The sequence below is a fragment of the Peromyscus eremicus genome, chromosome 11, assembly GCF_949786415.1.
Source record: "Peromyscus eremicus chromosome 11, PerEre_H2_v1, whole genome shotgun sequence".
NCBI lineage: Eukaryota > Metazoa > Chordata > Mammalia > Rodentia > Cricetidae > Peromyscus > Peromyscus eremicus.
In genome coordinates, this window is record NC_081427.1 from 51,896,640 (window position 1) to 52,038,303 (window position 141,664).

The 141,664-nt window shown below is 43.2% G+C and overlaps 8 protein-coding genes across 10 annotated transcripts in view; 4 read left to right on the forward strand and 4 right to left on the reverse strand.

Annotated features, from left to right (window-relative positions):
• The window catches only part of Mrps36 (mitochondrial ribosomal protein S36), an 8,516-nt gene extending 2,599 nt beyond the window's left edge, over positions 1-5,917 (forward strand). Inside the window, exons 2-4 of the mRNA XM_059276273.1 lie at positions 1,080-1,143; positions 3,913-4,097; positions 5,767-5,917. Of these exons, the coding sequence (XP_059132256.1) occupies positions 1,080-1,143; positions 3,913-4,097; positions 5,767-5,784 (267 nt within the window). The 3' untranslated portion in view covers positions 5,785-5,917. The remainder of the gene's footprint in view (positions 1-1,079; positions 1,144-3,912; positions 4,098-5,766) is intronic.
• Positions 5,918-9,831: 3,914 nt separating this feature from the next.
• On the forward strand, positions 9,832-37,066 carry Cdk7 (cyclin dependent kinase 7). Of its 2 annotated transcripts, XM_059276452.1 has the most exons (13): positions 9,832-10,032; positions 10,275-10,334; positions 11,411-11,534; positions 17,689-17,722; positions 18,939-19,006; positions 21,395-21,463; positions 24,443-24,553; positions 25,764-25,882; positions 29,992-30,091; positions 32,633-32,719; positions 33,421-33,570; positions 35,063-35,210; positions 36,849-37,066. In XM_059276452.1, the coding sequence occupies exons 1-13, from the start codon at positions 10,001-10,003 to the stop codon at positions 36,875-36,877; spliced, it is 1,131 nt and encodes a 376-aa protein (XP_059132435.1). In that variant the 5' UTR covers positions 9,832-10,000; the 3' UTR covers positions 36,878-37,066. The 2 variants fall into 2 exon arrangements, with proteins under 2 accessions (XP_059132435.1, XP_059132436.1); XM_059276453.1 differs by lacking the exon at positions 11,411-11,534.
• Positions 22,431-22,831, reverse strand: LOC131921720 (ribosomal biogenesis factor-like). Its single transcript, XM_059276454.1, has 2 exons — positions 22,739-22,831; positions 22,431-22,649 (listed from the first exon to the last, which is right to left on the reverse strand). Exons 1-2 carry the CDS (start codon positions 22,829-22,831, stop codon positions 22,431-22,433), a joined length of 312 nt encoding a protein of 103 aa, XP_059132437.1.
• A 5,681-nt stretch (positions 37,067-42,747) lies between the features above and the next one.
• Positions 42,748-70,452, reverse strand: Ccdc125 (coiled-coil domain containing 125). The gene is made up of 11 exons (XM_059276455.1): positions 70,308-70,452; positions 67,937-68,247; positions 61,859-61,917; positions 60,136-60,222; positions 57,639-57,724; positions 53,846-53,928; positions 51,413-51,525; positions 49,741-49,848; positions 48,196-48,349; positions 44,957-45,087; positions 42,748-43,650 (listed from the first exon to the last, which is right to left on the reverse strand). The coding sequence occupies exons 2-11, from the start codon at positions 68,235-68,237 to the stop codon at positions 43,342-43,344; spliced, it is 1,431 nt and encodes a 476-aa protein (XP_059132438.1). The 5' UTR covers positions 68,238-68,247; positions 70,308-70,452; the 3' UTR covers positions 42,748-43,341.
• An 18,477-nt stretch (positions 70,453-88,929) lies between these two features.
• On the reverse strand, positions 88,930-103,870 carry Ak6 (adenylate kinase 6). Its single transcript, XM_059276228.1, has 5 exons — positions 103,749-103,870; positions 101,662-101,754; positions 91,615-91,673; positions 91,359-91,504; positions 88,930-89,551 (listed from the first exon to the last, which is right to left on the reverse strand). Exons 1-5 carry the CDS (start codon positions 103,774-103,776, stop codon positions 89,359-89,361), a joined length of 519 nt encoding a protein of 172 aa, XP_059132211.1. The 5' UTR covers positions 103,777-103,870; the 3' UTR covers positions 88,930-89,358.
• Positions 99,716-103,771, reverse strand: Taf9 (TATA-box binding protein associated factor 9). 2 transcript variants are annotated; one of them, XM_059276227.1, is made up of 3 exons: positions 103,749-103,771; positions 101,662-101,754; positions 99,716-100,746 (listed from the first exon to the last, which is right to left on the reverse strand). In XM_059276227.1, exon 3 carries the CDS (start codon positions 100,727-100,729, stop codon positions 99,935-99,937), a length of 795 nt encoding a protein of 264 aa, XP_059132210.1. In that variant the 5' UTR covers positions 100,730-100,746; positions 101,662-101,754; positions 103,749-103,771; the 3' UTR covers positions 99,716-99,934. The 2 variants fall into 2 exon arrangements, with proteins under 2 accessions (XP_059132210.1, XP_059132209.1); XM_059276226.1 differs by lacking the exon at positions 103,749-103,771 and adding an exon at positions 103,419-103,440.
• Positions 103,871-103,965: 95 nt separating the features above from the next.
• Positions 103,966-136,140, forward strand: Rad17 (RAD17 checkpoint clamp loader component). The gene is made up of 17 exons (XM_059276225.1): positions 103,966-104,263; positions 105,430-105,533; positions 109,089-109,346; positions 110,749-110,832; positions 117,191-117,347; positions 119,849-119,985; positions 120,355-120,407; positions 120,537-120,662; positions 120,890-120,959; positions 122,944-123,055; positions 124,786-124,968; positions 126,333-126,418; positions 126,531-126,677; positions 129,465-129,614; positions 131,515-131,635; positions 134,391-134,448; positions 135,388-136,140. Exons 2-17 carry the CDS (start codon positions 105,492-105,494, stop codon positions 135,659-135,661), a joined length of 2,058 nt encoding a protein of 685 aa, XP_059132208.1. The 5' UTR covers positions 103,966-104,263; positions 105,430-105,491; the 3' UTR covers positions 135,662-136,140.
• A 4,590-nt stretch (positions 136,141-140,730) lies between these two features.
• The window catches only part of Marveld2 (MARVEL domain containing 2), a 17,282-nt gene continuing 16,348 nt past the window's right edge, over positions 140,731-141,664 (forward strand). The window contains exon 1 of the mRNA XM_059276270.1: positions 140,731-141,664. This exon is cut by the window's right edge and continues 237 nt beyond it. Within this exon, the coding sequence (XP_059132253.1) occupies positions 140,738-141,664 (927 nt within the window). The 5' untranslated portion in view covers positions 140,731-140,737.

Genomic DNA, 141,664 nt, shown 5'->3' on the forward strand with positions numbered 1-141,664 from the left:
CACAGAGATCTGCCTGGCTCTGCCTCCCGAGTGCTGGGATGAAAGGTATCTGTCACCACTCTTGTCGGCATTCTTTTTTTATTATTTCATTCATGGATTTCTTTTCCCTCTGTAAACTTTTATTCATTCTTTGATCAGGATCAGAGTGTAAGCTATAACTTAGAATAATATGGCAGTCATTGATTTTTATTACCTTTACTTAACGACAAATTTTGAAATTTTTATTAAAAAAAATCTGGACAGCAAATAGAGCATATTTTTATTTCCCTTTATTATTTTTTGAGACAGGGACTCTCTATGTAATTCTGGCTGTCCTGAACACCTCTGTAGACCAGGCTGGCCTTGAACTCAAAAAGATCCACGTGCGTCGGCCTCCAGAGCACTAGGATTAAAGGCTTGTGCTACCCCTGCCCAATATAGGGCAGGTGTTTATAATTGCCTGGTGTGTGTTTGTCCTGTTCTAAACTGCTAAGTACCTGATACAAATCAGGACATTTCCAATTCTTTCCTTATCAGTCTGTAAGGCTTTCAAAATACAAGGTCACATCATCTTCATTGTTTTTATTTAAGTTTATTTTTTTTCTAATTTTTATTTTTATGTAAAAATGTTTGTGTGTATGAGCCCAGAGTAGGTATCAGATCCCCTGGAACTGGAGTTAAAGGCACTGGTGAGCTGCCTGCTTTGGTTGCTGGGAACTGAACTCTGGTCCTTTGCAAAGGCAGAAAGTGGTCTTGAGCACTGAGCCATCTCTCTAGCCCATTCACTGTGTTTTTTTGTTTTGTTTATTATTGTGATTTATATGGAGCACACGTGTGTATGGAGGTCAGAGGACAACTTTTGGAAGTCCATTCTCTCCTTCTGGGTTCCACCTTGTCAGGCTTGCTTGGCAAGTGCTTTTATTTTCGAGCATATGTGTGTGAGTGGAGGCTGCCAGAGGTAGCATCCCCAAAGAGGCCAGAGGTATCACATGCCCCTGGAGGTACAGGCAGTTGTGAGCTGCCCTGATGTAGGTTTGAGGACTAGGTTGTTGCTTCTAATGAGGTCATTTTTTTCCCCATGTGTCATTATTTTCCTTCAGGTAGTGAAGCCACATTCTCCATTAATAAGGTTCCCTGACAGAAGAGACAATCCTAAACTCAGTGGTAAGTTGTATTTCATTTAGATATTTTTAAAAAATGTACACCTTCGCGGGAGGGGGGAGAACAAGGGAATCTGTGGCTGATATGTAGAACTGAATTGTATTGCAAAATAAAAATTAAAAAAAAAAAAAAAAAAAAAAAAGAAAATAGCCAGAATAAAAGGAATTAAATATTAAAAAAAAAAAAAAAAAATTGTACACCTTCATATTTAGAAATGAATATAATGGCAGTATTCCTCACTTTATAATCAGGTAGGTTGTTGTATTTTAGATCAAAATGGCTTTCTTTTTTTTTTTTTTTTTTTGGTTTTTTTCGAGACAGGGTTTCTTTGTGTAGCTTTTGCGCCTTTCCTGGAACTCGCTTTGTAGACCAGGCTGGCCTCGAACTCACAGAGATCCGCCTGGCTCTGCCTCCCGAGTGCTGGGATTAAAGGCGTGCGCCACCACTGCCCGGCTTTAGATCACAATGGTATCCGAGTAGCATGCAAGTAATTAACTTTTTAAATTTTTTATGTATTTATTTTATTTTTATATAGGGTCTAAGTAACTCTGGCTTACCTGGAACTGGATATGTAGACCAGGCTGGCTTTGAACTCACAGAGCTCCTCTGCCCCTCAGTGCTGGGATTAAAAGTGTATACCACCACACCCAGCTAGTAATAAACTTTTTTATTCTCTGTTTTATTTTATTGTATTTTTTAAAAAAGATTTATTAATTGATTGATTTATTATGTATACAGTGCTGTGTCTGCATGGCCAGAAGAGGGCACCAGATCTCATCATAGATGGTTGTGAGCCACCATGTGGTTGCTGGGAATTGAACTCAGGACCTCTGGAAGAACAGCCAGTGCTCTTAACCTCTGAGCCCTCTCTCCAGCTCTTATTGTATTTTTTTAATAAATTAAAAAACATGTTATGTGTATCAATGTTTTTCCTGCTTGTATATATGTGTACAACATGCATGCCTGGTGTCCACAGAGGTCCTAAGGGGACATCAGATCCTCTAGAACTGGAGTTATGGATAGTTTTGAGTCACCACGTGGGAGCTGGGAGTTGAACACAGATCTTCAGACTTGGCACAAGTGCCGTTAATCACTGAACTGTCTCACGGTCCCTAAAGGGAGTCTGGGGCAACAGGCTTTGATGCTGTGGACCCTTTAGAGGGTGAGTGTGAACTTGTAGTGGCTGAGCCGTCTCTTCAGCTCAAGAGCCATTTGCTTTTCTTTTGAGTCAGGGTCTTGCTTGATAGTTCTGCCTGGCCTAAAACTCACTATGTAGACCAGTCTGGTCTCTTATGTTTTTGGTTGTGAGCCTAGCCTTTAATGGCTGAGCCATCTCTCCAGCCTGAGGCTGGTTTCTTAATTCCCAGTGATCCTCCTGCCTCTGCCTCCCAAGTGCTGGAATTAGAAGAGTGTGTACCACTATACCTGGCCTAGTAACTTACTTCTTTTTAAAACTCTGTTCACTGTATTTATCCTCTGTGTGTGTATGTGTGTTAGCTTTCAAGTGTGCACTTGTCACAGTGCATGTATGAAGTTTGGACAGCTGGCAGGAGTGAGTGCTCTCCTTCTACACAGGAGTGCTGTGCCAGAGATAAACCTAAGGTCATCAGGCTTGCTGCCAAGTACCTTTATCTTCTGAACCATCTCTTCAGTCATAATTTACTTTCTTTAAACTACTTTGCTAGGCATGCATGGAGTCGAACACCTGTAGTCCTAGTTACTGAAGAAGTTGAAGCAGAAGGATCAGTTGAACCCAGGAATTCAAACATAGTGAGACCTTATCATTAAAAAAAAAAAAAAAAGTGGCTCAATGATTACTTGCTTAGCTTGTACAAGAACCTGCGTCCAACCCCAGCCCTTCCAACCCAAAACAAAGACTACTATTCAAAAAAAGAAAGAAAGATAGAAAAAAAGGCTGAGTGGTAACACACACCTTAAATCCCAGCACTTGGGAGGCAGAGAGGCAGGTGAATACCTGTGAGTTCGAGGCCAGCCTGGTTTACAGAGCAAGTTCCAGAACAGCCAGGGCTACACAGAGAAACCCTATGAAAACAAAAAAGAGAGTACTATTTCTTTCAAAAAGAACATTACATATATGTGTGTGTGTGTATATCTATCTATCTATCTATATATCTATACATATATACATATATATAAAATTGTAATAGTTCAAGAAGCCATGTATAGTGGTGTATACCTATTATAATTTTAGCACTCAGAAGGTTGAGGAGGATTGCTACAAGCAAATTGAAGAATGACATGATTTATTTCATGTGTGTAGGTGTTTTGTCTGCATGTATGCCTGTGTACCATATGTACACCTGGTACCTACAAAGGCCAGAAGAGGGAGTCAGATCCTCTGGAACTGGAGTTACAGACAGCTTGATTGCCCCTGTGGGTGCTGGGAATTAAACCTAGGTCCTCTGGAAAAGCCAAGTGCTTTTTTTTTTTTTTTTTTTTTTTTGGTTTTTCAAGACAGGGTTTCTCTGTGTAGCTTTGCGCCTTTCCTGGAACTCGCTTTGGAGACCAGGCTGGCCTCGAACTCACAGAGATCCGCCTGCCTCTGCCTCCCGAGTGCTGGGATTAAAGGCGTGCGCCACCACCGCCCGGCTAAGCCAAGTGCTTTTAACTGTATCTCACTAGGCATCTCACCAGCCCCAGTGACCTGTTTTAAAGGACAGCTTGACTATTCAGTAGTAGATAAATCAAAAAAGTAACATTTGAAGACACCTGGATAATTTGTTTAATTAGTGTTTTTGTTTTTAATGTCAGCCTCAGAAGCTTTGAGATCTGCTGGGCTACCCTCGCACTCATCTATAATTTCACAGACTTCTAAGGGAAATACATCTCCAGATTCGCTGAGGCCAGGGCCACCAGACACTGCAGAGATCGTAAAAACATTACCTCAGAAATACAGAAGGAAACCTATATCTCAAGAAGAAATGGAATTTATCCAGGTATGCTGTTGCTCTTTAGCACAAGATTGTGCAGAGTGCCAGGACATTTTGGCTTTGCAGTGGTCATTGGCTGCAGTGGTCATTGGCTGCAGTGGTCGTCATTTGCTACAGTGGTCAGTTGCTGCAGTGGTCATTTGCTGCAGTGGTCATCATTTGCTGCAGTGGTCAGTTGCTGCAGTGGTCAGTTGCTGCAGTGGTCGTCATTTGCTGCAGTGGTCGTCATTTGCTGCAGTGGTCAGTTGCTGCAATGGTCATTTGCTGCAGTGGTCAGTTGCTGCAGTGGTCATTTGCTGCAGTGGTCGTCATTTGCTGCAGTGGTCGTCAGTTGCTGCAGTGGTCGTCAGTTGCTGCAGTGGTCGTCATTGGCTGCAGTGGTCAGTTGCTGCAGTGGTCGTCATTTGCTGCAGTGGTCGTCATTTGCTGCAGTGGTCGTCATTGGCTGCAGTGGTCATTGGCTGCAGTGGTCGTCATTGGCTGCAGTGGTCGTCATTTGCTGCAGTGGTCGTCATTGGCTGCAGTGGTCATTTGCTGCAGTGGTCATTTGCTGGTTTACGTGTTCTTCCCTTTGTTTGTGAAATGGGATTATAGCTAAGGGAGAGGAAGAGCTAGGTCAGGGCAGTCAGACACAAATCACTGTTGGGATCCTCAGGAAGCATGCATGACATACAGAGGGCTGGGGATGTTGCTCATTAATAGAACTCCTGCCACCAGTGTGTCGAACCCTGGGTTCATTCCTAACAAAACATCAAACTATCTGGAAAAAAGCTCTTTGAGTGAGGGGCTGATAACATTCTAAAGGGCTTCTGAGACCTCAGAGAAATTTGAGGCTAACTCATGTCATCAATCATCAATCTTTTTTTGAGACAGGGTCTTTCCTTTTTTTTTTTTAAGATCTATTTATTTATTTATTCATTTATTATGTATACATTGTTCTGCTGCATGTATGCCTGCACACCAGAAGAGGGCGCCAGCTCTCATTATAGACGGTTGTGAGCCACCATGTGGTTGCTGGGAATTGAACTCAGGACCTCTGGAAGAGCAGCCAGAGCTCTTAACCTCTGGGCTACCTCTCCAGCCTGAGACAGGGTCTTTCTACGCAGCCCTGGCTGTCCTGGAAATTTCTGTGTAGACCAGGCTGGCCTCAAACTCACCTGCCTTTTCCTCCCACATGCTGGGATTAAAGAGTCCACCATTACACCTAGCTTTGTCATTAATATTGAATCCTTTCTAGATGTAAATTTTCAACATTTACTGTAAATGCCTCCAAACTCTGCAAAACCCTGAATTTTTTGTTCTTTGTTTTTTTTTGTTTTGTTTTGTTGGTTTTTTTGTTTTTTTGTTTGTTTGTTTGTTTTCGAGACAGAGTTTCTCTATGTAGTTTTGGTGCCTGTCCTGAATCTCACTCTGTAGACCAGTCTGGCCTCGAACTCACAGAGATCTGCCTAGCTCTGCCTCCCAAGTGCTGGGATTAAAGGCGTGCGCCACTGCCACCCAGCGTGCCATGATTTCTTAGAGGCCAGTCTGAGCTTTATATTTCTAGGCCAGCCTGGGTTACATAGAGTGAGAGACCTTGTCTCAAAAAACCAGCCAAAGCCTGAAGACCATTTTTATTACATAAATTATGGTCAATTTATGACTTCATCTCATCCCTTTATGCTTCTCCTTTCAGCGTGGAGGCCCAGAGTGACCACTGTGTTTGCTGTTTGCCGTCAGACAAAAGGATTATCTCTACAATGCAGGACTTTGGAAACGTCAAATAAAAATTGTATATTAAACAACCTTAATAAATATTCTGCAAAGAGTGAAGTATGGAAACTCTAGATGGCCACTTGTATCTCCTCTGTGTATCTTGGTCAGCTTCTCTGCAAGCTGGCCTGCATACCTATTAAAGTCACATTTTTACATGTTAGCCTGTTAACTTACTCTTGGTTATGAAGTGTTACCCGTGATGAGCTATTATAAGCACACAGTATCTAGTAAATGATCAAACTTTCTCTTTTCTGTTTGTTTAGACATAAAGATAATTTATGAAACACAATTCCTGCTATAAGGAAGTTTTTTTTCCCTGAAATTAGGTAAGGAGCCGTGAGATATTTCCACTGTTATTAATTATCTGGCTTTTTTCATTCACAAGGTTATCTGACTATAACTGATGTAATTATACCCTATTCTAAGTAATAAAAATGTAATTTAAATAAAAGCTGGCAGTGGAATTAAGACCACGAAGATAATATAAAAGATTATTTGTACCTATATTCAGAAAAAGTGTCTGTATTGTAGGGAGTGTCAGCAACTGTGAGTGAAATCCTGAGTGAATGTTAACATGAGCATGGCCATGTCCGGGACTCCAAGGCTTAGGCTGCTCAGGAATGGTAATACCTTACCTGGATAGGCTCAGAGGGACGGTGTATTAGTGTTTATGAATGATTGATCAGTGTGTGCGGAAACAAGCAGCTGCAGCTTCTTCCTCCCTGATGTTTTTCCAGCCTGAGATTGCTGTCCTACAGAGACCCCTACCCAGACTAGCTAAACACTACCCCCACCCCGCCATACTCCCCATCCCTGTGTGCTGTACTGATACACAGTCTGAGGTTTTTAGTAGCAGTGCGAGAACCCCAGTGTTAATGTATGTGTGGCTGTGTATCATTTCTTCATTCCGTCACTGTTCCTAGTCAGGGTTCCAGAATCCAAGCCCAATGGGTCACCACAATGTATAAATAATAATAGGTAAGATGGCCTCAGCATCCATGTAAAAAGCTGGGAGTAGCTATGTACTTGGAATCCTCCTTCTGGAAAGACAGAAAGGCAGGACCCTGGAACTCTGGCCAGCCAGACTAGCTGAATTGGTGAGCCCTGGGCTTAGAAACTCAGAAACACAGATGGAATGATTGAAGAAGACACCCAACACTGACCTCTGGCTGCTGCATATGCCCCCTAAATACATGCATACACCACACAAAAGCACACACACACAAATTACTTTGGGGCTGTGGATAGTTCCGTGAGCTCCTGCCTGGCATTCATAAGGCCTTAGATTCAGTCCCATGGCTTCAAAACAAAAAGATGGTTTTCTGCGGTCTATACGTGTTTTACTTGGTCCTAAGTGGTGACAGAGGGCTGAAGCAATAATAGCTACCTAACCACTTGCCAGACATTTGCTTTACCCAGGCAAAGTCATTTAACCTTTGGTGTTTGAGTAGGTCCTATTATAGAGAAGGTAAGTCATTCACCTAGTGACTGAATGCTGGTTGGCCAGTATTCAAAGGCATTCTGGATCCAGAGCCACTACTATACTATACCAGCATCTCAATTACTAGTTTATGTACTCTGTTGCTCTCCAACATGTCCCTAAAAATTAAGATTCCTGATTTTTAGAAACATCAATTGCTAAGAAAGAGGAAAAATATCACTCTAACAAAGCCATCTGTTTTACCACAATAATTCTCCAACAGGTTATCTTGGTTTTCCTTGCCCTTTCAGTCTATAGCATAGTCTCTTAGCAGCAGAGCAAACCTTTTAAAACATCATCTGGGACCAGAGAGATGGACCAGCAGGAAAAAAAGACTCCAATCATCAAGCCTGAAGACCTGACCTTCAAATGTGTACCGTGGCACCCTCACCATAATGACAATAAATAGAATGGAATAAAAAAATTAGTCTGATTCTACTGTTGAAATCCAATGGATTTTCAGTGACTTATTTCTTGCACGGCCATATTTAGAATTGCAAGCACCAGCTGTCTCAATCCCTTTCATCATGCCTCACAGTTAACTTTTTTTTTTCTGAGACAGGATCTCACTGTGTAGACCTGGATAGTTGGACCCGATTATCTTTTAATCTTCCACTACAAAGGGATGCTGGCATTAAAGGTATGGATGCATCTTAAATGAGTTTTTTATTGTAGTATGATTAATCTTAACTAAGAAGTTGGATTCTGGCCTGGAGAGATGGCTCAGAGGTTAAGAGCACGGACTGTTCTTCCAGAGGTCCTGAGTTCAATTCCCAGCACCCACATGGTGGCTCACAACCATCTGTAATGAGATCTGGCACCCTCTTCTGTATACATAATAAATAAATAATCTTAAAAAAAAAAAAAAAAGAAGTTGGTTTCTAATCACAACCAGGTTGGTTATGGTGTTGTTGCACAATTTTGTGATTCATGAATTGGGTATAGAATTCATTACAGAATTATAGAAAGAACTCCCAATGAACAATAGCAAAACATGTTTTTGTTGTTTGTAGCCCAGGCTCTCCTGGAAATTGCAAGATTCCTGCCTCAACTTCCAGACTACTTAAGCTCCCTGCCATGCCTGGCAGAGCAAGGGATGCCTGGGGATGGAACAAGAACCAGGAACGGCAGAGGGAAATCGGATTGGTTAACTGAGCTGACTTTACTTTTTCATAAGGGTTAAAGCACTTCTTTTTTTTTTTTTTTTTTAAAGATTTATTTATTTATTATGTATACAATGTTCTGCCTGCGTGTACATCTGCAGGCCAGAAGAGGGCACCAGATCTCATTATTGATGGTTGTGAGCCACCATGTGGTTGCTGGGAATTGAACTCAGGACCTCAGGAAGAAGAGCCAGTGCTCTTAACCTCTGAGCCATCTCTCCAGCCCGTTAAAGCACTTCTTTATGTCACCTAAAACGGGCCAGTTTGGGAGATCTGGCTGCTAGTTTCTTGGAAAGTCAGATAAGTAACTTAGTTTCTGCTTACTGTGGAACTTAAGGATGCTTGACTCCCTTTTGGCTTCATTGGTGAACTCTGTAGAAGCTCAATTCAAACAAATGACCTCATAGATTTTTATTAACAGGTTATTAAGGGCCTTACAGGTGGTTCAGCTCTTAAGAGCACTTGCTGTTCTTCCAGAGGACCCACGTTCAGTTCTCAGCACCCACATGGTGGCTCATAGCCATCTGTAACTCCAGTTCCCGAGGATTCAATGCCTTCTCTTGACTTCCATGGGCAATGTACACATATGATTCACAGACACACATTCGGGCAAAACACCCATACGCATAAAATAAAAATTAAAAGCAAAGGTATTAAAACGTGTGGTTCTTGCCTTAGAAGTAATTTCGGCTTCATTTTTTTTCCTCGTGAGAAAAAAGCTCAACAATGTGAAAATCAATTCTTAAATCCACCAGGGAATTGAGGTCTCAGCAAAACCTCTCTCCACTCTCCACCCTGCAAACTGGAGCGATGTGAAAACAAAAATATGACTCAAACGGAATCCATTGCTGGAGCCAGTAATTGACAGATAGATAGGCTTGAAGCGTAATTACTAATGGCACAGCGGAAACTGTGACTATGTTTAAACGCTCTGTATGTTTCTCTGAATTCATTAGTTTCGATTTTATAGAAGACAAAAGACCTACTCCATAACATAATGTTCAGCAGGGTTGGGTTTTGCTTCTCTAGGCCTGTTTCTTATAAATGAGTCTTTAAGAACTTGGCTCTCCTTAAGGAGGAGAGGTTTGGCGTCCATAGCGACTGAGGCTCCAGGACAACGCAAAGCAAGACCTGTGCAAGGCCAAGCCCTAGCTAAATTCCGAACTCGGAAACACCGTGCCAGAACGCTGACCTATCCTTGGAAGTGAGAAAAAAACGAAGACAAAACCATGCACAAATTGACAGCCATCATCTAAAAACACGTCGCTTCCGGCCACGGTGCGCACGTGGCAGCGGGAGGGGGGCACCGCGCCACAGCCCAGCTCGGCTTCCGTAGGGCTGGCCCCGCCCACACTTCCGCTATGGTAGCTGGTGTGCGTTCGGTGAACGGAAGTAGCTGTTGGGAGCGTTCAGACGCTTTAAATTCCTGCGGGGGTGGAGGCCTGGGCTTTCGGCTGCGGTCTGGCTTCTCACTCGCATGGCTGTGGACGTGAAGTCTCGAGCGAAGCGCTATGAGAAGCTGGACTTCCTCGGGGAGGGACAGGTGAGGAGGCCCTGGGCCGATTCGGGCCCGCGCGGCCATTCTGGCGCGGGCGCATCCTGGCCACCGCGGGCGCTCCTTGGGGGAGGCTGGCCCGGACGGTGCGCCCCTTCCACCCTCCTGGAGAAGAGCCCGCCCTAGCCTAGCAAGCCGCTGCGAGTCGGCTCCAGAACCCGGGTTTAAAAAAGGAGGGGTGGGGGAGGACATCCACAACCAACCATCATTGTTACTGTGTTTCCTTGTAGTTTGCTACGGTCTATAAGGCCAGAGATAAGAACACCAACCAAATTGTCGCCATTAAGAAAGTGAGTGTTAACCTTTTTACGTTGTTTCCTCTCCCGTCTTTGTGTCTTCTTGCCTGCCACGTAGCCCTCGCTGGCACCGAGCTAGCTTATTTAGAGCCGACTGGCCTACAGCTTGCTGCTAGCCTTCCGCTTCTGCCTCGCAAGTGTTGGGAGAAAATATTTTGTGCATTATTAGTTGATTGGTTGATTAGTTGTTGGTTGTTTTTGAGACAGTCTTGCTATGTGGTCCAGGTTGGTCTCCAACCCGAGGAAATCCCCCTGCCTCAACTTGCCGAGTACTGGGATTGCAGATATGCTCTACGTTTGGCTTCATTTTAGTACGCACTGATGGTGGAAGTTACACGATTTCTAGAGACAATAGTATTTATTAGTGTATTGTGTTTTAAGATGGAACTCGAGCTGAATCAGTTTATGTTGAAACAATAAAAACTAGAACTTTTTGTTCCATGAAAATTGGTTGTTGCCGGGCGGTGGTGGTGGCGGCGGCGCACGCCTGGTTAATCCCAGCACTCGGGAGGCAGAGGCAGGCGGATCTCTGTGAGTTCGAGGCCAGCCTGGGCTACAGAGTGAGTTCCAGGAAAGGCACAAAGCTACACAGAGAAACCCTGTCTCAAAGAAAAAAAAAAAAAAGAAGTTGGTTGCTGGCCAAGGAGGCAAGTACTACCGTCTCCTCAATCCTTTTGAATGCCATGATCTTTCCAGGCCGCAGGTTGTTATATCTATGTTATCTGTACAGAAATGTTTTTATCGGCATTAACAACACAGATGCAGTGCCCTTTCTAAAACGATTGAAGTGATTTTTAAACTTAAATTCATTGACAACACTTCTGACATAGTTTCCTGTGTGCCAGACACTTTGATTTTTCCCCCCAACCTAACCTAACCTTCCACACAGCCTGTAAAATAGGTAAAGGTGTCTTTGTCTCCTCCTTGTGGTCCCTGAGGCTAGGTGGATGACCTCACGTTCACACAGCTAGTAATTGCTGAGGCCAGAACGAGAGTGCAGTTGTTGGCTTTTCTTTCTCACACTGCTGAAATCTGTAGCCATCTCAGGGCCACTCTGTTTTTCCTCACAGACCTCAGGGCCTGTTGGTGTCGTTGACCTCCGTCTTCCTGTGCTACTTTGAATGTTTCCTCCTTTGTAAACTCATTACTCCCTTGAAGTGTGGATGGTCAGGCTTCCATCTTCCAGCCTCCCAGGTACTCCCTTTCACTCACTTAGTACTTGGCTTGCTGTCTGTCTTTCAGGTGTTTCTGCTATTGTTATCTTTGTTTTAAGAAATTACTTCTGTATAAATAAATAAATAAATAATTCTGGGCGGGGTGCGTGTGCCACAGCGCATGTGGAACTCGGAGGACAGCTTTGGAGCTGGTTCTCTTTCCATCTGTAGGTTCCAGGGATTGAACTCCAACTTGGCAGCAGGTGCCTTCACCCCGTGAGCCATCTTGCTGGCTCCTGTTTTATTTTTTCACTTCTCATATTCTTGTTTTCCAGCTTGTGCTTTGTGATCTACTGCCATGTTTCACTAAACTCTTGATTCTCTTAGCTGGGCTTGGTGACTAATGCCTCTAATCCCAGCTACTGCAAAGGTTGAGGCAAGAGAATCAAAAGGCAGTATTTCCCAGTACTGGGGAGGTGCAGATAGGCAAATCCCTAAGGCTGGCTCCTATACCCTATTTGGTGAATTTCAGTGAGAGACACTGTCTGAAAAAACCAAGATGGACAGTTTCTAAGGAAGGACAGCTGAGCTATCCTCTGGCCTGCACAAACTCAAATATACATACACACATAAAATTCAATACCTGCTTGGGCTAAAGAGTGAGTTTCAAGGCCAGCATAGACAACTTAGTAAGACCCTGTCCCAAAATAAAAAGTAAAAGGAGGCCTGGGCTCAGTGGTAGAGTATTTGCCTAGTATGTGTGAGGTCCACTGCTTTGAAAAACAAACAATAGCAAACAAAACACCAAAAACCTCTCAAATATCTCTTTTCTTGAGATGGGAACTCTGGCCGGGCAGTGGTGGCACACGCCTTTAGTCCCAGGGTATCAGAGCCAGCCTGGTCTACAGAGCGAGATCCAGGAAAGGTGCAGAGCTACACAGAGAAACCTTGTCGAAAAACAAAAACAAAAAAGATGAGAACTCTGTAGCCTAGGTTGGCCTGGAACTCTTTATATAGCCCAGGCAGACCTCAGCCTCTCAAATGATATTATTGTATGAGCCACTGTCCATCATCCCCTCTTAACTCTGAGGATGGCTTTGTCATCTTCAGGTCTACTTCTGGGTCACCTTATCCCAGCCACACTGACCTTTGTATTCCTTTGGACATATTAATTTTTTTTTAATAATTTACTTTTATTTCATGTACTTTGGTGTTTTGCCTGCATGTATGTCTGTGTGAGAGTGGCGGATCTTGGAGTTACAGACAGTTGTGAGATGCCATGTGGGTGCTGGGAATTGAACCCAGGTCCTCTAGAAGAGTAGTTAGTGCTCTTAACCACTGAGCCATCTCTCCAGCCTAGACATGTTAAATTTGTTCTAGTCCCTGGATCGTTGTATTTTCTCTTTCAAGGTTGCTGCGTTTCTCTCTAGAACTGGGTGTGGCTGAATTCTTATTTAGGTTTCTCTCCCTCTCTGTGTATACAGCAGAATAGGTGTTCCACTTTTCTTCCCTGTTCTTTGCAATTCTTCATTCTATATCATCTTGATGTCATTATCATAATCTGGAATCCTTCCATCTGAGTTCATTGCCCACAAAAATCTATTGACATTATACCTGGACTGTGATGAGCACATTTGTAGGCATTTGTTTATTATGTTTGTGGGTGTTTTGCCTGCATGTTTGTCTGTACAACTATGTATAGAGGCCAAAAGAGTGTCTTATCCTGAGACTGGTGTTCTAGATGATTGTGAGCTACCATATGGGCAGTGGGAGTCAAGCCCAGGTCCTCTGGAAGAGCAGCCAGTGCTCTTACTTACCGAGCCACCTCACCTGTCCTGACTTATCTGGATACAGTGGAGTGTGTTCTTAGGAGCCCTGTAGGAGGATCATCTGAGTCTAGGAGTTCAATCCAGCCTGGGCAAACAGTGCATCCTGTATCTAAAACAAAGAAGACCTAGAGTTGACTGGTAGTCTTTTCACATGGTTGACATACTGGGTTTTGTAATTGTAAGTACAAGTGGGTTTTCTTGTCTGCTTTTAACATTCATTAGGATTTAGAAGCCAGTTTGTTTCTCCTTTTTAAAAGCCCTATGACCTGACTGCAAAGTTACTATGTAGGAGAGAATGATCTTAAACTCCTGCCTCTGTCCCTATGCTAGGTATCCTGTGTCATTACAAAATGGTTCCTCCTTGAAGGTGACTTAAATGCTCTTTTTATTTCATTTCAAATAATTCATTTTTGTGGTTTTAAAAGTTACTAATAAGCAAAGGCTTTTAACATCCTATACCATCTCTTTTTTTTTTTTTTTTTTTAAAGATTTATTTATTTATTATGTATACAGCATATATGCCTGCAGGCCAGAAGAGGGCACCAGATCTCATTACAGATGGTTGTGAGCCACCATGTGGTTGCTGGGAATTGAACTCAGGACCTCTGGAAGAGCAGTCAGTGCTCTTAACCTCTGAGCCATCTCTCCAGCCTCCTCCATCTCTTGTTTTGGTTTTTCAGTTTCTTTAACTCTGCACTGATGCTTATCTCCAGAACATCTGGAGTAGCTCTTTAACTTTGCACTGATACTTATCTCCAGAACATCTGGAATAGCTCTTTAACTTTGCACTGATACTTATCTCCAGAACATCTGGACTAGCTCTTTAACTTTGCACTGATGCTTATCTCCAGAACATCTGGACTAGCTCTTTAACTTTGCACTGATGCTTATCTCCAGAACATCTGGAGTAGCTTGGTTGTGGGTCTCCCCTCCCCACTTTGGACAGCATTTGTACTTTCTTCTGTGAACATTGAGGATTTAGTGCTGTGAACCTTCCTCCTCCAACACTCATAATTTCTACTCGTGTTCACTTGTTAACACCCTTTTTGATTTTACAGAAAAAAGACTCATTAAACTGCTTTTGCATTTATTATGACTTGGACTTCTTCTTAAAATACTGCTGATGTGACTTAGCAGTTTGGAGCACTGGCTGTTCTTATAGAAGACCCAAGTTTGGTTCCCAGAACTCGTGTGGTGACTAACAACTGTCTGCTACTCCTGTTCCAGGAGAGCCAACACCTTCTGTCCTCCACAGGCTCAAGGCATGCATGTGGTCCACAGATATACGTGCAGGCAAAACACCCATACACATAAAATAAATATTTTTTAAAAAATGACATGGAATTGCTATGTGTTTTCTGTTTCCTAACCTAACTTAGCCAGTTTGCCCTGTTGGCTTTTGGGTCATTATCTGTATGTACATTGCTGTATGAGTACGGCTTATAGGTATTTGTGGTGCAGGCACATGATTTTTCAGGTCTCCCGTGCACAGGCCGCTGGAGTAGGACATCTGATGACTTCCTCCATTGTTCTTTGCTTTAATTGCCTTTGAAACAAGGTCTCTCAAAAGCAGATGCTTGCTATTTTGGTTTGGCTAGCAAGGCAGGCTGGCTGGCTGGCTCACCAGCAAGCTCTCTCAAATCTTTCTGTCCAATGATGGGACTTGAGGCACATATAGCCACGACTGGCCTTTTACCTGGGTGCTGGGGACTGGAATTCACATCCTCATGCTTGTAGAGCCAGTGTTACCCACTGAACTAATTCCAGGACTCCTCTCCCCCTTAAAATTTTATGTATATGTATGCATGTGTGCCTACATGAGTGTATATGTAGATTGAGCCCAGGGCCTTGAGCATTCTAGGCAAGTGCTTTGTCATTGAGCCATATTCCTAGCCTGTATTATTGATTTTTGTTTTTTAATTTTTAAGTATTTTGTGTTTGTCTCTGTCTATTTCTGTGGGTGAAAGCACATGCTGCTCTCTTAGAGGACATGTGTGTAAGTGTCTAAGGGAGAATGGAGTGAAGTCTTGGAGTTGTTTTAAAATTTTAGCTGACTTAAGCGTAACAAAATACTAATCACTTAAATCTTGGTGATAAAGGACTTCATGAGATTATTCTTGTTTGTTTGTTTCTGTTCTTTTTTGTTTTGTTTTTTGTCTTTGAGAGAGAGTTTCTCTGTGTAGCCCTCGCTGTCTTAGAACTCCCTTTGTAGACCAGGCTGGCCTCAAATTCATAGAGATCCACTTGCCTCTGCCTTCCAAGTGCTGGGATTAAAGTTGTGTGCCACCACCACCCAATTTGAGATTTTTATTTTTCTTTTCTTTTTTTAAAATTTATGTGCGTGTGTTTTACCTACACGAGGGTGTCAAGTACCCTGGAACTGGAGTTAAAGACAGTTATGAGCCTGATATGTGGGTGCTAGGAATTGAACGTGGGTCCTCTGGAAGAACAACCAGTGCCCTTAACCACTGAACTATCTCTCTAGTCCCTGAGATTATTCTATTTTTATTGTGTGTCTATTTGAGTTTTTTCCCATATAAATTTCATAATCAGTTTGTCTGTTCCCTGTGTCTTATAATTGTGCTGTAATACGTGGCTTACTTTTAAATAGAAGGTTCTCTTTGTGGCATACATTAGGAACATTTTTTAAGGAAGAATAAGTGTTTTCCAGAGGTAATCCTTTCAGTGATTGACAACTCTTGTATAAAGTAGTGAGGAGCAGAATACTCTTTGACCTGGTCCTAACGGTGGTGGCTTACTTTTAAATAGAAGGTTCTCTTTGTAGCATACATTAGGAACATTTTTTAAGGAAGAACCTGGTCCTAGCGGTGGTGGCGCTCCCAGCACTTGGGAGGCAGAGGCAGGTGGATCTCTGTGAGTTTCAGGCCAGCCTGGTCTACAGAGTGAGATCCAGGAAAGGTGCCGAAACTACACAGCGGAAACCCTGCCTCGAAAAACCAAAATAACAACAAAAAAGACTAAATCTCCTAACATGGTATGTTATGCTTAGTCAGTGTTAACCATTTCTTACATCCATCACATTTTGTAGGTTTGCTTTGTGAAAAACATAGGATTATTGGGCATATATGTTATTTTCTTTTTATGTTACTTTTTTCTCCTAAGTATACTAAATAGAAGTAATTTGGGAGAAATAAATTAGCATACTCTCAGTTATCCGGTCTGTATTTAACTTGAAAAGATGAAAGGAGGTCTGGGTGTGGTGATTAACACATCTAATCCTAGCATTTCGGAGGCTGAGATGAGGCTGAGATGCGGATTTGAAAGTTAGGGCCACCCTGGACTACATACAGCAAGACCCTTTCTCAAAAACAAAGCAAAATAAACAGAAACTTAAACTTAAGCCAGGTGGTGGTGGTACACCTTTAATCCCAGCACTCCTTGGGAGGCAGAGGCAGGCAGGTCAATGTGAGTTCAAGGCCAGCCTGGTCTATAGAGTGAGTTCCAGGACAGCCAGGGCTACATAGAGAAACCCTGTCCCAAAAAACACCCAAAAAGCAAAAAAGGCGGCGCATGAAGGAGCCCGTTACTACTTGTGAGTGTTTCCATGTACCACAGCATGCTCTGAAGGTCAGGACAGCTTGTGGAGTTCTGCCCTTGCACATTGTGGGTCCAGGGGTTGACCTCAGATTGTAGAGTGTCAGATGAGCCTTGTTGAGTTCACTTGCTTAAATGTGTAGTTCAGAAACCTAAAGTAGATGATTGGTTCACTTTGGCCCTGCTGTGCTGGAGCTCAAACTCTGCCATGGACGCGTTATGACTCCACTCCTGAGCAATACCTTCAGCCTTTGGATTTCTGATTGTTCTCATGAGCTACATATTATAACTACATGCTTTTACTGTGGCTCATTTTTTAAGACAGTGTCTAGAACTAGGTATGAGTGCTGAGATTAAAGGACGGCACCTCCAGTCCCAGCTGTTTGATTTATCTGAGGCAGAATCTTACTATGGAGCCCAGGCTTTGCCTCTCAAGTATTGAGACTACAAGAGTGCACCACCATGCTGGTCCTGTTTGTAGCTACACCTTTGTGCATATAGATTATATATTAACCCATGGTGAGTTTTTACTTGGTCTTCTTTCTAAACTTTTTGTTACTTTATGTGTATCGTGTTTTACCTCCATGTACGTCTGTACACCACTTCTGTGCCTAGTTCTGTCCAAGGTCAGACATGGGTGTTAGATCCCACTGGAACTGGCGGTTGTGAGCTGTTGTGTGGGCACTGAGAATTGAAGCTAGATTCTTTGGAATCAGCCCATGAGTGTTCTCAGCCCATGAACCATCTCCATCCTAAACACATTGTTAATGTATATGTTTTGTTTTCTCCCCTGCTCCCCTTCTCTCCCAGATCAAACTTGGACACAGGTCAGAAGCTAAAGATGGTAAGTATTAAATATAATTTAATCAAATAAGAGATGTGTTCAATTAGAGCTGATAATAATTCTGTAGCATTTATCACAGTGTCTCCAGAACAGTGGCTCTCTACCTCTGGGTCTTGACTCCTTTGGAGATCAAACACCCCTTTCACAGGGGTGGCATATCAGATATCTTGATCAGATATTTACATTATGATTCATAACAGTAGCAAAATTACAGTTGTGAAGTAGCAACAAAAATTTATAGTTGGGGTCATTACAACATTAATTGTGTTAAAGGGTCACAGCATTAGGAAGGTTGAGAACCGCTGGTCTAGAGAGTAAAGAGTCCTGTCAGAAACAACATTTGTGCATTGCGAGGATTCACATCATGTAAGTGGAGGGCAGTGAGGTTGTTGGGCCCTTGTCTGGATGTCCTCTGTACTGCTCAGGCCGTTGTAAGTCATTGCCTTTTGCATTCCTGGTTTGCTAATTGCTTTGAGAGATTCAGGGATACATCTTCACAGAAGAACACAAAGTTCCTCTGGAATGGACACATTGGAGAAACATTTACTTCTTATTCTTAAGCCTCTTAGAGTGTCGGGTCCTGTTTATCAAATAATAGTTACTGTGAAAATGTCATCATCTGTGAAAGTGCCAGCATTGGGTTTTAATTTTGATTTCTATCATTTGTATTGAAAAAAGGTATCCTTAGCACTAATTTGCTATTAGCACACATAGTCTTCCTCTAGTTTATAGGACAAGAGAAAAGACCCTGTTACCATATGTCTGTTACATGTCTATATATGTTATTGTAATGATTTTCAGAATGATATAGAAACAAGTATTTTCTTCATCATTTTTCATAGACTATGTTAAGCTGCTTTTTAAAAAAATTTATTATGTATACAGTGTTCTGCCTACTTGCCAGAAGAGGGCACCAGATCAAATTATAGATAGTTGTAAACCACTATCTGCTTGCTGGGAATTGAACTCAGGACCTCTGGAAGCAGCCAGTGCTCTTAACCTCTGAGCCATCTCTCCAGCCCCATATGTTAAGCTACTTTAAAACAATGTGAGAAAAAGAACTTTCTCGTACAAGTAGTAAAAATTATTCATTTTTGCGTGTGAAATGTTTATTTCTTGAAGTGACCTTTCCTAAAAAAAAAAAAACAAAAAACACATTTGTAAAAGGTTTGAGATTTCAGAATTATTGTTCATTTTTTGCATTCTTTTTCCATAGGTATAAATAGAACAGCCTTAAGAGAGATAAAATTGTTGCAGGAGCTAAGTCATCCAAATATAATTGGTGTGAGTATGATCTAAGTTGTTTGCTTTTGGGGATTCTCCATATTCTGAGTATGATGAATATTGATCAGAGGCTCAGCAGGATGAGTTGATAGAAATAAGCCTTGAAAGTTGATCAGCTTGAAATTCTTTTTTTTTTTTTTTCTGAGACAGGTTTTCTCTGTTCAACAGTCCTGGCTGTCCTAGAACTTGCTTTGTAGACCAGGCTGGCCTCAAACTCACTGAGACCCACCTGTCTCTGCCTCCCAATTGCTGGGATTAAAGGTGTGCACTACCACCACCCCACTAAATGTATTTTCTATCCCATTTTTGCTATAAGTAGTATAATTAGCATTATGAATATAACTGATGAAATGAATCAGATGTTGCCAAACAGGCTAATTTTGTCAGAGATGATTTTGAATCCTAGAGAGCTGTAGCCACAGGGTTAAAAGTAAGCAACTTGCATTCAAATACAAAACCTTTCTTTTTGCCTGCATGAGGGCTGGAGTGTGTTCTTTTGATTTTTTTCAGGCTAGCCAATTGAAAACATTTATGGTGTCTGCAGTGGGGCCTGCCATGGACAATCACACATTCAAAGGATGGCAGATGCTATTTAGAAGATACTCTTTGTTCTTGTGTTTTGTTTGGCGGCCTTTTGTGTAGTGTAGCTTCGAACTCATGGGCTCAGGTGTTTCTTTCTGTCTTGTCTCCCAAGTAATTAGTGTTTGTGGGGTATCCACCAGAGAAGACAGCTCAGGCATGTTAATAAGACAGTCTTATTAACTGGCTGGCGAGTCCACTGAGTGTTTGGAACCCAGTGTAGCACCAAGCTGTTTTCAAGGTGAGCTTTTAAGCACAAAAACCACATTCTGGGTCAACATTCTTCAGTTAACAAGAACAGTTAGCCAAAATTGGAACTACAGAAGCCAAAAAAGAAGGTTAGTGCATTTTCCCAGAGCTATGGACTTTGATGGATTAGGTCTTTGTTTTCATTTTGGCAGGTGGTACTGCCTACATGCTGAGTTTTATGACCTGAATGGTACTTCCATCATGGAGTCAGTTGTGCTAAGGTGTGGGGCCTGTTACAGTTAGTTACTGTAATTATGGTACTGGAACTACAAGGTATATCGCTGTACTTGGCAAGAATTCTCTTAAGCATTTTGCTTAGATATTTTTGTTTTTTTGAGACAGGGTTTCTCTGTGTAGCCCCCTGCCTATCCTAGAATTCACTCTGTATCCTCTGACTCAGAGATCCATTTGCCTCTGCCTCCTGAGTGCTGGGATTAAAGGCATATGCCACCATGCCTGGCAAAAAAAATTATAAAAATTATAAAAATTAAGAATGTTTTTCTTTTCTCACATTTTGAGTGTGTGATGTGTGTGCATGTGTATTTACCCATGTTTTGTCTGTGTATGTGTATTTGGAGGTCTGAGGTTTATATAGGATATCATTTTCTATTACTTTTCTATCTTATGCATTAAGGCAGAATCTCACTCAAAACCAGAACTCAGTGATTTGGGTAGTTTTGTTAGCTAACTTGCTTTGGGAAACCCCTGTCTTCACCTTCTGAGGCTGGAATTGCAGGCACACCTTTCTTACCTGACTTTTACATGGTTTCTGAAATATGAACTCTGGTCCAGTCCTCATGTTTGTATGGCAAGGGCTTTAACTGCTGAGCCATCTCCCAGTCCCAGGAATTTTTTTCAACTAAATATCAAGGTGAAACTTTCTCTTCTTCTTTTTTTTGTTTTGTTTTGTTTTTTTGGTTTGGTTTGTTGATTTGGTTTGGTTTGGTTTTTGAGACAGGGTTTTTCTGTGTAGCCTGTCCTGGAACTCTCTCTGCCTCAAACTCAGAAATCCACCTGCCTCTGCCTCCTGAGTGCTGGCATTAAGGCGTATGCAAGCACCACCACCACCACCAGGGCTGTGAAATTTTCATTAACTTATTTATTCTAATTCTTGGGGTTTAAGGAGAAGAGTTTTTAAGTTTTTAGTGAATTTGTTAAATAAGGTTTAATATTTTTGTGCCTGAGAAAACTAATTCCTGTTGAAAAAATGGGGCAAATGTTAAATTTAATAAAGGTTTACAGGAAATTACCAGCAGTTTAAAAATTTAAGCCACGTAGTGCACATTTGCATTATAATTACATGAGAGGTAGAGGCAGAGACAGGAGGATTATGAGTTCAGGCCAGCCTGGACTACGCAGCAACTTCTAGGTCAGCCTGAGTTACATAGTGATAATGTGGTCTCAGAAGACCAAGGACTGGGGGATGTATCTTTGTGGTAGAACACTTGCCTAGCCAGCTCACTTTGTGGGTGAAGGGGGGCAAATAACTTTTTAAAATTACTTCAGTGATAAATTCCAACATTAAATAGAGAGTAACAGTTTAACTGCTTTGCTTTGCAGCTCCTTGATGCGTTTGGACATAAATCTAACATTAGCCTTGTCTTTGATTTCATGGAAACTGACTTGGAGGTAAGGGTAGTGTTCCTAGAGACTCTCCACACTCAGTGAGAGAAAAACCTGCATGTTTATTCTGCTTTAAGAGGATACTGACCCACAAAAACTAGCTTACTTTTGCAGAAGTCAAAACGATCGCTGATTTCTGTACATTTGCTGTATTTCTAGTGTAGAGATTCAGATTTTTTAAAAGTCTCATGCTTTTCATTAATTGAATCTCAGAAAAACTGACAATCCAAGGTTTTAAAACAACTAGGATTCTCATACATTGCTGGTTTGAATCCAATAGTTTTTTTTTTTGTGTGTGTGTGTGTAATATATATTATATATGTTTATTATATATAATATTTTTATATATTTATATGTAAGTATAATATATATTATAGTAACTTTGGAAAATAGGACAGTTTGTTATAAAATCAAAGATACATTTACTATCAGTTCAAAGGTAAAAGGATTTTTTATTTATTTATTTTTTTGGGTTTTTTGAGACAGGGTTTCTCTATGTGTAGCTTTGCACCTTTCCTGGAACTCACTCTGTAGCCCAGGTTAGCCTCAAGCTCACAAAGATCCTCCTGCTTCTGCCTCCCAAGTGCTAGGATTAAAGGTGTGTGCCGCCACCGCCCGGCTTTTTTTTGTTTTATTTTGTTTAGGATTTTTTTTGTTTGTTTTTGTTTTTGTTTTTGTTTTTCAAGACAGGGTTTCTCTGTGTAGCTTTGCACTTTTCCTGGAACTCACTTGGTAGCCCAGGCTGGCCTCGAACTCACAGAGATCCGCCTGGCTCTGCCTCCCAGTGCTGGGATTAAAGGCGTGCGCCACCACCGCCCGGCTTGTTTAGGAATTTTTATAACACAGCATCAAATAGTAAAAGAAATTCACTAAGTATGCAGGCTGGTGACAATGCTGTATCTTTTTTTTTTTTAAAGTTGTATGAGCATTCAATTTATTGATCTTTAGGGGAATGTGATATTCTGTCACTATATTACAACTGAGCCATTAGTCTTATCCCTTCATCAACATTAGCTGGTTCATTTTCACGGGGCTTCAGCTCTTTCTGCACAGATTCAAGAGAAAGGCTTTTGGAAAAGTTTGCAAGTTCTTTCTGTGTATTTACAAAAGCTATGTTGATTCTGTTGACTTTTTCATCATTCATAATGTTTATCTTCTTAAGATTAGTAGTGACTAGGGGTTGGGGATTTAGCTCAGTGGTAGAGCGCTTGCCTAGCAAGCGCAAGGCCCTGAGTTTGGTCCTCAGCTCTGGAAAAAAAAAAAAAAAAGATTAGTAGTAACTGGTTTTGCCTTGTTTTTAGCTTTGAGGGCTTTTTCCCTGGCTATGTAAAATACATTCCTGAACTTCTGCCCTTTTAATTTGTTCTTGGCCATTGTCAAAACTGCAAAACGCACGTGGCTGGCTGTTCAGGTTCCCAGTGACGCCATCCCAATGCTGTATCTTACTATAGGGCCTAGCATGAGTGACACTAATTCACCAGTATTATACTATGTATGATAATATCAGTAATATTGCAGTCATTAGTAATAATAATGTAATCTGTCGACCACTGATTGCTATTTATCCAAGAGGAAAACATTGCCAACACAGAAATCACTTGGTGTATGAGTGTTCACTAAAATTGGAAACAGCCAAAAACGTGCTTCATCTAGTGGATGTTTAAACAGACTAGTCACCTATACAAGAAAACAGTACCCAGGAATAAAAAGGAACCAAAGTCCAACCATAAAATAACAGTTTTATTTTATTTATTTTTATGATTTATTTAGCTATATACAGTGCTCTGTCTGCATGTATGCCTGCAGGCCAGAAGAGGGCAGCAGATCTCATTATAGATGGTTGTGAGCCACCATGTGGTTGCTGGGAATTGAACTCAAGACCTCTGGTAGAACAGCCAGTGCTCTTAACCTCTGAGCCATCTCTCCAGCCCCCAAAGTCCAACCATAAACTGGCTGTGGCAGAGCTTACAGTAATCTCATTGGAGTCAGTCCTCTTTTCCTCTCTGTAGCTGTCAGTCATGGGCACACATTTCCACTCTACTTTCCCAGGCAATTCCAAGTCTGATAGTCTTAGTTTAATTACCCCTGTAAGGAAATGCTTGGTTTCCTTTGATTTTTGTTTGTTTGTTTGTTTTTGTTTTGTTTCATTTTGTGTAGTCCTGGCCATCCTGGAACTTGCTCTGTAGACCAGGCTGGCTTTGAACTCAGATCTGCCTACCTGTGCCTCCTGAGTGATGGGACTAAAGGTGTGCTGCACTACCACCACCACCACCACCACCACCACCACTACCACCACCACCACCACCACCGGTCATTATTTGGGTTTCTTTAATGGTGTTAGGTTTTAGGTCATAGGTCATGTGTTTGTTCTTAAGCAGCCTGTCTCTTGGCCAAGAGGCTTCAGCGTGGAGGTCTCAGGTAGAGGTTAGGTCAGTCTTACTTTTACCATGCGTGACCTAAGCTGGGATGAATTGATTTCCCAAAGTAATACTGAATGCACTTGTCAGAAGGGGCAAACAAAACCGACAGACATTCAATACTTTTTTCTTTTTTTAAAGATTTATTTATGTTCATTGGTATTTTGTCTACATGTATATCTGTGAGCATGTCAGATCCCTTGGAACTAGAGTTACAGACATTTGTGAACTGTCATGTGGGTTCTGGGAATTGAACTTGGATCCTCTGGAAGAGCAGCCAGTAATCTTAACCACTGAGCTCTCTTTCCAGCCCCGATATGCAATACTTCTAAACCAGAGATGTAGGGTACACAGTATTGCTTTCTCTCGAAATCGATGATGCTTTTTTAACCACTGAATTTTGGAAATTCATGTCATATCTTTTAAAGTGAAGTTGAATAGTCTCTTACTCACAGAAATACTTGTGTATGGATACATTCATTTTAAATCTTTTTTTTTTTTTTTTTTTTTATTTCTTAGAGTTCATTTGGAATGAAACATACCTGTATGTTGCTTGTCTACTTTGTAGGTTATAATAAAGGATAATAGTCTTGTGTTGACACCATCCCACATTAAAGCCTACATGTTGATGACTCTTCAGGGGTTAGAGTATTTACATCAGCATTGGATTCTACACAGGGTAAGATTTTAAGTAATTATCCATCCATCCATGAAAGGGAGAGGTCTTGCTTTGTATTCCAGGATGGTGCCCAGGGTCGCCTCAAATTCTTGATTCTTCTGACTCCTGATTGCTGGGATTGTAGATGTGTTTCACCACACCTGACTTAATGTTGCTGCTTAAGTTTAGGCAAACTTTTTGTCATTGCTCAGTTCAGGTTTCTATTTTATTTATTTTGAGTGCATGTGTATGTGAGTGCAGGTACATGACTGGAGGAGGGGGTGTGCACAGTATGTATGTGGAAGCCAGATGACAGTTCCCAGGGCTCACTTCTCTCCTGCCACTCCGGGTTCTGAGAATAAAATTTAGGTCATTAAGTTTACTGCAAATAGCTCTTACCTTGCCAGATCCGTTGGTGGGTTTTGTTTTGAAGATAGTCTTCCCCTGTAGCTAAATATCTTAGTTAGGGTTTCTGTTGATGTGAAGAGACACCATGACTACAGCATCTCTTATAAGGAAAACACTTAATTGAGGGTGGCTCACTTGCAGTTCAGAGGTTCAGTTCATCATCATCATGGTAAGGGAGCATGGCAGTGTGCAGGCAGACGTGGTGCTGGCTACTTCTTGATCAGAATGAAACAGGAATTGGTCTGTATGTTACACTGAGGGAAGCTTGAGTAAAAGAGACCTCAAAGCCCACCCCACAGTGACATACTTCCTCCAGCAAGGCCACATCTACTTCAACAAAGCCACACCACCTAATAGTGCCACTCCCTTTGGGGACCATTTTCTTTCAAAGCACCACACCTAGACTGCCTGTATATTCATTGTTCTTTGTCTTAAGTTTCCTAAGTGCTGGGGTTACCAGTGTGTGCCAGTATGCCCAGTTTTCTTGTTTTAAAGTTAAACTAACTGGAGCTGGGGACATAGCTCAGTTGGTAAAATTCATGCCCAACATATATGAAGTCCTGCATCCCAGTCCTCAATACCATATTTGCTACCTAAATTGCAATCCCGCAGTAAAGGTGGTAGCAACAGTAATTGCTGGGAGTAAAAGTAGAAGCAACAGAAATTCAAGGTTGTCCTTTTTGACTACATAGTGAATTCAAAGCCAGCCTGGGCTACATAAGACTCTGTCTCAAATAAATAGGCTAGCTAAATGTCTCATTATGTTGTTTTCCTCTAATCCTGCTTGATTTTGTTTGTTTGTTTTGATAACTGTTTGATACAGGATCTGAAACCAAACAACTTGTTGTTGGATGAGAATGGAGTTCTGAAACTGGCAGATTTTGGCCTGGCCAAATCATTTGGGAGTCCTAATAGGGCTTACACGCATCAAGTTGTGACCAGGTGAGGACACCTTAAGAAACTGAGAGTTCATGTTCATAATTGACCACTAATGAACATCAGCTAGCTTCTCTGAACTACCGTTGTAGAACTCAGGAGTGAGTCACTGTTGGTGTCATCTCAGATATAGCCCTTTTTATATTAAGTCTACTTTGCCACAGTGAAAAGCACACAGCTCTTTCAGACAGAATCTAATTAACTCAGTCCTCAGACATATTTTTGATGAGCTAGTGATTAACTGATCTACATCTTGATTCTCACAGTAACATTTTTAACTCAAAAAATTGTAAATGGTACATGGGTGTCAAGCTCCTTTAATCCTAGCACTCAGGAGGCAGAGGCAGGCAGGTCTCAAGTTGAGGCCAGCCTGGTCTACAGAGCTAGTTCTAGGACAGCTGGGACTACACAGAAACCCTGTCTTGAAAAACAAAACGTGTGTGTGTGTGTGTGTGTGTGTGTGTGTGTGTGTGTGTGTGTTTGTGTTAATTAAATGCACATGTACGTATATGAATGTCTGTGTATGAGTGATGGCATGCTTGTGCCATTGTATAGTGGTCTGGAGTTAACTCTTGGAAATCATTCTTCATCCATTTAGGGTTCTGGGGACCAAATTCGAGTTGACAGGCTTGCATTGCAAGCACGTTTATTTCACTGGCCCACTTTTTATTTTGTTTTGTGTGACTGAATAGCTCACTCTGGATATAACACAGGGTCTTGGGCTTCCTAGGCAAATGTTTTACTTCTTTTTCCTATGTAGGAGAGGGGCCACCTATGTATCGGAGGCCAAAAGACATCTTCAAGTGTAGTTCCTTGGTGTGTGTGTATGTGTTCACATATGGGGGTGCATGTGTTTGGAGGCCAAAGGCTGACATCAAGTGTCGTCTTGAGTCTCTCTCCAGCTTACATATTGAGGCAGAGTCTCTCTCTTGGACCCAGAGCTTGCTAATTCAGTCAATTTAACTACCTAGGTTGCTGTGGGGATCCCCTGTCTCCATTTCCCTGAGCACAGGTGAATCACCAAGATTGCCTGGCATTGACATGGGTGCTGGGGTCCAGAACTCTGTTGGAATGCATGTTCAGCAAGCACTTTACTCACTGAGCCGTCCCCCTCCACTTTGATCTCTGGGATAGGTCTCTCACTGGAATCTGGGCTCACTGATTAGCCCCGAGTTGCTGGCCAGTGAATCCCAGGGATCCTCCTGTTTCTGCCTTCCAGCCTTGGAATTAAATGCATGTACTACCATTCCTGGCCTTTTTACATGTGTGCTGGGATCAACCTCAGGCCTTAACGCTTATGTGGGATGTGCAGTGAAAATAAACTGAGCCATCTTTCCCACTCCACAAGTGCTCCACATCTTAGCCACACACATGGTTGAGAAGAATTTATTCTGTTCTTGCATTTTAGATAAGCTGCAACTTCAGTGGCCTTGTATTTCAAATTTATTAGCCCTGTGTTTATTACATTTGTCAATACTGATCCTATAGTCTCTGTATGGATGTAAATTCTCTATGCAAAGCATTAATAGTTACATTTTATATTATAAAAAATTGTGGTTTTTGTTCATACTTTTGATATGTCAACATAAAAAAAATCACACTAGGGACTACAGATTTTATAATTCTTGTCATTAGTGGCTTTGTTTTTCTTTTCTTTTTCTTTTTTTTTCATTTGAAATGGTCTCATATAACCCTAGGCAGGCTCCAAATGAATGCTCTGTTTATCTAAGGATGACTTTGAACTCCCTACCCACTTTTGCCTGGTGTTGGAATGATAGATGTGTGTCATCACATCTGGTCTGCTTTTGTTTTGTTTGTCTGTTTGGTTGGTTGGTTGTTTTTTGTTTTTTTTTTTTTTTTTTTTTGTTTGTTTTTTGGAAACAGTTTCTCTGTGTAGCCCTGGCTGTCCTGGAACTCACTCTGTAGATCAGGTTGGCCTCGAACTAAGATCCACCTGCTTTTGCCTCCTAAGTGCAGGGACTAAAGTTATGCACGGCCTGGCCTGCATTTGTTAATTCATAAGATTTTCAAGGATCTGAGAAAAATTTCAGATTCTTCCATAAATTATTTTGTTACCTTCTTCCAATTAAATTTTATGAATATCAGTTACTTGACCACACACACACACAAGTAAAAAGTAGGGGCTATGAGTACTGGAAAGATTTCAACAGTTGGATTACCAGAGTGATGAAGTTGACAAAGCAGAGTGGTAGGGATAAAAACCCTGATTTTAAAGGTTATGGGGCCCTTTTTCATGGCATCTCCTAGGCGGTCGGCTGTGTCACGAAGAAGCTGAATATCTCCTTCCTAGCTATTGGTTGTCAGGAACTCGCTGAAGTGGATGATGAACCAAAACATACTTTCTATAAGAAGCACATGACCACAGAAGTTGCTGTTAATGCTCTGGGTGAAGAGTCGAAGGGTTATGTGGTCTGAATCAGTGATGGGAACAACAAACAAGGTTCTTCCATGAAGCAAGGTATCCTGATGCACGGCAGAATGCACCTGCTGTTGAATAAGGGCGTTCTTGGTAGAGACCAAGGAGAACTGGAGAGAGGAAGGGCAAGTCTATCTGAGGGTACATTGTGGGTGCCAGTCTGAGTGTTTTCAACTTGGCTTATTGTAAAAACAAAAAGAGGGAGGGAAAGGGATATTCCTGGACTTGAAGGATACTACTGTGCCTCTGAGGTTGGAGCCCAAAAGAGCTAGCAGATTCTGAAAACCTTTTAGTTTCTCTAAAGAAGATGATGTCTGCCAACATATTGTTTGAAAGCCCAGTGAAGGTAAAAAGCCCAGGACCAACGAAGTTACCCAGGATTCAGCGTCTTTGTTACTCCACACACCCTACAGCATAAACACGAATGCACTGCTCTGAATAAACAACACTAAGAAAAATAAGAAGGAAGCTGCAGAATAAACTTTTGGTCAAGGAAATGAAGGATGTCAAAGACTCCAGGAACAGATCTCCAAGAGACATGGGCAGGGTTGTTCTGTGTAGCCCTGGCTGTCCTGGAACTCAGAGATCCACCTACTTCTGCCTCCCGAATGCTGGGATTAAAGATATGCACCACCACTGCCTGGCTTCAAAAATCAATCTTTAATCATAACAGATAAATTATCAGACCTTTCAAAGATTAATATAAAGAGTTTAGGGGCCAGATGTGTTATCACACTTGAAATCGCAGCAATTTGAACGCAGAGGCAGGAGGATCAAGAATTCAAGATATGGGCTGGGGAGATGGACTCAATGAATCAGAACACTGGCTGCTCTTCCAGAGGTCCCAAGTTCAGTTCCCAGCAACTTCATGGTGGCTCAGTGTATGGTGGCATCTGCTGCCCTCTTCTGTCATAAAGGTGTACCTGGAGGTAGAGCACTCACATACATAAATTAAAAAAAAAAAATTCAAGGGGTACCTTAACTATATGATCTTGAGACCAGCCTGGGCTGCCTAAGATCCTGTTTCAAAAACAAAAACAAAAAAATTAAAATCAGGAAATTTAGGGAAGAATGAGAGAAGGGGAATTGGATGCAAATAGATTTTAGAGAAATGATATTAGCATATTAATGGGAAAAGTCTAGTAGAAAGCAAAGAATTTATAATGGGAGGGCTGGAGAGATGGCTCAGCGATTAAGAGCACTGACTGCTCTTCCAGAGGACCTGAGTTCAATTCCCAGCACCCACATGGCAGCTAACAACTGTAACTCCAAGATCCGACACCCTCACAGAGACATACGTGCAGGTAATGCACCAATGCAAATAAAGTAAAAATAAATAATTTTTTTAAAAAAAAGAATTTATAATGGGAAAGTGGAGAGAATTTCAAGAATAGTGTTCTTGAGAACCGGCAAGGCAGGGTGCTTCAGGACTCGTGGTGAGTGATTGGGTCTAAAAACACCCAAGGATAGTTCATCCTAACAATTAGCCTTGCTGGACTTGGTAGCACATCCCTTTAATCCTAGCATTTGGGATTTGGAGGCCAGCCTGATCTACACAATGAGTTCCAGGACATCATCAGAGCTACTGAGTTGAGCCCATGTCTCAAAAGAATAAAATAAAATAAAGCCTTAATAATTGGAGTCTCATATGACATTATTTCATTTTTTTTTTCCCCAGATGGTACCGGGCCCCTGAGTTATTGTTTGGAGCTAGAATGTATGGTGTGGGTGTGGACATGTGGGCTGTCGGCTGTATATTAGCAGAATTGCTTCTCAGGGTAAGTCCTAAATTCATGTACACACTTAAGTATGGTTAATAAAGGTCCCATGATTTTCTAGGAATTCTCTTTTCATCATAATCCTACAGCAAGATATGGATAAGCAAAGTCAGCTTGTTAAATAAAAATTTCAACAGGTGATGATGGTACATATTATAATCCTAGGATGTGGGAGGCTGAGGCAGAAGATCAATGTGAGTTCAAGACTAGCCTGGATTACAGAGTAAAATTCTGTCTCACAAAACAAAGCCTCAGTGACTTGGGAAGAAGCAGAAGAGTTAAGAGTTTGAGGCCAGTCATGTATTAGGTATTTTCACATTGCTATGACAAAATACTGACAACTCACAATGAGGAACGGTAGCTTTGTTTTGGCTCACAGCCTGAGTGTATAGTCCATTATAGCAGAGAAGTAATGGCCATGGAAGCTCTTTGAGAGGCTCTTTGTCACATCCCATCTGCAGTCAGGAAGCAGAGAGGTGAATGCTGATGCCCCGCTCCCTTTATTTAGTCCAGGATTTCAGCCTTTACAATGGTGCCACCCACATTAGGGTGGGTCTTCCCTCTCTAATACAATGTAACAACTCTGCAGGGGAGGGTTTCCAAGCGCAGTTGTTACAGCTCTGCTCCACTCAGTGTTACAGCTCTGCTGGGTTGGGAAGTGTAACAACTCGGCCCCACTAGAGGAAAGTTTCCCTAGCCAAAGTGTTACAGCTCTAATCTGCTCTGCTCTGCTCTGCTCTGGTGAGAGTTGTTACAGCTGGGCTCCACTTGGTGTGTCACACCACAAAACAAACCTACTCGAGATGTATTGGGAAGGCAGAATCCAGGAGGAGGTTGGCTGCCTCTAGGGTGAGAAGCAGCAGCAAACTGAACAGAGTACAGAGCTTACATGGGGGGGGCGGGGGGGCGCGGGCCCAGGTCCTGGGGTCGGGTCAAGTTAGGGTCAGGGTGTTTTTCCTTGTCCCTTTTCACTCTATAAGAAACTCCCTTACAGTTACCTTGGAGGTGTGTTTTCCTGGTGATTCTAAATTTCATCACAGAGGCTGGAAAATAACTCAGTTGCTAAAATGTTTTCTGCACAAGTGTGAGACATTTCCAAATTCTTTCTACTAGAGCTTGTACCAACTCTGGGCCCAGTTAGAAAACAAACCACGCTATTAATCCCAGCACTCGGAGGCAGAGCCAGGCGTTTCTCTGTGAGTTCAAGGCCAGCCTGGTCTACAGAGCGAGATCCAGGATAGGCACCAAAACCACACGGAGAAACCCTGTCTCAAAAAAGAAAGAAAGAAAGAAAGAAAGAAAGAAAGAAAGAAAGAAAGAAAGAAAGAAAGAAAGAAAACCACCTGATAATTTGTTCAGGAACATTTAAGAATATACAAGGTGTGGTGGCTTAGACCTGTGATCCTAGCACTTGGAGGCTGAGGCAGGGAGAATCACCTTTGGTTTAAAGTTAGCCTGCGAGTGAGGCTCTTCCACCCAATCCCTGCCCTTTTCCTCACTCACAGCTGGAGTGGGATGGGGACAGTGAAGGGTTGGCTAATAATAAACAAGTGAACTAATCCTGGGAATATCAGACATAAGCACCAGTCATGATTGCACACCACTGAGATAATCCAGGGAAGAATTTCGGGGATGGAATATAGATAGACACTGTTCAAAGGCACAGCTGAGAATTGGATGGCAGAAAAGTTGCTTTGGGTCTCTTCTGGTAACTTCCAAAAATCTACTTTTGGAGGGCTGGACTGATGGCTTAGGACTTAAGAGGACCCAGGACCCAGCACCTGGTGCGTGGTAGCTCACAATCACCTGTAACTCCACTTCCAGGGAATCTGACACCCTCTTCTAGCCTCCGAGGGTATCAGGCATGAACGTGTTACACAGACATACGTGCAAGCACGCACTTACACATAGGGAAGAGTAAAAGGAATTTTTAAAAATCTGCTGTTTGGAATAGATTGGAAATCTGTTCTAGGGTGCTGAGGGAAGCCCTTCAAAAAGTGTATGTCTAGTGCATGATGAGAAATTCCCCCCAAAAAATCAATAAAGCATTGTGTTATTTAAAAAAAAAAAAGTGTGTGTCTAGGTACACCTGCTAGAAACTACCCAGCTCTGCCTTTTACAGAGAGGGAGAAGGTGAGTTTGGACTGAAAAGGAATAAGTTGATACGGAAATCAGTGCTTTTAACAGCTTTTAAAAGCTGTTTTAGCTCTTTCCAGCCTGTTGAAGTAAGTTTTTAATTGTTGCAGAGTTTGGCTTTTTGGGTTTTGGTAGTTTTTTTAGATTTATTTACTGGTGTATTTTATATATCAATGCTCTATGCATGATGGAAGAGGACATCAGATCTCCTTACAGATGGTTGTGAACTACCATGTGGGTGCTGGGAATTGAACTAAGGACCTTTGGAAGAGCAGCCAGTGCTCTTAACCTCTGAGCCATCTCTCCAAACCTGAGTTTAATTTTTTTATTATAACTTTTTGTAGCATTATTTATGTAACTACTCTCAATAAATGTCTATTTGAAATGTCTATTTCTTAATTTCAGGTTCCTTTTTTGCCTGGAGATTCAGACCTTGATCAGCTAACAAGAATATTTGAAACTTTGGGTACACCAACTGAAGAACAGTGGCCTGTAAGCCTTTATGCATTCTGTTTGAAATGTAGTTAGGATTCTGTAAAGTTAGTTTGCTATATCTGAGTAGCTGTATGGCTAAGGAAGAAAATAATTAATTTTGCGGTGCTAGAGTTCTAAAGGACCAAGACCTTTCTCCTGCTGGATAAGTGCTCTGTCACTGAACCAACTTGAAAAGTATCCTCATAGGTGAGCATGGTAGCACATATTTACAATCTCATTATAGATGGTTGTGAGCCACCATGTGGTTGCTGGGAATTGAACTCAGGTCCTCTGGAAGAGCATCCAGTGCTCTTAACCCCTGAGCCACCTCTCCAGCCCTGTTTGTTTGTTTTTCAAGACAGGGTTTCTCTGTGTAACAGTCCTGGCTATCCTGGAACTTGCTTTGTAGACCAGGCTGGCCCTGAACTCAGAGAGATCCAGCTGCCTTTGCTTCCCAAGCCCAGCTAAATATTGTGTTTTCTGTTCTGGTATTTGTTGTTCGTTGTTAGTATGTAGAACTATGATTTCTAAGTATATTTATGTTATATTTATGTCTTGCAGCCTTTATAGATTACAATTCCAGTTTGTTTTTCCCTTTAAATCGTTTTCTTAGGATTTTCTACAGACTGTTTGACAGGTCACGTTTTGTTTCTTTGTTCCATTTCTGTGTCTCAGAATCCTTTACTTAAATTTGAACTGTAAAAAACTCTGTTTTTCAGGACATGTGTAGTCTTCCAGATTACGTGACGTTTAAGAGTTTCCCGGGGATCCCACTGCAGCACATCTTCATTGCAGCAGGAGACGACTTGCTCGAGCTCATCCAAGGCTTGTTCTTATTCAATCCGTGTACTAGAACTACTGCTTCCCAGGTACTTACTTTAGGAAATCCAAGGATCGTCTTCTTGGCAGCATTAATAAAACTCAAATGTCTAAAATTTTCTAATATTTTTTAGATACCAGGAAGATGTATATCTTAAGTATATATATATTTGTGTGCTTTCCTCTAAGCTGTAAACACTGTCCAGGCTGGTTTTTACATCTAGGAGTTTACACTTGCTTAGGGTGGGTGTGGGTGTGGGTGTGTTTTCAAGCAAACTGCTATATTTCTTTTTTTTTTTTTTTTTGGTTTTTCGAGACAGGGTTTCTCTGTGTAGCTTTGCGCCTCTCCTGGAACTCACTTGGTAGCCCAGGCTGGCCTCGAACTCACAGAAATCCGCCTGGCTCTGCCTCCCGAGTGCTGGGATTAAAGGCGTGCGCCACCACCGCCCGGCACAAACTGCTATATTTCAGATGAGCATTTTCTTTTTCTTTTCCTCTTTCTTTCTTTCTTTCTTTCTTTCTTTCTTTCTTTCTTTCTTTCTTTCTTTTTTTTTTTTTTAAGGCAGGGTTTCTCAATGTAGCCCTGGCTGTCCTGGAACTAGCTCTGTAGACCAGGCTGGCCTCGAACTCACAGAGATCTGCCTCTGCCTTCCTCTGTCTCCTGAGTGCTGGGATTACAGGTGTGTGCTACTGCCGCCCAGCTTGGGTTTTTTTTTGTTTGTTTGTTTGTTTTTTGTTTTTTTTTTTGAGAGAGAGAAAGTATGAATATGGGTGGGTACAGAGGAACTGGGAGGAGTTGGGAAAGAGAAAAGAAAATCGTCAAAATATGTTATAGTCTAAAAAATTTTTTAAATGGAAAAGTCCTAATTTTGCCTCTGCCTCCCAACTGCTAGGATTATAGATATGTGGCACCATGCCTTGACTCTTAGAAAAATATCTAGTGATTAAACTACTGTGGCTGTTGGATAGTACTAGTTTTTATAAATAGGTATTAGGTGGCAAACTTGTCATTTGAGAGGAAACCACTTTTATAAATCTTATAAATTCTGGGACAGTATATTCTAGTGGTTAATAGAAACCTTGGATAGGCCTGAGTAAACTTTCCCATTTGCAATGGATTCTTGTGTTTGTAATTCATTGGTTCCAGTACAGTCAATGGCGTAGAAATAGAGAAAGGAGTGAGCCTCCCTCCTCCTCCAGGGACAGCAGCAGCCGGCTGTAGGACGCTGGCTGTTTATTTGTAGTAATTACAACCGCATTCTTGATGTTGAGTCTTTGTTTGGGGACATGGGGCATTTACATACTGTTTTTAGTGCTGTCCACAATGTGGGGGTAGATTTTCCTACAGAGAGTACAAACATTGACAGCACCGCTGTTGGCTGGCCATGCCTGTCATCCCAGCACTCAGGACAAGCAGGAGGAGCACTACAGGTGAGAGGCCAGCCTGGTTTACAGCCAAGGACACAGCAGCCAGTGCTCCAGCTAGGCCTTGTCTCAGAACAAAGGACTAAGCCCACCCTCTGCTTTCTTCTCTCTGACAAGGCACTAAAGACCAAGTACTTCAGCAACCGTCCAGGACCAACCCCTGGGTGCCAGCTCCCAAGACCAAACTGTCCCTCGGAGGCCCTGAAGGAACAGGCAAATCCATCTGTGGCAACCAAACGAAAAAGAACAGAGGCCTTAGAACAAGGTAAAGATCCCCATTGGTAAAAACAAACAGAACAATGAATGACATCAGGAAGCTCTAAATAGTTCGTGTATAGCTAGTGACTGGAAGCCAGTTAAGAAAGTGGAGCTATGGAGCTGTTTAAACTGTGTGAGATAAAAGTCCTCCTTCAACTGAGGATACTTCGGACACTTTAGAGTAGACCTGGGACTTCTAAGAGGGTCCATGTGTGCCTTGTGCCTTCTCCCCGCCCCCCCATTTGTTTTTTTGGGTTTTTTTTTCCATAATAAACCTTTGGGTTTCTGGCTGTGAATGTATGCCATGTGTGGAGGCCAGAGGAGGGCTTCAGATCCCCTGGAGCTGGTGTTGCAGGTAGTGCACTGCACACTGGGAACCAAACTTGGCTTCTCTGAAAGAGCAGGAAGTGCTCTTTACAACTAAGCCAACTTTCTTTTTTTTTTTTTTTTTTTTGGTTTTTCGAGACAGGGTTTCTCTGTGTAGCTTTGCGCCTTTTCCTGGAACTCACTTGGTAGCCCAGGCTGGCCTCGAACTCACAGAGATCCGCCTGGCTCTGCCTCCCGAGTGCTGGGATTAAAGGCGTGCGCCACCACTGCCCGGCTAAGCCAACTTTCTAGGCCTCTCCCCCACCACTGACCCCTCTTTTTTGTTTTTGTTTTTGTTTTTTTGTACAAAGGCTTTCACTATGTATCTCTGACTGGCCTGGAACTCACTCTGTAGACCAGGCTGGCCTTAAACTTTCTTTTTTTTTTTTTTTTTTTTTTTTTTTTTTTTTTTTTTTTTTTTTTTTGGTTTTTTGAGACAGGGTTTCTCTGTGTAGCTTTGCGCCTTTCCTGGAACTCACTTGGTAGTCCAGGCTGGCCTCGAACTCACAGAGATCCACCTGGCTCTGCCTCCCGAGTGCTGGGATTAAAGGCGTGCGCCACCACCGCCCGGCTTAAACTTTCTTTTTGGTTTTTCGAGACAGGGTTTCTCTGTGTAGTTTTGCGCCTTTCCTGGAACTCACTTTGTAGACCAGGCTGGCCTCGAACTCACAGAGATCCACCTGCCTCTGCCTCCCCAGTGCTGGGATTAAAGGTGTGCACCACCACCACCTGGCTGGCCTTAAACTTTCAAGATCCACCAGCCTCTGCCTCTTGAGTACTAGGACTAAATGTATCTTCAGCACATCCAGCTTCTTCAAGTTTTTCTTTTTGTGGGGAGGGGCTTCGAGACAGGTTTCTCCGTGTATCCCTGACTGTCCTGGAACTCGGACATCCCCCTGCCTCTGCCTCCCGAGTGCTAGGATTAAAGGCATATGCTACCACGGCCCGAATTTTTGTTTTGTTTTGTTTTCTGTTGTTTTTTAATTTTTTATTATTTAGTTTTGTGTGTATGAGTGTTTTATTTTCATGTATGTCTGTGTACCATGTGTGCAGTACCTGTGGAGGCCAGAAGAGGGCATCAGATCCCAGGGACTGGAGTGACAGACAGTTTTGAGCTGCTGTGTGTGCTGTGGCTGTAATGCTCTTTACTGCTGAGCCAGTTCTCCAGCCATCTGTCCAGCCATCTTAGGAGTATTGTGTTCATGTTTAACAGGTGCCTGTAAGTCAAATAATGGTGCTGAAATGCAGTGAGTGAACAACCTTTTTGTTTTCCTTTCAGGAATATTGCCCAAGAAGCTAATTTTTTAGTTACAGCGAACAATGGACAGTTTTTTTCACTGCTGGAAGAAATAATCCGAAAGGCAAATAATGGGAAAAAAAAATAGGGAGCATTAAATGCCATAGAAGAGAACTTGTAAATATTCTACACGTGTAAAATATGTAAAACTATGGGTTATTTTTATTAAATGTATTTTAAAATAAAATATTTGTGATTTATGATTAGAGTACAAAAATCAGTTCAGTTCTCTGAAATGTAATTCACAGTGTATTAGGAGAGCTTTAATAGGTAATTACTGGTTATTCTGCAGCTCTGGAGGATATATCACTTCAAATTCATTATGAATAGTACTTAAAACAGAAAAATACTGTTAGCAGTTTTGCCAGTACTCAACCCCACTACCTGATCTAAGTAGACTTGAGAAGATAAAACTGACACCTCCCCTCAATACTCCCCCACCTGCAACTCACTGTGAGCCTCCTGCCTCAGCTCCTGAGTTGCTTTAATTATTCTGGCATGCACTACCATGACCCTTTAACACTTTGCATTCCACTCCTTTTTACCTCACCAAGGAAATGGCTTTGGGTAAATTTGTGTTTGTGATTCCATGGTTTTATACTGTCACCATGGAGAACTCTATCTCACCTAAGGTAGCACACAGCTTTGATCCTAGCAGTAAAGGCAAGTGGATCTCTGAGAGTTTGAGGCTATCCTGGTCTGCATACTGAGTTCCAGGCCAGCAAGGGCTACAAAGTAAGACCCTGTCTCAAAAAAACAAACAAAAAAAACTACTAAATATTTCTTATTTGTTTTTTGTTTTTTACTTAGAAACTTTCTTTCCATATTAATGGATATGAGTCTAGTTGATTTAGTTATCATATAATAATGTGTTGTAAATAATGCTATTTACCTGTGCTTTGTTTATGGAATATTATTTTTCTATTGTTGTACAAAGCTTATCATAAAAATAGTATGAATTGTGAGTCATAGTGGCTACTTATCCCTTTAATCCCAGGACTTGGGAGGCAGAGGCAGGTCTCTGAGTTCAAGGCCAGCCTGGTCTACAGAGTAAGTTCCAGGGCTACATAGTGAGAACCTTTCTCAAGAAAAAGAACCCAAATTTAGGTGTAGCTTAGTGGTAGAGAGTTTCCCAGCATGCATGAGCCCCTGGTTTCTGTAGTTGGCACTGTAAAACAAATGATTCAGATCTGTAGTTCTTAGGTGAGGTAACTAGCTAGCATGGCTCAGCTTCCTTACGTGTCCATCACATGAGCTTTTTTTTTTTTTTTTTTTTAAAGTTATTATGTGCATGGGTGTTTTGTCTACGCGTGTGTCTATGTAACATGTGCATTCCTGGTGCCCATGGAGGCCAGAAAATGGCATTAGATCCCCTGGAACTGGAATTACATGTAGTTATGAGCCACCATGAGGGTGCTGGAAATCAAACCTAGGTCCTCTAGAAGAGCAGCCAGTGCCTGATTACTAAGTCAACACTCGAGCCCCACATGAACTTCCTGTATGGGAGGTTTGGGAGAGCAGAACTTCACTCCTGGTCTGCATTCTCCTTGAGTCCTGTGAGGGTTCAAAAAATAAGATTGATATAAACTTCACAGAAGAAAAACTGTACAAATTTATTGTATAAGTTTACATAGGGTAGAATTGCATATAACTGATAGGGACTAGTGGCTGGATGCTCACTTGAGGGTCACATGACCCTCTCCATCCCCCCCCCCCTTCTTCCAAGAGGGAATGGTGCACAGTCAAGCCCAGCTAGACTCCTGAAGATGTCAATGGTTTGGTACAGAGGATAGTCCTGTCTAGCAGCTACTAAGAGAGAAATTGTTAAAAAAGTAAAAGAAGGGCTGGAGTTAAGTTCTCAACACTGACACAGGGCAGCTCTCAACTACTTGTAATTCCAGCTCCAGGGACTCTGCTGCCCTCTGCTGGCCGCCTCAGGGATCTGCATACATACATACATACATAAAAAGAAACCTTTGTTATTTTTATTTTTGAGACAAGGTTTCACTGTGTAATCCTAGCTGACCCTGAGCTTAGTTAAGAGAGACCTGCCTAATTCTGCCTTCAGAGCTCTGGGATTTAAGGCGTATACCACCATACCTGGCCCAAAATAAATCTTTAAAAAAAAAAAAAAAAAGTTCCTGAGTAGTTAGCTGTATAAAGATAAATTCACATAGGACTTTAATTTCATTTTAAAATCTTTTCATGCCAGTACCAGGACTGCATATGTAATTTATCTAATGTGCATACTTAATATTTGGGAGGACATAAAGTGCATGCATTTTCTGTTAATGTTGACATTATCATGTTGCCATGTAGTTATTGATTTGTTACATCCACACAGAGAACTATGCCCTCGAACAATCTAGAAGAAAAAAGTGATTTTTTTTTTTTAATCCCTTCGGCATTTCTCTTCCTACGGTTAAATTTTCACAGCATGTGGCTGCCTTGCATGTATTGGTTATACCATCTGTCCCTTTATTAGCCATTCAGACACCAAGTTGACCGACCCATGATGTGTATTTTATCAGAGACTGAAAATAGCAGAAACTAAGGATGGAACAGGCTAGCTCTAAAACCACCGAATTGGTTGACGGCTGCAACAAAAATGTAAACATCCCCTTAGTGAAGAGTGGGCGGTTGATGGCAGTTTAGCACACAGCTAAAATCTGAGATGGTAGTGCCAAAGGAACCAGTAACACTGAAAATGTGTCTTAGCAGATTTTGTGTTGTAAGTTTTCAGGTATGGTTGCTCTATGTTGCCCAGGCTGCCCTAGAACTCAGGATCCTCTTGCTTCCTGTTTGCTGTGAGCTGGGATTACAGGTGCATACCACCGTTCCCAGCTTCTTCCCTGCGGGGTATAGGGGATTACACTATACAAATACATGGCCCGTTGTATGGTCATACTAAACCACTTTTTAATTTTTTGTTACACTTGTGTGTGTGTTTGTGCGCGGTATTCACGTGTGTGTGCACATAGTATAGAACGTGTGGTGGTCAGAGGACAGCTGTGGATGTTGGTTCTCTTACATGTAGGTCAGAAGGACCGAACTCAGGTCGTCATGCTTGACAGCAAATGCCTTTACCAGTTGAGCCGTCTCACTGCAGACTCCGTTTTAATGCCTTTTGGTTTGAAACAGGGTCTCTACAATATATAGCCCAAGGTGGCCTCAAACTCTGCCTCCCAAGTGGGATTACAGGCATGCGCTACCACGCCAGGCTACTGATGGGCTTTTGTATTGCTTAGAGCCTTGATAACCGTTTTAAGATACCTGTACTAGCCTTAACACATCTGTAAAGCACTTCCTGCCTCTGTACAGGGTAAGATCCTAGCTGGATCAGATACGAGCTTTGCAGATTTTTTTAACCTTTTTAAAAAACAAAAACCCTATAAAACACATAGGCCTTTTTGTTTATAATTTTTCTTTCATTTGTAGAATTTTTCCGATAGAGAAATGCAGAGGTTATACAATGTCCCTATTTCCTTTCATGCCTTTCTCCCTGTTACACTTCCTGCCAGAGAAATCGTGTGGGTACTCTTACTGACTTTTCTGTGTGTTGTACCTGTGTGTTTGATGTGTTAATATGTGACGTTCTCCACTTGTGGGGCTCCTCTGGAGATTGTGTAGGTGTGTTTGACTAGTTCCTATAGCTCCAGATTTCATGTATGTGCCTTATTCCCCTGTGGGCAGACAAGGATGTCACCTCTCCCCATGTTTTCACTTGTGCAAACAGTAGCCTGGCCTTTGTGGGACTCCTATTTAATCCGAACAGAATGAGTGTGAAATAGTCACTTCTGCTGTGAAGTAGATGTAACAGTTACTAAGCAAAACTGTTTGTTACCAAGTCCTTCAGAATGGGGGTTTTTGTTGTGGGTGACAGAGACACACAGGTAGCCCAGGCTATTCTTGGCAATCCTGCCTCAGTCTCCCAACTGCTGGGGTCATAGGCATTGAGTGACTTCATGGTTCAAAGTCATGGGATGATTCTTTACTTTTCCTCTAACTAACAGAGTTACCAGTGACATCAAGTAAGATTATGATATCCACAATCTAAATGGAACAGTGAAATGCCATAGTCAACTTAGGGGGACAGCTAAAGTATTCTCCTTATATTCGGTGTTTCATAATGAAGAAGTTTGACATTTTGCTTGGCAGGGACATATTCTGAGAAATGCAGTTGGGGGCTTTTGTCATCATTCAAACAGTGTACATACAGTCCAACCTCACGAGGCTCTGTCATCTCATGGGATCGCTGTTGTATATGTGGCCTATTGACCAGCATGTGGCTATATAGTATATCACTTAATCTGATATCCAAATCTTATTAAAATCACATGGCAGGCAGCTGGGCATGGTGGTGCATGCCTTTAATCCAGACACTCGGGATGCAGAGGCAGGCAGATCTCTCTGAGTTCCAGGACAGCCTGGTCTATGGAGTGAGTTCCAAGACAGCCAGGGCTATGCAGAGAAACCCTGTCTCCAAAAAAGAAAAAAAAAGAAAAAAGTCACATGGCAGGCAAGCGCATAAACCTACCTTTATCGTGCCTCAGGCAACTTCCGCTGAGACCTTTTCTGGGACCATCACATCCACTTCCAGGATGGAATGAGAGAGTTGCTAAGTAAACATCTGTTAGGTTTAGCTATAAATATTTTACTGACCAAAAAATACACTGTGAAAGGAACTAGCAATTAGTATGAAAGTATTGTTAAAATCCCACCATAACTTTTTATTGAAGTTAACAAAATCATTTCAACATTTTGAATGGCAAATAAAAATTCTGAGAACTGCAGATAAAGGTTTTTAAAATTAACAGTTGGTCCTAAGTATTGTTTGTTATATTGATATTTATCTGACCTAAGATCCATATGGTTATTCTAAATAACTATTACTATTGTGTTAGTAATGGTTTTTGTTTGTTCTTTAATAATTTTATTTTATTAAATGTAATTTTTGTTTGGTTGTTTTTTTGAGACAGGGTCTCACTATGTAGACCAGTCTAGTCTCTAATTCAGACCTGTCTGCTTCTGCCTCCTGAGTGCTGGGATTAAAGGTATGCACCACCACGCCCAGTTTTATTTATGTCGGGAAGTATAAGCCACAGTGAAGTGTGTAGATCAGAGAACAACTCTTGGGAGTCGATTCTCTCCTACCTTATGGATGCTGGGGATCAGACTCAAGTCATTATGTTTGGTAGTGGGAGTCTTTACCCCTGAACCATGCCATGAGCTCTAGTTTTGGTTTTTGAGATAATTTTTTGGCTAGGTAGCATCCAGGCTGTGCTAAGGTTTGCAACCCTGAAGCCTCCTGAGTGTTGGTTGGGTTTACAGGGATGTACCACCAAGTCCAATAGAAAAGTTATGGTGGTGGCGCACGCCTTTAATCCCAGCACTTGGGAGGCAGAGGCAGGCGGATCTCTGTGAGTTCGAGGCCTGCCTGGTCTACAGAGTGAGATCCAGGAAAGGTGCAAAGCTACACAGAGAAACCCTGTCTCAAAAAAAAAAAAAAAAAAAGAAAGAAAGAAAGAAAGTAATGGGGTGTGTGTGTGCATGTGCATCCATGTGCTCACCAGAAGTCAGCCTTAGGTATTGCCCACCTTAGGTTTTGAGACAGGGTCTCTCATCAGGCTAGGCTGGCTGGCCTGGAAGCCTGAGGGACCCACCTGCCTCTGCATTCTCCCTCAGCCAGGTCACAGATACACTCCACTGTACCTGGCTTTTCATGTGGCTGCTGAGGACCAAACTCAGCCTCAACGCTTGCATGGCAAACACTTTACCAGCTGAGCTGTCTCCCCAGCTCCATAAATAACTTAATGTTTTCCCAAGAATATTTGTTTATAAGATAGATGAACACTGAAACTGTCAAAATATGGAAAAGGATTTTATAAATAAAATGTCAACACAATACATTTCTTATAGAATACAAAACTAATACATTTCTTATAGGACATGTGTTAAAGGTTTGATTACTTAAGCTGCATCCTAAAATTAAAAGGAAGGGATGTGGTCAAAACACATGTATTGTTAATACATGTATTAAGATATCATAATGAGCTTACTACTTTGTAAATTACTGTGCTAATAAATTTTAAAAACATCTAGAAAGCATACAACTTATATCAACATTATGTAATTCTTTTTCTGTTTTGGCTACAGTCTGTAATCTAGTCAGCCATCAAATTCACAGCAGTATTTTTGCCTAAGCTTCCCAAGTATTGGGATTTACAAGTATCCTCCAAGTCTTTGCAGTGAACATCAAACCCAAGGCCTTCCTGACACTCGCTCTGTAGACCAGGCTACTCAAAGTCAGAGATCTGCCGCCTGCCTCTGCTTCCCGAGTGCTGGGATTAAAGGTGTGCACCAGCATGTGCTAAACCCAAGGCCTTATGCACACTAACCAAGTGTCCTACCTCTGAGATACATTTTCAGCTCCCAAATCTGATTTTTAATAGCTCTAATTCTAATTTCAACTGGTTTATTTTTTAAATATATTTGACGGCAAAGAACAGGATCTTTTAAGAGTTCTTGAGCAGTCTGAATCTCTATGGGGATGCTGGACTGAACAAATGCAACCCACAAGATCAGAAATGTGGACATGTGAGTGTGCTGGATCATGCAAAACATGGCGTTCTGAAGCTTCCGGCCTGGTGGCTGTGAATGGGACATTGTGGTTCGTGGGAATTTTGTCTTTATTCTTTGAGGCCGTGTCCTTGTCTTCCAGCGCCCGGGCAAGCATGTAACTGACCTTTCTTTGATGGGCCAGTGCCTCTTCCTTGTCATTCAGCTGTGAGCAGAAGTTAGGGATGTGCCAGTTAGTGAGTCAGGACATGTGCAGGCAAAGGGCATCTGTCAAAGTACTGCATCCTAAATAGTAACCTCATCATAATTAGAGTAATCTTGCCTCAGTGCTGGGGGGCTAAGTGAAGTTTTTAAATTCATTCATGAGCATGTTTATATGTGTGCCATGGAGTGCGTGTGGGTGTTGGAGAACAACTTGCAGGACTCTGTTCTTTCCCTCTACCATGTGGGTCCTGGAATCAAATTCAAGTTGTCGGGCTTGGTTGGCAGCAGGCTCCTTTACCTACTGGCCATCGCGGGGGCTGAGATTGTGCTTTATTTTTTATTTTCAATTTTTATTTATATATATGTGTGTATATGTGCCATGTGTGTGCAGGTACCTGAGAAGTCCAGAAGAGGGTGCCAGATCTTCCAAAACTGGATTTACAGGTGGCTGTGAACCACTCAATGCCAGTGCTGGGAACTGAAGTAAATGCTCTTAACTAAGGAGCCACACAGCCCTCTCTCCAGCCCCGGGATTCTTTTTTTTTTTTAAGGGGGTGGGGGTGGAGGGCAGCAGAGAGGTGGCTCATTACTCATTAAGTAGGGTCTTGCCATGCAGGCTTGCTTAACTGAGTCCAGTCCTTGGAATGTACATAAAGGTGGGAGGAGAGAGCGGTCTACAGAGCTGTCCTCTGACATGACACACGTGCCATGGCATGCCCTGCTCACGCATACATCATACAAACATACAACAACAATAAAACTTCCTTTAAAAAACCCAGCGAGTTAGTGTTACTTCTCTCTAACCCTGTAAGTCACGTAGAGACAAGGAGGACTGTATGTAATACGTATGTAATCTCAACATGTACTAAAGCTGTATCTGAAATTGTTTTTATGTATTTATATGCAAATAAATTGATCAGTAGAGCTAAAGTGCGTTTGCTGTAAGCACTTGTGTCAGTGTCTCTGTTTAGTAGTCGTCTGTGGAAGGGTGCCAGGCCTGAGTGCAGGTTGCATTGGTGACTTAAGGGGACTGTGACAAAGTGCCTGGAACACACCAATGCCCTGGGCTGCACGTAAATGCAGGCACTGAACTGGTTGGAATGAGTCACTGACCCCCCTCTTCAGGTGTGGGACTTTAAACCTGCACAGAAGGGATCTGCAGAAGTGGAGAGAGTTGGCAGGGATATGATAGGGCATGGTGCCCGGTGGACAGAGGGCTTAAGAGACAAGTGAGGCCTAGAATAGGAGCCTACGGGTTAGCTGAACCACAGCCCCTAACAAAAAGCAAGTGAAGGTCCCGTACTAACCAAATCTATTAGCATCTTAAAGACATCTTGTGGGTTGTCTTGGTCTTCAGTCCTCTTCGAACTGTTTTCTGAAGGAAGTATCCCCAGCAGCCTCTGCCCCAAGGTCTTCTTTCTCCTTTGTGATTGATATCCTAAAATTCAGTGGGAGAATCCAGCTGAGAAAAGTACACTCACTGATGTTAATTGCAGTAAAAGAAGTATCTGTGTGCCAAGGCTAATTAATTCCTAAATCCAGAGGTCATTCCCACAAAACCACAAGGACCAATGTTGTAGATTGCACAGCATGATGGGGGAATGTGGATTTCTGGGTATGGGTGGGGACCCGGAGGGGGAGGCTCAGGCCCTTGGTCATCAGTCTTCCAGAGCAGCAGAAACCAGGTCTGTGTGCGAGATTTCCCAATTTTACATGCCAGCCACTAACCACACTGTTTGAAAACACCACACAGGCCGAAGGAAGTGCAGGCCACAGAAGCCTCGTCCACGCCAACAGCTTAGAGCCAGAAAGGCCTGCCTGCCTCACTCAGCCTCCTAAACACTGTTTTAGATGAGTTTTCTGAGCTTTCTCCTGTCTCTGGTAGGAGCACTGCCTTCCTATTTACCATTGTCAGTTTTAGGAAGACAAAATGTAAAGTCTACCATTTTAAACATCTTCACTGTATCCCATCAGCTGGGGGAGTTGTTACTTATTGACACAGTGTCTGAGAAGCTGGAACATTCTGAAGCTGCATGGCAGTTAGACAATGCCTGCCATGTTAAACTTGGTTCAAGTGGCAGAGTTTGTGGACATTATTTTATCATCGTAGAAACATAACTGTGAAAACACTTAGCCCAGTGTTAGCATACAAAATGATTCTCTAGATCTCGATGCATCACAAAACAAAGTTTGTAGGAAAAGCCAGGTGTGGTGGCACACTTGTAATCCCAGCCCTTGGGAGACAGATGGGTACACATGTGTTATGATGTGCATGTAGAGGTCAGAGGACAACTTTGGGGAGTCAGTTCTCTCCTTCCAGTGTGTGGGTCCCAGGGCTTAAACTCAAGCCTAGGCTGGATTGAGTTTCTGGTCTCCCTCTACCTCCCAAATGCTGGGGTTTCTGACATCTGCCATCATGCCCAGCTAAATGCCATTTTGTTTTCTGTTTTTGAGACAAGGTCTCAGTAGGTATCTAACGAGCCTGTAACTCCTATGTAGACCACACTGACCTGGAACCCACAGAGATCCACCTGCCTCTGCCTTCCCGGTTCTGGGATTAAAGGTGTGCATCACCATGCCCAGCTAAATGCTATGGTCGGCCTCACTTTCTTCTTGGCATTTGAGAGTCTCTTGAGTTTTTAGTTCCTCCAGTCGTCTGCCTCAGCTTCTAGGTACTGGGATTATACAGACATGCACCACCATTCCCAACTAATCAGAGCACTTGTATTAATTATGTCTCTTCCCACAAAGCAAATCTTGTGTAAGTGAGGTAGAAGACTACTAGGAAGCACTGAAGAGATGACTTGGCTGTGAATTACTGCTCTTGCAGAGGACCCGAGTTCAGTTCTCATTACAACCACCTCTAACTCCAGCTCCAGGGACTCCAGCACCCTCTTCTGGTCTTCCTAGGCTGTTGTGGAATATTTATTTATGCAGAGATGTGTTGGATTTGTTTACCTTTCCTGCCAAGGCACCTGATTGGTCTAATAAAAAGTTAAACAACCGATAGCTAGGCAGAAGGTACAGGCGGGGCTTCCAGGCAGAGAGAGTTAAGTAGGAGAAAGAAGAATCTAGGCTTGACAGAAATAGAAGAGGAAAGAAAAGAGATGCCAGGGGCCAGCAAGCCAGCCAGCAAGCAGGACATAGGAATGAAAGGTAAAAAGCCCCGAGGCAAAAAAGATGAATAATAATAATAATAATAAACATAATTAAAAGAGCTAGTGGGATAAGCCTAAGCTAAGGCTGAGTATGCATAATTAATACTTGGGAGCTGGTTGGCACCTGCATGCACATGTGCACACATACACCACACAAAGTGTTAGAAGGAGCTTATTCTGTTTCTTTTTCTTTTAAGATTTATTTGTTTATTATGTATACAGGGAGTGTTCTGTCTGCAGGCCAGAAGAAGGCACCAGAACTCATCATAGATGGTTGTGAGCCACCATGTGGTTGCTGGGAATTGAACTCAGGACCTCTGGAAGAACAGCCAGTGATCTTAACCTCTGAGCCACCTCTCCAGCCCCTTATTCTGTTTCTTTGTGGTTTTATTAACTTGGAAGCTCATTTGCATGTGTAATTGCCAATGTCTTCTTTTAGAATTCCCGCCCGCCTCAGCCTCCGGCGTTAATGTACCACAATGCTTGGTGTTCCACAGTTGCTAATTTAAAACAAAATTATTATTGTGTGTTCATGGGGGGGGGGGGCATATGTGTCAGCCATGGCCTGCTCATGGAGATCAGTGGACAACTTTGTGGAGTCAGGTTTTCTCCCTCCTGTAGAGGAAAAATTAGTAGAGGCATTGTATCTATGGTAAACATTAGAATGAAACAATTGTTTTCACTGTAGCTAGGGAAAACTTCCGGAATGAGTAGTTGTTTTCCAGAAGTACTTGGACCTTGAAGAAATTGTGGAAAACAGTAATTGTTTGCAGTAATCTATAGAGCTATTTTTTTCCCCCTCGGAGCTGAGGACCGAACCCAGGGCCTTGTGCTTGCTAGGCAAGCGCTCTACCACTGAGCTAAATCCCCAACCCCGAGCTTTTTTTTTTTTTTTTTTTTTTTTGGTTTTTCGAGACAGGGTTTCTCTGTGTAGCTTTGCGCCTTTCCTGGAACTCACTTGGTAGTCCAGGCTGGCCTCGACCTCACAGAGATCCGCCTGGCTCTGCCTCCCGAGTGCTGGGATTAAAGGCGTGCGCCACCACCGCCCGGCCCGAGCTATTTTTCTTAAGGAGCTTTAGAGCATTTGCATGACTTTGGTTACAAGATGGTCCTGGCACACCTGGCTATCTTGAATTCTTGAGTGCTGCAAACAGTACGCAATAAGGACTGAGGCTGCTGGGGTGCCATATTTTCCTTCAGAGAGCACGCAGATTAGATCCGGGGCTTTGGTATGAAGGACTTGTGTTACCCAAAAAAAAAAAAAACACCTTTTGTGTATCAATCAGTACATTGTCTCTGCTTCACTGACTTTGACTATATCCCAGAGCAACTAAACCCCCCACTCTCCCCCTACTCCTCCTCACCCACCCCCCCACTCCCCCAGTTACCATGCTCTTTCAGGTGTTGCCTGTTTATCCACTTATCCCCATGTGCCAGTCTCAGGGCCTGGTCGTTCGTCCGCATTAGTTGTTGCTCAAAAGCAATTCTGAATGCATCTGCCATTATATGAGCCTCTTCCTTACTTTTCTGCAGAATTTCCAACTGCAAGAGAGTTGGGGAGCCAGCAGAGGCGAAGGGAATCGGTTTTTTTGCATATGAATCGCTGTATTCCTAGCCTCTATTCCCTCTAGTCTGTCTGCTGAAGTCAGCACTTGCCCACCCGACCAGCACTCTGGCCTGGATGCCAGCAGTCCGCCTTGTCTGTCAGCTCCCTGCCAATCCAGGTCTTGAAACTCCCGACCCTGGCGTGGCCCTGTGCCTGTCCTGCCCCAATCTCAGAGGAAGGGTACAGCTGCAAAGAAGGAAACCACCCAAGGCTGCATTTCAGTTTGACCTTGTTAACACCGCGCCTAGCTGAGCTTGAGTCTGATCCATGTGATTATATCTGCTGTTCTTGAGGGGTAGCTAGTGTTTGGCTGTTAGACTCCCTGTGGTCTAAAGGCTTTAAATTCCTTATCTTCAAAAAAAGGTAAGACAGCCGGGCGGTGGTGTCGCACACCTTTAATTCCAGCACTCGGGAGGCAGAGACAGGCGGATCTCTGTGAGTTCGAGGCCGGCCTGGACTACCAAGTGAGTTCCAGGAAAGGCGCAAAGCTACACAGAGAAACCCTGTCTCGAAAAACCAAAAAAAAAAAAAAAAGGTAAGACAATGGCTGGGCATAGTGGCACATAGTGGCACATGACTTTAATCCCAGCACTGAGGAGGCAGAGACAGGCAGATCTCTGAATTCAAGGCCAGCCTGGTCTACAGAGCTAGTTCCAGGACAGCCAGGGCTACACAGGGAAAGCCTGTCTCAAAATAAAAAGTAAAACAGTTTTAGAATTTTTGGCAAATCACAAATTTGGTTTGTAAACATAAACATTCATAATTAAAGTCCAATTATAAGGGCAACTTATCAGATGATTAAAGGTCTGACCTGTTGATGATAAACATTATGTCTGTTTCTTCCAAGATAGTTATCGTGTTAACCTCTGAGGGAACTGAGACTTATTCTGCCCAAAGCCACACAGACAGCAAACAGCGGTGCTAAGACACACCACTCATCAAATGCACAAGCCTTCCTTCCATTTCAGATAAGCACGTTCATCTTCCCACTACCAGTGTTAATTGTAGTGATTTTAAGTGTAAACACACCTTTTCCCTCTATTAACTGTGATTTGGGGGCCGTGTATAAATGAGAAAATACGAATTTAAGAAATACTAACCGCACACGGAGTCAAACAACTTTACCTGGCTTCAGATTCCAAGCAATGCACTCTGTGTGCTTTGGAACCTGGTTAACAAAATCTAGTGTACAAGTTAATGCTATCACATAGAAGAACCAAGCCTGGGTTCCCCAGCCAGTGACTCCCAAGACGAAGTTCATTCTTGCAAACACTGCCATTTATCCTACTGCTAATAAAGAGCCGGCACCAAGGCATCTGATAAATACCTCCTGTCTGAGCTGAAGAACCAGTTTCCGGGTGGATGCTGCCATTCTGGCACAAGAACAGGGGCTCCCTCCAGGACCGTAACACAAGCAGGCTCCGAGGACTGCAAGCTTGAACCCAAAGGCATTACCTGTTACCAAGTGTCTCAGCCACACACAGACACCACCCCACAGCCATGCACGTTAGTCAAGCCTCTGATCCAAGAAAGTGGAAAGTGTGTGTGTGTGTGTGTATATGTGATGTATAGAGTGTATATTTTTTTGAAGAAAACGTAGGTGAGGAATTCATGATCTGAGTGGAAATGAGACATCACCACAAATGAGACACCATTACTTGAAACAAAAGCTTCAAAGAGTTTACATTTCTTCCTTCCCACTCTCAAAACCTTTAATCCTGGTATTCGTCTCCAATAGCTTTGAATGTGCAGCAGGAATTTAGCCTAATCAAGGCATTAATACTAACATCCACAATGAGTGATAGGCGTGGCCTTATAGCCAGCATTCCCTGAGTCCATCTCCTCCCATAAGACTGTGCTCAGAATGAACAGTGAGTTTTATTTTACCCCTGGGGAAAGCAATCATCCTTCCACTCTGTGGCTGGAGAGATGGCTCAGCGGTGAAGAGCATCGGCTGTTTCTCCAGAGGTCCTGAGTTCAGTTCCCAGCAACCACAAGGTGGCTCACATCCATCTATAGTGGGATCTGATGCCCTCTTCTGGCATAAAGGCGTACATGCAGATAGAGAACTCACACAAATAAATAAATAAATAAATAGATCTTTAAAAAAATCGCTCTGAAATCATGCACTCTATTTTAAACTATTTCTTGGGTAATGACAGTAGTGAAGTTACTTGCAGCCCTGGCCCCTCAAAACTTGACTAAGGCCGAAGTGAAGAAACAGGGTCACTCCTGGTTGACCACTGTAACTCAAAGAAAAGCAACCCCACCCCACCCCCCCCTTGCAGCAGCTAGGCCCACTTACTAATCTAACGGGGGTGGGCGGTCTAAATATTGTGCCATGCGTTTTGAAGTTTCATAAGGAACTTACTATAAAATTACCTAACTCCGGTCTGCCTAGGTGTAAACTACTAGCCTATTAGCCGTGGGGCAGGGGAAACTACCCCTCAACCCTCTCTCACCTCATGTGTGATGTAGAGTTTGCGGCAGAGTGGGAAGGTTAAACGTGTTAGAAGACCTGACCCTTGCGAAGGCCAGTGCAACGCTTGTTCTTGGTGACAGGTGCCTTCTTTTTTTCTGTGTTCTCCAGTGAGTGGAAGGCGTGCTTCCTATAAATCCCGGGGCCCTTTGTCCCTCACGAGCTAAACTCCCGCATTGTAAACCACAGACAACACATCAGCAGACCTTTGTTCTGGGCCTGGGTAAGCCACAGGTTCCCTTGTCGCTGTGAAGGAACAACAGAACCTACCCAGCCCTAGCTCCGAGACACCCCCTTTGCAGCCTCAGTGAGGATAATGCGTGAAAGTCCTCGGGAAGAGCCGGTACCCCCAGCAGGGAGGCTCCGGGGGTGTGTGCTGCAGCTGTGAATGCCGGGCATGGTAGCAGCAGTTGGCAAGAAGCAACCTGCACAATCCCATGGGCCTCTGGCACCCCAGTAAGTGTAGCTGAGCAGGCAGCAGGGGATAGGAGAGCGGACGGTGTCCCTCTCAGCCACGTACCTCGAGACCCGACACCTCTGTAAAGCCACTGTCCTGAGCCGTGTTCTCCTGGGTCGTCATCTGCTGTTCGATATCAAGCATGGCGAGGGCCTCCAGATACCGCTGATTCAAAACTAGCAAGGGCCACACACGACAGCGTTAGTTCTCTGAGGCCAACCGTGGCCTCTCTGTGGAGTTACACCAAAACCACACACTCATTTCTTCATGCAAGCAGCACGTACATCAGATGGCATACAAGATTGGGCTCCATCCAGAAAAACCTATCTGATGAAGTAGGGGGTATCATGGGAGAAAAGAGATGCGCAATAGCTCCTTCTGACGGGGAAGCCTCTAACCTTTGCCAGCCAGGCTGCTGGCTGTTTATTTGCTCTAGGGGAGTTTGTAGGGTTTTGTTGTCGTTTTTTGAGACAGTATTTCTCTGTATAACAGCCCTGGCAGTCCTGAAACTCACTTTGTAGACCAGGCTGGGGGGGATTAAAGGTATGTGCCACCACAACCAGCTTAGGACTTTTTTTTTCTTTTTTTCTTTTTTTTTTTTTTTTTTGGTTTTTCGAGACAGGATTTCTCTGTGTAGTTTTGGTACCTGTCCTGGATCTTGCCCTATAGACCAGGCTGGTCTCGAACTCACAGAGATCCGCCTGCCTCTGCCTCCCAAGTGCTGGGATTAAAGGCATGTGCCACCACCGCCCGGCTCTTTTTTTTTTTTCTTTTTAAGTGAACAAGTAAGGTAAATTATTCTGAGACTCTGAAGAATGTTGTGAGAATATTTCTGGAACAATCACTCTGACACCAACGGGACTGGAAGAGAGGAGAAGTCATGGGTAGGCCGAAGCCAGGATACCTCCTGAGAGGCTTTCATGTCGTGTCTAGTTTGGATTTCCATGTGATACTCTAAAACCACGAGGTAGGACGGGCAGAAAAACAAGATTTCACAGATGCCTACATGGCGGCAGCAGGCTGGTAAGGGCGACGGCCCACTGTTCCAGCTGTTGTTCCTCCCACTGTTCCAGCTGTTCCTGCAGGGCACTCTCTTCCAGGTAGCAAGTGAAGTCGTGTTTGGCAAACAGGCAGTAAATGCGGTACTTTAAGTAAATCACTAAATAAATCAATAAATCACTACGTGATAACTGGTCTTTTCTGGCTTATTCTACTTCAGACACTGAGACGACTAGGTAGTGAGATCTCCTATATTATATGCCCGTTACCCAAATGGCATCAGATTTTTTTTTTTCTATTAAGAGTCTTCAAGCCAGGTATAGTGGCACACTACTTTAATCCTAGCACTCGAGAGGCAGAACCAGGCAGATCTCTGAGTTCTAGGCCAGCCTGGTCTACAGAGCAAGTTCCAGGACAGCCAAGGCTACACAGAGAAACCCTGTCTCAAAAAATAACAACATAGAGTTTTCATAAGAGGACTGGGTGTGATGGTGTGATTTCAAGGCCAATCAGATCATCGAACTTTCCTCTTGAGGCAGAGTGAGTGTCAAAGGAGAGAGTGGGCCTGTGACCCACAGCACCTGCCCTAGACTAATCTAATAGAGGAGCAGCTGGATGCTCAGATACACCTGTGTCCACATCTCATCGGGGGCTACAGGAGCACCAAGAGCGTCTAAGTCACGAGGTCTGATTCAAGGTGTGTTTTGTTCCCCTCGGACCATTACTTAGTTTCTGCGGAGGAGAGGAATTAGCATCTTTTCTTAAAAATCTGTAAGAAAGCTGGGCGGTGGTGGCACACTCCTTTAATCCCAGCACTGGGGAGGCAGAGGCAGGCGGATCTCTGTGAGTTCGAGGCCAGCCTGGTCTACAGCGTGAGATCCAGGACAGGCACCAAAAACTACACAGAGAAACCCTGACTCGGAAAACAAACAAACAAACAAACAAAAAATCTGTAAGAAAAATCAGCGCCACCATGTTCACCAAAAGGTGGTTCATTATCTAAGGGATATGCAACATACGACTTTTACTTGTGAGTGTACACCCTAGCTGCCTTAGCATCAAGCTCTACTGCCATTCTATTCTGCTTTATGGAGAGAGATTATTTATTTATTTATTTATTTGGTTTTTCAAGACACGGTTTCTCTGTGTAACAGCTCTGGCTGTCCTGGAACTCGCTCTGCAGACCAGGCTGGCCTCAAATTCAGAGATTCACCTGTCTCTGCCTCCCAAGTGCTGGGATTAAAGGTGTGGCTTACCACCATCTGGCTAACATATTTTAAAAGAATCATTAAAGTATTTTCTTTTTTTTTTTCCTTTTTTTTTTTTTTTTGTATGTGAGCTCTGTCTGCATGTATCCCTGCAGGCCAGAAGAAGGCATCAGATCTCATTATAGATGGTTGTGAGCCACCATGTGGTTGCTGGGAATTGAACACAGGACCTCTGGAAGAACAGCCAGTGCTCTCAACCTCTGAGCCATCTCTCCAGCCCCCAACTCACCAGCATTTTCAGATTTGAGCATTTTAATTTCTTCTGTTTTCACCTTCAGATTCTCTCTGAGAACTGCATTGTCACAGTTTAGTCTGGAAAAAAAAAAAAAAACTAGATAATTAAAATAGTAACACCTCTTCGATGAGCAAAAACTTTTTTTCTATAATTTATTACAGGTTATTTATTTTATTAGTGGGAGGCACAAAAGTGCACATATTAGGGTCAAAGGACAATTTGTGGGAGTGGGTTCTCTCCTACTATGTGGGTCCTGGGATCAAACTCAGATCTTTGAGGCTTCGTGGCAAGTGATTTTATCTACTTAACCATCTCACCCACCTTCAACTTATACTCTTAACTCTTTTATATATTTAGGTGAGAAATAAGCAGGCCCAGAATTCACATTAATTTATATTAATATAAATTTAATTCAACTCAATAACCGTTTGGACACTGACTCTTTGCTTAGGCCATGTTAGACGGGTCTTCCTGTCAACTTGAATACTGGTCGATACCGAGTCACTGTAGGCCGTGGACTCTAACCACTGGACTAACTAAGCTAATGAGGAAGCTGACAACAGAAAACTGCATGGGGGAGGGCATTTGAAAAGTCTATACCTCCTGCTCAGTGTTGCTTTATTCAAAATAGCTGTAAGGCAGAAGCAAGCCCGAGTGGCCATCTAGGATTGAAGGAGTAAACAAATATGATCAGCCAGCCAATGCAATGGCGCACACCTTTAACCCCAACACTTAGGAGGCCGAGGTAGGTGAAACTCTGAGTTCAAGGCCAGCCTGGTCTACAGAGTGAGTTCCAGGACAGCCAGGGCTACCCAGAGAAACCCTGTCTCAAAAAACAAAAACAAAACAAAACAACAACAACAAAAAAACAAATATGATCTTCTTCTCGGAAGAACATTGGAAATCTTGGAAATTCTGAAACATGTTACACAGAGGAACCTTTCAAGACAATTAAAAAGGACAAATACTGTATGATTCTGTAAATGTGAAGCACTCGGGGTAGGCAAATTCACCGAGAACAGAAATTGAATGTCAGGCTGTGGGAGGCACCGATGAAGAGTAGCTGTGTGATGGGATTCCGGGTGAGTGCTGGTGATGGCTGTACAGTGAACTTCTCTCCGTGGATTTTTATTTGTCTGGTGTAGCTTGGGCTGACCTTGAACTCTCTAAGTAGCTGAGGATGATCTTGAACTCTTGATTCTCCTGTCAGGTGCCCGGAGTCTTGCTCTACAGCTTACACTTAACTGCTCCCCCTGCTGGCTTCCTGGTGTCATTACAGGCTGTGCACCACGCCTGGCCTCCAGTGATCATGTCATTTGATTCTGGAGACAGGATCTTGCAGTGTAGCCCTGGCTGGCCTGATTCCACTGCAGTCCAGGCTGGCCTCAAACTCAGAGTAGTCCTTCTGCGTTAGCCTCGAGTATTGATGTTACAAGCCAGCAATCCTATGTGGGATTTAATGTCACTGAACTATACGTTTTAAAATGGGCAAGATGGTAAATGTTATGTTAGAGTTCACATGATTCAAACAGTACAAAGGACGAAGAAAGGGTTGGCGATGCAGCTCAGCAGGGCAGCATTTGTCCAGCCTGCAGGAATGCAAGAGGCCCTGGGTGTGACCTCCAGCACTGCAAAAATCACAGAAAGAAAAGCAGTAGGGCACTACGGAATAACAATGGGATTGGTTACAAAACTTTCCAGCACCAGAAGCTTAGCAGGGGAAATACATCTAGTTAAAGCAGAATCCCAGGGGTCAAGAGCACACACCTCTCTTGCAAAGGACCCAGGTTCAGTTCCCAGCACCCATGTCGGGCAGCAGGAGTTACAAGTAGTGAAACTCTAGCACCAGGGATCCAATGCCCTCTGCCAACCTCTGTGGGCACCTCCCCTCACGTACACATAGGCACACTTGGACATATAGATGTATAACTAAAAGTAATAAAAGTAATCTTAAAAAAAAAAAAAAAAACACAGCCGGGTGGTGGTGGAGCACGCCTTTAATCCCAGCACTCGAGAGGCAGAGCCAGGCGGATCTCAGTGAGTTCGAGGTCAGCCTGGGCTACAGAGTGAGTTCCAGGAAAAGGCGCAGAGCTACACAGAGAAACCCTGTCTCGAAAAACAAAACAAAACAACAACAACAGCAAAAAAAAAAAAACCCACAAGCCAGAGCTTATTAAGCTTAAAGCTTTAATAAAAATACCAATCAATTGGACTGCCCAGATAGCTCAATGGGTAAGGGCATTTGCTGCCAAGGTTGAAGACCGGAGTTCAATTCCTAAGATCCACATAGCAGGAGAGAACCAACTCTTGCAAGCTGTCCACTGACCTCTACATATGCACCACTGTGTTCCTGTGTCATGCCCACCCCCCAGTAATAAACAAAGGTAAATTTTAAAATAAAAAAGATACTTATCAAGACATTTCATGATGATATTTGTTGCGATTACTCTATGCTCTACTACAGACTGACTTCAGATGATTAAAAAACAGTCAGGAGATGGGCTGTTGGGGGTGTAGCTCCGTTGGTAAAGTGCTTGCCTAGTACCCAGGAAGTCCTGGGTTTAGTCACCAGCACCACATAAACTGAGCAGGGCAACCCACACCTATAACCTCACCCCTCCGGAAGTGGAGGCAGGAAGATCAGAAGGTCAAGGTCATCTTTGATGAACCTGTGATACACAAGGCCCTGTCTCAAAATAAGTAAATAAATATAATCATGATAGTAAAGTTTCCCAACTAAAAATGAAATGTAGGGCCAATGAGATGGCCTAATGGGTCATTTGCGCCAAGCCCAATGACCTGAATTTTCTCCCCAGGATCCACATGGTGGAAGGAGAGAGTGAACTCCTGCAGGCTGTCCTCTGACTTCTCATGCTCACTGTAGCATGTGCTAGCCCCCCACAGAAATTAATAAATACAAGTAGAGCAAATGAGAGAGAGAGGGGCGGGGGGGGGGGGGGGAGGAGAGGGAGAGGGAGAGAGAGAACATGAAACCTCAGGTTTCCTGAGGTTGCGGGAATGGGTGTCCACAATGAATTTTGTTTTCTTTCTCTAATTTCCCCCACAAAGTCAGTGAGTACAAACCCAGAGCCTTGCCCATGCTAGCCCAGAGCCTTGCCCATGCTAGCCCAGCACCTGCACATAAACACACACAGACAGACAAATACACGTACAGTTTATCTGTGAATGGCAGTGCACTTCTGTAATCACTTGGGAGGCTGAGGCACGCCAGCCTAGGCTATGTATTGAGAGCCTTTCTCAAGAATAACAAAAAAAGGGGGGGAGGGGGTCTAGAGAGATTAATTATCCAGCATCAGATGGCTTATGGTTAAGAGTGGATAATGTGTTTTTAGAAGACTCCATGGGCTGGAGAGACAGCTCAGAGGTTAAGAGCATTGGCTGCTCTTCCAGAGGTCCTGAGTTCAGTTCCCAGCTCATAGCCACCTATAATGAGATCTGGTGCCCTCTTCTGGCGGGCAGGGATACATGCAGATAGAATACGATATACATAATAAATAAATAAATCTTTAAAAAAAAGGCGACTCCAGTTTGGTTCCCAACACCTGTGTCAGGTGACTTAGAACTGCCCAGAACTCCAGCTCCAGGGGTTCTGATGCCCTCTTCTGCCTAAAACTACATTTGAATTAGATGCATTTTAAAATGTTCCTTGGGAAAATTATGGACAATACTATCCATAGCTGGGCTGAGGGTAGGCCTCGGTTGTAATGTAACTGCATAGTATGCACAAGGCCCTAGGTCTAATTCTCAATGACATTCATGTACAAACCTGTCATATTTTTGGGTCCAAGATTCCTCTATAGTTTTAAATCTATCGTGATCAAATTCCATTTCCCACTGCAAGGCATTTATTTCCTATAGAAAGAGAAAGAGCACCTTCAGATAAAAAAGTAAACAAACAAAAAAAGAGCATCTCATGGAAAATTATCAGTATAAATCATTTTGAGTCACAGAATGGGTGAAAAATCATTTAATCATAGAACAATTAAAAGAAAACGCCACTCAGAAGAGTCAATGGCATTTGTAAAATATATCGAATGGATTTTTTTTCTCCTTAGCACTCAGACACACTTTGCCAAAGCTCACTGAACACAGAAAAGAAATTTTGAACTGTTTGGGTTCAAAATTTGGTTGTACTGAGCCCAGATTTCTGAGAGCCCATCTTTTGCCCATGTAGACACCAGAAACTAAAATTCACTCTTGGGAGTCTCAGCCCAAACGGCCCCATCAAAGAGGAATACAGTTGACATAGGACGGTGACATCCGTGATGATCCTAATTCCACATACAGTGGGGGGGCTAAGAAACACACTGACCCTGCCTGGGGCACAGGACCAAAAGGAAGAAAGATGGGAAGTGCTAGGTTGGCGGACCTTCTGCTTCCACAAAAGGGACCTAAAGAGGCTGTACTTTACCCATGTGACAATCTGTTTTAAAATGTAAGTGTCCCAAGGACAACCATCAGAGAGGAGCAATCCTTGCAGGAGGGTGCCGCCCTGTTACTGTGCTGAGCCTAAGGAAATTACATTTAAATATTATCAGATTGAGCATGCCAAGGCCAACAGTTCCAAGTACCTTCTCAGAGCTCTCTTTTGTTCTATAGTTTTTTGAAGCACTGTTTGTGTGTGACTTGTGGCTTTGTCAAGCACCGCCTAAGGAAAAAAAATAAGAAAAAGCATCAGTATAATTAAGTTTTAAACATTCCTATTTGTATAACATATGCACATATTACTACATACATGTTTTATTTTTTTAAAGTTTTTTTTTTTTATTTTCAATACGCGCACTTCATTTATTTTCAGTGTCTGTGTATCTATGTATAAATGTGTGCATGTGTGTGCAGGTGCCTGAGGAGGCTAGAAGTGGGTGTCAGGTCTCCTGGAGCTGGAGTTACAGGGTGTTGTGAGCTGCCTGACTTAGGTGCTGGGAACCAAACTTGGGCCCTACACGAAGGCAGTATGTGCCGTCAACTGCTCAGCCATCTCTCCACCCCGACATTTTAATTTAAGATAACAGAATATTGGCAGGATGAGACAGGCACGTCAACAATTTTTTGTGAAGACTGAGAGTTTAAAATTCAGGAGACCTTGGCTTGGCTCTGCCCTCCTCCCAAATGTGATTGATTGAATGAGTTTTCTTCTCAGGAAAACACTCACACAGCAGTGTTATTCACTACGGTCAGAAAGAAGAAATAAGTCTGATATACACCAGCTGGTGGTGAAGGAGAAATAAAACATGCATGGCTATACAACAGACTACTAGAAATAAAAAGAAAAAAGTATCACTGGGCAGTGGTACTGCACACCTTTAATCCCAACCCTTGGAAGGCAGAGGCAGATCTCTGGGTTGGAGGCCAGCCTGGACTACAGAGTGAGTTCCAGGACACAACAGTCAGGGCTGTTACAGAGAAACCCTGTCTCAATAAACTTGAAAGGGGGAGGAGGAGGAAGAAGGAGAAGAAAGTATTGATGTACGCTATGACATGCATGAACCTCAAAAGCATACTAACTAAACGATTACAGACACAAATTGCTTGGTTGTGTTTGTTTGAAAGAGAAAAGGTAAAAAGACAAATCCATTAAAAAGTGTGGGTCCATGAATCAGGGACTGCCATCAGAAGTAACTGCTAACATTTGCAAGGCTCATTTTTTTCTGTTTTCTTTTGTTTTTAAGATGTGTTTATCTAGTACGTATACAGAGTTCTGTCTGCATGTATGCCTCATGCCAGAAGAGGGCACCAGATCTCACTGTAGATGGTTGTGAACCACCAAATAGTTGCTGGGAATTGAACTCAAAACCTCTGGAAGAGCAGCCAGTCAGTGCTCTTACCCTCTGAGCCATCTCTCCAGCCCCCGAAAGATTCGTTCTTTTAAATAATGAAAATGCACAAATTAGATTCTAGTGATAGCTGTACAACTCAGAGGTTAGTAAAAATTAACTGTATACTTAAAGATCAGGAAATTATGCTATTAAAATATCTGTATCTCAAAAACCCAGCAACATTAAGCACTGATACTTTTATAAGGTAAAAAAATCACTAATTACTGTTGGTTATTATTGTTGTTGTTGTTGTTGTTGGTGGTGGTGGTGGTGTGTGTGTGTGTGTGTGTGTGTGTGTGTTTCCAAAACAGGGTCTCAGGATGTATGTAACCCAGCCTGGTCTTGAACTCTCAATCCTCCGGACACTGCCTCCTGGGTGCAGGGATCCTAATTCCACTTATTATTGGAATGTGTTAAGGGATGAAACATCCAGAAATAAATTCTTACCATGCTTTGAAGGATTTTCAATGCTTCCTCTTTACCTTCAAGTTGTCTTTGAGATGCTTCAAGTTCAGTTTTTAAAATCTCTACTTCCTGAGGACAGAAATACAGTAAGCCTTCTTGGTTGTAAGACACGTGATCCCTGAACTGTCCACCTGGCTAGTCCACATTTACCCTTAAACGAGGCTGTGAGTTCCTCCAGACATTGCAGTGAACCAGTCAGGCTACAACCAAGAGCCTCACTATCACGCTCCAGGCTGAAGGGACACGAGCCCACGCAAGCTCGCGGCTCGGGCAGGCCTTGCCCTTCTCCCCAATCCCTCTGCCCTGCTAAAAACCATTAGATTACATCCTAAAGCTAGCCACCACAGTCTGTTCCCTTATTTGGCCACTTCCTCCTGAGGCTGCCTACCAAGGTCCTGCTATCAAAATATTGGTGTTAACCAATCAGAAGCCCTCTTTGGTTCACCTAATTAACATATCCAATCGAAGTTAAACACCTCATCCTAACACAGGGTTTTCCCTTCACCGTTATGGACCACCGTTTTCCTAGGTGCCTGCCACATCTGTCTCCTCTCTATCCAGAGGCAGTCCTTTGTCCCACGGGGACAAATCCCCCTTCCTCCTTTCCCTTGTCCCCTTCTCCCTCATCCCCATCTCCTCTACCATTGCATCCTAGTCCATTCTAACGCAGACCTCCCCATCTTCTCTTAAAAATGACACCTGCAAGGTCATTGGATGCTGTTTTTCTGAGTCAGAAAGCAGCCTCTTTAACTTTACTTCCTGCTTAATAAAGGATCTCTCGGTGAAAGCAGGTGTTTGGGTGTGGTGTGTGCCTGACTGGGGGGGGTCTGGGAGGGAGTCCCCACTGTGCAGGGGTCCCCTTCACAGTTGAAACAAAAGTCTGTCTCTTGTTTTTATCCACACAGGCAGGCAGCTAATCATAAGGAAAAGAAAAATCTTGGTGTTGTTTTCTTTTACAAGGAGTCTCAAATAGCTATGTTCTCAGCTTGGCATGGCAGCGCATAGTTTTAATCCCCAGCACTTGGGAGGCCAAGATAAGGCGTCTACAAGGAAGCAACACCGATTTTCCCCAGCAGTTTAGATAGGTTTAGAGAAGCCAGACAGAAGTGGTGGGCATGCTTACATGAGAGGACTTTTTAAACGACAAGAACCAGGGCCAGCAAGATGGCTCAGCAGGTTAAGGAGCTTTCCCCCAAGTCTGACCACCTGAGTTCGATCCCTGGTACCCACAGGGTGGAAGGAGAGAAACAAGTCCAGCAAGTTGTTCTCTGATATCCACATGTTCATTCATGTATTTTTATGTAAGTTGCATGTATGCCTGCATGACAGAAGAGGGCGCCAGATCTCATTACAGATGGTTGTGAGCCACCATGCAGTTGCTGGGAATTGAACTCAGGACCTCTAGAAGAGCAGTCAGTGCTCTTAACCACTGAGCCATCTCTCCAGCCCCTGATATCCACATGTATGCTGTGCCACAGGCACCCATACAAACAGAGAGAGAGAGAGAGAGAGAGAGAGAGAGAGAGAGAGAGGAAGGAGATAGATAGATACATAGATACGTAGATACACAGATGATAGATAGATAAGACAGAGAATAAGAAATGGAGGCCTGTTGAAAAGTAGGAGCTCGAGATGAAGGGAAGAACGGGAAGTGTGGAGAAATGGATGGGGGTGTAATACTCCCTTAATATCACGCAGGACATACCTCTAAAGTTTCATGAAGACGTTGCCTCAGTTGTTCATTTGACAATTCTGAGTTAGAATCTATCGGAGGAAAAAATTGAATAGTTTCTTTAGTTAAACAAAGGGCATTTAGTTGGGTGTGGTGGCACACTCCTTAATATTTAGCACTCGGGAGGCAGAGGCAGGTAGATTTCTTTGAGTTTGAGGCCAGCCTGGTTTACACAGTGAGTTCCAGGACAGCCAGGGCTTATGTAAAGAAACTCTGTCTCAAATGTCCTGCCTCTCTGCAAAATGCAAGGCATCTGCTTACAAATATTAAATATGTATTTTCTCTAAATTGCAAAATGAAAAAAGTATAATAAGATAACTAATGATAAAAATACGAACCCTAGGGCTGGGGAGATGGCTCAGCAGTTAAGAGCACTGGCTGCTCTTCCAGAGGTCCCGAGTTCAATTCCTGGAAACCACATGGTTTCTAGTGGGATCTGATGCCCTCTTCTAACATAAAGGTATAAATTCAGATAGAGCACTCACATACATTAAATAAATAAATATTTTTTTTTAAATTAACCCTAAAATATCCCTGAGTTAAATGTAGTGGGTAGCCTTTCCAGCTTCGATCTGGAAGTTCCAACCCCCATTGAGGCTTCGGTAACTGTCACGCCTACAAGGCGGGGCCAAGGGAGGACCCTGAAGACCCGAGATCTGGATGTGCCACCTCTCTTGGTTCCTGGATCCTGGATACTGGAGGTAGACCGAGCAGAGTTCTCCAGAAAACACCGCTGGACTGCACCTTTCCCAGACCCTGTAACCTATCCCTTCACTTGTAAGTTACCCCACAAAATAAACCTCCCTTTTAACTATGTGGAGTGGCCTTAATAATTTCACCAATCTCTGGCGCTCACATGGGGCAAATTCCAAAGGCCTGGGGGGCTCCCGCCCTCAGATTCCTCCCCGGCTGGAGGGCACTTGAAGCTGCAGGGTACCGCCTGCAGAGTTCCGTAAAAACCAGGAAAAACCTACACAGTAACATTCCTGAAAAGGAGCTAATCCGGTCTCAGTTCCTCCGCAAGTTTAGCCCCCAGACCTGCGAAACCGCTGTGAGTGGGGCGTTCCCCCTCCTCCCCATTTAGAACCACAAGGTAAACTCAGGTAAGATCTCAGGTTTTGAGATCTCCCAAGATCAAATATTGGGTGAGGGACGTTTCTCTGACAGGAATGTACAAGCCACTTATGATGAACATACAATATCCCTATGCCGTACAGCAGCTCTGAATGCTTGGGAAAAAATTCCAGAACCAGGAAAGCCAACTGAGGTATACACAAAGATATTTCAGGGACCGCATGAACCCTTCATTGATTTTTTTCAAAGGCTGAACACAGCTATAACAAAAGCTGTGTCAGATAAAGAATTAAAAAAAGTATTAACTGAGTCCTTGGCACTCGACAATGCTAATGCAGAATGCAAAAGAATACTTACACCATTAAAGGTTAGATCAGCTCCTTTGGAAGAATGGAATCAGTATACTAATGGTGTTGAGTCTCTTAACTACAGTAATAAGGCTTGGATAGGAGAGACAAATCCCAGAGGTAAAAAAAGCTCATCCACCAATGTGACATCTCTACAAGTTGTACGAAAAATTTAACAATCAAAGGTTGGGGTAGGGTTCTGTTTTTGTCTTTCCAGGATAATGGAAATACCCATCTTCCAGAAATCATAAGGCCTTGGATATCCAGATGTCTACAGCAGAAAGAAAGAATCTATTGGTACCAATCTACACAGGGTAAAATCTCACTGCGTAACATCTATATCTCTTTCAATCTAGAAAAGGTGTGGTTCCAATTCAATTATAAACCAAGCTGGCTTTGGAGATGGAATTGGCTCACTCCTTCTCTAAACCCAAACATATTGCTAAAAGAAAAGGCTGAGAGATTCTTCAGTCCCATATCAGAAGAGCCCTCTGGTGTGGGACAGAAGGAAACCAATAAAAGGGACCATTGTCTTCTAGATTCTAATTCTCTCCATGCTTACTCTTGATTTCTCAGAATCCTTTCTTACATGCTATGTCCTCTTTAAATCCAAACCTTCTATTTTGATAACAAATAAGTTTTTCCAATTGCAATCTCGGAAGTCTCCAGAAGGAAGATGGGGCCCCAACAACAACAACTCTACCCAATCCAGAATGATGCCATGGTAATCATCATCATACTACACTTCTTGGCAGAATTTCAGACAATCTTATCCATTACTCTGAGACTTGCTGCGGAATCTACAGTTAGTTTAACTGAGATTTAACTATCAGAGCTTTCTTACAGTACCCAACAGAGATACCATCACCCCCTAAACAGCAGGAAGCAATTCTAAGAAAACGACACCCTTTCTCCTTAAGGTTTCATATTTCTCAGGGTTATGGATGATGGTTATAGGGTTGGGGGTGGAAGAAAATATTAGACTCAGTATTCTCCTTAAGAAAAGAAAAAATGGGCCGGGCGGTGGTGGCGCATGCCTTTAATCCCAGCACTCAGGAGGCAGAGCCAGGCGGATCTCTGTGAGTTCCAGGAAAGGCGCAAAGCTACACAGAGAAACTCTGTCTCAAAAAAAAAAAAAAAGAAAAAAGAAAAAATGTCTCAAAAAAAAAAAAAACAAAAAACAAAAAAAGGGGAAAAGAAGAAGTGGAATGGATAGGTATAAGATATTATGGTAGATTATTGTATATACTAGTAAACAAATTTAGTAAAATAGCAGCCTTAAATAATTTGCACTGTAATTTGCACTGTTATGGCTTCTTATATGTTGATACAAATGTAAACTAGTTTTATATTCCTATTTAAGATAATTTGTATATTGATACAAATACAGAACTATATTGGGTATAATGTACATATATTTCTACTCTTATTTGAAATATTTGTATATTGATGCAAATGTAAATTTATATCTGTCATACTGTATGTATGTTCTACTTGTGTTTAGGATATTCTGTATATTGATATATATCTAAGATTATTGTCATATTGCATGTTGCACTATACATTCCTACCTCTGTTATAAATACCTTGTGTATTATGACAATTTTGAAGTCATTGACCTTTGCCGTACATTTGCTTATAGACTGTTTACCTTGTTTACATGAAGCCTTAGTCCTTAGGTTATTTAGGTAGATAAGACTTATAGATTTATAGTCACCTATGCTTGTCATCTTTATAGTTATGTTAGTTAGGTTATCCAGATTTACAGATACATAGGTCGGGTGGACAGGTAATCTTCAAACACTTCATGGACCTAGAGAATATGGCATTTAAAGAACTTAGAATTCCATTGATATGAGACACAATTGCTCCTGGCAGCACCAATTTGATCCCGAGAGAACGTTCGGCTTCTGAGACATTTCCATTTGGAAGTTTGTCTTCTTGGCACAAAATGGCCTACTGGGCAAAGAACTGCCCTTGCCTCAACTGCTGACAATGCGAGTGCTGTCCTTCTGGACAAGCGGGACACAAGGAAAAGTGACCTCTGAACTCTGCCAAGACAGGGTAAGATGGTCTTTCAGAATTCCTGCTTCCGAAAATGGTCTGTCAGATACTCTAGGCCTGTAGCCAATTTGAATGCACCAACAATGCTGAGAAACATTAGGTGACTGTCCAGGCTGCCAGCTGTCTCGGTCTACTTTTGCAAGATTCCCGAAAGTTGCTTGCATCCATCTTCCATTTCTCAGGTACCATTATATTCCTTCTCAGGTCTTTGATGGGATTGAAGACTAGCAGTTATAGTTACAACTTAGTATATATATAATATCTTAGATAGAACATATTAAGTATTAGATTCAGGTTCTTTAGGATAGGACACCTTTTGGAATGATCTTTGTAACATGCCATTTACCCATACTCCAGACTTCTTTGGATTTTAGTACGTGTCTCTTGCTTGATATTGTTCGCATTGGTTGTAGTTCCATCTTGTTACGTCATTATCCCTGGACAATATTTGATAATCATTCCTATTGTATATAGTCTTGTATTAGGTTAGAACCTTCTTATTTAGACAAAAGAGGGAAATATTGTGGGTAGCCATTCCAGCTTTGACCTGGAAATACCACCCCCATTGAGGCTTCAGTAATTGTCACACCTACAAGGTGGAGCTGAGACAGGAGCCCTGAAGACCCGAGATCCGGATGCGCCAGCTCTCTTGGTTCCTGGACCCTGGACGCTGGAGGTAGACCGAGCAGAGTTCTCCAGAGAACACCGACGGACTGCGCTACACCTTTCCCAGACCCTGTAACCTACCTATCCCTTCATTTGTAAGTTACCCACAAAATAAACCTCCCTTTTAACTACGTAGAGTTGCCTTAATATTTTAACCAATATCAAAAGATAGGTGGTTTTTGAAAAAAAATAGCTTCTAAAGGATTGTGATATGAAGCTTATGTTAATGAATTGGCTACCACACAAACGTGTAGAATAACAATACCAAGGAACTAAACTTTAATTTCCTTCCAAGGACAATGACCAACTGGAGGTCTTCTGTAACTTTACTTGCATATTTTGTTCATTATTATCTGTAGTGGAATATTAAGAGGGTCATTGCACCTGGCATTTACTCTGGAGTGATGGCCACTTAGGCCTTGAATAATCAGTGATTGTTTATCTGAGATTTATGGGGTTGCTCTTTGTTGGGAATGTCAGAACCTAGCATAGCCTCGGTCGTAAGACATTTCTGGCAAATCTGGAATTCTTTTTTTTTTTTTTTTTTTTTTTTAAGATTTATTTATTTATTATGTATACAGTATTCTGTCTGCACATATCCCTGCAGGCCAGAAGAGGGTGCCAGATCTCATTACAGATGGTTGTGAGCCACCATGTGGTTGCTGGGAATTGAACTCAGGACCTTTGGAAGAACAAACAGTGCTCTTAACCTCTGAGCCATCTCTCCAGCCCCAAATCTGGAATTCTTATGATTGTGTTTGCTTAGTTCATGGTTCCTTAAGACAACTTCTAGTTCAGATGAGAGACTTTGGTGTTTGGGAATCGACCTGCTAAAAGGCCTTCTGTGTATCCATTAAAAAAAAACAAAAAGGGGCTGGAGAGATGGCTCAGAGGTTAAGAGCACTGCTTGCTCTTCCAAAGGTCCTGAGTTCAATTCCCAGCAACCACATGGTGGCTCACAACCATCTGTAATGAGATCTGGTGCCCTCTTCTGGCCTGCAGGGATACATGCAGACAGAACACTGTACACATAATAAATAAATAAATCTTTTAAAAAAAAAAAAAAAAAAAAAAAAACCGGGCTGGGGAGATGGCTCAGGGGTTAAGAGCACTAGCTGCTCTTCCAAAGGTCCTGAGTTCAATTCCTAGCAACCACATGGTGGCTCACAACCATCTGTAATGAGATCTGGTGCCCTCTTCTGGCCTGCAGGGATACATCCAGGCAGAACACTGTATCCAAAATAAATAAATGTTTAAAAAACAAACAAACAAACATGGAGACTGATTTCCCTGCTGCTTTTCACCACCATCCCCCACCCCAACCCAACCCCCGCAATGTCTCTCTTTCTTCCACTGACCCGGGGGGCTCAGAACACAGACAAGTATTCCCAGAACCTAGACCTGCACTTGGCACCTAGAGAACCAATAACCTGTTTGTTAACTGGGGGGTCGGGGGTGGGGTATAAAACTACATAACAAAAAAGGGAAAGGAGGTAGGTAGCTTCCAGAATCACAAACACGGTATCAGCGCAGACTAGCTACCGAGCTTCACGACTGCTGCCGTACTCAAACCATCAGCTACTTCTGAACTCCCCCAATTCTTTCAAGACAGTAGGATGCAGGCCAGTCAGGTAACTCAGCAAGTAAAGGCACCTGCTACCAGGCCCTGCTCACATGACTTCCATCCCAGGGACCCACTTGGTGGGAGGAAAGAACTGGCTCCAAGCTGTGGCATACCTTGGCACGTGCTTGCACCAACCCCGATAAATAAATAAATTTAATCTAACTAATCTTAAAGAGATAAAGATGAAAATCTACTGCGGCTGCCGATTTTCACCGGGTAAGAGCGCTGATAATGCCCACAAGGGAAGGAAGGAGAGAGAGGCCCCCGACTTCTCACCTGAGCTGCTGTGCCGTCTGAAGCCGGACGCTGGGCATCCGTGAGCGCACGTATCCCGCAAGCCCTTATTCCTGCAGTACTGGAACCCGGGGTCGCTTCTCTCTTCTCCATTTTTTGGAAGTGGAGGAGGGCTCAAGTTCTTCCCCTCTGACCTTTTCTTAGATGTAGTCGAACACGAAACTTCATAAAGACCGCCAGGTCTTCTTCCGAGGCCATACCCAAGGTCACCTTCCGTCATATCATCCTCCTCTGCCCCCCAGATATCCTCGGTCTCACTCGAGGACCTCGTCACTCTGCTCATTGGCCAAACGCTGTTTTTACCATGAGGGAAAACAGGCTTGCTGTAGTTAGGGGAAGCAGTGATTAAGAAGCAGCCAGCAGACGCAGCAGTCCCTCTTCTGGTTGTTCCCTCCCCCCTCCCCAAAAGACATGAAAACATTTATGTCAAAGAGATGCCTACGCGTGTTCACAAGGGGGAGGGGGAGGGGAGGGAGGAGGAGGGGAGGGGAAGGAGGAGGAGGCGAGAGGAAAGGGAACTGGAGAGATGGCTCAGAGGTTAAGAGCACTGACTGCTCTTCCACAGGTCCTAAATTCAATTCCCAGCAACCACATGGTGGCTCACAACCATCTGTAATGAGATCTGGTGCCCTCTTCTGGCCTGCAGGCATACATGCAGATAGAATACTATATATATAATATATAAATATATCTTTTGAAAGAGAGAGAGAGAGAGAGAGAGAGAGAGAGAGAGAGAGAGAGAGAGAGAGGCTGAAAAGATGGCTCAGCAGTTGAAAGTACTTGGTGTTTTTTACAGAGGACCAGAGTTCAATTCCAAGTACCCACATCAAGTGGCCCACAATTACCTGTAACTCCAGCTACAGGGATCCTCTACCCTCTTGTGGCCTCCAAGGGTACCTGCACACATGTGGTATACATACAGACAAACAGGCACACACACATACACATACACATAAATTTTAAAATTAAAACAAAACAAAAACCTAACACACAAATGCACTTGGCAATGCAATCCTCATTAGAAGTATTTAACACCTCAGGTCTTTTTCCACAGGCAAGGGTCCCAGGTCTTACTTCAAAGACCAAGGTGAACTGTGGTAAAGGCAGCAAAGGCTTGACATGTGAATCCGGGACCCTACTGATCAGGGTAGAGTAGACCAGTTACTGTGGTGACGGAAGACTTTAAAATGCAAGCGTATAAAGGAGACGGTTCCGTTTGTACAGGTCTGAGAGTGGTAAAGAAGTGTGAAAGAGACTTCCTGTGACAAACACTGTTTCAGAAGGACCCTGATCTGTCCCTGCTCCCCCCTTACCTCAAGGGTTGAGGGCACCTTTGGCTCTGTGTGCCTCGGGGATAGTAACTAGGCAGAGGAGGGTGCTCCTCTCGGTTCCCTCCCTTTCCTCCCTCAAATTACACTGTCACATTTGTGTTCAAAATCCCCCACTATTGTGTAACTCAAGTAAAAACCAAAGCCTGTGCAATGGCCAAAGATTCTCTCCATCTCTCCTCATGCCCACACTGGCAGCCCAGGCTCTCTGATGCTCTGGTGTGGACCAGACATTCTGCACCACAGAGCTCGGTGCTACCTGGACGGTTCCTCCCCTAGACGTCTGCACATCTGGTTCCTCAGCCTCTTTGGGTCATAGCTTCAGTGCCTGTCACCTTCTCAGTGACCTTTCTTGGTATAACATCTAAATCGCAAGTGTGGAGGCGTGGGGGGGGGGGTACTGCTCACTGGCAGAGCGCTCGCCTAGCACACATAAGGTCCTAGGTTCCGTCCTCCACACAGCAAACTAAAATAAATAAATAGAAGTAAATGCAAGCTCATCAAGCTGTGCCAGCACGGGCTTGTGACGTCAGCACTTCACGAGTAGAAGCGGAAAGAAGCCAGTTTATGATCAGCCTGGGCCGTGTAGAAGAGCTAGCCTTAAAATAATTGAAAATAGCCGGGCGGTGGTGGTGCACGCCTTTAACTCAGCACTCGGGAGGCAGAGGCAAGAGGATCTCTGTGAGTTCGAGGCCAGCCTGGTCCACAGAGCAAGTTCCGAGACAGCCAGGACTACACAGAGAAACCCTGTCTTGAAAAGCTAAAAACAAAAACAAAATAACATTAAGCAGCCATATGTGGACTGGAACCCACAGAGATCTTGCAGCCTGGCCTCCTGAATTCTGGGATAAAAGGCATGCACCACCACGCCCAGCTTCTCTTCCTGCTTCTATTTCCTGCCTTGAATCTTTCCTTTACACTTAGAACTTTGTAACATATTCCTCCACATTTTACTTATTTCTCAAATTATACCACCAATCTGTCTGATAAGGTGGGGGAATTGAGCGAAACAGAAGGTGACTCACTGTGTCTGTGTTAGGCTAGGTCAGCCACCTGCACATCTCCTCGGCCACAGCCCAAACCTGCTCCAAACACCCTCACGCAGAACGGACTCGCCCACAGGTCACAGGTCCTGTTTGGTTCACCCCGGTACTCTAGAGTTTGATTCCGTTTCTGAAACATAAAGACTTGTTCGCTAAGCAAATAAAAAGGAGTGAAGGAACAAACATAATGCTTGGCTCTTCTAAGACAAGGGCTCACAACAGTCATGTCGGCAAGGCTACACATTGGGCACCACAAGACTTGCCCTCTTTTCCAGAAGAAAATGTCTTCTAGAAACAACATCTCAGAGGAAGAACCATCCCTGAGCCCCCTCCACCCCAGCCCCTGGGCCACTTACTTGGTCACAGGCAGGGAGCAACTGCTGCTCGGACACTCAGCCCCCGCCCTTCAGGATGGAGTGCGGTGAACTCAAGCTTTCAACACTTGGCATTTCAAAACGGTGGTTTGGCTGCAACTGTGTAGAAATATTTTACTTTTTTTTTAAACTATGAATTAAAAAATCTAATGTCAAGCTTCAATGAGAAGAAAATAAAATAATAGTAATAATTAATAATAATAAAACAATCACAGTAACAAGTCTCAGGCAGATGAGACTGGGAATATAAATATCCTGCTGCTTAAGCAGATGCTTACCAGGACTTCAAAGACACTGAACCAGTCTTAGGCTTTTTGCTGAGATTGCTATCTTATTTTTCACTATTAAAACCATATGTTAACGGGGCAGTGGTGGTGCATGCCTTTAATCCCAGCATTTGGGAAGCAGAGATAGATTTATCTCTGTAAATTCAAGGCCAGCCTGGTCTACAGAAGGAGTTCCAGGATAGCCAAGGCTCCAGAGAGAAATCCTGTCTTGAAAAACTAAAAGAAAAAAAAAAAAAAAAACTAGAAACAACCCATGTCCATCTCCGGAAATGACCACACCATCGAATATTCAGCAATAAATTTAATCCAATAGCCAGGCATGGTGGGGCTCACTTGTACCTAGCATTCAGGAGTAGAAGCAGGGGAGTCATCAATTTCAAGACAGTTTAGACTACACTGCAAGCCTTTTCCTAAAAAGCAAACAGGACTAATAACAATAACAACAGCAACGTGCAGCATATAGGGTACACACCCGGGATCCCAGGGCCTAGGACGTTAAACAGGAGGATGATATACTTGAGACTAGCCTGGGCTACACAGTGAGATCCAGCACAGTCTGGGCTAAATGGCAAGATCCTGTCTCCCAAAACCAACCGACCAAACACTCTAGAGTGTATTTATTGTGTCTGCTGTATAGGCAACTACAGGGGTGAATGTAAAACCTTACACTAACTGAGAAGCAGACACTGTATGAGATCTTGTTAAAACTCATGTACAGTGAGAGCTAGCAGAGCTGGGCATGCAGCTCAGTGGTAGAGCATTTGCCTAGCATGCACAAGGCCCTGGGTTCAACACTCAGTGTGCCAATAAAAAACATATCGGTGGCTGGGCGCTGATGGCGCATACCTTTAATCTCAGCACTCAGGAGGCAGAGCCAAGCGGATCTCTGTGAATTCCAGGCCAGCCCGTTCCACAGAGCAAGTTCTAGGACAGGCTCCAAAGCTACACAGTGAAACCCTGTCTCGAAAAAAGAAAAAAGAGGGAAAAAGAATGCATTGGTGACCTGATTGGTAGTCAAAGTAGCTGGTTTACTCTGACTCTTCCAAGTTATAAGCCATTTAAGTAGCTCAGTAGCGGCGGCGGCGGCGGATAGATTAATAGTTGCCTGGAGTGGGAAAATTGATCTCAAAGGTCACTAGGAAATTTGGGGGTGGTTATGGAATAGTCCTAGTCTATCCTTCCTTTCTTCATATATATATATATATATATATATATATATATATATATATATATATACACACACATATATATGACAGTATCTCTCTATTACATAACTCTCTGGCTGTCCTGGAACTCCTCACTATGTAGACCAGACTGGCCCTGAACACACAGAGATCCACATGCTTCTGCTTCCCAAGTGCTGGGATTAAAGGCATGCACTACTATGCCCAGCCTGAATAGTCCTATATTTTAACCAGAGTGATAATTTGTTAAAACTCAACAAATCATATATTTCTTTTGTACTTATATAAAATTTAAAAAAATTTTATATACATTGGTGTTTTGCCTACATGTATTTCTATGTGAGAGTGTTGGATCCCCTAGAACTGGAGTTACAGTTGTAAGCTGCTATGTGGGTGCCGGGAATTGAACCTGGGTCCTCTGAATAGCAGCCGCTCTTAACAGCTGAGCCATCTCTCCAGCCTCCAAATTTTATACTTATAATGGCACACTTTATTACATGTCAATTTTATTTAAGTAGTATGCTAACATTTTAAAACATAAAACATACAAGAAAAATTGGACTCAGTTATAAGATATGTGTCAATTAGTTGGGGCTCTCCCAGAAAAAAAAAAAAGGAAACCTGGACTCATTATATAGCCCAGACTGGTCTTAAACTCTGGGTCCTCCTGCCCCAGCCTCCCAAATGCTGGGATTATTAATGTGTGTCACTAGGTCTGAAAGCAGCTTTTTTTTTTTTTTTTTTTTTTTGGTTTTTCGAGACAGGGTTTCTCTGTGTAGCTTTGGCTGAAAGCAGTTTTTAAAAACAGGATGTAGGTAGGCAGTGGTGGCATATGCCTTTGATCCCACCACTCAGGAGGCAGAGGTAAGAAGATCTCCGTGAGTTCTACACAGAGATCTCTACAAAGAGAGTTCCAGGAGGTCAGGGCTGTTACATAGAGAAAGCCTGTCTTGAAAATCCAACCATCCCCGCCCCCCCTCCCCACCCCTGCAAAAGAAAAAAAAAAAAAAAAGAAGAAGAAGAAAAAAAAGAAAAAACCACAAACAAACAAACAAAGGAAAAACCAAAGTGTCATCACGGTCAGCAGGGAATGCTCGCTTTCTGTGGTCTAAGTGCTCTCCTCAGACTGTGTCGTTCTCACAAACACCCTGCAGCAAGACAATGCTATTACGGTTAGCATTCGACAAGAGCTGGAGATGGGTCTTTGGAGCCTCCTGCCTGGTGACAAGTCTTCCACCCTTGTGTGTCATGGAATCCGCAGTTTACAAAGTTTCCACAACTTGTAGAACCAAAAATACAAATCTAAAGCAGTTTTGTAGAGAAACACAGAAGGCAGATTGCTAGCTTCATTCCTTTTCAATTTTTTTTAATTAAAAAAAATTTTTTAAAAGATTTATTTACCACATAAGCAGTGTTCTGCATGTAGGAATGCCTGCTTGCCAGAAGAGGGCGCCAGACCTCATTATCGATGGCTGTGAACCACCATGTGGTGGCTGGGAATTGAACTCAGGATCTCTGGAAGAGCAGCCAGTGCTCTTAACTGCTGAACCCTCTCTCCAGTGGCTTTTTCAGTGTTTTGTTTTGTTTTGTTTTGTTTTGTTTTGTTTGTTTTGTTTTGTTTTGTTTTCGAGACAGGGTTTCTCTGGGTAGCTTTGAAGCCTGTCCTGGAACTCAATCTATAGACCAGGCTGGCCTCGAACTCACAGAGATCCTGCCTGGCTCTGTCTCCCGAGTGCTGGGATTAAAGGTGTGTGCCACCACTGCCCTGCGCTTTTTCAGTTTTTAGAAAGTCACAACCCCTTTATAAAAAGGCATGGCTATTTCCTTTGAAAGGACATCTGGAGAATGGGACTGCAGCTCCGTCAGCAGACTGCTTGCAGAGCATGCAGAAGGCCCTGGGTTGGACTCCCAGCAAGCCTTCCATGAACCTGGTGTGGTGGTACAGGACACCACCACACCAACAGGTAGAGGCACGGGGATTAGAAGTTTAAAGTCTGGGCTGGAGAGGTGGCTCAGTGGTTAAGAGCACTGACTGCTCCTCCAGAGGACCCAGGTTCAGTTCCCAGCACCCATATAACAACTGTTTGTAACTCCAAGATCTGACACCCTCACACAGACTTACATGCAAGTAAAATAAGAATAAATAAATTACTAAAAAAAGGTTTAAGGTCGTCCTCTGACACACACAAGTTAGAGGCCAGCTTGAGATACATGAAACCTTGTGCATTTTTATTTTGTTTGTTTGTTTGTTTTTTGCTTTCTTTGAGACAGGGTTTCTCTGTATAGTTTTAGTGCCTGTCCTGGATCTCGCTGTGTAGACCAGGTTGGCCTCGAACTCACAGAGATCTGTCTGGCTCTGCCTTCGAGTGCTGGGATTAAAGGCGTGAGCTACCACCGCCCGGCTTGTTTTGTTTTTTAATCTAGTATAACATTCTTGTCAGGGTAGATAGGGAATTATTTATTGAATGGAAGAATAATGTCTTGGGAGACTACATCTACCCCTGCTGTAGAGTCCTGCTGGATAAATGCAATCTTGAGCCTTCTCTAAGAATGAGGGTCACTGGAAGAACATTTGCCTAGAAGGTTCAATCCTCAGAGAGGGAAAAAAAAAAAAAAAAAAGGCGTGGTCAACAGCAACAAAGAACAAAGACAGAATTGGTCAACACAGAGGAAAAGCAAGTCTCTGAGAGAGTAAATTGTAGATAACCGTAGAGTTAGACAAGGGTTTTGTTTTGTTTTGTTTTTCTTTTCTGAGACTGGATCCTGTTATACAGTCTAGGCTGACTTCAAATTTACCATGTGGTTCACACTGGCTTCAAACTTGCAATCCTCCTGACTCTGCTTCCTGAGTGCTGCATCAGTACATCAAGTGTGCATCAGCACATCCAGTGTGATTCAACACAACACATCCACTGTGTATCAACACAACACATCAGTGTGCATCAGCACATCCAGTGTACATCAGCACATGAGTGTGCATCAACACATCAGTGTGCATCAGCACATCCAGTGTGAATCAACACAACACATCCACTGTGTATCAACACAACACATCCAGTGTGCACCAGCACATCCAGTGTACATCAGCACATGAGTGTGCATCAACACATCAGTGTGCATCAACACATCAGTGTGCATCAACACATCAGTATGCATCAGTACATCCAGTGTGCATCAGCACATCCAGTGTGCATCAACACATCAGTGTGCATCAACACATCAGTGTGCATCAACACATCAGTATGCATCAGTACATCAAGTGTGCATCAGCACATCCAGTGTGTATCAGCACATCAGTGTGCATCAGCACATCCAGTGTGAATCAACACAACACATCCACTGTGTATCAACACAACACATCCAGTGTGCATCAGCACATCCAGTGTACATCAGCACATCCAGTGTGCATCAGCATATCAGTGTGCATCAACACATCAGTGTGCATCAGCACATCAGTGTGCATCAGCACATCCAGTGTACATCAACACATCCAGTGTACATCAGCACATCCAGTGTACATCAGCACATCAGTGTGCATCAGCACATCCAGTGTGCATTAGCACATCCAGTGTGCATCAATACATCAGTGTGCATCAGCACATCCAGTGTGCATCAGCACATCAGTGTGCAACAACACATCAGTGTGCATCAGCATATCCAGTGTGTATCAACATAACACATCAGTGTGCATCAGCACATCAGTGTGCATCAACACATCAGTGTGCATCAGCACATCCAGTGTGCATCAACACATCAGTGTGCATCAACACATCAGTGTGCATCAGCACATCCAGTGTGCATCAACACATCAGTGTGCATCAGCACATCCAGTGTGCATCAACACATCAGTGTGCATCAACACATCAGTGTGCAACAGCACATCAGTGTGCATCAGCACATCAGTGTGCATCAGCATATCAGTGTACATCAACACAACACATCCAGTGTGCATCAGCACATCAGTGTGCATCAACACATCAGTGTGCATCAGCACATCCAGTTTAAAGGTTTTTTGTAATTTCTGTTTTCTGAGATGTGTTCTAGATTTCTATGTACCCCAGGCTGACCTTGAACTTGCGGTCTTCTTGCCTCTGTCTCTGGAGTGCTGGAATTGAAATCATTCATTGCTCTACCAGGCAAGATTCTTTTCTTTTTAAGATAGGGTCTTCCTGTGTAGATCTGGCTGGCCTGAGTACTCATTATGTAGCTCAGGTGGCCTTAAACTTTTGGCAAATCTCCTAGCCCTGCCTTCCGAGTTTGGGGTTATAGGTGAGTACCACCATGCCCAGCTCAAGAACATCTGTTAATGCACCACATACATTCATTCATACGTGGTGAGTTGTCTTGCCATTCAAGGCTGAATATAATGAGTTTTCCTATCCTCTGGTATGCTATTGTTTTGGTGGGGGTTTTGTTTTGTTTTGACGAGGGGAATTGAACCCAAAGTGTTGTGCATAAAGGGTAAAGGCTTTGCCACTAAGCTACATCCCTCTCCAATGCCCCTGCCTCCCCAGACAGGGTTTCTCTGTTTACTCTGGTCATCCTGGAACTCGCTCTGTAGACCAGGCTGCCTTGAACTCAGAGATGTGTCTGCCTCTGCCTCCTGAGTTCTGGGACTAAAGGTGTGTGCCACCACCTCCTGGCTCTAATGTTTTTTTCTAAATGTAACTTTGATAGGTTTTGGCTGTGTAGTACTGAAATGTGATACGAAAAAATCAAACTTTACTCTGGGGATACTTTACTTCTTAGAATTATGTGGTGGAATAATCTTTTTGTACACTGCAAAGATGCATCTTTGCCAAGGCGCCTTCTGATTGGTTTAATAAAGATATGAATAGCCAATAGTAAGGCAGGAAGAGGTTAGGCAGAACTTTTGGGTGGAGAGAGAAAGGGAGATGAATCTAGGTGTGGGAGAGACGCTAGAGCGGAAACAGAAGATCCAAGATGGAAGAGAGGTAAAAAGCCACAAGGCAAATTGTAGATTAATATAAATGGGTTATGTTATAAGAGCTAGTGGGATACACCTAAGCTATAGGTTGAGCTTCCATAATTAATAAGTCTGTGTCGGTTTTTTTTTTTTTTTTTTTTTTTGGTGAGCTGGTGGCCCAAAGAAAAATCTGTCTACAGAATTACAAGCCTTCTAGTGAATTTAATTTAAATTTTTTTTTTCGAGACAGGATTTCTCTGTGTAGCTTTGCGCCTTTCCTGGAACTCACTTTGGAGACCAGGCTGGCCTCGAACTCACAGAGATCCGCCTGCCTCTGCCTCCCGAGTGCTGGGATTAAAGGCGTGCGCCACCACCTCCCACCTCCTGGCGTTCTAGTGAATTTAGTGTGTTTGATACTAATTGGGGAGACAGCAGGAAGTGGAGTAAGAAAGTGCCGCCTCGGGAGTCTGAGCCCAAATTCGTAACTGCCAATCTCTGATCCTGATCGAGTCATTGGCTCCAAAATGAGTTTAGGTATAATGACTGGACAGGGTCATTTGGAGCACCATGGATATATGTGAGATCAACTACAGTAGTCAAATAAAGAATTTGAATTTGAGTATTAAGTGGACTTGGTGGTGTATGACCTGCCGGTATTCAATAACGTGAGGAAGACGGCTTGCTTAAATGCATGCATTTGAGACCAAAACGAGCAATATAGTAAGACTGCATAGCACCCACCCACCTCACTCTCCCATCCCCTGCCCGCAAAGGAAGGATTTGGGCACCAGTTTACCTCCTTACTGAGTGAGGAGATTACATATAATTTTTTGGTTTGTTTTTTTTTTTCCGAGACAGGGTCTCTCTGTGTAGCTTTGGCTGTCCTGGAACTCACTCTGTAGACCAGGCTGCCCTTGAATTCATAGAGATCTACCTGCCTCTGCCTTCCAAGTACTAGCTTTGATTTTTTTTTCAGAATATTAAACTTCTATTTCTGTATCAGTGTTTTGCAAAGTGTGTTCCATGGAACACTTCTCCATCCTATTAGTATTTCTAGAAATAAAAGGATGCTTGGGATTTCACCGAGAAACGTTTTCCTATTCTAAACACACATGACTTGCCCCAAGAACACAGGCGGCAGTGGGTTTAGCCAGACCTAGAAAACATCTGGCTCCCTGTCCAGTCCTCTGGACACTTGGGAAAGGACACAGCATGAGTCAACTGCCAGCCATCTTTCTATTTTTCACTACAATAAGTCGGAAAAATAGTGACCTGCTAATTGCTAACTCCAATAATCAGCCTCACCCCGCGCCTCTCCACGTCTGCAGGACCACCAGGGCATCCCAACCCAGCCAGAAAGCAGCTCCTGTTTTGCCATGAGGGCCACCTTCTGCCTTCAGAGGCTCTTTGCCCTCCCTCTGGTTCCTTCTGTATAGCTTGCCTTCTACTTTTACCGCCCTTAAACATATATTTCCAGCTCAGTACTCGGCCTGTGATTCAAATACAGCTCAAAGCAAGTTTATTACCTTCCCCGCCCCCAATCCAGGTCTCCTCTGGAATACTCTACTTTCTCAAATGTGTTGACCATGTTCCAAAACCCTCAAGAAAAAACTTTGGAATATATTTTCCCTCTTTTTCTCTCCGATTCTCAAATGCCTTCAATTGTTAAGTCGTCAAGATGCAACAAAAATCTACACAAATCATATCTTTTGCACTTTAATTTCCTGGTTAAATTTCTGGTTACTTCTGGGCTGAATTGACAAAGCCTTCCTACACATCGCTGCTGAGTCAGTACTTTCTAAACCGATCCAATGATGTCCCTTTCTGGCCCTAAGACATTCCATGGCTCCCACTAGTTAGTGTCTCATTTGCTCACACCTAATAGATGCTCCAAAATATTTGTTGAAGAGAATTGAGAGAGGACAGATTCCGACGGGGAAACCGTAGGCCAGCAGGATCCGCCCCCACAAGCCTGACAACTGCTTTAGCAAACAAGTTGATCAAACAACTACCTACTTCCTGTCCTGCTTGGAAAAAAAAAAAAAAAACTAACATAAGCCCTCCTTAGCGAGCCATGGCCCGCTTCACTTTGCTGTGGCCTTTTTATGCTAACTTTTAACTTTAGAATAGTTTTACATTTATAATAAGTTGCAAAGACTTAAACCTATACACCCTCCACTCAAATTCCTCTAAAGTTAGCACTCGGGTACATTTATCAAAAATTGAGACCAAAACACTGGTGCAGGTTACTAACTAAACCACAGACTTCCATGATTTCCTGTTTTTCTCGAGGACTTCGGTTGGTTCCTTTTTTTTTTGTTTCAGGATCGAAATCAGGATATTGCATAGCATTCGGTTTGCTGACCCTATGGAAAAAGGAGCCAGTTTGCTACGCTGACCACCACCTGCAGTTTCCACTACTGCGCCGCCGGGCTCCCGACCCTCCCCAGCGCGGGTGCCCAGGGTCCTGGCCTGACCAGGACACTCTGCGCATCCGTCCCAAGGATCGAACCTTCAGCCCCTTCCTTCAGTGGCTCACCCCGCACGGCCGCGCGTCCTCAGGCCACGTGACTGCACGACCACCGCCAGGGACCGGGAAGGGTCCCCGGGTCCAGGTGGGCCAGCGGCGCGCCACTCCTCCCGAGCCCAGTGGCCGTGCCTCCGTGCAACCGGATGTTAGCTGCCCTCCTCCAACTTCAGCTCCAAAGCCGGATGGACAAATAAAAGCCCGAGATTTAGAGCGGGACTAGGACACGGTCACGCTCACTTAAATGGTCCCAACTTTGGGACTTTAGGAACCCCCTAAGAGAAAAACGCGCCCGAGGTGAGGTTCCCGGGGAGAGGCAGACCTGGGAGCGCAGCTTTTCTGCAGTTGGAAACCCAGAAGGCAGCTTGGGCCGCTGCGGGTGCTGGAGCGAAGAAGGCGCGGCAAGGGGCGATGCTTGGAGAGCGCTGGTGGCAAGACCAGTTGGTTTCCTGTCGCAGGCGCTTCCATCCCACGTGCCGGACCAACTTCATTACCGTGTTAAAATGATCGTGTGCTAATTCTCGGCGCCTACACCTCGTAATTACTGAAGGCTTTGCGGTGGTCACTTTCCTAAGTTTGAAGATTGTTGGTTAAGCGGCGGGAAGGAGCGCTGGACGCTGCTGTGGTGGCGGAAGAATCTTTCTAGAGCTTTATTGAGAGAGAGAGGGAGAGAGAGAAAGAGAGAGACCCCGTGGAGGACAGAGGGAATGGGGGGGGGGTACGGAAAGAGAGGGCACCCCCGCTTTTTAGGCTGGGACTCTGTCGCAGGCTGATGACGTGATAAGGACAGAATCCTTACATCCCAGATTTTTCGCTTATTAAAAAAAAAAAAAAGCAGGTGGATGGGACTGGGGCATCGTTTTTCTCAAAAGCTGCTTCCAGCTGACTCTTGGACGTCAGTTGGCTCTTGGGGGAATGGGGAAGGGGAGTCTTCCGAGGTAGACAGGCGTTGTGGGATGCTGTCTGCCATCCCTTGCTCTGGAGACACGTATCCCTGTTGGCTGTGGCTGGGAACCTTCTGTCTGACAAGATGCTGGTGACACAGAAAAAGGCTTAGAAAGAAAAGAATCATTATTATTTTATGTTGGTAGATCGGGCCTGTCCAGATGGATTTTGAAACATGTTAAGCTTTATCAGAGACAGATTATTTTAAGGCACCTGTTTCCTTTACTAGTTTGGCATCCAGGAGATGGGTGATCAATTGTTAAAAGCATCTCACAGTAATAGATGTTTACATTAAAGTCTTTTTGTAGTGCCCAGACGCTTTTGAGTCTGGAGGTGTAAATACCTTTTAGCTGTTATAGTTTCTTACTTGATGATCTCTGGACTCTGGTTCTGTGGTGGTCTTGTACCATTAGCTGAACAGTGAGTTAGAACAGGGAGCTGGGAAGAGAAAAGCTTGTGGTGCATGAGAACTTATTTTTTTGAATTAGGGACAAGGCAGAGATCAGGGCCCTGTCTGTGTGCACGTGAGAAACACAGGCAGTAGATCTGGAATGAGACAATGAAATGAAAGCTCCTATCTTAGCTGGAAATCTTTTCCCATTAAGTAACTCTGAAAGTGCAATTAAATCTGGTGAGGTGGGTAAGGCTGTCCTCTGTACCCGATGATAGAGAAAGGAGAGGTGACATCCAAAAACTCCCAGGACTGAGTCAGTGGTTTTGGTGTCCAGAAGGAAAGAAACGGATCGCTTCCCTGCTGTGTTCTGGGTTCCCTGCAAGCCTGTGGCCAAGCCTAGATCTGCTGGAGGTCTTAGCTTGATGTACCCATGCATCTTGGCTCCTGGGGGCAGTCAGCTGACTGGTTGTCTTTCTAGGCGGCACTTTTAACAAGGCTGTTGATGGCCTGGCAGGGCATTTGCTAGCCTGTGGCCTTTTCCTCACTTAAAACAGGGACCCAACAGCTTTTGGAAGTCAGCGAATGCCCACACTTGGCAATTTTGTTTTCGGTTTTTTAATCTTTTCCCTGGCACACCTTAAATATCACAGATTGCTCTTTTGCCTGTGGGGTCAGGAGCCTTGCTCTCCAGATGTTTAAGTTTTAGTTGGGGAGGTCTGGGGAACAAGAGGCAGATTTTACTCCAAGTGTCCTGATTTTTTTTTTTCCTTTCTGATCGTTTGCTGGCTTAAGGACAGCTTTTGGAAGATCTGCCAGGAGGCAGACTATAAGTTGATTTTTGGCTTAAGAGCCATCCTGACTACTGTAAACTTATTTGTATGGATCTTAGCCGTTACCAGACCCATCTGTGCTTCTCAAGGCAGTTTGAGAATGAGTGGGTGGAGTTAAGGTGAGTTAGGGCGACAGTCCGTAGAAGCCGCCCAAGCCCGCCCATTTGAGCCCGCCCACAGCCAGCGGAAGTCAGACAGAAAAGGCTGCACGTGGCAGAGGCAGAAATGGGGAGAGAGAAGGGTTCAGAGCTTTAGCAGAAAGCTTGGGGATAAAGTAACTCTTTTATTTGCCCGTTCACTGGCAGAAGTTCCCGCGAAGCTGTTATGCGGCCAGATTTACTGGTGCCCGCCCCTATCCGCCAGTGTAAGTGATAAATGTATCCACCCCTTTGTCCCATGGCTGTAGCCGAGAGAATCCTTACAAAGATTACTCTGGTTTGGAAAACAGAGATCAGATCCTTCTCTTGCAGTTATAAACCTCTCATTTCTTCTCCAGAGCCCGTCGGCATTGTCCTTAGATATGAGGAAAACCTGACTGAGAACGGAGTTTATCTCAGGAGACCTTCTAGGCAATTGCATGGGGTCTTTCACATGTACCCCATGCGATCGCCTAGTTTCTGTTCTTGGTTCCATTACCTGAATAGAAACTAGTGAACTAGGGGGTTGGGGATTTAGCTAAGTGGTAGAGCGCTCCCTAGCAAGCCCAAGGCCCTGGGTGCGGTCCTCAGCTCTGAAAACAAAAACAAAAACAAAAACAAAAACAAAAACAAAACAAAAAAACTAGTGAACTACTTCTAGTGGTGGCTGTGCGAATTCAGAGCTATCTGTCTCTTTTTTAAAAATAAGACTGCCGGAGCTGGAGAGATGGCTCAGAGGTTAAGAGCACCGACTGCTCTTCCAGAGGTCCTGAGTTCAATTCCCAGCAACCACATGGTGGCTCACAACCATCTGTAATGAGATCTGGCACCCCTCTTCTGTATACATAATAAATAAATCTTTAAAAAAAATAATTTAAAAAAAAATAAGACTGCCTGGCATAGTAAAAATATGCTATCATTCAGGTGTTTATGATAGCAGAAATCTGTAAACTTATGTCCACCAAAGAACTGATTAACTCAAACTAAGAGATTAGGAGTCCTGAAACTTGTGTATGGGGACGCCTGATGTCAGCCTCTAGACTTCATAAACACACATGTACCTGCATGCACATATTCTAATGTAATGTCTCTCTGTAAGACCCCTACTCTATTCTCCAGAGAGGAAAAAGCTTAGGCAAGGATATCTTAATGTAGACAGGCCCAGACCAGTTTTAAGTTCCCAGATGGTGATATCAGCCCCAGGACCTCGAAAATACACAGTCAGGATGTTTGACCATCTGGTGGGAACTGTTTGACCACGAAATGCCCCAACTCCGGAGACAGCTCGTAAAAGTCCAGCTGAACAGACGAAAAATAAAGATAACATATAGGCCTGGCAAAATGGAACCAATACTAATTAGGGGAGAAGGGAGGCAGGAGGGACTGTGGGAAATTGTGGGGTTTGCCTCTAAAAGCTAGCCTCACAGAGAAAGAGGAACTCCTCCCTGCCTCGGTGTGAAGGGTGCTAATGAACGAGTCCCTGTATGGCTTGTATCGCGCTTACAATAAACCTTGGTGTTATATTCTGGACACCCTCTGTCTTCAGTGGTCTCTCTGGGGGTCGTGATCTGGGCAGAACATTTGGGGGCTCCTGAATCGGACCCTAAGAGAGACCCTAACTAAATTAGCCTTGGAGACTGGCGGTGATTGGGTCACTCTCCTCCCCTATGCTTTGTGCCCAGTAAGGAACTCCCCCTATCAACTGGGATTAACCCCTTTTGAGATCATGTATGGGCAGCCACCCCCTCTCATACCTAGCTTGCAAAAAGAGCTGGTGATGCAGACGGAGGATGTGGACCTCATTAAGAGTTTAAAACTTTTGTCCCAAATACAAGTGGACATATGGCCCCAATTACGGGCCATCTATTCATCCTCCTCTTCTCCCAAGCCCCATAGCTATCAGCCCGGGGACTGGGTCCTGATCCGCAGACACCAGTGTAGGACCTTGGAGCCAAGATGGAAAGAGCCCTACGTGTTGTTATTCTGACCACACCCACCGCTCTCCAGGTGGACCGCATTGCAGCCTGGATCCACCACTCCCACGCCCGACTGGCAGACCCGTTCGGCCTGGACGAGACCGGGGAGGCTTCAGGACACCCCTCCAACCCGCTGAAGCTCGAGCTCCAACGCGGAAGAAAATGAAGCCCATCCTGCTTCTGCTGCTCCTGCTCGTGAAAGCTTCCCACGGGGCAGGTCACTCCAACAACCCTCACGTGCCATGGAACCAGACCTAGCTGGTAGTCAACGCGGAAACTGGCCTCATTGCTAATTCCAGCTCCTCGATCGGAGAACCTAAGGACACCTGGTTCCCGGACTTGTATGTCGACCTTTGTGATGTGGTAGGAGAGGCGTGGGACCCATCAGACCAGGAACCTTTCCGCGGGTACGGGTGTGCTTCTCTTGGCCAGAGAAAGAGAACTAGGGAGCAACATTTTTATGTATGCCCTGGACATTCCCGCAGCTGGGACCAAGTTAAAAAATGTGGGGGCCCAGGGTCAGCCTATTGTGCCGCATGGGATTGCGTAAGCACAGGGTATATTTGGTGGGAGGCCCCAATAAAAACTGATTCGATTACTGTGGGCCGGGGGTTCAGAAGTATGCTAGGAACAGGGAAATGTCAACAAAATAGCAGATGGGTAGATTGTGGCCCTTGTTATGATAAGGAGCGCTTCCCCAATCACCCATGGGCAACCCCTGGAGGGCGCTGCAACTCCCTGATGATTAGGTTTACTGAAAAAGGAAAAAAGGCCGACTGGACCACTGGAAAAACGTGGGGGCTGCGGCTATACCGTTCTGGGTATGACCCTGAACTTACTTCACCATCCGGCGCACTGTGCCCCCAGTAAAAACCTCAGTGGGGCCCAACATAGTACTGAACCCCCAACCAAAGCGCATTGTGCTCAGGGACACAGCACTGCCACTGAGTCTGACCATACCACCATTAAGCCCAGCCACATAGGCTCCCCGCTGTTCTCCCAGTTCCAAAAATCGTTTTTGCTTCTTAACGCCACTAGGCCCAATTTAACCGCCTCTTGCTGGCTCTGCTATGATACACAACCCCCCCTTCTATGAGGGAGTAGAGGTAACGGGCAAGTGTAGTGTCACCACTGACCCTCAACAGTGCCGCTGGAAAACCAAGGCCTCCCTAACACTCCAACAGATGGAGGGGGCCAAGGCTTATGCATAGGACAAGTCCCACAGGACTATCAGGTCCACTGCAATCGTACTCAGCCACTTGGGAACCAGGCTGGCTACCTGTTGCCCTTGAACGACACCTGGTGGGCGTGTTCCTCTGGGCTGACTCCACCTGCACACATCATGGTCCTTAATAAGACCCAGGGGTTTTGTATATTAGTCAGACTTGTGCCCCGACTGATGGATCACACTGAGGAAGACCTGCCTGACCTAATTGAGCCTATCAGCCCCAGCCGCTATAAGAGAGAACCAGTTACAGCCCTCACTGTATCTGTGCTACTGGGGGCTAGTTTAGCGGGACTGGGGACCGGGGCTGCATCCCTGATCACTCAACAGCAGCATTACTCCAGCCTCTGCCTTTCCATCGATGAAGACGTAGAGAAACTAGAAAACTCCATCTCACACCTCCAGGACTCCTTATCCTCCCTGGCAGAGGTGGTCATGCAAAACAGGAGAGGGCTAGATCTTATTTTCCTGAAGGACAAAGGGTTTTATGTGCCGCCCTAGGTGAGGAATGTTGTTTCTATGTAGACCACTCAGGAGTGGTAAAAGAATCAATGGCCAGAGTACGAGAAGGGCTGGCAAAACGAAGAAGAGAACACGAAGCAACCAAAGCTGGTTCTGGAGTTGGTACTCCAAATCCCCCTGGCTTACTACTCTGGTCTCATCCCCCATAGGGCCCGTAATACTCTTCTTTGTGGCCATCACCTTCAGACCTTATGTCATAAATAAACTGCTGCGGTATATGAGGGAACGACTAGGTCCAGCTTATGGTACAGAGAGGTTATACACCAGTAAATACCACCGAATTCCAGTTCTATGCTGACCCTAGGGAAGATGGGAAAGAGTCCCATGAATAGGAGCTAGTTAGGGACCCATGACTGAACCCCATTAGGATCAAAGAAAGGGGGGAATGTGAGGCCTCTGTAAGACCCCTACTCTATTCTCCAGAGAGGAAAAAGCTTAGGCAAGGATATCTTAATATTCTGGACACCCTCTGTCGTCGGTGGTCTTTCTGGGGGTCGTGATCTGGGCAGAACACTGTAAATACATATGCATATATGTCACACACAAATCTTTTAACAAATGCGGCCTGTATACTTTGTCTTTTGTGGGGTGCTGATGATTGTATGTAGTGGCCCTGTGGTGGTTTGGATGAGAATGGCCCCCAGAAGCTCCTTTATTAGAGTGTTTGGTTCCTCCTTGGTTTGGGAAAGGGTTAGGAGGTGTGGCCTGGTTGGAGGTGTGTCACTGGGGGATGGCTTTAAGGTTTCAAAAGCCCACACCAGGCCCGGTATCTCTCTGCCTCCTGCTTGTGGGTCACATGTGAGCTCTCCCCCAGTGCTCCAGTGCCAGGCCTGCCTGCCTGCTGCCATGCTCCCTGCCGTGATGGTCACAGGCTCACCCTCTGAAACTGTGAGCAAACCTCCTCATCAGAAGCTTTCTTATATAAGTTGCCTTGGTCATGGTGTCTCACAGCGGTGGACCGGTGAGTAAGACAGGCTATGTCCATCTACACATATACCATCGCTGAGCCACACCCCCAGACCAACTGTATAGTTAAGTCATCAAATTTTAAAACCTGAATCTTAAGATGGTAAAATTTATTGAAAAGACAATTGAGAGGTCTGTGTTTTCTTTTTGTCTTGTTTTTTCGAGACAGGGTTTCTCTGTGTAGCCCTGGCTGTCCTGGAACTCACTCTGTAGACCAGGCTGGCTTTGAACTAACAGAGATCCGCCTGTCTCTGCCTCCCGAATGCTGGGATTAAAAGTGTGTGCCACCACTGCCTGGCAAGAGGTCTGTATTTTCTAAAATGACATAATCCTCACATAATAAAAAAATACAGAACAATGTGTACGATGTGTTATTTTGTGTATGTGTGTGCACATAAGAGCCAGAGGACGACCTTGGACATTCCTTAGGCACCATAGCCTGGAACTCATGAAGTGGGCTCGGCTGGCCAGAGAGCCCCAGGGAGCCACCAGTCTCTGCCTCTCGAGCACTAGGATTACATGGAAATGCCACCACACCAGCTTTTTAAAAATGTGGGTTCTGGCCGGGCGGTGGTGGCGCACGCCTTTAATCCCAGCACTCGGGAGGCAGAGCCAGGTGGATCTCTGTGAGTTCGAGGCCAGCCTGGGCTACCAAGTGAGTTCCAGGAGAGGCGCAAAGCTACACAGAGAAACCCTGTCTCGAAAAACCAAAAAAAAAAAAAAAAAAAAAAAAAAAATGTGGGTTCTGGGAATCAAATTCTTGTCCTTGCAAACACTTTACTGATAGCCATTTCCTCAGCCCTATTACTGTGTGTGTGTGTGTGTGTGTGTGTGAGAGAGAGAGAGAGAGAGAGAGAGAGACAGAGAGAGACAGAGACAGAGAGAGAGAGAGAGAGACAAGGTTTCTCTGTGTAGCCCTGCCATCCTGGAACTCACTCTGTAGACCAGGCTGGCCTCAAACCCAGAGGTCCACCTGCCTCTGCCTCCTGAGTGCTGTGATTAAAGGTGTGCACCACGCTAACCACCACAATTAAAAAAAAAAATATATACACGGGCTGGGCGGCGGCGGCGCACGCCTTTAATCCCAGCACTAGGGAGGCAGAGCCAGGCGGATCTCTGTGAGTTCGAGGCCAGCTTGGGCTACCAAGTGAGTTCCAGGAAAGGCGCAAAACTACACAGAGAAACCCTGTCTCGAAAAACCAAAAAAAAAAAAAAAAAAAATACACACACACACACACACACACACACACACACACACACGTAATATAGGCATAAAGTATCTGCAAGGATATACAGGAAGCCAGTAACATTATTTCCTAAAGGGAAGTGACCTGGGCTAAAAGGCCAGTGTAACATTTTGTACCAAATGAGTTCTGTATACAGAACAGGTCTTGTCTGATGTGTCCAGGGGGGCTCCAGCAATAGGCCTGATTAGGGGTGTCAAGGGCCTGAAGAAATGGCACACACAGAAGAGCTGGTGGACTATCAGCCTGTGCACTAATCAGTGGACTGGACCCTGGGATGGAGAAACCTCGGGACCCTGTAGCGCAGCTTGTTGTTAGGCGGGTTATTGCACACAGCTGAACAAGGAGTTGGAGTTACTACACACAGATAACAAGGAGGCGGGGTTTATGGTATATGCTGGATCAAGGAGGCTGGTTTAGCTAATCTCTTAAGAGCTCTCTAGGCCATAAACGCCCAGGGAAGGAAGTTATGTGGGACATTTTCTGCACACAGTCAACATTCACAATCACCACAAGGCTTTCATCCCTCTTGGCCTCACCCTGGGGAGACGGCTTTCCTATGGTCTGAGGCTATGGAGCCCAGGACAAGGCTGTGTCCGTATCAGTGGTGTACAGACTCCATTCACCTGGATCTTCCTCGGCTCCCCACAATTACCAGTCCACATTTTATGTATGTGTGTGGGTGCCCTTGGCACATACATGTGAAGTCCAAAGTTGTCTTCCTTGGTCACTGTTTAACTGAAGTAGCCTCTTGCCGATTCCGGCTGGTCTAGTCAGTCGGCCTGTCCCGGGGACTGTCTCTGCCCCAGTGCTGTTGACCGGCAGGACTCCAGGCCTCCCCCCTGCACAGTGAGCACTTTATCACTGAGCCATCTCCCCAGCCGCATGTGAGTGCACACGCCACAGTGTGCATGTGGGAATCTGACGACAGTCTGAGTTGGTTCTCTCCTTTTCATGTGAGTCTCAGACATTAAACTCATGTCCTCAGCCATGGTGACAAGTTTTTCATTTAGTCAGCCATTTTATCAGCCCCCTCTAATTTTATAAATAAAAAAGCAATACTCTGTATCTTTAGTTTTCCATTTTTATTTTAAGAGATCACCTACATTTTAGTAAATTTAAAAAATATGTCCCCATTGACCAGATTTATTGTCCACTGAATTTGATGACAATTTTTAGGTTCAATCCTTAATAAAATAATTTATATTAGTATTTGGGATTGTTGGTGAGCTTTCTCATGGAGAAAAAGAAATCCAGGCAGCACCTAGAGCTGCAACATAGTCTTCTTCTGCTGATCCCTGGGCATTTCTGTTAGGTGGACTGAGTGATATCAACAGGGGCGGCTATACTGTGGCCAGGCTTTTTTTTCTTTTGAGACAGAGTCTTCCTACACAGCCCTGGCTGGCCTAGAACTCACTATGTAGACCAGCTTCTGCCTCCCAAGATCTAGGATTAAAGGTGTGCACCAACCACGCCTGGCTGGCCAGTCTCTAATTCAAGGGTTATGATCTTTGACCCACTGCTCAATCCATTTGGAGATTTGGTTGATGTTATCCTCCAGCTGCTCGGGTTCATTACTGGGCAGCTGATGCACAATTTCTTCTCGGTAAGAGGCTCTGGCTTCCTCATAGAGAACTTGGAAAATCTCACACTGAATGTTGTCTTGTAGCTTCTTCTCGCTGTAACCCCTGGAAGCAGAGAGGTGAAGCCAACAGAACAGTATTAACTATATATAGCTTTGGGAACAAGCTGGAAACTGGACACGTTGTGAATACATCAGAAATTACACAAAACACGTCTCATGCTCTCTTTGCCTAGAGAAAACAGACTAGCCACTGTATGACAGACTTCTTGGACATGAGGGCTAAACCAAGAATTATGAGACTAACATTTGGGTTTATCTGAATCCCTTGCTAATTTATTAGCTGCTCAAATAATTACCAATCAATTGGCCAACCAACAAGGACCTACCCCAAACCAGATTCTTGGCTAAGAGACAAATAAAAGGATCCATAGCAAGAATTTATGATAAGACAGATAGATAGTAAACACAGAGGAAAACATGGACTACCATACTAGGCTAATTCATCATAAAAATGTTATCTGTATTTTACCAATCCCAAAGGTAATAAAAGTAATTTATATAATATTTAGGCAGTATGTAAATTAACCAACTAAGCCAGTTAAAAAGCTAAGGGGCCAGAGGACCACTACATGGCATCATGCCCTCCACTGCTGAAAAGCAACCAAGGTCATTCGGAGCCTTTGATAGCAATAAAAGAGATTTGATGATAGCAGCTGGAGAACCAGCCCAACTCCATTTTGTTCCTGGAAGCCATTTGAACCTGTAGCTAAGTTAAGTATTTGTTTACTTTAATTTGAGTTTCTGTTTCTCAGAGCTGGGCTGCGCCCCACCCCCAATCATAAAACAGTTTTGTAACAACTGCTCCAGGAAGGTTTCCCTTAGCTGCTTTGTAAAATCCTAACTGCCTGTTCTCACTTCTGTAACCACATTTGCAGTTTTGCCCTACACAGGAGTATGGGAAATTGGCTTGATGGTCTCATGAACCCCACCTTGATGTGTACATGAATCAAGCTTGCTTTAATCTGGCCATAATTTGGGTCAGTGGTCTTTATTGGAGTCTGTAGGATTAACAGTGTCTCCTTAACATCCAAACTTCAGGAATCAGTGATCTTTGAAGATGTGGCCATGAACTCTACTAAACAGGAATGGGCCACTTTAGCAGAAGACCTTGTACAGGGAAGGGCTATGATGCTGGAGATGTCATGTACAAGTGACTTTTCTGAAGCCATCCACTTGTGAGCCAGCTCAGCTGGAGCAAAAAGAGTCAGGATTCTAGCAGTCCCAGGGAACCTTAAGCAGTGGAGGCTGGAAAGCAGACTTCACAGGGTGTATCCCAGAACTAAGAAAATACAGGCTGGAGAGATGGCGCAGTGGTCAAGAGCACTCCTTGCTCTTGCAGAAGACACAGGTTCAGAGGTCTGACCTCTATGGGCTCCTTCGTGAACGTGGTGCATACACGCATACACACACACACACACACACACACACACACACACACACACACATTAAATATTAAAAATAAAGCCAAAAAACAAACAAAAAAGAAAAAAAGTTCAGTTGAGACATTCTGTCACTCAGAATACTTTACCTGTGTTTTACAAACGTCTTCGGTTCAGAATAACCATCATACAGGTTTACTTTATAGAGAACAAATAAAGCAGCTACTTTTCAAACACAAAGTCTTCTCATGGTAGTGTCAGCCAACCTCATGAACCTGACTGAATACAAGTTTATTTGCTTTGAGAACAAAATAAGAATCCCAGCACTCAGGAGGCAGAGGCAGGGGGATCTCTATAAGTTCGAGGCCAGCCTGGTCTATAAAGTGAACAGCCAGGGCTGTTACACAAAGAAACCCTGTCTAAAAAAAACAGCACCAAACAAAAGCAGAATCACTTTTTTCTTTTCCTTACCTTGTTTCAAGTCTTTTGTACAGTATACTGTTATCTGTTCTCAACACAAACACTATATGAAACCAGCGTTCTGGAAAGAAATCACAGCCATGGTAATCAACAATAACACCACCTTCTCTCATCTGATTCTCTAACTCATCAACGACCTGCAATAAACACACAACAAATAAAAAGGACGAATGGCCCTAAGAAAACAGCAATGAACTTTCCCAAGAAGTTCAACAGATGCATACTCCTCTGTTCAGTCAATACTTACCCTATCTTCATCTAAAATCGGACAACTGTATTCTTCATCGTAGCCATCATATAACTGCCCTACGAGAGATTTACATCAGCTTGTTAATATGTCCCAAGCAGCTTTCACTGATTTTCAGTTAATTTTAGATTTGAGGAAACACATCATTGATTCGTTCAGATGCAAGAGAGGGCACCGTTCCAACAGCTGAGACACGTACAATAGCTACGACATGGTCGCAGACATAGAAAGCAATGCTGACAAACCAGAAACTTATCTAGAAGGAAACCTGGGTTTGTTTGCTTTGTGCTCTTGAGTCAGGGTCTCACCATGCAGCCCACCTTGACCTTGAACTAGGAATCATCTGATTTCAACCTCTAGGATTACAGGCATGTACCACCATGCCCAGCACTAGCTGCTCTACTCTTCTAATGGGTCCTGAGTTCAAATCCCAGCAACCACATGGTGGCTTACAACCATCTATAATGAGGTCCAATGACCGCTTCTGGTGTGTAGACAAAGCATTTGGATACATAAAATACACAAACAAAAATTAAGATTTTATTTTTAATTATGTGTGTGTCTGTAAGTGCAGATTCCTGAGGAGGCCAGAAGTGTGGAACCCATGAAACCTGTGTTACAGGATGCTGGCTGTACACCACAAGGTAAGTGCCAGGAACTGAACTCTGCTCCTCCACAAGAGCAGAATGCTCTTTTTTTTTTTTTCTTTTTTTCTTTTTTGGTTTTTCGAGACAGGGTTTCTCTGTGTAGCTTTGCACCTTTCCTGGAACTCACTTGGTAGCCCAGGCTGGCCTCTAACCAGAGATCTTCCTGCCTCTGCCTCTCAAGTACTGGGATTAAAGGCGTGCACTGCCACCACCACCAGCAGCTATAATTTTTTTTTAATAAAAGGTTTACTTTCTACGACTCCTCCCCTCTAAGACAGGGTCGCACTATATATATCTGGCTGGCCTTGAACTCACAGAAATCCATCTGCCTTCCACCTCACCAAAGTTGGAATTAAAGGCCTTAGCCACCACACCTGGCTACAAGATTTATTTTTAATTATGTGTACACCTGTGTCTAGTTATGTGCCTGAGTGCGGGTGCCCGCAGAGGCCAGGGCCACTGGATCTCCACAGAACTGGAGTCACAGACCGTTGTGAACCACCCAATGTGCTGCTCTGAACTTGGGTTCTTTGTAAAAGCAGTGTGCATTCTTAATGTCCAGGCTATCTTTCCAGCCTTTATCTGAAAATTTCAAACATCAAAGTTGAAATAACTTTAAAGAGGGGGAGGGGACAGCCAATATCAGAGTTTGTGAGGCTATTAGTGGAAGAAATAACATTTTGTTTTGTTTTTGATTGGTAGGAAAAGAGAATACATGGACTGACACTCTCACACACAGTAAGATTGGGCTCCAATCCCAGCATGCTGGAGGTAGAGGTGGGTAGATCTCTGTGAATTCGAGGCCAGCCCAGTCTACATAGTGAGTTCCAGGACATCCGGGACTACGTAGAGAGACCCTGCCTCAAAAAAAAAAAAAAAAAAAACAATTAAAAAAAAAAAAAAAAAAACCAAACAAGCCAAACTAAACTAAGATTGGGTTCCAGATTAAGGTCAAGAATATAAACTTGCTGCTGAGGTGGCACACACCTTTAATCCCAGCACTTGGGAGGTAGAGGCAGGTGAATCTCTGAGTTTGAGGCCAGCCTGGTCGACAAAGCAGGTTCTAGGACAGCTAGAGCTACACAGAGAAACCTTGTCTCAAAAAACAAAAAACAAAAAGAATGTAAACTTACTCTAAGCAATCTCAGGTTCTTGCTTCAGGCAGGGAATCCCCCTTCCCTGATCTCACATTTTCATAAGGACTGGGGAAGAGGAGTTGATATCTTTATTTCTCAGAATCTCCAAAAGCCATTCCTCTCAAAAAACTAGATAGTCTTGGACTTGTGGCTGCAGCTTAGTGGTAGAGCACTTACTTAACATTCACAAGGCCCTGAGTTCAATCTCTGTTTTATTTTAAAAGTCAGAGGCTTGAGAGATGGCTCATCAGTTAAAGGCACTTGCTGGTCTTTCAGAAGACCTGGTTTCAGTTCCCAGAGCTCACATGGTGACTCACAACTGTCTGTAATGCTGGTTGCCAGGGTTCTGACGCCCTCTTCTGGCCTCTGTGGGCACCAGACATACCCATGGTACACATACATACATATAGGCAAAAAACTTATAGACATAAAACTGGAAAGAAAAAAAAAACTGAGTGGGAATAACTTAGTTGGCAGAGGGCTTGCCTATCACACAGGAAGCCCTGGGTTTGAGTGCCAGCAATAAATAAACCAGGTGTGGTATCACATGTCTAAAATCCAAGCACTCAGGATAACCAGGAGTTCAAGGTCATTCTTGGCTAACAGCAAGTTATAGGCCAGCCTGGGACAGAAGAGACCCGGTCTCAAAACAAAACAACCATATGAACTAACCCATAAACCCACACCAAGTGCTGTCAATAAGCTTAAAATAACGAAAGCTGCTGTGAAGACAGGGCATCCTTGACCACGTAGACAAGCATCCAAGGTCACGGGCTGCGGCAGCAAAGGGATGGATGTCATACTTAGGAACTACTTAATTCCTGTTCCCTAGGCAGCGGTCACCTTTCTCCTCACTGTGACAAAATCCCCCCCAGCAGGAGCAAAGGTCACGCTTTCAGGAGATGTCAGCCCTCATGGCAGAGAAGGTATGACAGAGCTGCTCCAGGCCGAGGTGGTGGGAGTCTGCAGCTGCCACTGTTTGACATGGTGACCGAACAGGAAGTAGAGGGGAGACAATAACCACCAGGGATAGCCCCTGTACCTCTGCCAGCCAGGCCATACCTCCTGAAAGTTTCATAAACCCCAGTGTCACCATGGGGCTGAAGAGAAGGCATTGTGGTTAAGAATGTCCTTCTGCAGAGGACCAGAATTGTTTCCAGCATCTACATGGGGCAGCTTCCAACTGCCTGCAACTCCAACTGCAGGGGATCCAATACCTCTGGTCTCTGGGGGTACCTGCACTCACATGTACACACTCACACACATATACACATAATTAAAAATAATGAAAAATAAATCTTTAGTACTGTTTTTGATCTAAAACAGCAGGGTATGGTGACACACACCTTCAATTCCAGCACTCAGGAGGCAGAGACAAGAGGCTCTGAGTTTGAGGCTAGCCTGGTCTATTAGCAAGTTCTAGGCTAGCCAGGGCTACATAGTGAGACCTCGTCTCAAACAAATTCACAAATACGTGAGCCGGTGGGGGACATTTCAGACTCAAATTAGAACAAATGGAATTTAAGAGGCTGAAGTTGAGCAGGAATTAACTTTGCATCGTCTATAAGCACACAAGGATGGTAGATGGTATTCTGTCACAGTCCCCTCTCACTGTAGTTTCCTTACGGAAGCTAACATTCTTAGTCGACTTCTCCTGCTGAAACCCTGACATCCTTTTTCATCTAGTTCATGTTGTACTGCATGGAGACACTGAGCTCTCAGTTCTGATGGTAAGAGTGGACAGTTACCCAAACGAATCCAGGACAATGTTCTCTAGGGTCTCTTAAGCATCTTGCCTATTATCCAAATTAATCACCAAACACTCTTCCATCCCATGTAGTATAGAAGCAATGCTGTTTCATAGTTGTTATTTATTTTTACCTGATTAGTTTTCTGCTATGGCACAAAGCAAGCACCATCCAGAAGAATTGGCAGGGTCAGATACAGTGTATATTTCTAGGATGTGGGTTCTCTAACTTTGGGACTATAAACAAGACAAATTTGATAAGCAGAAACCCTATCTTCCAATTCACTTTACCTCTATCCAAGGCCCTCTCCTGGATTCCAGGGCATCAGGTACACACAATGGTGCAGGCAAAACACCCACAAACATTTTTTTTTTTAAATTTTAAAATTATATGCTTGGCTGGGGCAGTGGTGGTGCACACCTTTAATCCCAGCACTTGGGAGTCAGAGGCAGGTGGGATCTCTATGATTTCTAGGCCAGCCTGGTCTACAAAACAAGTTCCAGGAAAGGCTCCAAAGCTACACAAAGAAACCCTGTCTTGACACCGCCCCCCCACCCCCAATTATACACACACACACACACACACATGCTGTCTAAAATAGATGTACCAAAAAAACCTTTAGAATTAGAAACTTGTTTACTGTGATTTTGTTTTTTGTTTTTGTTTTTCCAGACAAGGTTTCTCTGTGTAGCTTTGGTGCCTGTCCTGGATCTTGCTCTGTAAACCAGGCTGGCCTCAAACTCAGAGATCCGCCTGCCTCTGCTTCCCGAGTGCTGGGATTAAAGGCGTGCATCACCACCGCCTGGAGTTGTGATGATTGTTTTAAAGGTTTTCTTTGAAGATTTATAGGATGTATATGTATGCTTTATCTCTGTGTGTCTGTGAACTACATGCATCCATGGTGTCCAGAGGCCAGAAGAAGGTGATGGATCCCCTGGAAGTGGAGTTACAGTTTGAGCTGTGTGTGGGTATTGGAAATCAAACCTGCATCTCTTGAAGATGAGTCGCTGCTCTTGACTGCTGAGCCATCTCTCTGGCCTCCTTTGATGCGGAAATGAAGGTTTTAATTTTTTATTACTGTGTATGTATATGATATGGTAGGAGAATATGTAGGGAATCAAAGCACATGGGAGCCTTCACACATGTGATTACCTCGGAGCCATCTTCATTCCAAAATAAAGAGTGAGTATGTATGTATGTATGTATCTTTCAAGACAGCGTTTTTCTGTGTAGCTCAGTTCCGTCTGCCTCTGCCTTAATTACTGAGATTAAATGCTCCATCATCACCAGGCTGATGAAGGATATTTTCAATCATGTCAACATATTTTAATGTAACAAGTGTAATATAAACTTTCAAATACTCATTTCCAAAATACTTTTATCACACAGCATGTACTAGTGATTGAAGAGATTAAATAATGACACACTAGTGAATGGAATATATAAAGACAAATACAGTCTCTTCCCCCAAAGAATTTATAATAAACTGGAGATGACAGGTAAAAGTCTGGAAATGGGCTTGTGTTGCTAGGGGAGGCTCAGTAGTGTGTGTGTGTGTGTGTGTGTGTTGCATGCATACGAATGTAGGTGTGTGTGTGTGTACCTTTGCAGCGTTTAGAGCAGGACACTGGGTGCCTTCCTCTATTGCTATTGGCCTTACCAACCCAAGACAGGGCTTCTCACTAAATGAAGCTCACTGTTTGGAATAGGCTGGCTGGCCAGCAAGCTCCCATGATCTAGCTGTCTCCACTCACCATCACTGAGGTTACAGGCACACGCAGCATTGCCCTGCTTTTTACCGTGTGCTTGCAAACTAAGAGCTCTTTCCTACTGAGCTATCTCTCCAGCTCCTAGAGGAAGTACTTTCTAAGCAGAGATTTGAAGTAGTCAGCTGGAGAAACGGTAGAGAGAACTGAGGAGACCATTTTAACCAAAGTAAGCAAGATAATCAAAGACCGAGAGCCTAGGGACCACAGGAGGGAGGGTGAGCCTTTAACAACAATTAGAAAATAGTTTTAAGGGTCTAAGTAAGTTGAAGTCAGATCAAAACAGCCATTAAGACTGCATAAAGAGTTTAGATCAAGGAAAGAAAATCTTAAAGTATATTAGACATGAAATATGGTGATTTACATCTCATTTTAAAAAATCATTGTTTTCTGGGTAAATAGTGAATTGGAGCCAAATCTGGAAGCAGCAGGGATCCTTTATGAAGAGACTTCAGAATTCTTGGTAATCACTGACCACAGCCTGTACTGTACCGAGAGTTGTGACAGTAGAGATGGGTTTTAAAGTTTGCTCCAAATTTCAAAAGAAGAAAATGTATAGTTTAGAACATTAAGAGGAAGCTGATTCTATAGTTGTTCATACACATGATGTTGTTTTGTTTTTCTTTTTTTTTTTTTTTTTTTTTTTTTTTTTTTTTTTTGGTTTTTCAAGACAGGGTTTCTCTGTATAGCTTTGCGCCTTTCCTGGAACTCACTTGGTAGCCCAGGCTGGCCTCGAACTCACAGAGATCCGCCTGCCTCTGCCTCCCAAGTGCTGGGATTAAAGGCGTGCGCCACCACCGCCCGGCATTGTTTTGTTTTTCAAGACAGGGTTTCTCTGTGTAACTCTGACTGTCCCAGAACTTGCTCTGTAGACCAGGCTGGCCTCGAACTCACAGAGATCCACCTGCCTCTGCCTCTCAAGTGCTGGGACTAAAGGTGTGCGCCATCACCGCCCAGCTATTTCTCATCCTTTTCTAACTTCCATGAATAGTATCAAAAGAGAAGTGAGAGATATTAGAGATTGAGATTTCTCACAGGTGAGGCTGGGATCTCAGGTGGTGGATACTTACATGGCATGCACCAACCCTGAGTTTGATCTTCAGCACCAAATAAACCAGTTGTGGGGGTGCACATTTATAATTGCACTAAGGAAGTACAGGCAGAACAGACGATCCTTGGCTATTGACTAAGTACCAGGCCAGCCCAAGCTGCATGAGACCTTGTTCCAAACAAAACAAATCACAAGGGCCAGAGAAATGGCTCAACAAGTAAAGGCACTTGCTACCTCACCATTTGAGTTTGATCCCCAGGGCACACATGGTGGAAGGTGAGAACTGACTCCCGAAAGTCCTGACCTCCATGTGTGCCATGGCAAACTCACACCATTGCAAATATACAAAGTAAGTAATGCTAAAAAAAATTCTAGGCACAGCATCAGTGGCCAGGGAGATGGGAAAGGAGTACTACACAGGTTTTTTGTTTGTTTTTTTTTTTCTCCCAGAGAAACTATGAGAAGTTAAGAGACCAAGAAGGCCTGTGCAGAGTATATGTTTATGTGTGGGAAGTCAGAACCAGGAGGTGGTAAGAAGAATCAAGGATGATTGCAGGGCCTGCTCTTAAATACGCCAATTTGGAAGTTTAGACAGTTATGTATAACAGCTATATTCCTTAGCTCAGGGACATGTACAGCAGGAGCTTGCCAACTCCTGAGTTAAGAGTAAAACCAAGATTCTAACTGTGGAGCGAGTAGCTCTGTGGTACAGTGCATGCTTAGCATGTATGTAAGGACCTGTTCTACATGAAATGAGTTCAATGCCTGGTATTATTCTGCCAGTCCCAGACCTATGTGCACCCTGGAGTTAGCCTTTATCAGGCTAAAGGCTAATAAACTGGGGGTAGGAAAATTAGGAATGCTAATAACATTGAAACAATTGTATATGAAAGAACATCAAGTGGAGAGTTATCTGAGGGAACACTGGATAATATAAGCATTCTTACACTCTCATACTACTGAGCTTAGTTAGGTGAATTCATTTGAGCCAGAGTTAGGGGAAAATTTTTAAACTTTAAGGTAAGGTAGGGGTCTAGAGAGATGGATCAGTGGCTACTCTTCCAGAGGACCCAGGTTCAATTCCCAGCACCCACCTGTGTCCTACAACCATCTGTACCTCCAGTCACAGGGTATCTGAAGCCCTCTTCAGGCCTCCATGGGCACCAGGCACATGTGTGGTGCACTTACATACAAGCAAAACACCCATATACATAAAAAAAATTGGAAAAAAAAATGAGGTAGAAACTGAGAAATGCCAAGAGTTTTAAGTACAACCAAATACGACCAAAGGAATACTATTTAAAAAAAAAAAAAAAGAACTGAGAAAATAGGCCACTGAGATACTTAAATCTAAGCATAAAAATGAAATAAATATAATTTAGTTATATGAAGAAATCTTGACTAAGTAGTCTTTCCAAAGTAGGTGTCATGGTTACATAAATATGAGAAAATACCCTAAAAGTGACTTATACACAAGAGACTCTAAAATAACTATCTGGCCGGGTATGTTGGTACATACCTTTAATCCCAGTACTTGGGAGGCAGAGGCAGGAAGAACTCTGTAAATTCAAAGCCAGCCTAGGCAACATAGTTCCAGGACAGCCTGCTCTACAGAGAGACTGTGCCTCAAAATAATTAAACACCAGAAAACATTAGAAGAAGGTAGCACAGCAGATGTAATATCAAAGGCTGTAACAACTTTAAGATGAGGAGAAAATTGCTTGTGAAAACATAACTGCCGAAGTACCAAAAATCAAATTGATAAATGACAATTTTATTTTTTATGCATAAGGGTTGATGAAAAACCATTACTAGTTCTATTAAAACTGAACATTTCAATTGAAAAGCATAGTATGTGTACTTATTAAATACCATTTTCTAAAATACAGATTTAGAACATCCAACATGCTTGTTTCATTTTAGTACAATGGATTCAAGACCAAGTACACATGTTACATGCATCCAGGCTAGATTACAAATTATCATAGTCATCGTCATCATCGTCATCGTCATCATCGTCATCTTCACGCTTTCTTTTCAGGGCATTTGCTGACTCATTGGCTGTATTTTGTGATACCATATTAGTAGTAATAAGGATGTTTTTGGACCCAATTAATGATGGATTGATCAGAACATTCTGAACTGTTGATGTTGCAGGAATTGAAGCTTTCACGGCAGGGGACTGAGAAGCAGGCATCTGCACTGTAAACCTCTGTCCTGTGAGGGACATTGGAGTGCCTACTTTAGTTGAGACAGACATGGTTTGTGGAGTTGGTGTGCCTAGTGTGGGAGTACTTGGTCTGCTAGAAACTGAACCAACACTTAACCGTGGAACTGTTATTCTTCCTGCAGGAGTAGATGCCTTTTTTTGTAAAGACTTAAGCCTATAGTTTGGGGCAGTTAAACAATATCTATCGGGTGGCAATCTAGGACCTGAATATGGCTTGATCAATGGCAAAGGGGTTTGATTTCTTTGTCTTGCAATATCTAATAAAAAATCTCTCGGGGGAGGAGAAGTGAACGACTGGTCGGCCCGGCACTGGATGGCCAATCGCACATCATCTGCATCAACAGTCGCCTTCTTAGCATGGCTTGAATATATTTTAGCATCATCTAGAATTGTGGTCACATATCGGAAGGCAAACTCCAACATCTGATTTATAACTCTTGGCTCATATTCTGTAATCCCCATATCCTTCAGGATTTGGGCCATCATCTGTGCATCTTTCGGCATGCTCTTGGGAGAAGCCATCTTGCCAGACTCCATGATATCCGGTGATCAGACTTTAGGTCATTTAAAAAAAATAGGGAAATTAGATCAAACCGAAATAGTTACTTTAGCAGCAACTGTTAGGAATTTAAAATTTTCAAATGTGTTAAAATTTTCAAAAATATATTTAAAATGTAAAACACCAATCTTTTTACTTTAAGCATACTTAAACTTCCCTTTGCTTAAAAACAGAGTTCCTTCTCTGAACGTGGAATATAAAAAGATGACACAAATAAATTAAGTAATAAAAGATTAGGGGAAAACAGGGTAAAATCAGTAAAAACACTACTTTAGACTATCTGCAGTGAGCCTGGACATGCAACTATCATGTTAAAGTGACTGATTAAATAACATGATAGAATTAATATCCTACTGCTTGAGTTCACAATAATCTGTCCTTCCTCAGAGATCAATATACTGTCCACACATGTTTAAAAATCACCCACAGCATTTTCCCTCCTCTTCATATTCAGCCCTTTTCTATCCAATCTCCTCACAGAAGCTGTCCCAATTATTATTGTTCACAAACATTGCTAGTTATTTTGGGTTAGGGAAAGGGAAAATGTCCAAAATAACTATGCGATAGTACTAAGCATGCAGTGCTTTTTATTTCTTGCGTCCCCAGCAGAACACGACTTGCTTACTCCCAGGGTCTTCTGCTTCCTGGACCCTCTAGCAACACTTAGTTAACTTTTTTTTTTTTTTTTCTTTTTCGAGACAGGGTTTCTCTGTGTAGCTTTGCGCCTTTCCTGGAACTCGCTTGGTAGCCCAGGCTGGCCTCGAACTCACAGAGATCCTCCTGGCTCTGCCTCCCGAGTGCTGGGATTAAAGGCGTGCGCCACCACCGCCTGGCCCCACTTAGTTAACTTAGTACTGACATGCCACTACCTGACTTAACAACAAGAATCCAACATCACAGAGTCTCTTACCTTCCTGAGCTAAATCCCCCACATTAATGTACTTCAGTCCTGATCTTGATGCAAGTTCTTTGCCTAGTGTGGTTTTTCCAACCCCTGGTGTACCTGTAAAAGAAGCCACAGAAAAATACTGTCAAATACTACTTATCAGATGTCAGGCATGGTCGGCCCCGAAGGTTCCTAACTGATACAAAACTTTTCTTAATTAGCAATCATATATGAATATATACCATGATCTAATAAAAATCCCCCCAGAAAGCCTGGCGTGGTGGTGGTGTATGCCTTTAATCCCAGCACTCAGAGGGCAGAGGCAGATGAATCTGTCAGTTCAAGACCAGCCTGATCTACATGGTGAGTTTCAGACAGCCAAGGATACAGAGAGACCTTGTCTCAAAACCAAACCAAACTAAACCCAACAAAAAACTCTCCAGAAATAACTGGGTGTCAGTCTCTGTATCCTAATTATCAGGGGTAGGATTTCAGCAATGTTGATGCCAATTCTGTCTGCCAACAACATGAAACTAACCAGCATAAAATAAAGCACCTCAAATAAACTACCATCATTTATTGCTTTAATGGAAAAAATTTAAGTAGTATGAGATATCTCATAACGACTACTCACCCCAAACTCTAATTTAAACTTCCCCAGAAGGAACTACTGCAAACTGGTTTCTTACTTAACTTTCTATGTGTTTGTGTCTATCTAAGGGATATAATATACTGCTTGGTATGGATTTAACTATGTGCACACATACACACATTGCATATATCCACACATACAGCGCTGACATCCTATACAGCCCTTTGCTTTTCTCTTTTTTTATTTTATTTTTTTATTTTTTGTTTTTTTCGAGGCAGGGTTTTTCTGTGTAGTTTTGGTGCCTGTCCTGGATCTCTCTCTCTCTGTAGCCCAGGCTGGCTTCGAACTCACAGAGATCCGCCTGCCTCTGCCTCCCGAGTGCTGGGATTAAAGGCGTGCGCCACCACCGCCCGGCTGGCCTTTAACTTCTAATCTTCCTTAGTTTCCTGGGATAACAAACATAAATTACGCTATCCAGTTTATGTAGTCGTGGAGATCCAACCCAGGGATCATACCTACGAACTGAGCTACATCACCAGAGTCTCACTCTGTAGCCTACTGGCTTCAATGTCTTAAAGAAACCCCAAGACACTGTCTGTCCATGCAAATCAGATACCGTAAAACGTTCCTCCTAAGGACTCTTAAAGACTAAAGCCTGCTTATGATTCATTAACTAACAAAAGCTCCGCTTCCACAAACAGCATTCTTAATTTCTTTTTGCACAAAGGAACGGCATCTACACCCATTCAATTTTTGTACGACTGGCCTACGATGCTATCAGATGCTACAACTTAATATTTCCAGCCAAAGCTTCGAAGATCCAGAAGGGCTCCTCCACCCACGGTCAGCTCCAGATCTTAACAGTCCACGGCACGAGCGGCCACTGTCACCACCGAAACCACAACAACAAAGCCTGCTGACACCCACCGAACGAAACTTAACACTTAATCGGTCACGTCTCTTCACCAACATCCAAAACCATCTACCGAAATCTTTTGGGAAGTGTTTCTCAGAAGCCGGGGGAGCGGGGAAGGGGGTGGGGGAAGATAAGGACCCGGAAGGCCCAAGGACGGAGGCACCCACCGTTACCCCATCATCTCTCTCCTATCGGCTAGAACGGCACGGCCATTGAAAAACCCCACGCCCAAGCCCGACCGAGGACCAGCAGCCCGTTGTCCAGGCGAAATACCAGATTCGCAAAGACCCGGGTCCCTGGCGGGGCAGCGGAGCACGACCCGGCGGCCGCTCTCTCCTCCTCCTCCACCTCCTCCTCCTCCTCCTGCTGCTGCTCGCCGCCGCCGCCGCGCGCCCGGCCAACCGACTTCGCCCCCTCCCCCGCAACGGCCGCGAGCGCCGGGTCCTGACGCGACCGCAACACGCCACGCCGCGCGGCCGGAGGCGCCCCGAGGACGAGCCCTCCGCGACCCCCGCTTCCCCGTAACCCGGGGACCTGCCAGCCACTCGGCACCGCCACCCCGGCCCGGTCCGGCCCGGCCCGGCCCCCGCCGCGCGCCCTAACCGGTGAGCAGGATGTTCGGAAGCTTCATAGTCCTCCCTCCCCGGGGCAGCCAGCGCTTCCTCGGCTTCACGCGCCCGCCCGACGCGGAGCTCTCCAGGGAGGAGCCGGAAAGGGCGGGCGGGCGGGCGGGCGGCCGTGGGCGCCTGCGGCTCGCTCTCCTCGAGGCCCCGCGCCGGTGCTTCCCGACGCACGTCAGGTCCCCGTGGGCACGCACCAATGACTCCGCGGCCTTCGGTGCTACGCTTCCATCGAAGGCTGGATGCGGGGACACCGCGCCGGCCTGCGTTTTGGGTCAGGCAGGACGCTGGACGCCTACACCACTGGCTCGGCCGCCCGCCCCGCCCCTCCGGCTGCGTCGCCGAAGCGCCGCGGGTCAGGAAGGTCCCCGGGAGGCGGGTCCTCCTGGAAGCCTGCGGCGGAGCTGGGAGGGCTGGGCCGCTACCCTTCCGCAAAAGGGAGTAGATCTTGGACTCCTTCACTTCGTTCCGCCCACGAGGGGACGCGGCTCCGAGACAGTAAGGCGGCCGCGGCTTCGGCTATGTTTATCAATGTCCTAGAGGCGTGAGGCCAGCTTCGTCTTCACGCCTACCTGGGCTGTCCTCCCGACCCGCCCTCCCGTAGGGACTGGTGTAGGATGTGGGTGTAGGAGGAGCCCTGGTCTGGAGCCACGGTGATGTGAGGTGTCAGTTCTGCTCGCTGACGGTTGCGGAATTGCCTAGGACTGATGTGTGTGCTTCGTGTCCCCTGTGCAATGTGTGAGGTGGAGGGGGACCGACCGGCTAGGGATAGTCCTGAAGGTCTTGTTTATGTCCAGCCTATTTTACGAGCCTGGTACCATCTGGGACAGTTGTCTGTTTATTGAAGGAGGAGATTGTCAGTCTTGTTTTCCAAGAGTCCAGACCAGTAACATCATTGAGTATCGTTTATTTAGACACGCGTAAATTTTTAAGTAGATGTTCTTGTTCCCTTTTGAAACGTCAGGCTCTAATCCTAAATGATATAAGGGGAGAGGATTTGTTTTATTAGGTGGAAAAAATTTTAAGTGTGTGGGCTTGTGTGTGCCTACAACCCTAAAATAGACCGGTGCACCATCCAATATACAGGTTTATCCAAAGTGAGTAATGAACCCAAATTCATTGTATTTTTGTAAATCCACCGTACTCTGCAGCTTGATTTGAAATAAGAATTCCAGCATGAGCCGGGCGGTGGTGCTGCACACCTTTAATCCCAGCACCCAGGAGGCAGAGGCAGGTAGAGCTCTGTGAGTTCAAGGCCAGCCTGGTCTACAGAGTGAGTTCCAGCGCAGCCAGGACCGTTTCACAGAGAAACCCTGTCTCAAAAAACTTAACAAAAAAAAAAAGAAAGAATTTCAGCTTTAAAACTGCTCATAATGGGATTAGCTTTTCTTTATAACAAAAGTTAAGTTAATAAATATGTGGTTTTCTATTTCATCATTGAGTTTATGTGAAAAACTTATACCACCACAGATTGATTATCAGATAAAATTGTAATCATTTAAACTAAAATTTACTTTAGGATTTTAACATATTTACTCTTTTTTTTTTTTTCATTAGTTCTTGAGCCCCTATTATGTGGCTGATTGCACATTTAAATACTGATTACTATAATCCTGTATTTACAGTTTTTCCTAATTTGAGATGTTTTTATTCTTTTTCCCCAGGTGGATTATACTTCATTGTACTCCAAATTGTATGCTACTGATGGGAACTATTAAAGTTTATAATGTCAGAAACTTTCCTTAGACCAAAGGTATCTTCCACAAAGGTATGATATACATAAAATGGCCTTGTAGTAATTGCCTAAAGACAATGACAAAAGGTTATGTTTGGTCTCAGTGACTAGTGATGGTCCAATGTCTGTTGTAATTAGTGATCTAGAGTCTGGTAATAAGCTGCAAAACAACCAGAACCTTAATTCTTTTTTTTTTAGTTTTTCAAGACAAGGTTGCTTTGTGCCTTTCCTGGAACTCACTTGGTAGCCCAGGCTGGCCTCCAACTCACAGAGATCCGTCTGGCTCTGCCTTCCGAGTGCTGGGATTAAAGGCCTGCGCCACAACCGCCCAGCCAGAACCTTAATTCTGAAAAAGCCTTCAAAAAAAAGTTTTTTGTTTATTTTATTTTTTGTTTTTTTCAAACAGAGTTTCTCTGTGTAGACCTGGCTGTCTTGGAACTAACTCACTCTGTAGATCAGGCTGGCCTCTGTTTCCCGGAGTTGCTGGGACTAAAGGCTTGAGCCATGATGCCCAGTTTTGAAAAAGCATTTGTAGTCCAGGTTACAAAGAGTAGCACTCTTGAATAGAAGAGAGAGAAATGTGTGTGGTAATTGGTTAGCTTAGCCACAGGCTCTACCTCTTAGAAGTCCTGAAGTTCGGTGTGTGAGAGGAGTCCAAATGGTGGCATACGAGGGGCAGCTGGGAGCTGTTCCCTAAGGGTGGCTCCAATTATTTGATGATTTCCAGTAAATGATGTAACTTTGCTGTTTTTCTTTCTCATGGTAGATGGAATTAAGAAAGAAAACTATAGTCAGGCAGTGGCAGCACACACCTTTAACCCCAGCACTCGGGAGGCAGAGGCAGGTGGGTCTCTGAGTTCTACAGAGCAAGTTCCAGGACTGGCGCCAGCGCTACACAGAGAAACCTTGTCTACAAAAACAAAAAAAGAAATAAAACTACAAAATGTATAAATAACATACAAATCAATATTCTTATCAGAAAGTTTAGTATAAACCTGTTTTCATGTACTTTTAAATACAGAAGAAAGAAAAAAATTATAGTAACATTGCCAGTCTCTTCGGCAAAGAAAAAAGTGAATCAGCTGGTTATGACTGCATTTTTTTTCTCCACAACCTTGTTTTTCTTCTTGTGATAATCTTCCTGACCTGACAAGAGTGAAGTGTAAATTAGCATTGATAAAGCAGTTATCAGCCCTCATTTTCCCCAGAAGCCTTGTTTCCACCTCCAGTTTTGAACTTTGTCTTTAAGAAGAGCGTTATCTAACAAAGAGTTCACAACTGTAATTAAGTCCCTCCTTTGTTTATCACTCTCCATCTTAGGGGTCAAGACTGAAGCCAGGGCCTAGTGATGCCAGGCGAGCATGCTACTTGCTCAACAGTGTCCCTGACCCAAGCAGAGCACCTTTGAAGAAAATATGACCGTGGTTCTTCCTCATTATTCAGGCAGGAAATTTCAAAAGTCAGGTGACAAGTTAGATTTTTTTTCTAGATTTATAATAGAGTATTAAGAAAATCCATTTTTAAAACTTTCATTTGTTTGGTTTTGAGTTTTTGAGATAGATCCTTATCTATCCTATCTTCAAACTTGCTGCCATCCTCTTGTCTCTATCTCTCCAAAGCTGTACTGAGAAGTTTGTGTGACCATACTCGACATTTTAAAAATTTTCATTGTCTGAAAAACCTTCTTAGTACTGTTATTTTTGGCTAAAATTGCTCAATTTAACCTTTTTTTTTTTTTCTCTTCAAGACAGGGTTTCACTGTGTAACAGCCCTAGCTGTCCTGGAACTCATCTATAGACTAGGCTGGCCTCAAACTCACCGAAATCCTCCTGCCTCCACTTCCTGAATGCTGGGATCAAAGGTGTATGCCACTTTGCCCAGCTTTTACAAAGGTTTTTTAAGAAAAGGAAGTAAAAGAAGGAAACATGGGGAGGTTAGCACTTTCTTTTTGTTTTTGTTTTTTTTCCCCCGAGACAGGGTTTCTCTGTGTAGTTTTTGGTGCCTGTCCTGGATCTTGCTCTGTAGACCAGGCTGGCCTTGAACTCATGGAGATCCACCTGGCTCTGCCTCCCGAGTGCTGGGATTGCAGGCGTGTGCCACCACCGCCAAGCAAGGTTAGGACTTTCTATAGCCCAGAAAATATGGACTAGGATGCATGGACTGTTCTGCTGTTGCAATATTCTTTCTAGATGTTTCTGTGAAAAAGATACCACCTCCCACGAGAGAGCCTGTCTTCCTTATTAAAATGTTGACTGATTCATGCACTGAAAAGAAGTACAGTGCAGTTATAAGTACCAGGTACAGCATTAGGATTCCTTACCTTTATCTTTACAAAGTCTTAAGACTAATATGGGCTTAATACAGTTCCTCCTCAGCACTCAGGAGGCAGAGGCAGGAAGATCTCTGTGATTTCAAGGCCAGCTTTGTCTACAGAGTGAGTTCTGGGACAGCCAGGGCTACACAGAAAATCCTGTGTGGGAAAACCAAAAATAAAAAAAATTAAAAAAAGAAGAAAGCAGCCGGGCAGTGGTGGCGCACGCCTTTAATCCCAGCACTCGGAAGGCAGAGCCAGACAGATCTCTGTGAGTTGGAGGCCAGCCTGGTCTACACAGCGAGATCCAAGACAGGCACCAAAACTACACAGAGAAACCCTGTCTCAAAGAAACCAAAAAACAAACAAACAAACTAAAAAAACAAAACAAAAATGCACAAGGTTTCATGTATCTCAAGCTGGCCTCCAACTTGTGTTTGTCAGAGGACGACCTTAAACCTTTTTTTAGTAATTTATTTATTTTTATTTTACTTGCATGTAAGTCTGTGTGAAGGTGTCAGATCTTGGAGTTACAAAGTTGTTATGTGAGTGCTGTGAACTGAACCCGGGTCCTCTGGAAGAGCAGTCATTGCTCTTAACCACTGAGCCACCTCTCCAGCCCAGACTTTAAACTTCTAATTCTCGTACCTCTACCTCTTGGCGTGATCAACAGGTTCATGGAAGGCTTGCTGGGAATCCAACCCAGGGCCTTCTGCATGCTATGCAAGCAGTCTGCTGACGGAGCTGCAGTCCTATTCTCCAGATGTCTTTTCAAAGGAAATAACCATGCCTTTTTATAAAGGGGTTGAGACTTTCTAAAAACTGAAAAAGCGCCGGGCGGTGGTGGCACACACCTTTAATCCCAGCTCGGGAGACAGAGCCAGGCAGATCTCTGTGAGTTCGAGGCCAGCCTGGTCTAGAGAGCGAGATCCAGGACAGGCTCCAAAGCTACCCAGAGAAACCCTGTCTCCAAAAAAAAAAAAAAAGAAGAAGAAGAAGCAAGCAAGCAGAAGCTGAAGAAGTGCTGAGTGTGGTAGCAGCATGCCTGTAATTCTAGTCGGTGAGAGGCTGAGACAGGAGCAGCTCCAGTGCAAGGCTGTCCTTGGCTGCAATGTGCCTTCTGGGTCAGCTTGAGCAGGACCCTGTTTCAAAGAATGCTGACAGGGAGATAGACCGTTTGTAGGACTTGCAGGGTTATAATCACATTTCTAAAGTAGTTCAGTTGCATAGGGACTAGGTATAAAGATTGTAGTAATTGTAGTCTCCTTTCTTTGCAGGTAACAGACTGGGTAGATCCATCGTTCGATGATTTTTCAGCGACAACTGCCATCACTACTATCACTGCTTCATCATTAGCTCTGAGTAATTCCAGTCACAGAAGGAAAAGTCTGTCCTCCACATTAGAAAGTAACAGATTGCCGGCTAGAAAAAGAGGAAAGCTGTCTCCTTTAGAACAGACTTATGGTGTAGAAACTTCAAAAGAATATCTGTCTGACAATGAGCCGTGGGTGGATAAATATAAACCAGAAACTCAGGTACACATTGGAGATCATACAAAAATGCCTTTGTCGTTTTAGGATGGATGAGCGTGGATAGCAGAGAAAGATGGTTTCAGTTTTATTCGTAAGAATTTTTTTTTTTCTTTTTTGGTTTTTTCGAGACAGGGTTTCTCTGTGTAGCTTTGGTGCTTTTCTTGGAACTCGCTCTGTAGCCCAGGCTGGCCTCGAACTCACGGAGATCCTCCTGCCTCTGCCTCTGAGTGCGGGGGTTAAAGGTGTGCGCCACTACCACCCTGCCTCATAAGAATTTTTTAGCTTGCTGTTGCTTTAATCTCATTACCTCATGAGGCTGGCAGACCTAGTGAGTTCAAGGCCAGCCTTGTCTACACAGCAAGCTCCAGGAAAAAGCCAGGGCTATAAAGAGGGACCCAGTCACCAAAAAAAAAAAAAAAAAAAAAAGGTAAAATTAAGTAGAAGAAAAATATGTATTTTAATGTTTAAAGGCTGTGATACTACCCAGTTATTCTGTAGTTATACCACCTTTTCTCTGTCTTTAACCCCAGACTAGAATTTACAAATGGGGTACCCTTCTCTGCCCCCCCCCCCCCGCCCCCGCAGAATATAATGCTGAATAATATAACAGACATTAAAAAATTTTAAAAATTGCCATACAGTGTATTGGCATGAAGGTAGGTTTTTTTCCATAATAGCGTAAAAATTGAGCATCTGGAAAAAGATGGTTCAGCAGTTAAAAGCACTGGCTATTCTTCGTGTTCTTCCAGAGGACCCAGATTTCATTCCAGGCACCCACAGGATAGCTCACAACCATCTGTAAGTCCAGTTCCAGGGGATTTGATACCCTCTGAGTGTACCAGGTATAATACATTAATATACAGATGTGGGCAAGACACCCATACATATAAAATGAGTAATATAAAAGAATGAGCTGATGAGAAGGCTGAGACGGGTACAGGCAAGCACATGTTAAAAGGAGAGAACAGACTTCTGCAAGTTGTTGGCAGCCTCCCCCCAAGAAAACAAATAAATGTAAAAAAAAATAAAAATTTAAGTATAATCAAAGGGCCCTGTTGTTATAACAGCACATCACTGTTTTGCAACTACTTTTTAATTTATTCATTTTTTAATTTTATATGTGTGTTTTGCCTACGTGTATGTATGTGCACCGCTAGTGTGCCTGGTTCACATAGAGGTGGAAAGTATCAGATCCCTTGGAACTGGAATGAAAGATGGATGTAAATCCCCATGTTGTGCTGGGAATCAACCCAGGTCCTCTGGAAGAGCAGCGAGTGCTTCTAACTGATGAGCCGTCTCTTCAGCTCCCGTTTGCAGCTTTTTGTTCACTAGAATGTTCATATTAAAAGGTGCTGACAGGTTTAAAATGTTTTAAAATGTTTTTAATCTCAAATTTTTATCTTAGCATGAACTTGCTGTGCATAAGAAGAAAATTGAAGAGGTTGAAGCCTGGTTAAAAGCTGAAGTCATAGAAATGAAGCCAAAACAGGTAAATTAGTAAGAAATGCATTAAAAATATTTAGCATTATGTGTTCTCTGACTTATAGGATGTTAATCTTTTTTTCTTCCTCTTTCTTGAGACAGAGTCTCACTATGTAGCCCTGGCTGGCCAGGTTGGCCTCACGCTAATAGAAATCTGACTGCCCCCGTCCTCAGAATGCTGGGATTAAAGATAGGCTCACTATGTAGCCCAGGCTTCTCTGGAACTGATTGTGTAACCTAGCGTGGCCTTGAATTTATGATCCTCCTGACTCATCCAAGTTCTGGGATTATAAACATGAGCCACCTTGCCTTGCAAGAAGCTTTAAAAGCCATCTGGAGAGATGGCTCAGAGGTTAAGAGCACTGGCTGCTCTTCCAGAGGTCCTGAGTTCAATTCCAAGCAACCACGTAATGGTTCACAACCATCTGTAATGAGATCTGGTGCCCTCTTCTGGCCTGCAGCCATATATGCAGGCAGAACACTGTATACATAATAAATAAATAAATCTTAAAAAAAAAAAAAAAAAAGCTTTAAAAAAATTGTTTATTTACCATGTATACCTTTGCACCAGAGGAGGGCATCAGATCCCACCATAGATGGATGTGAGCCACCTTGTGGTTGCTCAGAATTGAACTCAAGACCTCTGGAAGAACAGCTAGTGCTCTTCTGAGCCATCTCTCCAGCCCCAAGAAGCTAGTTTTTTATGATCACTTTGTTTATATATCTTCATATTACCTTCAACAAAAGTTTCCTGATTTGTTATTTCCGTCCTCTCTAATAAAAAAGTCTCTTCTGGGGGCCAGGAGATGGTTCAGTGGGTAAAAGCTCTTAGACAACCTGAGTCCATGTAGTAAGCCAATGGAGGTGCTAGTGTTTTTAGTACATCTCATTATTTCACAGCAAAGCAAGCAGGGAATCTACATAGTAGTGGTTTAAAAAAACAACAACAACTAACTATATCCTTTAAAAAAAAACATATTTATACCTAAACCTAACTGTTTAGTCCTCAATAATGTTAACCTGATGTTTCGTTTCACTTCCTTATTCCACAATTATTCTTAGCCCCTCCTTTTAAGGTAGTCTATTTTCTCTTCCTCTTGATCTGTCTTTTAAAATTTGAGGTCATATCTTTATAATGTACCCTCCTTTTTCTCTTAAGTCTTATATATTAAATTAAAACTGACATTTCAGCCCGAGTGTGTTGGTACACGCCTTTAATCTCATCACTTAGAAGTCAGAGTCAGGAGAATCTCTTTAGTTCAAAGCCATGCTGGTTTACATAACAAGTTCTAGGCCAGCCATGACTACATAGTGAAACCCTGTCTCAAAACAACAGGCAGGGCAGTGGTGGGTGTATGCTTCTAATCCCAGCACTCAGGAGGCAGAAGCAGGAGGATATCTGAGTTCCAGGACAGCCAGGGTTACATAGAGAAACCCAATTTTAAAAACAGAACAAAAACCAAAAAACCCTGATATTTCAGCCATACTTTGAGATAGTACACAGTGCCTTAACATCTTACCCTTTTATTTTGTTATTTTAGGTGCTTTGGACCTCACTTCAAAGTTTTTTTGTGGAGGGAGGTTCGAGACAGGGTTTCTCTGTGTAGCTTTGGTGCCTGTCTTGGATCTGTGTAGACCAGGCTGGCCTCAAACTCACAGAGATCCTCCTGGCTCTGCCTCCTGAGTGCTGGGATTACAGGCATGCATCACCACCGCCCAGCTGTTTCCTTTTCTTAATCTTGTCTCTTTTAATTTTTCTTTTTCTATAAGACATTGACTTAATTGAAGAGATCAGGCCTGTTGACAATAAAAGCCTCATCTCTGGATATGGGTGTTGACTTGTTTCCTCTGACACTGGGTAACTTGTGTCCTGTTTTTGTATTTTCCAAATCTTTGTTTTGTCCTCTTGGAAACTTGGTCTCACTATATTGCCCAGGTTAGAATTAAACTCCTGGACTCAAATATTCCCACTTCAGCCTCCTGAGTAATTGGGTTTATAGGCTTGGTTAGATTCAGATAGAAACTTTCAGTATGAGCCATCTATCACGATGCATGTTTTATATTATGATGCATCAGGAAGTGGATGCTTCTGTTTTTTCTTTGCCATGGTAGGATCAATCACTGTCTTAAATCAGCCAGGCAGGCACTGTACCGTCACTGAGCTACATCCTCAGACCTTTGTTATTGCTAGAGTTGGGATTTTGTAGTTGGGCTTTTAGTGCCCTGTCTAATCTGTCCTGCCTAGCTATTGGCTATTCAGCTTTTTATTAGACCAATCACAGCAGCATATCTTCACACATTGTAAACAAATATACCGCAACAGGATTTCACTACATTCCCTAGGCTAGGCTTGAATTCCTAGGCTTATGAACCTCACTACCTCAGATTCCTGAGTGCTGATACTATATAGACATGCACATAGCACCAGGCTTCTCCTGCTGTGTGTGATGTTTAGTTTGGTCACTAGAGTAGGGAAGAAGAAACAGTCTTTTTTTTTTTTCTTTTCTTTTTTTTTATGTACAACTGCAGGAGAAATAATACACAGATAGCTTGAACATAAAAATAGGTTGTAATTCAAAAGTCCAGGGTTATTTGAAACTGGAAAATATTTTCTCTGTAGAAAGTAGTAAAAATAATAACATTTCCCAATAAGCCCCTTTAAGCCAAATAATAACTGAATTATACATATAAATATTGATTAGATTCTGGGATACAGAAGAAACCTATCTTCATCTGTTCAGAGAGCTGTGTTTTACAGTTGTGTAAATGAGATTCCTATTCAGGGAAGAAACAGTCTTAACACTTCATTGTAGAATACCTTTCTCTTTTAGCTGCCCCGTAGTCTTTGAGGAAATACTTTGGTAGCATGTGAGTGCACAGTTTCTTGGTGATTTTTCTCCTATGTGTTTTAGAGTCCATTTTCATTCCTTTCCTGAATCACTGATTAAGGCTGTGAAATGTCTGTTTTCAATATTCTGTTATTTCTATTGTTAACAGATAGCTTTCTGTAAAAGAAAATCTGCCATCACTAACTAAGGCTGGTTAGTCACTTTAAAACACAGCCCAACTGAAGAATCGGGATGAATTTAAAATCTTATCCTGTAACTTTTTATAAAGATGTATTTATTTTTCTTGTATGTGTATGAGTGTTTTGCCTGATTGTATGTGTGCGTCACATGTATGCTGGTAGCATACACAGAGGCCATAAGGGGGCATCAGTTCCCTGGAACTGGAGTTATAGACAGTTGTAACCCACACCAGGTGGTTACAGGAAGTAGAACCCAGGTCTTCTTGAAGATAATTCAGTGCTTTTAACCCCTGAGCTACCTCTCCAGCCCAGTTTTGAAATAGACTTTTAAAAACAACATTTGAGATTTATAAACAACATTTAAAAACAACTTTAGAGAGTCCCCTGTACCCTGTGCCCTATGAACATTTCCTACTAAATGGAACATTTGTTAGTATTAATATTGATGAACGATGAACTTATATTGACTTGTCGTTAACAGGCCACTTCCATTGCTTAAGTTAGGGCTTCCTTTTAATTTTCAACTTCAGAGTGAAAGAGTTAATGTTTTAGTTGTTTTGAAAGGAACGGATTCTCCTCATTTTTGTGTGTGGTACTATATGTACAAGGGCTTTATCCTAGAGGGCCATCCTCCTTTTTTTAAAGATTGAGACATGGTCTCACCTTGTAGCCCATTCTGGCTTGGAGCTCACCATGTAGTTTAAATTGTCCTTGAATGCACAGCAGTCTTTCCAACTCGGCCTCCAATTGCTGGGATTATAGGTATGAGCTACCACACCTGGCAGTGATGGACCTCTTATATCCATGGTGTTTAAAATTTGTTTTTGGTCATCCTCCTACCCACAGCTAATAGTTTAGATTCTTCAGTGTCCACTTTATTTTTTCCCTTAGGACTCTGTTATTATTAGAGTGCACTTTTTTTTTTCTTTTTCTTTTTTGGTTTTTTGATACAGGGTTTTTGTGTAGTCCTGGCTGTACTTGAACTAGCTCCATAGAACAGGCTGGCCTCGAACTCAGAAATCTGCCTGCCTCCGCCTCAGATTAAAGGCGTGTACCACCACGACCTGCTAGAGTGCACTCTTAATACTCCCTATTATGACTTAAGCTTACAGAAGTATTACTGTTGGACATGTGTATACATTTTTATAAGTGTTGAAAAAGTATTTTGGGGGCTGGAGAGATGGCTCAGAGGTTAAGAGCACTGACTGCTCTTCCAGAGGTCCTGAGTTCAATTCCCAGCAACCACATGGTGGCTCACAACCACCCGCAATTAGATCTGGTGCCCTCTTCTGGCCTGCAAAGACACATGCAGGCAGAACACTGTATACATAATAAATAAAATAAATCTTTAAAAAAAAAAAAAAAGAAAAAGTATTTTATTTATTTTTATAATGGTGTTGGATATTGGACCCAAGGCCTCGTATATGTGTTTGATAGAAGTTTCAATGATACTAGTAATTGCAAGACATTTTTTTTTTTTTAAAGATTTATTTATTTAGTATACAGGTCAGAAGAGGGCACCAGATCTCATTGTAGATGGTTGTGAGCTACCTTGTGGTTGCTGGGAATTGAACTCAGGACCTCTGGAAGAGCAGTCAGTGCTCTTAACCTCTGAGCCATCTCTCCAGCCCACAAGACATTCTTTTAAAAAAGAAAAAAGTAACTTGATAATTTCTGATTTATTTTAGTCAAAATAAATTTATTTAAATTACCTTAGAAAATTGCCATTGGCCTGGAGAGAGATGGCTTAGTGGTTGACTGCATTTGCTAGTCTTACAGAGGACCCAGTTTAGTTCCCAGCCCTCAACAGTTGTGTTCACAGACTGTCTGTAACTTCAACTCCAGGGGATCCAGTGCCCTCTTCTGGTCTCTGTGGGCACACATACATGTAACACTTAAACACACACATATACACACATAAATAAGAGTAATCTTGCGGGGGGGGGGGGGGGGTCTTGTAAGTATTCCGAAATTACTGACATTATTATTATTATTATTATTATTTTAATTTTTTTTTTAAAGACATGATTTCTCTGTGTAGCCATGGCTGTCCTGGAACTCACTCTATAGACCAGGCTGGCCTCAAACTCAGAGATCCTGCCTCTGCTTCATGAGTGCTGGGATTAAAGGTGAATGCCACCACCATCTAGCTAGATTCTTATTTTTCGTGGTATCTTTCCTTCAAAATATGGTAAAGCAACCAGGCATGGTGGAACAGGCCTTTAATTCCAGATCTCTCTGAGTTTGAGGCCAGCCAGGACTACATAGTGAGATTCTGTCTCAGCCTCCCAAAAAAACATGGTAAAGCTGTGTAACAGTTGGGTGCTAGAGTAGTCAGTGTTCTGATTTGAGATTCTTGAGAGAAACTACCCTGTAAGTCTCTGACTGAACACAGAATTTCTGGAATGTAGCTCTACTTCCTATTTTAGAAACTAGAGACCACCATATTTCATGAAAAAAAACAAAACAAAACAGTATCTCCCACACATGAGCTTTCTTATTTTAATTGATCTGTTTGAAAGTTTCATTAGTTCTCATTATGACAGTAGCTGTGCTTTGTAAAGTTGCTAACTTAGAAAATATTAAGCTATTGTCCTATTAAAAATACTGGAGTAATGCCAGGCGATAGTGCACGTCTTTGATCCCAGCACTCGGGAGGCAGAGGCAGGTGGATCTCTGTGAGTTCAAGGCCAGCCTGGCCTACCAAGAGAGTTTCAGGATAGCCAGGACTGCACAGAGAAACCCTGTCTTGAAAAACCAAAAGTAAATAAATAAATAAAGTACAGTTGTAGATTTCTGTAAGCCTCTACTCAGAATTTCTGTAAGCCTTTTGTCAGCCTGGCATTTTATTCTGCTCTTGTTTTGGATTATGTTTAGGGGCAGGGGAGTCAAACCAGGGTCTCAGATAGTCTAAGCAGATGTTCTACTTGTAAGCTTCACACCCAGGCCCAGCTCGTGGATGCCAGGGATCTAACTCAGGTCCTTATGCTTATGGAGCAAACATTTTCCTGATTGAATAATATCTCCAGCCCCTTCAGTTGAATTTTATGAATTCAGCCTCTAAGAGTCCTGTTTCATATCCTGTGCTCTTTGTAGCTAAAGTTCAATTGTTTTAGTTTAGTTATTAAGTTGTCTTTGAGAAATACACAGCATAGGACTTGAGGAATTTTCAGAAGGAAACAATCGTCTTAATTCATCTGAAGTTTAGTTTTGAAATTTGTTTATATTAGGTATTTAATAGACCTTTTTTAGGAATAATAAGTGCTAGGAAAAACTTAAAAATTGTGTTGCATTCTAGTAATTGTGGATTTTAATTAGTGTTTGTATTTGGTTTTAGGGTGGGTCTATTTTACTCATAACAGGTCCTCCAGGATGTGGGAAGACAACTACTGTAAAAATACTATCAAAGGAGCATGGGATCCAAGTACAGGAATGGGTTAATCCCGTTTTTCCAGACTTCCAAAAAGATGATTCCAAGGAGTTACTTCACTTAGGTAAGTTCTGCTGTAAAGGTGCTAGAGCTTGCAAAGAAAGCTTTACTTAATGAAACTCCAGGTCAAGTGTTAGAGCACATTTTCTTCCCATTCTTGTCAATTTGAGGAGAAAGTGAGATGCCCGAACTAGAGAGGAGAAAGGGGTTCTTAGGAAATTAAATTTAAACTCTTTTCTGAGATAACAAGCAGATTTTTGTTTTTTAATTTATTTTTACATTTATTTATTGATTGTGTGTGTGTGTGTGTGTGTGTGTGTGTGTGTACACACATGTGTATGCACAAACTTGTACATGCCATGGCTTGCATGTGGAAGTCAGTTCTCTCCTTTCACTGTAGGTTCTGAGCCTGCCCAGTTTTTGCTGTTTTGAGACAGTGTTCTTGTACCTAGGTTTGCCCCAAACTTGTGATCCTCCTGCTTTCGCTTCCCATGCACTGGGATTATAGGCATGTGGCATCACACTGGGTTAACAGGGTCTCAGGCTTTCATTATTTATGGAGTTCTAAACCATAAGCTTTTTTGTTTCAGTGTCAGTCAGGCCCTCAGGATGGACTGAAAGGAACCTGCCTTTCAAAACATTGTGAAATACTTGTTAAAATGACATCACTTCAGAACCCAAGGCAGCAGGCAGGCATGGTAGCATGCCTTTCATCCTAGCACTTAGGAGACAGATCTCTGTGAGTTCCAGGCCGCCTAGTGTAGATAGTTCAGGCCAGCTAGGGCTACACAGTGAGATCTTGTCTCAAAAGAATACCCCCCGCGCCCCCCCCCCCCAAAAAAAAATCAGAAACATAAGTTAAAGACTGTCTTTGGAATTTGGAGGGAGCTTTAACATTAAAAATGACAGTAACAATTTAAAGTTTTACACTGTAGCTTTATACATAGGCTCATCTATTCTAACACTGGCATTTTAGCTTTTATTCTTTACTGATGATGTAGGTATTTAAACTGGAAGTAGCCACAGCTCCTAAGCTGCTTTGAGTCAGAGGAGCTGTGTAGGACAGTTTTTATTTTAATGTTGACTGTTTCTCAAACTTTCTGGGCTCAGCCAGGATTAGTGGCATACACCTTTAATCCCTGAGGCCGAGGCAGTAGGACCTCAGTGAGCTCAAGGCCACCTTGGTTTATAGAGTCAGTTATAGGCCAACCAGGGCTACATAGTGAAACCCTGTCTCCAAAAACAAAACAAAAAACACAAATAATTTAAAATCTAGTAGTGAGGCTGGGCATGGTTGGGCATACTTTCAATCCCATTACTTGGGAGGCAGAGGCAGGAGGATCTTTTTGAGTTCAAGCCCAACCTGATCTACATAGTGAATTCCAGGACAGCCAGGCTATGCAGAGAGACTCTGTCTCATAATGCAGAACAAAACAAAAATTCAGTAGTGATGTCCTGATCTGAAGGTAGCATTCCACCTCCATTCCTTCTTCCCCTCGTCCATGGTGTTTCCTGAGTCTTGGAGGGGGTGATAAAGATGTTCTTTTTATGGCTGCACATTCAATATCCCTTAATTGTCGTCACTTTAATCAGTTATGAGTCTCTGCAGTTACCACTGCACACTGTATAAGTGGGGGTGGGGGTGGGGTTGGCTTCTCCAACAAGCTAATGGCTATACTGATCTGTAGGTATAAATACAATTATTTAATGGTCATATCACAGCCCTTTAGCAAAACAAGAGCAGTAGCTTCTTCACTGTGGGCTGTGATTTCTCCAGCAATGGGTTTTGACTAGGCTTAAATTACTTTGTATTTTGTAATAAATAATAGTTTACATTACTTTTATTTTCTGTGCAGCAGACCACAAACCCAGCTACGAAACAGCTAGAGTCCCTCTAAAAACTCACTGCTGTTACACTAATGAGTCCTTTTTGCCTAAGTGGTATAGCACATAGGGTCTGTAACAGAGTAAGACTTGACGACAGTCCTCCCACAGCAACCTGCACAGTACCTGCTGGCACTACTGTGCAGGCTAGCCAGCTGAAAGGAAACCTTGTCATGGTTCCTGTTTGATGTTTCTATATTCTGTGACCAAAGTAATAACAGCTTTTTTTAAAGTGAGCTTTATTTTTATTTTATATGTATCAGTGTTTTGCTTGCATGTATGTCTATGTACCACATGTGTGCTTCTGCCCACCAGAGGCTGAAAGAGAACATTGACTCCCTTGAATTGGCAATACAGGCAGTTATAAGCTGTCATGGGAGTGCCAAGAATTAACCCTGAGTCCTCTCTCTCTCTTAACAACTGTTGAGCCGTATCTGCAGCCCAGCCGCTGTTTTTGAAGTCAATTAACTTTTTATTACTTTCATTGGAATAGAAAAATTATTCTTGTCCATCATACCAGTCTTTTGGAATGATATTTTAATTTTAAACCATTTCAAATAATTTTAAGGTAGTCTTCAGTATTGTAAGTTGTATCATATAAGTGAATTTGATGTGTACAGTATATGTCTAATGTTAATGTATATGACTTGAAAATAAAGTGATAAATGTATTTCCTTTCAGAATCAAAAGTCTACATAGTTCCATACCAGTCTCAGATAGCAGTCTTCAATGACTTTCTGTTAAGAGCTACCAAGTATAACAAACTGCAGATGCTCGGAGACGACCTGACAACTGATAAGAAGATAATTCTGGTCGAAGTAAGGACAGCTTTTAAAGTCCTGCTAGAGCTGTTGTGTAAACAATTGTGAGACGCACTAATAGTGGCTTTGTGATAGATAGCAGAGACCTGAAGGTTTTTTCAGTAATCATAAACAGAATAGCACAGGTTAAAGTAGAGTAGCTGAATGTTAACATAGTTTTCAACTGCAATGCCATCTGTATAGAAAAGCAAAGAAATCTGTGGAAAGTGTTAACTTTCTCAATGACAATAACTTTCCTTTAATTTCTCTGAAAATTGTGATCAAGATACATTGGATAAATAATGTTTTTCCTTTACAAATGTAAGTTTAAAAATAAATATGCAGTGGACTATCACTGAGCTAATATTTGTCCCATGTGTTCAACAGGACTTACCTAACCAGTTTTATCGAGACTCTCATGCTTTACATGAGATTCTAAGGTGAGTGTCAGTGAAGTCCGGTGTTCTAAGACTCCACATTAGAGGTGGGGGTTGTAACTCTGTGTTAGAACGTTTGCCTAGCATGAACAGCTAAATTGCTTGAGTTTCAACATTATTTTGTTATTTTAGGAAGTATGTGCAGATTGGTCGGTGCCCTCTTGTGTTTATAATCTCTGACAGTGTCAGTGGAGATAACAATCAGCGATTACTCTTTCCCAAAAAGATTCAAGAGGAGTGTTCTATTTCAAACATTAGGTAAGAAATATTTTTATGCTTTTTTTTTTTTTTTTTTTTTGAGACAGGCTTTCTCTGTGTAGCCCTGGCTGTCCTGGAACTCACTCTGTAGACCAGGCTGTCTTTGAACTCAGAGATCCACCTGCCTCTGCCTCCCAAGCACTGGGATTAAAGGCATGTGCACCACCACCCAGTTTAAACTGTTTTTAAATTAATCATTTAAGCACCATCTTTTTTTCTTTTTACAGTTTCAACCCTGTGGCACCAACAATTATGATGAAGTTTCTTAATAGAATTGTGACTATAGAAGCTAGTAAGGTAAGTCTAATTTAAGACTTATATGTAGCTATGAAAAACACACTTAAATGGTGTGTAACTTGGAGAAATGGTTGATGACACCTCAGAGCACACTCTACTGCTATAGAAATACACATCTTAGCATTCTCTGTCTCTTTCTGTGTGTGTGCATGCGTGTGTGTGTGTGTGTGTGTGTGTGTGTGTGTGTGTGTCTCACAAGTGTGAAAAGTTGGAAACAATCGGAGACTAGCTTCATGGTATAGCCCTCCTAGCTTGTGAAGGCTCTGGTTTCCATCACCAGCCCTGCCAAAATGCTCAAAGTTGTATTAAAAAACCATTACATTAATGTAATTGTTCCTTATTGGGGAAAATATTTGTCAAAGGCTATCAATGACATTATTTAAAATGTTATTACACTCTTGTTTATTTTGTGTTCATGTGTATTTGTGTATGGAGAGGGCAGGTGTGCCCAGGTCACATGTGGAGGTCAGAAGACACCTTGGAGGAGTTGACTCTCCTCTTCTACCATGTGGGCTCCAGGGATGGAACTAAGGTCGTCAGGCTTGGCAGCAAGTCCCTTTACCTACTGACCTGTCTTACCAGCCCTTCACTAAATAACATTTTAAAAAATGGTAGAGATTTAAAGCTACTAACATTAAAAAAAAAATCACCTCAGTGGTATTTGGTAAGAATTTAAACTTACGGAAAACAAATACTATAATTCTACCTAGATTAAAAACATTAATTTGGGGCTGGAGAGATGGTTCAGTGGTTAAGAGCACTGGCTGCTCTTCCAGAGGTCCTGAGTTCAATTCCCAGCAACCACATGGTGGCTCACAACCATCTGATGTCCTCTTCTGACCTGCAAGCATATATGTAGGCAGAACACTGTACCTATAATAAATAAATAAATCTTAATAAAAAAATATATATATACTTTAAAAAAAAAAACAAAAAACTTTAATTCTCTCTGGGCTGGAGAGATGGCTCAGAGGTTAAGAGCACTGACTGCTCTTCCAGAGGTCCGAAGTTCAATTCCCAGCAACCACATGGTGGCTCACAACCATCTGTAATGAGATCTGGTGCCCTCTTCTGGCCTGCAGTCATACATGCTGTATACATAATAAATAAATAAATCTTTAAAAACAAAAACAAAAAACAAAAAAAAACATTAATTCTCCCAGGCAGTGGTGGCACATGCCTTTAATCCCAGCATTTGGGAGGCAGAGGCAGGAGGATCTCTGTGAGTTCGAGGCCAGCCCAGTCTACAAAGTGAGTCCCAGGACAGCCAGGGCTGTTACACAGCAAAACCCTGTCTCAGACAAAACAAAAACCTCAAAAAACCATTAACTCTGCATGTTTGCATAGACTTGGAGATCTGGAATGTATTTGTAGATACACGCACACAGAAAGTCTAGAAAGATACTCACTAAGTGTTAATTCTGTGACAGAGTTTGGTTTGGGAAGACAGACAACTTTCATAAATAATTTCAGTGGGTTGGAGAGATGTCTTAGTGGTTAAGAGCACGGCTGCTTTTTCAGAGGACCTGGGTTCAGTTCCCATCACCTACATGGAAGGTCAACTTCTGTTTCTAACTTCAGTTTCAGGGGATCAGATGCCGTCTTCTGACTGCTGAGGACACTAGGCACATACATGCATACATGCAGACAAAAAAACCCACAGGCATAAAATTAAAAACATAAAGTAACATTTGAAAACATGATTTTTGTCTGGGCAGTGATGGCGCACGCCTTTAATCCCATTGTTTTTGAGAAAGGGTCTCTTTCAGTCATCCATGTGGGTTAGAATTTAGGATTCTTTTGCCTTAGCTTCCCACATGCTGGGACTATAGCCTTGTCCTACCATACCTGGGCTGTGCAAGCATTTAGACATTCAAATTTGTCTATGTTTTGTATATGTTCAGTTCTCAAAATGGGTTGTAGTTTCTGTGTATGTGTTTGTGTTTTAACAAGACAGCTTTAAAATTGAATCTCTTCATTTCAGAGTGGAGGAAGAGTTGTTGTTCCTGATAAAACGTCCCTGGAGTTGCTCTGTCAAGGGTGTTCTGGTGATATCCGAAGTGCAATAAACAGCCTCCAGTTTTCTTCCTCCAAGGGTAACTAACTAGAAGACACCTTCACAGAGCAGTGATAGGTGCCTTTCTCTTGCGTAGTCAGGAGCTAAATCAGCTTCAACTTCCTGTGAGTGCTTCGGGACCAGTCCCAGGTCTTCCACAGGGTGGGCAGGCACTTTACCACAATGCTGTCTATTCTCAGCCCAGACTGCACATGAGTATGTAGTTTAGTCGCCTGTAGGTGGCACTGTCTGAAAGCTTTTAATAGAATATTCTAGAAGCAAAATAATCCATAACTTTTGAACTTTTTCATAGTATTTATATGTACTCCATTAGATACAAAAGGACCGATAAACATGGCATAGTAAAGCATAGCTCCACTAATGATGATGAGTTATGTTTTTATTCTAGTAATTATATCCGACTGCATAGTACTTAACATAAACATTTAACAAACTGTTCACATGGTGTTGAAAAAATTGACCTTGAAATGAAAGCTATGTGTTGATCTCACAAAATCTATCTGAAATTCTGGTGTTCTTTTTTTTTTTTTTTTTTTTTTTTTCTCGAGACAGGGTTTCTCTGTGTAGCTTTGTGCCTTTCCTGAGACTCACTTGGTAGCCCAGGCTGGCCTCGAACTCACAGAGATCCGCCTGGCTCTGCCTCCCAAGTGCTGGGATTAAAGGCGTGCGCCACCACCGCCCGGCTTTTTTTTTTTTTTTTTTTTTTTTTTTGGTTAATTCTGGTGTTCTTATTCGGAGTTGTAACAGGCATATTCTCTCTGTGTGTGTGTGTGTGTGTGTGTGTGTGTGTGCTTAATAACCATAGAAAAATGGTACCCTAATACAACTAACACCAGTCTGTATGCTGTTTATCCTGTGGAAGTATAAATGTGCTAGATTCAGTATAGGAGTTAGGAGTTAGAAACCTAAATGGGACCGTTTGAGATCCTGACTCCTTAACAGATTATTGTTTTGAACTCAGAAAGTTAAAGAGAAGAGAAAATAATGTTTATCAAGATTTATGGGGGCAATTATAAAAATCATCTTGACAATTTGAAGGGTCAGTTCTCTCCTTCCTTGTGGAATCAAACTCAAGTTCTCCGTCTTGTTTAGCTGGCACTTTTACCTGATAAGTATCTCACTGGCCCATCTCAGTCTTTTACCTATAATAATTATCTTCTGCCTCCATAGAATTTCTGTGAGGGTAAAGTTATTGTGTAGCATCCATCAGAAACAGTACCTTGCACAAACACTGAAAAAAAAACAAAACAAAAAAACAAGGCGATATGATTATATTACTGTGTTATGTCTGAAAATTTGTGATACCATGAGATACTATTTTTGTGGTGTTGGGGATTATAAAACATTTTATTTTATTTTTAAAATTTTTATGTGTACGGGTGTTTTGCCTACATGTATGTCTGTGTACCACATGTGTGCTTGGAGCCCACAGAGGCCAGAAGAGGCCATCATATTTCCTGGATCTTGAGGTACAGATAACTGTGAGCTGCCATGTGGGTTCCAGGAACCAAACCTTGGTCTCTGGAAGAGCAGCCAGTGCTCACAGCTGCTGAGCCATCTCTCCAGCTCCTAAGACAATTTAAATGACATTTTCTTCCATTTTAATAGTTAGCAACAGAGAGGACTTTTCACTAAGGTCATATTAAGTTACTGCTTGTTAGAAAAAGGTTAGTATAACTGTCTGAAATACTCTTAGTTTTAGTTTTCATATTTTGATTTTTTAATATCATTTGTATGTATATTATTTAGGAGAGAACAACTTATGGTCAAAGAAAAAGAGAATGTCATTGAAATCGGATGCTGCAATATCAAAGTCAAAGCAAAGAAGGAAACATAAAAATGCTTTGGAAAATCAAGAGATCCAAGCTATTGGTGGAAAGGATGTTTCTCTCTTTCTCTTCAGAGCTCTGGGGAAGATTCTGTACTCTAAAAGTAAGAAACTCTCCTGCAGTTTTCTTATGTGTTGTACTCTCTCTTTACAAATAAGATACTCTGTGTTTTGAAATGCCTTGTATTTTGTTTTGTTATTAGAGGGAGCTGGGGCCCTGCCAAACTGCAGAGCCAGTGCTAAAATGTAGCAGGAAAATGTCTTCACCTTTGTACAGCTTTTTCCAGCTGAAGTAACATCAGACCACTACTGTAGGCCATATTCATGTCTGTAAATTATAGTTTCCTGAGGACACCACTCCATCTAGACCAGCAGTTCTCAATCTGTGGGTCAGGACCCCTTTGGAGGTAATGGCCCTTTCCTAGGAGTCGCCTAAGACCATCGGAAAACACAGATACCTACATTACAATTCATAACAGTAGCAAAACTACAGTTATGAAGTAGCAACAAAATAATTGTATGGTTGGGGTCACCACCGCATGAAGAACTGTATTAAAGGGTCACAGTGTTAAGAAGATTGAGAACCACTGATCTAGACTTTGAGTGGTAAAAGTTGGTAGCCCAAAGCTATTGTACTACTCAATTCCAAATACTGGGGTCCTGGGCCAGGTGCCAGGCAGCTTCAGGTCTCTCTGGCTCCTTTCACTGACTCGCTGTCCATTTAACCTTTCCACTCCTGCCCTCCTCCCAGACTTCCCTTCAGTGAAATCCCCGGTTTCCGTTCTTTATGTGGTAGATACCAGTATGACGCTGAAGGAAGAGACTGTGACTTCAAAATGGAAACTCTGTGCAGGGCAAGTCTGGTGAAAACACTCAGCTGGCTCTGGGCATCTCACCTTCCTACCTCAGTGTCCAGCCTCAGTGCCCATTCTCACCTAATTCCTTCTTCCTTCCCAGTGGTCATTTCTAACCTCTGTGTTGAGGTGCAGCTTTCCTGCTCCTGAGGGTAGAACAGCCTCTTCCTACACAGTAAACACAACACAAGCCTTTCGTACTGAGACAAGGCAAGGGAGAAAACAGCCCAGAGCTAAAGATGAAATGAGTTTAAGTTTAGAAAAGCCATAATCTAGCCGGGCAGTGGTGGCGCACACCTTTAATCCCAGAACTTGGGAGGCAGAGGCAGTGTGAGTTCGAGGCCATCCTGGTCTACAGAGCTAGTTCCAGGATAGCTAAAGCTACAGAGAAATCCTGTCTCGAAAAATAAATTAAAAAAGAAAGAAAAGAAAAGCCATAATCCAATCATCAGAATTCTGAATTTTGCCCTTGTTAGTAGTTTTGATTTTCAATTTTTAACAGCTTCCTTAGTGTTTTGACAATATTGTACCTAAAGTATTGAAAATCAGCATATGAAAGTGCTATGATTGTAAAGATGACCTTAGCTTTAGTAATCCCAGAAGTTTTCTTACAGGAGCACCTTTAACAGAAGTAGACTCACCTCGCTTGCCTGCCCACTTATCAGAGCATGAACGGGATACGTTACTTGTTCAGCCTGAGGTAAGGGCCTTTGTAACACTTGGGACTTGGCTTAATATGTGTTATATATGTGCATAAATATCTGCTCACTGCATTTGCACTAAAATTTATATATTTATGCCTCTTTTTATAGGAAATAGTAGAAATGTCACATATGCCAGGAGACTTTTTTAATTTATACCTTCACCAAAACTACATAGATTTCTTTGTGGAAGTAGATGATCTTGTGAGAGCCAGTGAATTTCTGAGCTTTGCAGATGTCCTCGGTGGTGACTGGAATGTAAGATCATTTAACTTATTTTTTGTATGTTTTGTATTTCTTCAGGAAAAAATTGGGCTTTATCTCTATTTAATGTATGTTGTGACTCTCACTTACTGTGCTAAATCTAATTATCCAAGCCAGTGTTTATTTGATTTTTCTGATGATACATAGCACTAATGTTTTCTGATGTTCTTTTCTAATTTTATTATATTATTTATTTTATTTTATGTGTGTGATTGTGTATATATATGTACACCACATAAGTGCCTGATGTCCATGGAGGGCAGCAAAGGATGTTGAATCCCCTGGAACTGGAGTAATCGATGGTTGTGAACCATCATGTGGGTGTTAGGAATCAAACCTGGTTCCTCTATAAGAGCAACACATGCTCCTAACCACTGAGCCATCTCTTCAGCCTCTGCGTTCTGATTTTAAAATTAACATAGACTCAGAACATTTTTCAAAGACTTATTTAATTACGTGTAGATGGGTGTCCGCATGTGGTGCTGGAGTTACAGTTCTGAACCTCCTGACCTGGATGCTGAGAACCAGACTCAGGTCGTCTGGAGGAAGAGCAGCAAGTGCCCTTAAGTGCTGAGGCCTGTACTCAGAAAATGTGGCAGTCATTGAACGTTAAAACAATATTTTTTATGTTTTTAAAATAACTATAAAACATGTATTAGCTTGAAGTGTGACTCAGTGGTAAAGCACATGCTTAGGGATACAAAGCCTTAGGTTTGATCCCCCGCACCAAAAGCAGTGATCTGTTCGTTTCTTTCCTTTAACGTGGGGCCAGGTGGATGTCACAGGACAGCTCTGTGGAGTTGGTGCTCTTCCCACTTTAATAGGTTCCAGGGTCAAACTCAGGTCATCAGGCTTACTCGACAAGTGCTTCTTCCCCCTGAGCTGTTTGCCCATCCATTTTAGGTTTCTGAAATATAGGACCTTGCTATGTTGCTCAAGTTGGTGTCAAACTCCAGGACTCAAGTGATCTTTTACCTCAACCTCCCTAATGTCTAAGACAACAGGCATGTCCCATTAGCCTGTGCCAAAGTGTCCTGTGTATTTTTTCATAATATCTTAATACTGGTCTGACCAGTACAACATTTACTTAATTTAAATGTAAAATTCAGTTCCTCAGTCACACTAACCACATTACTAGTATTGATGGCCTCATGTATCTAGTATCTACTATATTGAACAGCCCATCTATAAAACATTTCCATCATTGTAAGAAGTTCAATTGGACAGCACTGGTCTGATGCATCAATATTTTTCTGGTTATAATATGTCATTAGCTTCAGAAATTAAAGTTAAAAGCCAGATGGTGGTGGTGCACGCCTTTAATCCCAGCACTTGAGGCAGAGGCAGGCAGATCTCTTAGTTTGAGGACAGCCTAGTCTACAGAGTGAGTTCCAGGACAGCCAGAGCTGTAACACAGAGAAACCGTGTCTTGAAAACAAATAATAATAATAATAATGATAATAATAATAATAATAACTAAAGAAAGATGTTAAAAACTTAATAGTTACTCAGTTTTCCTTCACTTAATTTTTTTTAAAAGATTTATTATTATGTATACAGTGTTCTGCCTGCAAGCCAGAAGAGGGCGCCAGATCTCATTACAGATGGTTGGGAGCCACCATGTGGTTGCTGGGAATTGAACTCAGGTCCTTTGCAAGAACAGCCAGTGTTCTTAACTGCTGAGCCATCTCTCCAGCCCCCTTCACTTAATTTTTAACAAATAATTATTTGTAAAACTTTTTGATTATCACAAAGTATTTGCATGTATAGGAGGTACAGTATGATGTTCTGATTCCTGTATACACTAAGTTGTGATCAACTCAGTAATCAGCATATCCATCACCTTCAGTTTTTATCATTATCACGTCTGCACAGAATTGCTGCTTTTTCATTTTGAAAATTTCAAATCCATATGTAAGTTGAAAAGCAATACACTGAAAACTTGCATACTTTTAACCTTTGTTTGCTTTTTTTCTGCTTTGCCGCATTGACCTAATCGCTTATATATTATATACTAGTTTTTGGTGGAAAATGGGAAAATAATTGCAAATATCACACATGAATGAAGACACCATTCTATGAAAACCACAATAGGGCTATATCACACTTAGTAAAGTTGCTGTTAATTTAGCTAGTATTAATTTAGGTTGAGCATAATGGTACACACTTATAATTCTGGTGCTCAGGAAGGTGAGGCAGGAGGTATCAAGGTTAAGACTAGTCTGGCTTACTTAGGAGACCTTGTCTTAAGAAGCAACAAGATAAAAATAGTTTAGTAATATGTTGTCATTATTTTCTGTTTTCTTTCTTTTTTTTGTTTGTTTAGTTTTTTTGTTTTGTTTTTTGAGACAAGATTTCTCTGTGTACCCCTGACTGTCCTGGAACTTGCTCTGCAGACCAGGCTGGCCTCGAACTCAGAGATCTGTCTGCCTCTGCCTCCTGAGTGATAGGATTAAAGACATGCACTGCCACCTCCTGGCTGTTACTATTTTCTTGTTGCCCCAAAACGTTGTTTCTCCCAACCCTACCAAAGACCTTACCAACCCCACCAAAGACCCTACCAACCCCACCGAAGACCCTGCTCAGTAGTTCACCCAGTGCTTTGATCCCTGTGTCTCAGTTGAGTTTGTTTTAAATAATTTTATAGCAGTATTTTTAAGGCTTTGATGATGTTGGAAAATATATATGCAAAGTAACTAAGTATCAGCAGTCTTATTTGTGTAGGTACTGTGAAAAATAGTATTTCATAAATGTTGTTTCACATCTTGTCTCACTTGCTAGACACGCTCTTTACTCAGGGAATATAGTACATCTGTAGCTACAAGAGGTGTGATGCATTCCAATAAATCCCGGGGATTTGCTCATTGCCAAGGAGGAGGATCAAGCTTTCGACCCTTACATAAACCTCAGTGGTTTCTCATACATAAAAAGGTAAAAAAAAAAAAAAAAAAAAAAAGTAAATTTTTAAGCGATAATCTCAGCACTGCTGGCTGAGGTAAGAGGATCGTGGGTTCAAGTCCTCCTGTACTAACTACATAGTTAGACTGTACACCATGAGCCTCATCACATATGCGTTATGTCTCAAAGCTGGAGTTTGGTTTGTTTGGTTTGGTTTTGAAGTAAGTCTTGTTTATCTTTGGCTGTCCCTGAACTCCTGATCCTTCTACCCTGTACTGCCTTGCGAAGCTTATTTTTTTTTTTAAAGATTTATTTATTTATTATGTATACAGTGTTCTGTCTGCATGTATACCTGCAGGCCAGAAGAGGGCGCCAGATCTCATTACAGATGGTTGTGAGCCACCATGTGGTTGCTGGAAATTGAACTCAGGACCTCTGGAAGAGCAGCCAGTCAGTGCTCTTAACCTCTGAGCCATCTCTCCAGCCCCCTAAGCTTATTTTTTTTAAACAACTTAAAAAAAAAAAATAAAGTTTCCTTCTTAATAAGATAGCTCCTAAACCCCACAGTTTTTTTAGAATTAAGAAATAATAGAGCTGGGTGGTGGTGGCGCACTCCTTTAATTCCAGCACTGGGGAGGCAGAGCCAGGTGGATCTCTGAGTTCAGGGACAGCCTGGGCTACAGAGCAAGATCAAGGATAAGACAGCCAGGGTTACATGGAGAAACACTACCTATAAAACAAACAAACAGAAACCACACACACACACACACACATACACACACACACACACACACACACACACACACACAGAAATAATCTAGTGTTCAGTGTGGTCACTTTTACTTATTATTCCAGCATTGGAGAAGCTGGGGCAAAATTGTTACAGGTTTGAGTACTGGCCTGAAGTCTCTGAGGAGACCCCATGTCAAAAACCTAAGGTTAGCTAAAGGAAATAATTCAACCTTAGGATACAAATTTTAGTAAGGAGCAGTGAATTTGAAGTTTGTTGCACTACCCCAAGATTGCCCTAGTTATAGGAATGCACTGTCACACATTACTTGGGACAGAGACACAACCTGAGAACTTATTGAGCGTTTTACCATTGTGTAACCGTCATAGGTGTTCTCTTCAAACAGGTCCAATCGTATATATAGGCCGAACATTGGGCAAGGACTCTATACCATAAAAACACCTGGTCAGTGCACATGTGTGAGGCTGCTGCGGTGTAACCTGATAGTGTTAGGTGACGCTAGGACGATTATGAATTACTAGTTAAATGACTTCTTTTTCAATTATATTATGTGTGTGCGTGTGCACGCGCGCGTTCTGGGGGAGAAGAACAGAGAGGTGAAGGGACAACTTGAGAGAGTCTCCTTCCACCATGTGTGTCCGGGGATTCAGTTCAGGACACAGGCTTGGCAGCAAACCCCTTTACATCTCTCTAGCCCCAGTAGCTTTAAAGTGTATTTATACACTCAGAAGGTAGAATAGGAGGATTGCAAGGTGGAGGACAGCCTGGTTACATTAAAAAGAAAAAAGTATCTTTATAGTACATAAACTCATAGTCTTTGTGGTATAATAAACTTTATCTATGAATTCATAACCATTTTTCATTTGGGGGATTTGGTTTTTAATTTTTATTAAACTTTATTATTAATAAACTTACTAATAAATAAAAATATCACACCAAAATTAACCACACCCAAAGTATTAATAAATTTATATACAGTTAGAATTGGCATTTGTTTGAAACAGGATTTCATTATGTAGCCCTGGCTGGCCTGGAACTTGTTATGAAGACCAAGCTGGCCTCAAACTTACAAACATCTGTCTGCCTTTGCCTCTTGAGTGCTGGGATTAACGGATGTACCGCCATGCCACACATATAACCTCTTAGAATTTTATTTTTCTTTTGTTGTCTTTTCCCATACAGTATCGGGAAAATTGCCTCGCAGCAAAAGCACTCTTTTTCGACTTCTGCCTTCCAGCTTTGTGTCTTCAGACTCAGCTCTTGCCGTATCTTGCGCTGCTGACCATTCCAATGCGAAACAAAGGTAAAGTGCTTTCTTTACTACTGAGGAGTGTTTGTTACTTGTTAGTTACAGCATCCACACCTACCATGATTGTTACCTGTTAGTACAGCATCCACACCGACCATGATTGTTACCTGTTAGTACAGCATCCACACCGACCATGATTGTTACCTGTTAGTTACAGCATCCACAGCGACCATGGTTGTTACCTGTTAGTTACAACATCCACACCGACCATGGTTGTTACCTGTTAGTTACAACATCCACACCGACCATGATTGTTACCTGTTAGTTACAGCATCCACAGCGACCATGGTTGTTACCTGTTAGTTACAACATCCACACCGACCATGGTTGTTACCTGTTAGTTACAACATCCACACCGACCATGGTTGTTACCTGTTAGTTACAACATCCACACCGACCATGATTGTTACCTGTTAGTACAGCATCCACACTGACCATGATTGTTACCTGTTAGTTACAGCATCCACACCGACCATGATTGTTACCTGTTAGTACAGCATCCACACCGACCATGATTGTTACCTGTTAGTTACAACATCCACACCGACCATGATTGTTACCTGTTAGTTACAACATCCACACCGACCATGATTGTTACCTGTTAGTACAGCATCCACACCGACCATGATTGTTACCTGTTAGTTACAACATCCACACCGACCATGATTGTTACCTGTTAGTTACAACATCCACACCGACCATGATTGTTACCTGTTAGTACAGCATCCACACCGACCATGATTGTTACCTGTTAGTACAGCATCCACACCGACCATGATTGTTACCTGTTAGTACAGCATCCACACTGACCATGATTGTTACCTGTTAGTTACAACATCCACACCGACCATGATTGTTACCTGTTAGTACAGCATCCACACCGACCATGATTGTTACCTGTTAGTTACAACATCCACACCGACCATGATTGTTACCTGTTAGTACAGCATCCACACCGACCATGATTGTTACCTGTTAGTTACAGCATCCACACCGACCATGATTGTTACCTGTTAGTTACAGCATCCACACCGACCATGATTGTTACCTGTTAGTTACAACATCCACACCTACCATGATTGTTACCTGTTAGTTACAGCATCCATACCGACCATGATTGTTACCTGTTAGTTACAGCATCCATACCGACCATGATTGTTACCTGTTAGTTACAACATCCATACCGACCATGATTGTTACCTGTTAGTACAGCATCCACACCGACCATGCTTTAATCCATAGGGGTTGACAACTGGTTTTCATTCTTTCTAGGTTTTTGTCTGTAAATTGTACTGTGAGGAACAGCTTTGATTCTTTCTCATTTGTTTTAATTTTTGGTGTATATTGATAAAGATTCTGGAATCTTGGTTCTTCAGTTGTAACTCCTATCATTTATTTTGATCTCAGATTGTTCACATTTGACTAGTTGATACTGCTTTAAGCTGTGTTTTTACTTTTTTTTTTTTTTCTTTTTTTTTGAGCTGAGGATCGAACCCAGGGCATTGCACTCTACTACTGAGCTAAATCCCCAACCCTTTACTTCTTTTTATTACTGTTTTTTTTTTTTTTTTAATTATATGTGTGTGTCTGTGTGTGGGTATGTGCACATGGGTGCAGATGGAAGCAGAGGGCAGAAAGGGTGTTGAATCCTCTAGAGCTGGAGTTAAGGATGACTGTGAGCTGCCTGATGTTGGGAACCCAATTTGGGTCATCTGCTGCAAACATACTTAGCAGCTGAGCCACTCTGGAATCCCAGTGTTACTTCTAAGCTTTGTCAGTAAAACAGAGCTAGACAGTTTGTTTGTGTATATAACGTAAGTCCATAATAGAACATTGAGTTTCTACCTAGCCCCACAGCGTTTATTCCAGCCTTTTTCCTTGCCATAGCTGTGCTTCGTCTGTGTGGTCGTTACTGTTGTGTGGGGCTGGAGGGCAGGAATCAAATTGAGGGCCTGCCTTGTGCAAGCCAAGACAGTGCTGCACCCCTGAAATAATCCCACACGTACCTCCCCCTTTGAACAATGAAATTACCTGCCATTTTTCTAAATATATTTGCTTATGTAATCTGTATATACATAATGTACTTTGTGTGTGTGTGTGTGTGTGTGTGTGTGTGTGTGTGTGTCAGTGTGTGCATGTGCACATAGAAGTCAGACGACAACCTCAGGTAGTGTTCCTCAGCTACTGTCTTTCTTTCTTCCCTTGTTTTTTTTTTTTGTTTTTTTTTGTTTTTTGTTTTTTGTTTTTTTTTTTTTTTTTTTGGTTTTTCAAGACAGGGTTTCTCTGTGTAGGCTTGGCTGTCCTGTTACTCATTCTGTAGACCAGCATGTCCTTGAACTCAGATATCTGCCTGCCTCTGCCTCCCAAGTACTGGGATTAAAGGCGTGCGCCACCATGGTGCATATGCCTGGCTACATGTGCCTTTTTTAAAATATAAATTCTTAGGGTTGAACGCAGGCATTAATGATTGCAATGCAAACACATTATCAACTGAGTTTTCTTCCCAGCCCTACTACATATGCTTATTCAATATATGTATATCTATCTTTTTGTTTTTATGAGTATAAATGTTTTATCTACATGTATGTATGTGCACATTAATAACACAGGGATACTCAGCTTATATCATCAGTACATTCTGTTATAAACATGAATATTCAAACATGCCTTTTTAAAATAAAAATAAAAGCCCATCAAAAGTAAATTTTTAAATGATGGCATTTAAAACTTTGTTAAAATGTCTTTTCAGCTCAGATTTCTTTTATCCAAGATATTGGAAGACTTCCTTTGAAGCGAAACTTTGGAAGGTAAGCTAGTCACCTTAATTCTAAAAGAACTTCTTACTGAAATGTCTACTGAATGTGTTCAGCATACAGTCAGTAAATGTTGTCCATAAGATACAAAGCAGCTGGAGACATGGTGGAGCACGCCTTTAATCCCAGCACTTGGAAGACAGAGGCAGGCGGACCTCTGTGAGTTCAAGGCCAGCCTGGGCTACATAGTCATGGCTTTGAAGATAGACCCTAACTCAAATAAAATTAAAAAAAAAAGAAAAAAGAGCCAGGGCTAGAGAGATGATGGTTCAGCTCAAAACTGCCTGTAACTTCGGCTAGGTATCTGACTTCCTTATAAACACAAAATGAAAATAAAAAGTGTAAAGTATCCTTTTCCAATTTCTGGAAGCTAACAATAGGAAATAAAAATAATAAGAAAGGTATTATAGCTTTGTTGTCTTGAGGTGGGGTCTTACTGGGTAACCGAGGCTGGACTCAGACTCCTCATTCTCTTGTCATAGCTTCCCAAGTGCTGGCACAGGCTGTACCTCCACCTGGCTGAAGTTCAGTCTTTTGGTTTAGTTTCTTCTTTGGAGATAGGGTGTCTTTATGTAGTTTTGGCTGGCCTGGAACTCAGAGATCCAGTGTCTGCCTTTGCCTCCTGAGTGCTAGGATTTAAGGTGTGAGCACCATGCCCAGCTTTAGTTTCTATTTTTAAAATTACAAATTAGGCTGAACAGTTTATGTAGTGCCATTCATGTTTCCTGAGATTTCTCTTTTCTGCTCATTTTTAATGTATATATAAATGTTAGTACGTAGGAATTCTGCTGGAGACATTAACCCCCAGCAGTAGGATTTAGTCACAGTTGCTCATTCACCTTGCATTTTGTGTAAGTGGAAAGACCACTTAGGTTGCAATGTAAAGGAATCTCCTGTTTGGTTATATTGATGTCTGCGCTATGAATCTGACAGGTTGAAAATGGAAGCCCTGACTGACCGAGAATTTGGGCTGATAGACCCTGACAGCGGGGACGAATTCCAGCGTAATGGAGGACAGCCTGCACAGGAAGCTCAGGGTGAACCCTCTCAGACTGCTGACCTAGAACCCTGGTCTCTTCCTTTGAGTCAGAACAGTGGGAGTGACCTGCCTGCCAGCCAGCCTCAGCCCTTTTCCTCCAAAGTGGACATGGAGGAAGAAAAGGAAGAAGACATAATAATAGAGGACTACGACAGTGATGAGACATAGAAAAGAGCCTGCCAATCAAATTGCTACTTGAGAGACTTAGTCAGTGGTACTTGAACAGCATTAACACGCTGCTGGTGAATGACAAGCAGTTTGCTGATTGCTCAGCTCTTAGAGTATTCCTTACGAGCAGCTGCCTTCTGTCTTCTTGAAGTAAAGCAGGTCTCAAGTACTCAGTACTTAGTATTTATTTAGTCTTGTGAATGGTTTTGGGAGGAGAGGTCACGTGTAAAGTATGTTTTTGAATGTCATGCTCAAATATCAGAAAATGTGAAGGAGTAATCCAGAATATACAGACTTTATGGGGTGTTGTAAATGTGATTTATAAAACACTTTAGGATGCAAAAATCAACTTTGTGCCTTATTTACAGTTTGCATCTAGCTTCTCAGATACCATTTTGGTATGTTGTACAGTGGAATATTTTAGATACTTCTGGAAAGTATTTACATAATTTATATCAAAATTAAAATGTTGGATTTCACCTTGTTTTTCTTATCTTTTAACGTTGCCTACCATGCACTGTCTCCTTGGGTTCAGGCAAAGTAGAACAAATGTTCTAAAGATGGACAGGGGCGGGTAGCACCTTACACTGCCCTTTCCTGGCAGGCGCTGGGCGGGCTGGGTACCTGCGGGGGTGAGGCCGGTACTGGGGTGAGGCCGGCAGGAGGGGCCGGGGCGGCCGGGCGGGGCGCTATGCTCGACCACGCCCCACGAGCCCGATCCCAGTTTCGGTGCCCGCGGAGGGGAGGCGCGCTCTTCCGGCCAGGTGAGTGGGTCGGCGATGGGACGCCGGGCCCGCGGGGAGGGCCTGTGGCCCCGGGCACACATCCCCGGAGCCGCCTCCGCCCCGCGGCCGGGCTGAAGCCGGAGCACATGGGCGCGCGCTCCGGGGGCGGCGCGGGAGGGTTTCGCTGCAGCGACAGGTGCGGCCGGCTGGACCGCCGCCTGCCTCCTTCCGGGCGCCGGGTGGCGCCGCCCTCGCCACTTTCCCGGCCGCCCTGACCGGGACAACGGCCACCTTGGGGCGGAAGCCAGAGTGGATTTTCCAGAGAAGAAGGCGAAGGCGGGACGCGCACCGGTGGGTACGGCCGCGGAGCCGGGAGGCTGCATGGGGGAGCCCCGCGAGAACGCTGGGTGTCTGTCCGCAGGCAGCTGCGGCTCCGCTGCTCCCCGACCCCAAATCCTGGGGCAGTCCACCTTCCGGAGGCGGCAAAACTTTTAGGGGCGATTGTGCGTGTGTAAAGGTAATCAGGCTTGATTCCTGTGACGCTCGGGGAACCATTTTTCGGGCCACCGCGGTGACATTCCAAAGTCTCTGGGCCCCAACTAAACAAAGACCTGCGATCTCAACCACCTAGGGGGCTCTGGGGCAACCCGTAAGATGTCAGGGGTATCTATATATTTAAGACGTGGTAAAATACCACGGATCATTCCTTGTTGAGATAACACAGTTTGCTCTTCTAGTCGACACATTTAAATTGTTTTTTAATTTAAATAATAAAAGTGATGTAACTCACAGGTGAAGATGAGTTGAGTCCGCTACAGTGAGTCATACTTTTAGCAAGGAGTTAAATTAACAAGCAGGGTGCCCTGTAAACCATATATACCCTAGACACTTCAAACCTCGTTCAGCTTGCTTGTTGCGCTTTTGCTTCTACTTTTTATTAGTTTGGTTTGTTTGAGACAGGGTTTCTCTGTGTAGCCCTGGCTGTCCTGGAACTCGCTCTGCAGACCAGGCTGGCCTCAAACTCAGAAGTCCACCTGCCTCTGCCTCCCAAGTGCTGGGATTAAAGGCCTTCACCACTGGTGGGCTTTGCTTCTACATTCTTAGGCATATGTTGAATGTAAACTTTTTAGGACATAAAGACGGAAGGACAGAAGTAAGTGCTGTTGTGCTGGCTGGTTTTATGTCAACTTGACACAAGTTAGAGTCCTTTAGAAGAGGGAGTCACAGTTGAGAAAATGTCCCCGATAGGTTGGCCTGTGGCAAGCCTCTGGTGCATCTTCTTGATTAATGATGGATGTTGGAGGGCCCAGCTCACTATGGGTAGTGTCATCTCTGGGCTGGTGGGCCTGGATGCTATGAAAAAACAAACTGAGCAAGCCAAGAGGAGAAAGCCAGTAAACAGCTCATCTCCATGGCCTCTGTGTTAGCTCCCGCCTCCAGGTTCCTGCCCTGACTTCCCTCAGCAATAGAGTGTGATCTGAGTGTTGTAAGCTGAAGTAAACCCTCTCCTCCCCAAGTTATGGCCGTGGTGTTTTAATCACAGCAATAGAAACCCTAAGACAGGTGTCACTCAGAGAGCTTCTGGTTTGTGCGGTCCACACTAATTCTCCAGGCTCGGAGTGCCTTATTGGAGGCCCCTGAAGTTCCTTCTTGGACTCCTCCCACTGTGCTCCATCTGTTGGGTGGCTGTGTCTGGTCTGGTGGCAGTACCTACCCTCCAGACCGACTGAATCTCCACCTGGATTCCTAAGATGCTGCTGAAACTCATGTGAAATCTATTCTCTGAGGGTGGAGAAATGAGTTTACCATAAAGTGATCAGATAGACATCTGGCATCTGCTTCTTTTTTTTTAAGCCAATTATTTTAATTTGTAGGTGAGTGTTTTGCCTGCATGTGTGTCTGTACCATATGTATTCAGTGCCCTTGGAGGCTGAAGAGTGTGTTAGACCCAGTGGAACTGGAGTTACCCTTGGTTGTGAGCCTCCATGTGAGTGCTGGGAATTGAACCCAGGTCCTCTGGAAGAGCACCCATTGTTTTTAACTACTGAGCCATTTCTCCAGACCCTCTGGCACTTGCTTCTAAGTAATCTCTCCTGACAGAGGAGGAAGAGGACAGGGAAAGAGAAGTGGATAGGATGGACTGGTCTAGATGAGTAGTTGTTGGAGCTGATCTGCTTGGTGCAAGAAGGGTTCCGAATACTACCCTTTCCACTTTCGATTGTGTTTAAATTCTTCTGTCACTGCGTATTTTACGTTCCCTGTGTCTAGAATGCAAGGCCTCGCTGTCTCCATGGCTCTCACCATGATGCTTTGGATCTTATCAGCAGCCTCTTTATCTTAGCCTTCCCCTCTGGATGGAACTCTAAACACCAGATCCAAAGAGATTGGATCATGTCACTCTTCAGGTCGGAATCCTCTGATGGCTTCTTACCACTCATGAATAGCCAGTGGATTTAAGGTCTTACGTGAATTGGTTGCCTCGGTTCTACCATGTGTCTCATTCTGCTGTGTCTCTGATCTGGCATCCCGTAGCATGTAAGGCAGTCCCAGAGGGCTTTGGGGACTTCCAACTGTAGCTGTTTCACTTCCCTGGAGCAGTCCTTGGAGGCATCTGTTTGCTTTCCTCTTTCTCTCTTTTCCATATTCGCCACTTTCTCCAGAAGACTTCCCTGGCCATCCTAAAACAACACCCTGCCTGCGATGCACTCCCTGCTCCCCCCTGAAAACATCGATCCTTGGTGCATCATGCATTTCACTTACCACCTGCCGCCCACAGTTGGACTTCAAGTTGCATAAAAACCAGGGACATTAAATAAAACCTCAGTGTGCCTGAGGTGATCTTCGTTGACTAAGGGGGTCTCTATTTTACAAAGTAAAACAATGCCTTAGGATTTCCAAATTGTTCAACACCTGAAAGATGAGAGCACACATTTTATTTTGTCATAATTTCAAGTGTAGTACCATATGTCTAGTTGAATATCCAATGAAAAGGCATAAACAGTTAAAGGCAGAAATTCAATGTGCCTCAAATCTAGTATTTCAGCAGCAAGTGTTTTTGTTTTTGTTTTTTCCCTTATTCTGCACATATTTAGGTCATTGCTTTCATCAAGGAAGGCAATGGGCTTAGTCAAAGTGCTTTCAATAATTTTCTCAGGTATATTAAATTCCTCCTAAGATGCTTTCGTTGTCCATGGTAACAGCAAATTGCCTTTAGGTAACTGCTCTGGGAACGGTGATATTCATAGTTAGGGCTGCTGCTGTCTTACACTTCTGGGGACCCACGGCCTTTGATGTTTTTACCTCTGAGAACTCAGTTTCTAAAATCTGGTGCCGAATGTTAATATTTTAGGAGGGAAGAAGCAAGCCCTCTCAGCTAACTTTTTCACTTGTTTATTTTATTATTTTGTAGGATGGGTGTTTTGATGGCTGTACGTCAGTGCACCATATGGACGCAGTCCCCCCTGAGGCCAGAAGATGGCGTCATACCCCTTGGGACTTGGGTCATAGCTGAGTCTGAGCCCCCATGTGTGTGTGCTGAGAATTGAACCCAGGTCCTCCAGAAGAGCAGCCAGTGCTCTCAATCTCTGAGCCGTGGCTCTAACCCCTCAGCTAACTTGTTTGATTAGAAAGGGAAAGGCCACATGCTTGCTGTGTCTAAAGAGTGCTCTAATGGCTTCTTGGCCATTCCAAAGCAAATGTGAGCTATGAAAAAAAAAAATATGAAGAGTATTTGCTGACCCATCAAATTTTGGTATGCTGACTCCTTTTTTTTTTTTTTTTTTTGATACGGAGTTTCTCTGTAACAGCCCCGGAACTCGGTTTGTAGCCCAGGCTGGCCTCAAACTCACAGAAGTCCACCTGCCTCTGCCTCCCAGGTGCTGGGATTAAAGTCATGCACCACCACCACTTGACACACTCAGACTAAATATTTTGATTTAGATGTCTAAAGAAAATTGTACTTGGAAATGTGTTAGCATTCTGTATTGTTTAAGTTTTGGGGTTTTTTGTTTTGGGTTTTTTTTTTTATATATATTTTGTCCATAGGCCTCATACATAAAGTAGACTTAAATGCTTTAGTATATAAAATTCAAAACTAATATTTAAATTTTTTATTGCACTTAAAATGCAATGGCATAGAATACTTAACTATGTATCTGGATGATCTAATTGGTACATGTGTTTAAAACGTGTTTATCATTTTATATGCAATAGTACTTGGATATAATCACGTTTGCCTCCTGAATCCTTTTTGCAACTAAGTGAATAAAATACCTGGGTTTTATTTATGGAGGATAAAGTAAGTAGACATAAGTAATAACTTTAGTCTTGGTCACAGGTGTGAAAATCACAAATGTCGTCAAGTGATGGAAGGTCCAGGATTCGGGACAGGGGCTATAGTGAGGTTCCAGGGGACATGCCTCGTCCAGATGGTACCATAAGAACCCTCCAGTCCCTGCACAGCAGTGAGCTGGCCGTGAGCGCGGATCCTCTGCCGCCTCCCCCTCTCCCATTACAGCCACCATTCGGCCCGAGCTTCTACTCAAGTGACACAGAGGAACCAGCCATAGCCCCAGACCTCAAGCCGGTCCGGCGCTTTGTCCCCGACTCCTGGAAGAACTTCTTCAGAGGGAAGAAAAGGGACCCGGAATGGGATAAACCGGTGACTGATATCAGATACATCTCCGATGGTGTGGAGTGTTCACCTCCGGCCTCTCCAGCGAGACCAAACCACCTCCCACCCAGCAGCTCTTCTTACAAAGGCCCCTCCGGAGGGTCAGAAGGCACCTTTAACTCCCAGCAAGAGGCGGATGCCATGTTTGCCCAGGACCCCTGTGCATCCCTAGACCGGCGCACGCAGACGGCGCGCACCTACAGCGAGAAGGTGGAGGAGTACAACCTGCGGTACGCCTACATGAAGTCCTGGGCAGGCCTGCTGAGAATCCTGGGTGTGGCAGAGCTGCTTCTGGGGGCTGGCGTCTTCGCCTGTGTCACAGCTTACATCCACAAGGACAACGAGTGGTACAACCTGTTTGGATATTCACAGCCCTACGGCGCGGGAGGTCTCGGCAGCCTGGGCAGCACATACGGGGGTTATTACTACAGCGGCCCCAAGACCCCTTTTGTACTCGTGGTGGCCGGATTGGCTTGGATCGCCACTATTATTGTTCTGGTGCTTGGCATGTCCATGTATTACCGCACCATTCTTTTGGACTCCAACTGGTGGCCCCTGACGGAGTTTGGAGTTAACGTTGCCCTGTTTATCCTGTACATGGCTGCG

Excerpts from the sequence above, each read along its gene's own strand:
- Ak6 (XM_059276228.1), bottom strand. The coding sequence starts at position 103,776 with ATGAAGCTTCCGAACATCCTGCTCACCG. Across the intron at positions 101,755-103,748 it reads TCCGAACATCCTGCTCACCG|GTACACCAGGGGTTGGAAAA; the intron begins GTTAGGGCGCGC and ends CTTCTTTTACAG. Across the intron at positions 91,674-101,661 it reads GGGGGATTTAGCTCAGGAAG|GGCAGTTATATGATGGCTAC; the intron begins GTAAGAGACTCT and ends AATCTCTCGTAG.
- Taf9 (XM_059276227.1), bottom strand. The coding sequence starts at position 100,729 with ATGGAGTCTGGCAAGATGGCTTCTCCCAAGAGCATGCCGAAAGATGCA.
- Rad17 (XM_059276225.1), top strand. The coding sequence starts at position 105,492 with ATGTCAGAAACTTTCCTTAGACCAAAGGTATCTTCCACAAAG. Across the intron at positions 120,663-120,889 it reads TGTTCTATTTCAAACATTAG|TTTCAACCCTGTGGCACCAA; the intron begins GTAAGAAATATT and ends TTCTTTTTACAG. Across the intron at positions 126,678-129,464 it reads TCCTCGGTGGTGACTGGAAT|ACACGCTCTTTACTCAGGGA; the intron begins GTAAGATCATTT and ends CTCACTTGCTAG.
- LOC131921720 (XM_059276454.1), bottom strand. The coding sequence starts at position 22,831 with ATGGCCAAGAACAAATTAAAAGGGCAGAAGTTCAGGAATGTATTTTAC. Across the intron at positions 22,650-22,738 it reads CTAAAAACAAGGCAAAACCA|CTAAATCCCCAACCCCTAGT; the intron begins GTTACTACTAAT and ends TCTACCACTGAG.
- Cdk7 (XM_059276452.1), top strand. The coding sequence starts at position 10,001 with ATGAGAAGCTGGACTTCCTCGGGGAGGGACAG. Across the intron at positions 10,335-11,410 it reads AAATTGTCGCCATTAAGAAA|ACCTCAGGGCCTGTTGGTGT; the intron begins GTGAGTGTTAAC and ends TTTTCCTCACAG. Across the intron at positions 11,535-17,688 it reads TCCATCTTCCAGCCTCCCAG|ATCAAACTTGGACACAGGTC; the intron begins GTACTCCCTTTC and ends CTTCTCTCCCAG.
- Ccdc125 (XM_059276455.1), bottom strand. The coding sequence starts at position 68,237 with ATGAGCAGAGTGACGAGGTCCTCGAGTGAGACCGAGGATATCTGGGGG. Across the intron at positions 60,223-61,858 it reads GTCTTCATGAAACTTTAGAG|GAAGTAGAGATTTTAAAAAC; the intron begins GTATGTCCTGCG and ends TTCTGTCCTCAG. Across the intron at positions 57,725-60,135 it reads TGAAAATCCTTCAAAGCATG|GAAATAAATGCCTTGCAGTG; the intron begins GTAAGAATTTAT and ends CTCTTTCTATAG.